The sequence below is a fragment of the Labeo rohita genome, chromosome 3 (genome assembly GCF_022985175.1).
Source record: "Labeo rohita strain BAU-BD-2019 chromosome 3, IGBB_LRoh.1.0, whole genome shotgun sequence".
In the NCBI taxonomy this organism is placed as follows: Eukaryota; Metazoa; Chordata; class Actinopteri; order Cypriniformes; family Cyprinidae; genus Labeo; species Labeo rohita.
The window spans coordinates 13,564,462-13,708,640 of NC_066871.1; the positions used below are offsets into that span (position 1 = coordinate 13,564,462).

The 144,179-nt window shown below is 36.6% G+C and overlaps 7 protein-coding genes across 9 annotated transcripts in view; 3 read left to right on the forward strand and 4 right to left on the reverse strand.

Moving 5' to 3' along the window:
- Positions 1 to 1,815: 1,815 nt before the first annotated feature.
- Positions 1,816 to 22,915, reverse strand: fmnl1a (formin-like 1a). Its single transcript, XM_051106741.1, has 26 exons — positions 22,084 to 22,915; positions 17,522 to 17,605; positions 14,765 to 14,851; positions 14,488 to 14,561; positions 14,238 to 14,321; positions 13,105 to 13,248; positions 12,851 to 12,959; positions 12,675 to 12,751; positions 12,493 to 12,586; positions 11,918 to 11,992; positions 11,686 to 11,796; positions 11,389 to 11,538; positions 11,180 to 11,281; positions 9,644 to 9,917; positions 9,269 to 9,544; positions 9,048 to 9,172; positions 8,052 to 8,254; positions 7,728 to 7,962; positions 7,570 to 7,638; positions 7,409 to 7,489; positions 5,443 to 5,572; positions 5,149 to 5,312; positions 4,953 to 5,054; positions 4,636 to 4,734; positions 4,398 to 4,503; positions 1,816 to 2,510 (listed from the first exon to the last, which is right to left on the reverse strand). Exons 1-26 carry the CDS (start codon positions 22,246 to 22,248, stop codon positions 2,446 to 2,448), a joined length of 3,285 nt encoding a protein of 1,094 aa, XP_050962698.1. The 5' UTR covers positions 22,249 to 22,915; the 3' UTR covers positions 1,816 to 2,445.
- Positions 22,916 to 24,778: 1,863 nt separating this feature from the next.
- mlx (MAX dimerization protein MLX) lies at positions 24,779 to 30,312 on the forward strand. 3 transcript variants are annotated; one of them, XM_051106401.1, is made up of 8 exons: positions 24,779 to 24,874; positions 25,789 to 25,828; positions 25,916 to 26,005; positions 26,220 to 26,329; positions 28,109 to 28,211; positions 28,320 to 28,419; positions 28,641 to 28,842; positions 29,466 to 30,312. In XM_051106401.1, the coding sequence occupies exons 1-8, from the start codon at positions 24,833 to 24,835 to the stop codon at positions 29,520 to 29,522; spliced, it is 744 nt and encodes a 247-aa protein (XP_050962358.1). In that variant the 5' UTR covers positions 24,779 to 24,832; the 3' UTR covers positions 29,523 to 30,312. The 3 variants fall into 3 exon arrangements, with proteins under 3 accessions (XP_050962358.1, XP_050962357.1, XP_050962359.1); XM_051106400.1 differs by having other exon boundaries at positions 24,808 to 24,901; positions 25,792 to 25,828; XM_051106402.1 differs by having other exon boundaries at positions 24,808 to 24,874; positions 25,792 to 25,828.
- Positions 30,313 to 30,873: 561 nt separating this feature from the next.
- Positions 30,874 to 35,849, reverse strand: psmc3ip (PSMC3 interacting protein). Its single transcript, XM_051106403.1, has 8 exons — positions 35,540 to 35,849; positions 35,318 to 35,418; positions 34,687 to 34,776; positions 34,474 to 34,585; positions 34,231 to 34,376; positions 33,697 to 33,750; positions 33,284 to 33,343; positions 30,874 to 31,098 (listed from the first exon to the last, which is right to left on the reverse strand). Exons 1-8 carry the CDS (start codon positions 35,559 to 35,561, stop codon positions 31,042 to 31,044), a joined length of 642 nt encoding a protein of 213 aa, XP_050962360.1. The 5' UTR covers positions 35,562 to 35,849; the 3' UTR covers positions 30,874 to 31,041.
- Positions 35,850 to 37,254: 1,405 nt separating this feature from the next.
- retreg3 (reticulophagy regulator family member 3) lies at positions 37,255 to 48,946 on the reverse strand. Its single transcript, XM_051105590.1, has 9 exons — positions 48,347 to 48,946; positions 45,478 to 45,584; positions 44,375 to 44,405; positions 44,137 to 44,263; positions 43,802 to 43,886; positions 43,574 to 43,711; positions 42,872 to 42,951; positions 42,575 to 42,707; positions 37,255 to 41,409 (listed from the first exon to the last, which is right to left on the reverse strand). The coding sequence occupies exons 1-9, from the start codon at positions 48,577 to 48,579 to the stop codon at positions 40,847 to 40,849; spliced, it is 1,497 nt and encodes a 498-aa protein (XP_050961547.1). The 5' UTR covers positions 48,580 to 48,946; the 3' UTR covers positions 37,255 to 40,846.
- Positions 48,947 to 50,643: 1,697 nt separating this feature from the next.
- On the forward strand, positions 50,644 to 65,155 carry tubg1 (tubulin, gamma 1). The gene is made up of 11 exons (XM_051106404.1): positions 50,644 to 50,931; positions 51,423 to 51,535; positions 53,381 to 53,548; positions 54,799 to 54,864; positions 56,057 to 56,136; positions 56,466 to 56,592; positions 60,597 to 60,683; positions 61,568 to 61,717; positions 62,067 to 62,219; positions 62,296 to 62,457; positions 63,881 to 65,155. The coding sequence occupies exons 1-11, from the start codon at positions 50,883 to 50,885 to the stop codon at positions 64,076 to 64,078; spliced, it is 1,353 nt and encodes a 450-aa protein (XP_050962361.1). The 5' UTR covers positions 50,644 to 50,882; the 3' UTR covers positions 64,079 to 65,155.
- Positions 65,156 to 69,171: 4,016 nt separating this feature from the next.
- Positions 69,172 to 116,699, reverse strand: plekhh3 (pleckstrin homology, MyTH4 and FERM domain containing H3). Its single transcript, XM_051105681.1, has 13 exons — positions 116,246 to 116,699; positions 103,484 to 103,539; positions 90,091 to 90,179; positions 88,001 to 88,183; positions 84,800 to 84,957; positions 82,749 to 82,872; positions 80,463 to 80,781; positions 79,617 to 79,824; positions 78,748 to 78,884; positions 77,424 to 77,544; positions 75,571 to 76,002; positions 75,132 to 75,323; positions 69,172 to 72,647 (listed from the first exon to the last, which is right to left on the reverse strand). The coding sequence occupies exons 1-13, from the start codon at positions 116,378 to 116,380 to the stop codon at positions 72,510 to 72,512; spliced, it is 2,292 nt and encodes a 763-aa protein (XP_050961638.1). The 5' UTR covers positions 116,381 to 116,699; the 3' UTR covers positions 69,172 to 72,509.
- Positions 116,700 to 141,352: 24,653 nt separating this feature from the next.
- cntnap1 (contactin associated protein 1) overlaps positions 141,353 to 144,179 on the forward strand; it is a 40,618-nt gene continuing 37,791 nt past the window's right edge. The window contains exon 1 of the mRNA XM_051106725.1: positions 141,353 to 141,700. Within this exon, the coding sequence (XP_050962682.1) occupies positions 141,637 to 141,700 (64 nt within the window). The 5' untranslated portion in view covers positions 141,353 to 141,636. The remainder of the gene's footprint in view (positions 141,701 to 144,179) is intronic.

A 144,179-nucleotide genomic window follows, 5' to 3' on the forward strand; every position in this document is an offset into this window, starting at 1 on the left:
AGTGAGCAAACTCAAACGTTCAGAACATTACCCTTGTGGCTACAGTTTCTCAGAAATGAGAAGCGGGTTTTGTGGTTGAATGGAGATGCTAAGAACCTACAGCACTTCCTGTCAGGAAGTACACTTCATCCTCTTAGTAAAGCCACGGGTAGAAATGTGTGAGCTAAGAAAAGTCTTTCTTGACCCCTTGGAGACTGCGGTGGATAAATGTAGGAAGGTGATGAAATCTCCCTTTTTAAAGTAAGATCTTTCCCTCTCAAAACATGCTAAGATATCAGCTCAGACATGATATATACATACATCTTTAAAGTTATTCATTTATTTTTCACTCAACATGTTTGGTAAAAAAAACAAAAAAAACAAATGTATGATGCGAGATTTGCGTTTGTATATTTTTGTTTGTTGATTTTATATTAACTGAGATTTATTTGTACATATTTTCGTTTTTGTAATCCTGAGGAAATATATAGCACACTAGAAAATTATTTATTCATGAAAGAAGTGTTTTGTATATTGAGTTGAAAATATTACTCTGTACAGCCCAGTTCATGTATAAAGTATAGCTGCATCTAACCACAGGTTGATATTTTGTTAATTTTACGAGTTGTTTTAAGTGTTGGGTGAATCTGAAAAAGCCTTTATCCAGCCAGCCGGTCAAAAGAGTTTAATGCGATCAGAGTGAAATCAGGTTTATTGCTGATACATATGAAGCTCTAATCTGTATTGTGACCTGAGAATGTCATTTGCTAACTCTTAATTTGTTTGCTTTGGGTGAACAATGTGGATGGCAAATGTAAATGAACTGTCACGGCTCTCTTCTGCCCTCTAGTGATAGGGAGTAAGTGCGCAATTTCATTTCTTCCACTGTAGCTACTCAGTGAGACATTTAAACTGTACCAGGTTTTTGGTTGCGCAAGCCTTTCTGCCACATTCTCCTCATTTTGAGTTGCAGGTTAGAGCTTTCCACCAGAGAGACTGCAGGAAACAGGAGGAGCTGGATGCTTCTGCTAGTTATGTCTGGTTTACCAGGCCAAAAATTAATTTGGAGAAAGCACATTTCTTGTTGAATGGTCTACGATGGAACGTCTTTATGTAGAATATTTTACCAGAGCTCTTTAGTCCCTTAAGTGAGATTTTTTCTACATGGATGTGTGGATGTTACAAAATTCTGACATCAGACAAGAATACTAGAAAACAATATAAGAGAAAAAAGAAAAAACTATAACGTGTAAATAAAACCATAATTATTAGAGAGTCCTACAAAATTATGTCCAGAAAAAAAGTTTTATTTAAAAGATGGAGCTATAAGGTATATATTAAAAGTTTAAAAATATAAAAACAATAATTATAGCAATGCATGTACATTCTAAAAGCAATCGCACGGTGCAGATGATTTAAAAAAAAAAGTTATCTACATGTTTTTTTGTTTTGTTTTTTAAAGTCAACGGAGAGAATAGTGAGGTCAAGTGCACTGACATGAGGTTCACAGCTGTAGAGTTGAAGTAGGAAAAAAAAAAATTACTTTTTCTATGTCTGATTTCTTTGTGGCTCAGGCATGTCCAGTCTTACTGTAACCTGTGGTGATGTGGTAACCAGACTTGAGTGGCGAACTCTGAGTGTGTTTTACTGAGTGACTGAACAGATTAAACTCAGCTCTGACCATCAACGCACCTCTAATGGTGCGAGCCCTTTACCCACGCTGTGACCCTCCCATCTCTAGAGTAGAGTAATATACCAACTGAGAATCACTCTATATACAAATAAGATATATAAACACCTATAGATACAGAAGAAAAAGAAATTAATTTGTCAGTGTGGATGCCATGATAACTTTGTGAGAAATGTGACTTTATTTTTTTTTTTCCTGTGAGAAATCGTTGAGAGCTGAGACCTTTTGTACATACTTGCTGTGGTTGTGTGTCTAATAAAGTACAGCTCTCTTCTATGACAACATCGCTACTGAGTCTTTCTTGGTTGCTCAAAATAAATGAAATGTTTATTACTGTACAACGTTTTCACTGTTTTATTCAAATATCCAGGAATCATTACAAATGATTTGTATTTCACATAGGCTGGATAACAGTGCTGTCATCATCTATGAGCACTGTGTACAATTTCATTTGCGATATAAACAGCAGAATCATAAAAATGTAAGCTCAAGGAATTGTTTACATATTCATGAGAATATGCAATGGTATATGAAAAATCCTGTTTATATACAATTATATTATGATGGTTTTGAAGATTCGCAAAAGGATATGTATATCGTGTGATGATGGTGTCTGTTAGTGTGACTCTTGGTTTGTGTGCAGCATCTGTGAATGTGTTTGTATGTTTGTTTACCAGACATTCTCTGTATCATTGCAGAGACTGAAAATGTTTTATTATGTAAAGAATAAGACCAGGTGTTATTTACACAAGTGTCCAAGTTTCTTTAGGTAATCCTCAGTTTTCTTGTCGAGGAGCTGGTCTCCGACCATCACCTCTTCTGTAGGGTGAATTTCTCAAATCTGAAACAGACAAAAGAAAATTATAATTCTTAACCAAAAAAATACATATAGTATATATATCACGGGTGTTTCTTCCAAGGAGGCAAGGGAGCCATTATCTCCTCAAAATATTGCATGAGGAAAAAACTAAAACAATGCCTGTATTACAAAATATAACATTAAAAAGTGTACAAATCACTTGTTTTTTTAAAGAAACTGTCAAACAGAGACACCAGCAGGAAAAGTTACAGCGGAAGTCCATGTCGCTCTCGCCTCCACTGAGCCCATTGAGTTTTAACCTGAATTTAATTGAGAGACACCCTGAAGTGTGCGGTAGGTTTGGTGGGGGGTAATTGAGAATGAATGATTGACTGGAATTGATTGGTTATGTCTGGCTGTGATTGGTTCATATTGTGTTCCTTCGCATCCCGCATTGCCAAATCAGTCTGAACTAACATAATAATGGTGTTAAAGGAGAAGTTTACTTCCAGAGCAAAAATGTATAGATAATGTACTCACCCCCTTGTCATCTAAGAAGTTTGTGTCTTTCTTTCTTCAGTCAATAAGAAATTATGTTTCAGAATTTCTCTCCATATAGTGGACTTCAATGGTGCCCCCATGTTTGAACTTCCAAAATACAGTATAAATGCAGGACAAGCGTTTGAGGGTAGAAAGTGTATAAACTGTCAATTTGTTTTGAAAATGACTGATCGTTTCGCTAGATAAGACCCTTCTTTCTTGGCTGGGATCATTTAGAGCCTTTAAAGCTGCATTTAAACTGCATTTTGGAAGTTCACCATTGAAGTCCACTATATGGAGATAATTTGGGAAATATTTTCCTCAAGAAACATAATTTCTTATTGACTGAAGAAAGAAAGACACAAACATCTTTAATGACAAGGGGGTGAGTAAATTATCTGTAAATTTTTGTTCTGGAAGTGAACTTCTCCTTTAATGGGGAGACTAATTTTAAAAAAATGAAGTAAACAACCCACACTTAGATATAACCACTTTGTTATGTCAAAATAAGACTGGCCATAAAAACATGATCTGTGGGTGTTTTTAGTGAATAATCAGCTTGGTGACATTTAAAGTAAATTTACATGTCTGTGACCAATATTTAACAAGCTTTGCTGACTGATACATCAAAAAAAAAAAATTAAAAATAGTTAAAAATTAACTATTAAAAAGAATAGCTGAACATAAGTATGCAAATAAAATATGAAGAGTTCAGATGCAAAAGCCTCTAAATCCATCTGACATTTTTCTTTAAAATAAGCATTTTTATCAGGCTCCTTTGAATAGGTTTCTATATAAGTACCGGTGTTGTGCCCATTTTGACCCCCGCCAAATTATTACCCCCTCTCGTTGAAATCACTACCTGATTGCCTAATCCTAACCCCACCCCACCTAACCCTAAACCTACCAATACTAGGGGCGGGGGTAGTAATCTGATGGGGGTCAGAATTGGGCACAACACCGGCACTTCTAATTGACTTCTATCTTCTAATTCTAATTGAGCTGAGGCTGGGATTTAGCGAGTTTGAAGTAAAAGTATTTGATGGACGTATACTATGTGTCAAAAGCATTCACTCATCATCTAATTTTTGACCGAGGTGGCTGGTTTTGCATCTGAACTCTTCATATATTGTTTAAATTGTTATTGCCTTGAGTTATTATTTTGGAATAAATGTAAAGTGCCTAAAAACACTAACTTGATGAGATTCATACGTGGCTTTAATAAACAGAATATTGATTACATTGTTAATGTAAAAATCTAAAATATATATTTTTTTTTGTCTGATAGTGCAAGTGATGTTTATTTAACTAAGAAAAAAGCTTGAGGTAAGTGCTTAAGGTATATTTTGACCTGACTATTTTGGCTGTACATCAGTAACACATTTTTACCTGTTATAATGCCCTCAATGGCCCCATCTGTGACTTGGGGCTTCACCTGTCTCTTCTTCAGCTCTGCAATCAGGTCCATCTGAGGCATTTTGGGCATCATGGGACCCTGATCGGAGTAGGTGAAAAATTTCAGTGGAATAACTACAGTTATGCAGTTCCAGTCATTGCTTTATTTCAATAAAATAATAAAATCTAAATGAATAAAAATACAAATATTTTAGAAATACATTTTTCTAACCTTTTGAGGAGCGCTATCTTTCTTTTTTGGGGAAGGGGTTGTCGGTTCTTCTGCTGCAATCTCTTGTTTCTTCTTCTGTTCATTGTCTTGTTCTGCTTGCTGTTGTGTGACACAACAATACACCACAGTAATTAAAAATCAGTTGATGAAAAGCTTGTAGTATCTTGCTATTTGTATGGAGCTCAGCTCCTTTAACATGCTTATTCAACATTTTGCCCCGTTACTATACAGTAAGCAATTCCCATAAGCATGTGAACAATCAAATAATAACAGCTTTGTAATTACCTCCAAATATGCATAATTGCTGTATCTCTCACCTTATAAGCTTTGATAAACCTGACGAAAAGTGGGAAGAACATGGAAGGCTGTGTCGTCTTTGGGTTTTCTCCGTAGTACTCCACTACAGACGCGTACGCCTCCTTGCTGACAGAAGAGAAAAAGTCAGCAAGACTAATTACGCAGAATTAATTTGTCAGATAGTTTGTGTGCACTGAGCATACGCTGTGGTCTAACCTGTGCTGTCTTGCCATCTTTAACGAGTGAGTCTAATAGATCACTGTTGGCTTTAACAAACTCTTTCAGCGCCGGGATGTCATCCTGCACCAGGAACTCCTTCTTGGTCCCCTCCATCCCTTTCTCCAGAGATCTCACATCCTGGAGCACACTGTCCAAAGACACTGAGAGAGCAAAGGAATGAGAAAGAAAAAAGACAAGACTAAATCTATAATTGATATGCACTACGTATCACAGTGTTTGTAGTATGTACAGTATGTAGTGGGATGTACATGTGTCTATGGTATGTCTTACCCAGAGCAGCCTTGTCTACGAAGCGGAGTTCAGTGTGGAAGGAGGTAAGCTCAGGGTATTTCTCTTGCACCATATTCGCAATGAAGTGCATCAACGTCTGTGTGCGGTCTGTGGACTTAGTGTCCAACAGCTGAAAGACACGAGAGTGAGACTGAGTGAGAACACTGGGAGTTTTTACTGCGGCCACCAACGAGGGTAGAAATACAGGTAAGATAGATGGAGATAAATATCCTCCATCATGAAATAGATGAATATATACTGTAATTATAATTTGAATATAAATGTACACTGCCATTCAAAAGTTTGGGATCAGTACAGTGTTTAATGTTTCTTATGCTCATCAAGGCTGCGTTTATTTGATCAAAAATACAAAAAAGTACTATTGTGAAATATTATTACAATGTAAAATGCCATTTTTTTATATTATTGTAATATACATTCAAATGTAATTTATTCCTGTGATCAAAGCTGACTTTTCAGCATCATTACTCCAGTCTTTAGTGTCACATGATCCTTCAGAAATCATTCTAATATGCTGATTTATTATCAGTGCTGGAAAGATTTGTGCTGTTTAATATTCTTTGGAACCTGTAATCATTTTCCAGCATTCTTTAATGAATAATAAGTTTAAAAAACAGCATTTATTTAAAATAGAAATGTTTTGTAACAACAAACACTATCGTTCAAAAATTTGGGGTCAGTAAATTTTTATTCTTCCTTTTATGTTTAATTGGTAAAAAGTGACAGCAAAGATTTATTGTTAGAAAAGATTTATATTTGAAATAAACACTGTTCTTTTTAATTTTTTATTCAAAGAATCCTGAAAAATGTATCAGGTTCCAAACAAATATTATTTTATATATAAACTTGCCAACGTAGATAGTTCTAATAATAAATCAGCATATTAGAATAATTTCTATGTGACACTTGAGACTGGAGTAACAGCTGATCAACTATCAACTTTGCATCACGGGAATAAATAATATTTAAAAGTATATTAAAAAACCAACCATTATTTTATATTGTAGTAACATTTTGCAATATTACTGCTTTTTTTCTGTATTTTCAAAATCTAATAAATGAAGCCTTGATGAGCATAAGAGATTTATTTAAAACGACAAAAAAGATGAAGTCTTACTGATCCCAAATGTTTGAATAAAAGTATATATATTGATGGAAACTGCTTCAAAATGTATAATACAAAATTTGATAGATGACTAGTTTTTTATCAGTCTTTGCAATTAATTAGTAAAAAAAGGTGAGATAGGATGCTTACTTTATTTGAAATTTCATGAAGATTTGAGACCTTCATTTGAAATTACATAACCTGCCGATTTTCACTGTTATATATTATTTATATATATTATTATATATATTTAACTGTGATAACTGTTGTAGTTTAAAACTTTCATTTCTTGAAATAAAACAAACCTAAACTAAACAAAATTTTTCACATTTTTAATTTTGCATTTTGTATAACTTGATGTACTAACATAACTGAAAATAAAACTGAAAAAAAAAAACATGAAAAAATTCATTAAAATATAAAAATTGTCACCACAGTTATTACATTATAACACATCAATTCATTGTTACATTATGCATTTTAAATTTGGTTATAAGTATTCACGCCAAGATATATTGTATTACAGTGCACATTATGATTAATTATAATTTATTCATATATAAAGGTAACAGGAATTTTTAGAAAATTTCAGCTACAGAAAATGACCATGCAAAGTTTCAATCATTTTTTTTTCTTCAGAGTCCATTAGCCTCTTTGTGTCTGCATCAAAGGCTTCTACATCAAAGGTCTCTGTGTGCAAGTTTAGCTGTCTCTCATAACTAATACACAGAGTGCTTCCCAAAACTCACACCTGGGCCTGTGACTTTCTGCTGTTATTTACAATGCATACATTACACTTCTCCTGCATAACAAAAACACACAATCTAAAAGCTCACTCACCAGATCAAGACTCTGCAGACGGAACCCATACGCTGCTCCTCTTTTACTGCTGTTCATGTAGTTCCCAAAGGCCAGGATGATCTGAAGTAGGAGGTTGACAAGTGAGCAGCACTGAAGGAGCGCTCCATTTAAACCTCTAAGCACAAATAAGGTCTACTCACCTCTAACATCTTTTTCAGCTTTGATGAAGACTTGAGGGAGACGGAAGCTGCAATGATAGCATCTAATTGCTACAGAAACAGGTGGGGGAAGAAGGATGATTTTTAAATAAAACATGAATTATACCAGGTACAACAGCCAAAAAGTGATATGAACTGACCGGCTGCAGACGCTTTATGCTCTCTGGGAAGTTGCCCATGAAAGTGAGGGTGTTGATCCGCTGAGCAAGCCGTGGAATTTTACCAAAGCGGCACATGAAACGGTCCTCATCGCTCAGGTCCTCTAGTGACCGCCCTTCCTTCTCATAGTTCTGCAGTAACTTCAACTCATACTCGGATGGGATGAAACGTTCGAGAAGCTCCAAAAAGTCCAGACTCAGAGACTGTTGATCATATCTGAGAGCAAGAGAGGCAGAAGAGAGTTTCCATGCTGGTTTAGGCTGTTTTTTTTGGTGCAGTTTGCTGTTTGCATTGTTGAAACATACCTCTCAATGGCTGTGCAGATGTCGTTGGGGCTCATGCCTCCCTTGCGGAGGGTGATGGCAAGGTTTTTGGCTTTGTTAGGCTCCAGCAGGGACACCTTACTAGGTGCCTTCTCAGTCACCTTAACTTTGAGCTTAGAAAGATCTGTTGGAGGACCTTGAGCCTTGGTTTTAAACTGCTCTGCAAATAGATCCATATTCAGCTCCTGAAACAAAGAAAGTGTAATAGATTAATTGACCGATTAAAGCAATAGTTCACTCAAAAATGAAAATTATCCCATGATTTACTCACCCTCAAACCATCCTAGGTGTATATGACTTTCATATTAAAAATGTCCTGGCTCTTTCAGTTTTATTATGGCAGTGAATGGGTGTTGAGATTTTGAAGTCAAATAAAGTGCATCCATCGATCATGAAAAGTACTCCACTCAGCTCTGGGAGGTTAATAAAGCCGTTCTAAAGTGATTCGTTGCATTTGTGTAAAAAATATCATTTTTATGATGGATGGATGCACTTTATTGGACTTCTTTTGGACCACTGAATATTAACACCCATTCATTGCCATTATAAAGCATGGAAGAGCCAGGACATTTTTTAATATAACTCATACACACCTAGGATGGCTTGGGGGTGAGTAAATCGTGTTTGGATGAACTATCCCTTTAATTAATTATTTAAAGAGATTCACCCAAAAGTAAATTAATTTACTCATCCTCTTTGTTCCAAACCTCTATGAAATGCTTTCTTCTGTGAAACATAGATATTTTGGAAAAAAATATTTTTATTCATATAGTGAATGTCAGTGGGTTCCAGTGTAATTTTGTACCTCACTGGCTTTCATTATATGAATAAAAACAAAACAAACATTTTACGGACTACGTGCTTGAACCCCTTAAAACAAAATAACCAAAGAAACATTCTTCAAATTATTTTGTGTCCTACAAAAGAAAGTCATACAGGTTCATTGTTGGTGCATATTAAGGATTTCTTTGCAGTTACCCCTAGGAGTTGCTCATCATTCAGCTCGCTGAACACCGTTCCCGTCACTTGATTGGGCTTCAAAGCCTGCCAGTTCAACTGAGGCATTTTATACTTTGGTTGAACTGGTTTACGTCCCTTTGGTACTGTTTGAAAGGATGGAAAAGATGGATATTCAGTCACTCAGCTCAGGTTGCATGTCTGTATAAATATTTCTTAAATTTCTTTAATTGTCTCTTCACCTGTTTCACCCCCAGGTGCAGGAGGAGCTCCTGGAGGGGGTGGCGGTCCACAACCAGGTGGGGGCGGGGGTGGTGGTGGACCTCCGCCAGGAGGTGGAGGAGGAGGGGGAGGTGGAATATCTCCACTTCCAGGAGGAGGAGGAGGAGGAGGTGGTGGTGGTGGAGGAGGTGCTTCAGCACCAGGTAGTGGAGGAGGAGGAGGTGGAGGTGGAGGAGGAGGCGGTGCAGCACCTGGAGGGGGCGGTGGTGCTTGAGAAGCTGGGTCTGACACAGTCACTATGAAAATTAAACCGATGTTATGTTAATATCAGTGTAACTAGCTAAAGATAAACATATTTGAGTTCAATAGAAGCATTAATTTTAGATGGTATCTACCTGTTTGAGTGACAATTTTCTCTATGGTGACTGGAGTTACTTCTATGTCCACGCTTCCAGAGGCCGTACGCTTCAGTCGAACCAAGCCTTTCTCCTCCAGTTCCTTTAGCTTCTCCTCCAGTTTGGAGTCCTTTTCACTCACCTCTCTGTTTCTTTCTACCTGTGAGGGCTGCGACATACGCTCCTGCTCTCTTTCTCTCTCTCTCTGAATCTCTCGTTCTCGTTCTCTCTGTTGCAAAGTACTCACTTGGGCACAGGACTCTCGCAAGCTTTCCTGTTAAACACACATGTAAAGGTTAAAGACAATGACTGATTTCCAATTTTGATATTCCTATTCCTTTTATTGTAAGAATGTATGTACTGCACTTAGCATGCTTATGCATACATAAGTACTGTATATGAGCTGCAAAAACTATTCTCGTAGCTTCATAAAATTATTAAGGTTGAACCACTGATGTCACATGCACTATTTTAATTATGTCCTTACTACCTTTCTGGGCCTTGAATGTGGTAGTTGCGTTGCTGTCTATGCAGGGTCAGGAAGCTCTCAGATTTCATCAAAAATATCTTAATTTGTGTTCTGAAGATGAACAAAGGTCTTATGGATTTGGAACGACATGAGGGTGAGTAATTAATGACAGAATTTCTCTCTCTTCAAGAGTTGTTCACTGAAAGGTTCTTTAGGGAACCAAACAATTGTCCTTTTATGGACTTTTTTTGTCTCATTTCTAGGAAAAATACCCAAGCATATTTAAGACCCTGGACCACAAAACTAGTAATAAGGGTCAGTTTTTGTCAAATTGATGTATGGTTTGATAGGACAATATCTGGCAGAGATACAACTATCTGAAAATCTGGAATCTGAGGGTGCAAATCAAAATATTGAGAAAATCACCTTTAAAGTTGTCCAAATAAAGTCCTTAGCAATGCATATTACTAATCAAAAATTAAGTTTTGATATATTTATTGTAGGAAATGTAAAAAATATTTTTATGGAACATGATCTTTACTTAATATCCTAATGATTTTTGGCATAAAAGAAAAATCAATGATTTTGACCCATACAGTGTATTATTGGCTATTGCTACAAATGTACCCGTGTGACTTAAGACTTAAGTGGTTTTGTGGTCCAGGGTGACAATTTACATCTTCACAATTTTGCTTCTCAAGCAAACCCATACTTTTTATTGGTTTTCTTTTTCTTTCTTTCTTTCTTTCGTCTTTCTTTCATGTTTGAAACAATCATGGGTCAACCAAAGCGCTGTACATAAAATCACCTTCAGTGCATTAAAAGTAAAATCAGTATACAAATGTGTAAACAATGCTATGAAACATCTGACTCAAAAAAAGCCATAATCTGTCATAACCTGTTAAAATAATCAGATTTAGATATAGATTGGGGGGGAAATGAAGAGAAGAAGCTACAGGGAGATTGTTAATTGTTATATAAAAAACTGGTACTGGTACGAACTACTTCTAATCTTGGATACTATATAGTATGGATAGTATGCAACGAAAGGAAAATGCAGTGTGTACCTTAAGCAGTGCTGACTCTTTGGTGGCCTGCATTAGTTGTTGCTCTAGTTCTGCCATTTTTTCCAGTGCTCCATTCTCATATTCCTGCAATCTGGCATTTAGCTACAACACAAGAATATACATACACTTACAATACAGGCTACCTGCAACATAAGGCATGTGTGCTATGCAGTAGATGATTATGTGCAAATGTGTTTGTGTCCACTGACCTGTGCATTGGTCTCCTGCAGCTCTGTTAAATGCTCCACTATTCCCCCTTTATTCTCTGCGTCCTCCAGCAGGGCTCCAACATCAAACACATTATCCAAGTACGCCTGGATCTGTACTTGCAATTTCTCACTTTCCATGTCCTTTAAGGACTGCGGACACACACATACAAACAGTTGTCACATTACAAGAATAATGCTCAGCTTCATGAATACACACAGCATATAAATCTCAGTCTCAAATCCTGATGTATTCTATGCTTTAATGAAGTATTTATCTGTCCTGTACGGAAGACTTACCTCTAAGTACTGGTCGAGACCCAGCTGGGTGAACTCATACTGAAGATGCACACGGAAGTTCATGTTCTCCACTGAGTGGACCACAATGTTTATGAACTGCATGCAAGCCACCTGTGAAGAAAAAGATCAAATGGATAGAGTTTAAAATTAGTCACAAAACAGAAAACAGCGAGCAGGCTGAATGTCATGTTATTCATAACTGATAATAGCTGTGATTCACGTCAAAGCTCACCATGAAGTCTACATTGCTGTCATCATTCATGAAGTACTCCATTAGCTTCTCAAAGCGGTTCTTCTCTCCACTCACCTGTGAGAAGATGGGCCAAACTTAGAAGTAAGTACTGAGCATGACATTTGTAATATCCTATGCTACAAATGTCTAGGCTTTGCTACATTTCTGGGCCTTGTACATGTCAGTTGTGTTGCTGTCTATGCAAGGTAGCTCTTAGATTTCATCAAAAATATTTTAATTTGTGTTCTGAAGATGAACAAAGGTCTTACGGGTTTGGAACGACATGAGGGTAATTAATGACAGAATTTTATTTTTTGAGTGAACTAACCCTATAACTATAAGGAATGTATCTTGATCATCTGCAAAACCTAATCAAACCATTTTATGAGGACATCCCATTTGATTAATTAACGGGTAATTAATGACAGAATTTTCTTTTTTGAGTGAACTAAACCTATAACTATAAGGAATGTATTTTGATCATCTGCAAAACCTAATCAAACCATTTTATGAGGACATCCCATTTGATTAAAAAGCATTGGGTATGTATATGTGTAGAAGGTTAGTCATCTTACTTCTTTAAAGTTGTCAAAGGCTGAGATGATGATGTCATGTCCTCCTCTAACCAGACACACTGCAGCCAACAGCTCCAGCACAAGAGCCTTAGTCCTATGGACAACATATTTAAATGTATTACAAACTCACATAAAAAACACACAACCCCTATGCCCCACAACAAACAACAACACACACTTACCTTGGGTTTTTGTTGTTGAGACTGAGTGTGATTTCATTGACACATCTGGGGTGAGTCATGACTAAATTGAACCCAGACTGTTCAAAAAAGTGGAAAGTGAGTCACATAAAGTTCTCCTAAAATGACCTTTGAGAATGTGTGTTGAGTGTTTGTATCTGTTCCTCACGCCAACGTACCTGATAATTCATGATAGCGCGCAAACACATGATGCAGAGGTGAACGTCATCTCTTTGGGTTGCCAATCTGGCATTTCGCATAGTCTTTCTGCTGGCCAAGTTACTTATTCTAATGTGGAAAGGAACAGAATGAACATTCATAAGAATGAATTATCTGAATAAGAACGATATCTAACCATCATGGTGTCTTCATTTTAGTCCTTATACTGAGCAGCGATTCCTTTATTTTGGGGTGTGTTGTAGTATTGACTCACCGGACAGTGAATGCACGCGCCGCCCTCCCCACACCATGTGTGGGTGAATGGTTGACATTTTTGGCTAGATCCTCCACTGATCTCTCTGACAACCTCCTGTTGTCTGATACAGATCCGCCATTTTCAACAGATTCCGCCTCAAACCTGAGAAACATCAGCACATGTCATTTTCAGAAACTGAGAGGCTACACGCTAAAAAATAAAGCTTCTTTATAAGCATCTATGTTTCCATGAAGAACCTTTAACATCCGTGGAACCTTTCTATTCTACAAAAGGGTTCCATAGGGTTCCTTCACACTGCACTCTCACAAAAGAAAAAAGGGGCTTTTCACAGCAATGGCATAGAAGAGCAATTTTGGGTTCCAGTTCTTAAAAGAAACATATTTTTCTTAGTGTAAAGAATACTGTAATAATCATTAAACCTTTATCCATTATAAAGAACCTTCTGTGTAATAGAAAGGTTCCATGAATGTTAAAGGATCTTCATGGAACCATCAACTCCAATAAAGAACCTTAAAGAGTAAAGGTTCTTTTAAATGGTAAGTTCACCCTTAAAAATGTAAAATTCTGTTATTGATTACTCACCCTCATGTCGTTCCAAACCCGTAAGACCTTCGTTCATCTTCAGAACACAATTTAAGATATTTTTGATGAAATCTGAGAGTTTTCTGACCCTGCATAGACAGCAATGCAACTGACATATCCATGTGACATCACTGGTTCAACCTTAAATTTATAAAGCTACAAGGATACTTTTTGTGCCCAAAGAAATAAAAATGACTTCATACAACAATTTCTTCTCTTCCGTGTCAGTCTTTGACGCTCTCAGAAAGCTCTCAGATTCAATCAGAAATATCTTAATTTTTGAACAAAGGTCTTATGGGTTTAGAACAACGAGGGTGAATAATTCATGACAGAATTTTTATTTTTGGGTGAACTATCCCTTTAAGAGCAAAATAAATGTATACAAAAAAAAAACTTTTTTGAACCTTAATTTTTATTGTGGTAAGTGAATTTTAGTTACTTCTTGTCAAAATGTAGGATTTATTCATAAAATCTTCTTGGACAAGTACTGCATAAGATGCCAGTAATGGTGTTGATGGGAAATGTTAAAAATGACTGAATAAACATACGGTGCATCACTTTGAGCATATGACAAGTAGTCCACCAGGACATCCAAGCCTTGGTTTTCCTCATTCAGAAACTCCTGAGCCCACCTATAGAGTATATAAAGAAAATCATGATATGCATTTATGGAGGTTTTACACTGTTCAGGTGAAAAATTCTGTTTCAGTTTCATTCAGGAGTAGCAGTGTATATTTTGGTAGCAAGTAGCAAGTAGCAAGTCTATTTTGGACTGAAAGAGAAAAAGCTGCCACTAACCCAATGTGATTGGTTCTCAGTGAGATCTCCAGCTCTCTCAGGACTTGAGTTGACTCCTGCACACGTTTCTTGAACTGTGGAGATAGAATCACAGAGATTAGCTGCCTGACTGGAAGACAATCATTCACTTCACATCGAAACTCTAAACTGAGTTTTCATTTGGGCTTTTTGGGCTAGTGGGTGTCAAAACTGATGTAGGTAAAAGAGAAATGAGACTGTATGGAGGTGGTGAGGGAAATAACAGAAATAGAGTGACATAGAGAGTGATGGTACTGACCCTGCGTGACACTCCACCCTGGTCCTGGTAGAAGCTCTTGATTTTAGTCAGATAAGCCGAGGGAGGGTTTTTCACCTGAAATCGCTCCTAATAGAGATAAGGAGAAAGAGATACAATGAATGGACTAATTTCCAGCTGTGATGACAGAGGCATGTAGAAGATATTAAAATGCTCTTTGGTGGTATAATGCATATATATATATATATATATATGTATATACATATATAAGGTTGAATGTCAAAAGGTCGAATGTCAAAATTAGGTTTTCATTAAATTATTGCAGAAAAATACCGATTTATTGCAGCAAGCAGAAATGACTGTGTCTATCTCTTATGGTAAGAACGCGCTGCTAAGGTGCTTTCCCTTAACACCACAAAAACAGTTAAACTATCAAAATTAACCACCTAACATGTGTATTATTCACATTCTCCATCAGTCCTGTGTAAACTATTTTATTTTATAGTGAGATGGCGGAGTGCAACAATGCAGTCTGAAGTACTGCAGCTGCTCACTTAACCGATCTTACTCGTCTCAGTCTGCTCAATCTTGGTGATGTCAGTGACCTAAACGATGTTATAATGGACTATTTCACATCCAGAGATGAAGGAATGGATGATGAAGTCACAGAAGAGGAGGAGTCCGATGATAGTCTGTTTTATGCACAGTGTGTCAATAAAAGATGTGTGTGTGCTGTGCATATTTATTATGTATATATAAATACACACACACACACACACACACACGCATGGATATATTTAAGAAAAATATATTATGTTTATATATTAAATATATTTATATTTAATATTAATTCTATCAATAAAAATACATACATGTAAATATTTTCAGAATATATACAGTATGTGTGTATTTATATATACACATAATAAATATACACAGTACACATACATATATTATGTAATCACAAACTTGTATTTTGGATGCAATTAGTTGCAATTAATCTATTTGACGACCTTAAAAAACATTATATTGTGAAATATTACTATTTAAAATGATCATTCTAATATAGTGCTCAAGAAACGTTTTTTTAACTGTCAGTGTTGAAAACATTGTGAAAATGTTGTGCTGCTTAATATTTTTGTGAAAACCAAAATACATTTTTGATAAATAGAAAGTTCAAAAGAACATTTATTCGAAACAAATCTTTTGTAACATTAAACATTAAACAATTTAATGCATCCTTGGCAAATAAAAGCATCAATTTCTTCAAAAAATAAATAAATTAATAAATCTTACTGAACCCAAACTTTTAAATGGCTCTTTATATCCATCTCAGATACTGTATATGTATGAGAGAGAGATATGCCAATTATTGATAATTCTTTAGTTGTATTATTGCATATTTTCCCTGAAGGTGGTATATCCACCTTATGTTTCCTGTATGAGCGGGAACATTTATTTATAAATTTGTAAATTTAATATGTCTGGCTTCCTGTCTCATTTGCATCCAGCTATTTTTAGCTGTACGAAACACCTCATTTTGCTGCTTGGTATTGCAAACTGGCATGCCTTACCATATTATTTTAATGTAATATCTTAGTTACGAACGCACTGGTTTGTAATGAAAGCAGTTTTAACGTTTACTGCACTTCGTTATTCTCGTTATTTCCCTACGGCGGCTTATGAACCAGAAATCTCACACATTACCGGAAAACAGCTTACTTCCACATTGATAAATAAGGTGGATAGCCTACATAACGCCCATGGTGGGAAATACATTTTAGTTGTGTTCATTTGTTGCTATAACTACCTGTGCTCTCTGCATGCATAGCTGCAAAGCTTGCATCCCACAGTTGTCATAGAGACACAAATATTAACACAGGAAGTGCGTAGACAGTTTCACCACTTTAAGAGTCTGACCTCATACCGCCGCTCTCGTTTTCCTCTCTAAGTCTTTTTCTCCTGTTGAGATGCCTGCTTGCTATCAACCTTTACATCATCTCCTTTAACCACACACATACATCATTCTTTTTACTGTCATACCATACCTTCACCTCCTTTTCAAAACTTGCCATTGAGGTTTTGCAAGCCAACTTAAATTAACATCTTTTACATAAAGAAACATTTTCTGTCTACCACTGAAACTGATCACTACAGATGTATTTTTATGATATTGTCACAACAGGACAAGAAACACAGGTTAGATCACTTAAATTTGAAGCATTTTTTTTAAAAAAAACTAAAGACACTTTAAAAACTTTTAACATTTAGTTAAAGGCCTTCAACATTTTCTCCTGATATATGCATGATTGGAGTGATGAATTGAATGCTGTTTTTACTTCTCACCCTTCAGGTGCTTATATAAATTGGTCATGGCTACATATCATCTATACCTGCCAAAAAGAAAGAAAATGTAAAAATGATAAAAATAAATAAACTTTAAAGGATATATAACCCCTGGTTTATAGTCCTTATATAACCTGCATAAGTTTAGTTCTGTATTTGTGTCACAGTGTAAAGATCTGTTTTATGCTTCTGGTGTGTCTAAATGTAGTCTACCAGATCACTTCCTCTCAAAGGTCACACCTACACTGCAGTCATGAAGTATTATGAAAATGCACAGAGAAATCTGCTCAAATTTCAGTCTGACTAATTCATTACGTATTTAATGAGTAATGTCTTGCACTATAAATGAGAAGTAAATAGGAGAAATGATCAAGATACTCTCATTTCTGCCATTATTTAAAACACACAACGTTGAAGTTGATCGACAGATGACTAGTAATAGTAGCATCTCACCTGATCGCAGACCAGCTCCCATTTCTTCTCATTGTCATACTGACTCAGAAGCTTCATCTTGTCAGGAGGCAGATTCATGGAGCTCTGAGAAGAGAAAGCAGAGGTTTATCACAATATCCTGGATATCAAATGACATCTTCTGTAGCAGAAGCAAACATGCTAGCAGCAGTGGCATGTTCTGAAATGAGGAAAAGTCCTTTTTTATGTATATTAAATGTAAATTCTTGTCCCAGTCACATTTTCGTGGTTTAATAAACATTACTTACACTACCAGAATAAAAATCTATATTGTATTTCTACATTAATGTAATTTTTACGTTAATGTAATTTTTTAAGGTTATTCTATTTATTGAAACCAAGTATAAATCTCATCAGTTTGCAGTATCCATTTTTACATTTATTCCAAAATAATACCTCTAGGCAGTAGCAATTTAAACAATACATTTTATTTAAACAATTATTTTTGAATCATCAATCATCAAAGCTCGGTAAATACTGGCTATAGACACAGAGATTTACTTTAAATTTTACCAGGCTGATTACTCACCAAAAATGTTCACAAATCATGTTTTCATTTTGTCTTATTTTGACATAACAAACACTGTAAAAAATAAATAGTTGAGAAAACTTTAAAAAGCAAGGCAACTTCTGACTTTTGAGTTCTTTCAACAATAGTTTTTCAGTTTTTCTCAGTAAAGATACTTACAGCAAAATTTGTTTGTTCATACGATGCTGATTGTCTTATTTTGCTAATAGAAAAAGTCTTGTCACAGCAACTGAAACAACAATTACTGTCATCGAGGTAATTTATGTATCTTTTTTTTTTTTTTTTTTTACAAATGACAAACAGTGACTTGTTATAGAAACATTAAAGGATAACTTAGTCTAATACGTAGACAACATTGTCTTTGTTTGTAAAACATCTTACAAGACTAAGATATTCTGCAAACAGATATAAGTGGTTGAACATTCTCAGGGCCTCAAAATAGACACACCAACCTCAAGAACGGTTGCAATCAACAAATGTTCTAAAGACGAGCTCTTTACACCACAGTGCAACAAATAACTAATGACAAAACAACAAAAAGTTTAAGTCAGCAAACAGCAAAACAATAATCCTATAACAGTAACTGCATAATTTATTCATGCTGCAATGCATGCTGGGAACTCACAAAGCCTTAACATTTCAACAATATGAAATTCTTTGTTCAGACAACTGCGTTTGACTAGTTGGGACAACATTTGGGGTAATGTTGTTGGTCTGACAAGGGTTTTTTGTTTCAAGAAAAGAGCATTTTAGTATTTGAGATCAAAAATGTTTTGTAAAATATGCATTTGCATTTTTTACAGTGAAGTAAAATGAAGTTGTTTAATTACTTTTATAAACTAACTAACACAAGAAGTGGGATTTATCACATGAACCAATCACAGCCGATCATCAGCAGTCATATTCAATCATATCACGATGGAGGCATTGCCTCCTCTCACGTGAATTTTCCCCAGTTATTCTCAATTACTCCCTTGCAAACCCACTGCACGCTTTATTGGGTCTGTTAAAACTCAATGGATATTCCACCATGCATAATACATGCATAATACTGGATATCAAAAAATTAATTACTGCCAGTGGTACGTAACCCAGAACCAGGCTTAAACTGTTTAAGAGAAAGAAGAGAAGTTTTTCAGTGTTATAATACTAATTAGTTTTTGATGTTGACGGCAACATACTGGCAGCACTGAATGTAAACAATGCCACTGAACCAAACAAAACTAGCATATTTTGCTGATTATTGCTGCTGAAAATGGTCAGTTATTGTCATGTTTTGGGCTGTACTGATCGGTCAGACCGGGAAGAATATTTGGAGTACTATAGACTGCCAAAGTTTAAAACAAATCAAGGAGAAGAGTGCAAAAAACTATGAGGAACAAAAGGCGTTTGTGGTTGACCAAACAGAACCCAGATTTCCAGGGCAAGAATCTTGACAACATTCATGTTTGTTCATATCATTTCAGGTCAGGTAGGTGAAATATGTACGTATCTTTACCACCTATTACCTTTAGTTTGTCAAAATATTGTGCTCTTTCCTACTTACTAAGTCCTTCTCAATATGATTTAGCAGCTTCCACACCCGTGGTTTAGACAGCAGAAATAAGCAGAACAATGTATTTAGTAGTACATCAACCATGCAATCCATGCTGTCGTTCACATCAGAGTATCACCAATATGGCCGCATTCGGGTAGCTGACCAAACCATGACGTAAGTGCAAACCCGATATAGCATGGCAAAGACTGAGTATGATATATGATAGATAGAGACTGGCATTAACAAGTGTATATTTCAGCTGATTAACTCTTTTCTCATTTTCAGATAATATCTGATTTGCCATTTACGTCATGTATTTGTAACACTGATAATCACCATTTATATCTGATGCAAGACATTTGCTGAACAGACATGGAGAAGGAAATGTCTACATTACAAAATGCGTTATGATGCAAGTACTGTTCCTTCCTTAGCCTACTTCAGATTGTTAAAGGCATAGTTCAGCCAAAAATGAAAACCCTGTCATTACTTAGGCTACTATTTCCCTTTACTTCATTTCAAACCTGCAAGGCTTTTGTGGAAATGTCTTAATAAAAGTCTGTGGGGTCCACTGAAGTCATACAGGTTTGGAATGACAAGATGGTGAAGACACAGTTTTCATTTTTGAGTAAACTATTATATTATGAACACATCTCATCCATTCGTTTCCCCTTAAGTTTATGTTTATCTGCTTAAGATCATATGCTGTGTCAGTCATCAGTCTGACACAATGTGACTTCCTGAAAAAATGGCACGGGGCTGAGTTGCTACTTGTCGCTTAAACACATTATTAGCAACAAAAATTCATTAGATTTATGTCTTATACTTTCACACCACCAGATCTGAAATTGCACCTGTCAATCAAATTACTGGGTGTGGTTTGTTAAAAAAAAAAGGTGTAAAGTTTAGTACAGAAACACTGTGATCTTGGGTGTTTCCTCCTAAAACACTAAGACGTTTCCGCTCTGAGCATGGTAATTTTTTTTTAAGGCTGTGTGCACAAAGAGCGAAAGCACATTTAGAAACACACTGAGCGGTTACTGGAGGAACAGAGAGAGCGGGGTGGGTGGGGTAGGGTGGAGGACAAACTGTGGTCTAATGGTTTAAGAGAGTGAAATAAACTGAAAACCTGTTTAAGCTGATATTATATTTAATGTACTAAATCCTTAAATGGCTTATGGCAGTAGCCTGTAATAGGGTAATCACTATGAAGTGTGACCAAATGAAATGCACGTATCCATTAGCATAAAATAGTTTTACATTCTTGCAATCTAATTAGTTGCTTAAATTTACAGGGTCAAGGACAAAATTGTAGCGATTGCTCCTATCTTCCCTCACACCCTTAGCATTGTAAAGACAAGTTTATAGTGTGTCCAACTTATCACAACTTAGTCTGGTTACGCCCCCCCTTTGCATTGATTAGAGTATTTTCAGAAAAATCAAAAAAATTTAGAAAATAAAATGTTATCAGAAGTTAAAAACAAGAAATAAAGTCATACTGTGAGATATGAAGTCACATTTGGGCCATATAAAGTCGCATTTATGAGAAGTCACAATTATTTATTCTGAGATGGGCTTACATAATGAGTTGCTGAAGTGGAACCAAATGGAAGATAATTGAGCTTCCATTAGGAATCAATTAAATGGGAATTAACCAAATGGGATGACATATCTAGGTTTATAACCAACTGACAGTGGTTTCTTGCACTGAAATGAAAGACGAAACAAAGGTCAGTCACTACAGAGAATATAGGCCCTTTTTTGTCTTACGACTTCTCTTAAGAAGTTGCCAAATTTGTCATCCCGCCAATGCTGTTTCCTTTACCAAAGGCCTGTGTGGAACTAAAGCGACAGTAATCAGACAGTAATCAGCCTTAAGTAAGAAGCGCTTTTCCAAATGTTACTTCATTTTGCAATTTAGGTGGAAGATAGCATTTGCTCATACGTGACCCTGGACCACAAAACCAGTCTTAAGCGATGTATAGTTTGTTAGGATAGGACAATATTTGCCAGAGATACAACTATTTGAAAATGTGCAATCTGACAGTGCAATAAAATAAAATAAAATAAAGTTCTTAGCTATGCATATTACTAATCAAAAAATAAGTTTTGATATATTTATGGTATAAAATATCTTCATGGAACATGATCTTTACTAAAAATCCTAATGATTTTTGGTATAAAAAAAAAAAAAATTTCATATCATTATATCATTCAAATCATATCATTTTGACCCATACAATGTATTGTTGGCTATTACTACAAATATACCCATGCTTTTTAGTTTGTTGTTCCCACTCTCTATGCATCAAGAAGTTCCTCTGTTTTTTCTACAGCTAGTATTTATGTTTCAAATGCAAAGAGAGAATTTAATACTGTTGTAGTTCCTAACACGGCTGTTGTTTTTATCAGAACAGGAAGTGTCAAGAGAGCTGCTTTTGCTGCAATGATATATAATGTTTACATGTCTGAACTCACCAAAACCACACTGAAGCGTTCTTCGAGCTCTTCTTCAGGAGGCATGGGTAGTTTAGGAGGGGCACATTTCTTTTTAGGTGTGGAGGGAGCAGCGTTCGTCCCTCCTGTTGAGCCTTTGGCCTCAGGCCCATCCACCTGCTCCACTCCGCCGGCTGCGTTACCCATCACAACTTTCCTTAGGAATTCCAGGATACTGAACTCTTCTGGATCAATTCCAAAGGCTAAACTCTGGAGAAACCCAGATAAATCTCTTTGCTATCCACAGGTAAAAATCCTCTGAAGTGTTTGAAGTTTTCTAGTCAGTCAGATCCAGTGTAAGTGGAAGCACATGGAGTCTGTTAGGACATGCTGTCAGACAGTATGGACGCCTTTCAAACCAGAAGTGTCCAGGATGGTGCAAGTGACTGAAGAAACTCAACGAGGATGACAATTCACAATCAGAAAATTTCAAAATGGAGGGTAAAAACTACTTTCACCTTTGCTTAGTCAAAAAAAGGAACAAGAAAAGCCTCTCTTTATACTTTCACAATAAAGGACAATAGAGGTCCTTTAAAAGTTTAGTTCTTCCAGCCTCTCAGTGCGGCTGAGTGTGTTGATTACCAGTGTAACAGGCCTTTTCTCCAGTCGTCTGCCTCTCATGTGAGTGCTTCAGATGTTGGAGCATCTTTCTCGCAACTTCCTTTATGTCCACTCCCTCTGATCAAGCCTGCAGAAGTTTCTTTCAAAAGAATATACAGATGTTGTCAAATTTACATGAAGGCACCTGTCCGAGCACACTGGTGTACGTTACAGAAATGAGAGAGAAGCAGTTGTGACAGCAGGAGGAAACCACAGAAAAAAGCAGAAGCATCAGAAGCTTCCTGAACACCTCGCACTAAAGAGAGAGAGAGAGAGAACACTGGGTGTGTCGGTTTAAGTTCTGTTTGTATTTAAAAAATATGATGATCTAAAACATATCACACTACTCATGTGTGCCTTATGTGTGTTACGACATTGATGCTGTTGACAGGACTTGTTGTCACAAGGCTATTTGTTTTCTCTAGTCTAGAAGATCATTTTTGTGAATTCTGTCCTAAAAGCATAATATTTCCGTAATGGACAAAATCATTATTATTTATTATTTATTTTATTTTATTGTATTTTGTTTTATTTATTTTACCAATGATTATGTCTGTTTTATAACTTTGTATAACTGATATATAATTTTTATTTATTGTAATTTAGTTTATTAAATGTTGATCGTTGTTTTAATTTATTATTTACTGTTGCTTTCTGCTGGTCATAAATATGCACTACCAGCCAAAAGTTCTTGAACTGTACGATTTTTTATGTTTTTAAAGAAGTCTCTTCTGCTCACCAAGCCTGCATTTATTTAATACAAAGTACGGCAAAAACAGTAAAGTGTTTAAATATTTTTACTATTAAAAATAACTGTTTTCTATTTGAACATATTTTAAAATTTAAATTTAAAATTTTTAGCATCAGTCACATGATTCTTCAGAAACCATTCTAATATTCTGATTTTCTGCTCAGAAAAAAACAAAACACTTATTATTATTATTATTATTATTATTATTATTATTATTATGTTGAAAACAGCTGAGTAATTTTTTTTCAAGTTATTCTGATGAATAGAAAGTTCAGTAAAACAGCATTTATCTGAAATAGAAATATTTTGTAACATCATAAATGTCTTTATTGTCACTTTTGATCAATTTAAAACATCCGTGCTAAATAGAAATATTCATTTCTATAATTTATTTCCCAAAAATAAGTTAATAAATAAATAAATAAATAAATATACTGACTTTAAGCTTTTGAATGGTATAGCGTATAATGTTACAAAAGCTTTTTATTAAATATAAATAATCTTTCTATTCATCAAAGAACCCTGAAAAAATGTACTCAACTGTTTTAAATATTGAAAATAAACAATACAGAAATAAATTACATTTTAAAATATATTCAAATAGAAAACATTAATTTTAAATAGTAAAAATATTTCAAAATTTTACTGTTTTTGGATCAAATAAATGCAGACTTGGTGAGCAGAAGAGACTTCTGTAACAATCTTACTGTTCAAAAACTTTTGACTGGCAGTGTATTACTCTTTAAATATCACTGAAAATTCCTATAATAGGCTGTTTAACTAACAGAATTTATGTATTTATTAATTTTCCACAGGCAATAACTGCATAAATGTTCAATAGCTTTTCCAAAGCCAGGACTAAGGTTTAAATATATTGTAATTCTGTAAAAACAGACAGACAGACAGACAGACAGACAGACAGACAGACAGACAGACAGACAGACAGACAGATAGATAGATAGATAGATAGATAGATAGATAGATAGATAGATAGATAGACACTTCTATTACTATCTGATAGACACTATGAGCATTAACTCTCAGTTTGATATTTGATAAACTCTCTTAGAGCACCACCATGTGGAATAAATGAGCACACACATTGATGTTTATCTTTACTCACATAGGAAATGATCAGTGTCATGTATGTGTATAGACTATAAGAATATATACAATGCAATGAATAAAACAAAAAAGAAATGGATGAATGAATAGATCAGTATATTAACAATAAACTTAGAGTGTTCAATGGATGTCCCAGTCTTCAATAGTCAGCAGAAAGAGAGAACGACAGAGTGGAAAATGAGTCTCTAGAGGTCAGAGCAGATAATGTCCAATAGGGGGCGCAGCTCGTAACATCCCGTCATTGTTTATTCCAAAATGACGGAAAACAGCGCGTCGCCGGAGGATCCCTGGCTCAAAGTAAGGAACAATAGTCAGATAAAGACGGTCCGTTGATTTTAAGTAACCATAACCTCTCAAAACGCCGTCGTAAAGTGAGTTTCTGTTTATCTGTGTAGGTCTGCAGTGGTTGGTTTCACTCTCTAGCTCAGCAGGCTAGTCGTAAAGTTAAGCAAGTCAGAAGAACAATTACCCTGCTTCCCATATTACCGTGGTCTTAAAATGCAGTGTATTTAGCGGTGATTTAGACAACAGAAACGTGTCAGAAAACGATTCTGCGCGTCAGCAGACTATTTATGTTGTTAATATTAGAATAGAAGCTGTAACAGATGTTTAAGAGTTGAATCTGCTAAGCTAACTTGCTTGTTGGCTACATTGACTATTTCTGGCTGTGTTTCAAAAAACGGGAAACTGCCTCACTAGACAGAATTTTTCTGGCATCAAAGGCTCGTTCGAACCACAGAATCGACTCCCCGGGGGGGCGGGATTCGATTCAATTGGCAGATGATGCCCCCAAATACTGTCAAGAAGACAAAATGAGCCTCACTAGTTTTCTTTGTTCCTTCACTATATTTATTCTGCTATTTCAGTGAATTCTGCACTTCCTGTCGCATTCATATGCAACGAATAAAATAAAATATGCCCTCAATTGCACCGACTGTAATGACAGCTTGGACAATGTGACAGTGATTGCTCAGTCTGGGAGTTTGGAGATACATTATGCATGTAGATTAAATGTCATTTTTTAAAGGGGTTATTTGGGACACATCACAGTGGGGAGTTAGAGGTGTCCTAGATAAAAGTAAGTAAGGCAGGACAGGTCAGGCTCTGTTTGCATATGTGATCATCAGTAGGCTGGTCTCTGGATGTTTAGTCTGGCTGGCTTTGACTATTCTTCTGTTTGTCTTTTTGCATCACCTGTCACCATGTCTCAGCAGACGGACGGCGCCTTCAGCGACAACGGCTTCGATCACAGTGAGTACCCAAGCTATAAAATTTGACTAAAATCTTAACTAATGTGCGTTTATATATTTACACCTATTTAAATATCTGTATCATTAGGTTTCTTTACCGAGAGTGCTCGCAAAGGAAGTTTGGTGTCAAGAGCCAACAGCATTGGATCCACAAGTGCCTCTTCAGTACCAAACACAGGTGATAATACCAATCTCAGTCATCTAATTACAAACATGGCCATTATTTGGCATTGATAAATAACCTTTGCTTTAAAATGGCAATTGTTTCCTTGTCATGACACGGAAATTCACCCATCTGTCTGTTATGCTCTGTAAGTCATAATATAAAGGAAAATATGTGATGGTTATTGCACATACAGTCTGCTGACATACAGTTCTTCTCTTTGGTTTAGATGATGAAGACAGTGACAACAGACATGAGACGCCCTATAAGGAGTCATATAAAGACAGGAGGAGACAGGCACACACACAGGCAGAGCAGAAACGTAGAGATGCCATCAAGGTAAGAGTGAAAAGAGCAAATAGTTTTAGGAAAAACAAAAAAACAGAAAATATAGTAGCTTACATAAGCACACGGGAGCCTAAGTGCTTGGAAGTGATGGCAATAATTGATTTTAAAAGCATTGTAATTATTTAGCTTGATTACATTCAAACTTCTAAATATTCTATTTTTTAATATTGCGAGGTTATGGTGGTTTTTGGGTGTTAACTTGTGGTTCAGTTGCCTTTCTGACAGCAGCTGTGCTCTGTGACTTTCAGTTCAGGTCAGCAGCATTGCAGTTCCGTCTGATGCAATGAAATGGAATGGTTTCATGAGATGCTTTTTTTTTCTGAATGTTGAACTGTTTAACTTCACATGCTGACTTAAAAATACGGTGCAAGAGGGATTCATTTAACTTTTATTTAGTACTAGTTTAAGAGACTAAATCTGAGACTTATTTTTTGCCAAACACATTGTGATTATATAGCAATATGGCAAATCCAATCATTCATCGACCTTAAATCTGGCTTTTCATCTGAAGGATGCAAGTAGTAGCAACTTTACATGGCAACTCAATGTAATGTTAACCTAGAAAAATGTGCACTACTGAAGTTTATGTGCAGAGTGTGGAAGCTGAACAGTAGCGCGCTTACTGCATGACAGATGGAGGCGACAGATGAGTACTTACTCATTTTTCGATTCTGTAAAGACTCTGTTTATTTGTGTGCACTCACAATAACAATGAAACATTGCGCTTTTGTAAAATAATAAAACCAATCAGAATGCGCTTTCTGCCATCTTGGTCTGTATGAACTTGAGCGCAAAACTTCAAAACTCTGTACACTTGACTTACAGACATGAAAAATATAGCTATAGAGAGCGAAATGTCTAATTTTAAATGAACCAGTTCAAATGGAAAACAAGTATTCTTCATATGAAACATACAGGCGCATCACTACTGCAGAGATGACGGGTCAGTGTCGTTGACTTTATCTCTTTTAAACCGAAAACAAAGAAGGTGCTAGTTTATCAACAAATTCTTAGAACGTTAATGCAGTCTCCTTGCAATTTTCCCCTGACACATTCGTAATTATCATATCTGCTGATGCACTGAGGCATGCGTGTGCTTATTAGGCTATGTAGGCGTTTAAAGGCTCATTATTATGATTTATATGGTTTATTAATAAATGTGCAACTACTAGTCGACTAATGCTTAAAATGAACTACTAGTCGACCAGACATTACTGTCAGATTCAATATAGACGTCTTTATTTTCAGTCTTTTAGAAAGTCCTGCGTCAAATTGTGCCTTTTTTGCAAACAAATCCATGGCAAAATGAAGTAAACAAACAGGCAGCGATGTCAAAGGAGTCGTTGATCTTTTGCAGAGGCGGTGCTTATCCACTCTGTTACATCATAAAGTGGCACACTCCACAACCTGTTGTTTTGGCAGACTGGCTTCAATATAATATATTTTTTTTTTGACTAACAATAAAGTTTTGAGTTCTGAAACTTACAGGATGTTTTTATAGTACAATGACCTCTTACAAGTCAAAAAAAGGGTTTTGATTTCTCAGTTCATTTCCCCTTAAACTTTAAAGCTTCTCTATTGTTGACAACAGCTGTTTTGTGACCAACCCAAAACATGCAGAGATGAGTTCATGTTTAGAATTTACTGTGAATAGAGCCGTTTTGAGATCTTGAAAACACTGGATTGTGACATATGACAAAACACAGTGCTGTGCTTCTCGCTTTCTACTTCTGTCACTCAAATGTCTACGTATGGACCTCTGTCCCACAGAAAGGCTATGATGACCTGCAGTCTATAGTGCCTACATGCCAGCAGCAGTCTGACTTTGCCATGGCCACACAGAAGATGAGTAAAGCTACAGTCCTGCAGAAGAGTGAGAACCTTCATTATCTATTTATATTTCCTTGTCACATGTCTTTCACTCTGGAATGGAAAAAGCTCAGCGGCTTGTGTGTGTGTGTGTGTGTATGTGTATTTGCAGCAATCGACTACATTCAGTTTCTCCACAAAGAAAAAAAGAAGCAGGAAGAGGATGTTTCCACACTTAGGAAGGAGGTGATGGCGCTGAAAATTATGAAAACGTGAGTGGTTGGTTATTTAGTGGTGGGCTGGGTGTATTTTAACTGCTTAGGCAGACAAATGTAGTTCCCCTTATTCTCCTGCAAGGTTGTTTTCGGGCTTTATCTGACACTGTCACTCTTCTGCCAAGAAAGATAACACCCTTTAAGACCTTTGAGGGAGGGAGGAATAAGTCTCAGATACTAACGTGTCTCTAATGGACACTTTGTGGGCTTTGTTTCAGGAACTATGAGCACATTGTGAAGGCCCATCAGAATAACCCTCAGCAGGGCAACGAGCAGGTTTCAGATCAGGTGAAGTTCAGTGTGTTTCAGAGCATCATGGACTCTCTGTTCCAGTCCTTCAGTGCCTCAGTGTCAGTCAACAGCTTTCAGGAGCTCTCTGCCTGCGTCTTCAGCTGGATCGAAGAACACTGCAAGCCACAGGTAGCACACATGCACATGCTTACATGTTTAAGGCCTGTTTACAGCTGAATTATCTGCTATGTTGCAGTTCTCAGTCCACAACAATATTTAAAGGCCCTGTAAGTTTTCCAGTTGTTTTTGATTTACTGGATAAAGATTCACTTTTTATTTTATTTTTCTCTTCTACTTTTGATTTATTCATTCAAAATTTGGCTAATTCTGTGACATTCTGTGTTATACAGTAACTTCCATTTTCATGACTGAATTCTGCATTTCCCACATTGCGGAAATCATAGGGCCCTACAGAACAACCCAGAAATGCATTAAACATGCAAAATGTGTTCGACATACAGTGGACCTTTCCCAATCCTGTCCCCTATCTCTCTCCCACTTCGCTTCCTGTCCATTCTGATCTGTCCTGTCATAATAAAGGCTAAAACTGTCAAAAATAAATCTTTAAAAAAAAAAAAAAAATTGCAAAATGTGCCATGAGAACATTAATAGCACTCTACTCAAACCAACGCAGAGAACCTGATCACTACACAAGCGACAGCAAGCTTCAGTTTTTCAGTTAATAACCTACAGAAGCTTAGATAAACACTGAAAACTCCCAGACTTACTTTGTTTTTCTGTATTGTTTACAGACACTGAGAGAGTTTGTGGTGACGGTGCTACAGCAAGTGAATGGTCAGCTGTACTGAAGCTGTTGATCTGTATGTCTGTATGTCTGTCTGTCTGTCTCTCAGGCTTAAATCTTATTCAAGAGAACAGTCTCTCTTTCACACACACACTATGCAGCAGGGTATCAGCACACTAATAGACTGGGGTGCATTCAAAAAAACCAAACAACTGTGGAAATGCAATAAATCATTCACTCATTCATTTTATTACTAATAATTTGAAAGGTAATGTTTGCGATTGTTATTCTGTTTCCTCACTCACCTTCAGCTAGCTTTGAAATGAAAGAACGTGTAATTTCTGTTTAGTTGATGTTGCTGAACACACCTCAGTCCTAAAGTTTAATCACTTCTTTTTTGTTTAAAACCAGAACCGTTTCTTCAGTATTTATATTTTCTAAAGTCTTCAAAAAAAAATAGCATCCCGACAACCACAAATATGAGGAACACCCAGCTGTCAAACAACTTCACACCCCATATACTGCGGTGTGCGATATGTCTCAATTTGCTGCATTATAAACCAGACAGCTGCCTTTGAATGATTAAGCTTGGTGTGCTGCATTCAGTTATCATCTTTACCTCATGTTCAAGTAATTTTCCAAAGCACATCTACATTTTCACCTTTGCAAACAGCCTTGTGCTGGAAAGGGGAGCCAAGAGGTCTAGTTACACTGTGATGTATCACTGTCAGTTGGGTTTTTTTAAGTCCAAAAACAGCTGTCCTGCACGCTTTAATATACTTAAAGTTAGGCAATGCTGAGCCATCTTTGTTCCTCTTTTAAGCCACTGTCCTTGGGATGCTGTGACCAAAGATTGCAGTGTCTACGCACAAATAATGGAAGATAAACCTCTGTTCGTCACGTTATGTCAGTTTTTGTTCAGCTGTGTGTAGCGCAATAATGTTTTATTCTGCATTTATGTTAATGGTTTAAGCTCTTGTGATCAGTATGTTTTGTGCCGCATAAGCTATCAATGAAGACACAGTCACATCCGTGCATGGTAGCAGCTTCACATGGTGTGACCACCCAATTCTATTTATATTTTTAATGAATGTTAATTAAAGCATAATGAAAATTTGAATCGAAGTCTACTCAGGACACAGATTTTTAGGTATTGAGATCTTTTTTTAAATAACAGATGATTGTACAATCAGCTGTTTGATCTGTGCTGGAATAAGGGACGCCTTTACAAGTTAAGCCATACAGTGGAGGGAAATGTCAGCTCACAGAAACGAGGCTACGTCATGCTTAACTACCATACTAGACTCTGTGCTTCTGCATTTCTGACTTCGACAAAAGAATCTGGTTGAAATATTTTTGTATCAGTGTAATTTTTTTAATTGAAAAATAAACAATGTTCAAACTTATTTACAGCTTTGTTTGTTCTTTCTTTTTCAACAGAACTTTTATAAATAGGATTGGTTTTTAACAAAATGCTTCTCTTGGCTTCCCAGAATCCTCTATATTACTTTCCAACCTTTCCAAAGGTCTGAAGTCCCGGCAACGATGCTGGCGGCATCTGATTTTAATCAGGCAGTCCTCCATCAGATGTTGGGCATTGTCACTTTATGGTCCTCATCTGTTTCGATCCCAGCTTCCTCCTGATTTCAAACATAAGATGAAGGGGAAAGACTCAGGCAGGCAACGTTGACAATAAAAAATACAGCTGCAAACAGCGATTATTGGGGTTCAGGTGGTTTTAGGCATTTAAGCACATGAAAAAAGACATGATGTACTATTTAGCAAGCTTGTAACCACCCAAATCAATGATTAAAAAGGAATTTTTGGCAAATCCAGGTAATTTGCTATAGAAATATGATTTTTAATATTTATGACCACACCTACTGTCCGATAAATCTTTGCATACTTGTTTAGAAACCTATGTTGCAGGTGCTCACCTAGTTTTGTGATTTTTTTTAGGATGTATAGGCTTTTGGGTACATTTGGAATTTACTAAGCGACCCTGTTATAGCTACCCAAAGGGTAAACTTCAGTTTTTTGAGATAATTACTGATCTAGAGCAAGGGTGGCAAGAGCCACAGCCCTGTATAGTTTTGCTTCAACCCTAATCAAATGCACCTGAACAAGCTAATCAAGGTCTGAAGGGTTACTAGAAATCAACAGGCAGGTGAGTTTTAATTAGGGCTGGAGCTGAACTCTGCAGAGCTGTGGCTCTCCAGGACTGGAATTCACCACCCCTGATCTAGAGAGTCTAGAGAGTTGTGCTGCGTGCTTATCTTGAGGTTAAGTGAAAAACTTAGGACTAGTTCATAAAAGTAGATTTTTTACATAATCTGAAATATTTTATAAATCATTTGATTGACGGCAGTCAATGCAAAGTTGCTCCGAATGCAGAGAGCTATTAAATTATATGACTATTGTGTGGATGTGTGAAACCACTTGATTACAGAGGCATAAAACTCGTTAGCGCCACCTAGTGGACGATTTCTTTTAATGCTCTTACAGACCTCTAAGGCCATGAGTCTAACATGCCCACCAAGTTTTCAAACTGGCATCAGTTAACCTCAACATTCATTGGCCGTTTATGGCAATGTTATTTTAAATATGCAAATGTCCTCATAGACACTAGTGGCACTTTGGACAAAGACACGGCATACCAATTTTCAAGTCAATCGGACAAACGGTGCATATTTATAGCCATGTTTATGTCTTTTTTGCCTGTTATAGCGCCACCAAGTGGCCAAACTCTGCGGCTTTTTTTAGACGGTGACCTTAGATTGAGCACTTACATACTTGTTCAGAGTTTGGTGAAAATATCTCTTTCCATTCAAGAGTTCTAGGCATTTTATTAAAAGTGGTAAAAAGTAAGTAACCTTAGTAAAAGGTTTAGTAAAAAATATATATAATTATTATTTTTTATAGTAAATTACCTGGATATATACTTATTGATATGTACTCTACAAAGGATCTTTCTGCACTGGTTTGGTTTCCAATCCGGTGAAAAAACTAGGATTAGTTCTCAGTTTAAAAAAAAAAAAAAAAAAAAAAAAAAAAAAAAATTCAGAATACAAAACAGAAAAAGCTGAATCCAAGGCATGTGTTTTGTCCATCATAAGCCAAGAATTGTGTGTGTGTGTGTATAAAAAAAAAATAATAATTTACTCCATGAACCATTCAGTACGAATACACGTACTGTTGCACCCCTAATGCACACACAGTGACAGGTCCAATTTTTTATTTGTCAGTATAATGTTACACATTATTGTATAGCAGGGTTTCCCAAACGGTGGTGTGAACCCCTAAGGGGTTCTGCACAAGGTCCACAAGTTCCACAAAACTCCATTTTCGCATATGCTGCGACTCTGTACATGCATTTGTGAAAACAATCTATGCTACGTTCACTTTATTTACACAGTAAATAATTTCCTATATTTTTGTTCACAGTTTTCAGCATTTCAATAGTATTAAGAATTAAGACATAAATCTCAGTATTGTTACTTGTAGTGTAAAAATTGTTATAATTATCAAACTTTTTTTTTTATTTTTTTTTTTATTTGTAATTTACAACAGTGGTATATTTCTTCATTTTTGTGATTATGGTTAAAGATTCACTATTTTATGATTATGGTTAAAGATTCACTATTTTATCTATTTACTTGCATGTCATTTAATGATTAAACGACATTAGAGAATCATGAACAAGCAAACGCGTTGCGATTTAAATATTAACATCAAATCTCAGGGGGGACTTAAAGTAAATATGTTTCTTCAAAGGGGTTCGGGTGTCAGAAATGTTTAGGAACCCATTCTATGGGAATGACTCACCAGAAACTGTTTCTTGCTCTTTGGGTACCCCTCCAATATAGATCCAACCATATCGGTAACCTGGCAGGTATAGAGACGTAAATTACTTCAAAGCTGTGCTTGGAGTTTCATGTTATGGTACATACGACTTAACATATATCTAAATATCTGTATAGTGCAAGTTTTGTAGCACTATCACAGGTATCATTTGTTAGGTCAGTTGATCGTTGGCAGTGATAGCAAAGATTATAATGTGCTAGAGCAGTTTCCATTGGTACATAAATAAATCATGGTCTTGAGGACACGAAGATAAATCTGAAATGAATGCACTTTCATAAAGGCATGCCTTATGGCTGTATCATTAAAAATTAGCTGACATTTTGTCTCCTGGGCAGAATCTGAAGTTCTGAATAAATGTTTTCATGGATCATTACCATTCTCTTCCTCTTCCTCCACTCCTTCACATAAGTCTCTCTCTCCTTGTAAACCTGAGGGGCAAGAAATACATTTGTCAGCAACATAAACAAGCATAACATACTGTTGACTGCCCCAGGACAGCCACATTATCTGTATAAACTTCACATAATGAATCAAACATATTCCAGAGATGCTAGAAGGCTTTAGATTAGTCTTTTTTTTCCCCTTTTCAATTTAATGTGCAGGGCTCAACAATAAGAATGGCCCAGGGCCAGTGTAGGAGAGATTTAGGTCAGTGGATGGACTGTCATTTCGACTTACTGGACACAACAATTTGCTGGTAAAAAAAAAAAAAAGTTACCACTTAAAAAAAAACTTTTTTTTTGGTAGGTCTGAGGTAAAAATGCTGGCAGGAAGTAAAAATATGAACTACTAGTCTGACTAGACAAGCAGACAAAATCCAAGCAGATTACCGTTGATCCCAAAACAGATCCTGCATTGTGCAAAGGCCAAAAGATCACCAGACATTAAAGAATGCAGTGATTTCAAACCTTCTGCCTCTCCTCAGGGGTCACATGGTTTGTAGCTGACTTGATTTTCTCCAGCCTCTCTTTGTACCCAGAGCACTCTGCCTGCAGCTCCTGAATCTGTGTCTTCATCTCTGCTGTGGTTAATGAGCTGTTCAACTCCTTCAGTTCTGAGGGCATAAAGATGATCTTTTTATCAGATACAAACAGTCTGTGCACAAGTTCAAACAACATATTTTTTCCAAGCAGCACATGCTGAGCGCACACCTGCATCCAGCTGCCTGCAGCTCTGTGAAATGGTCTGTACTTCAGTGCTAAGTTCTGTAATACGAGCATCCATCTTCTTAAGTTCAGCATCGCTTACATCTGCAAACTGAGACTGAAGGGATAGAAAAGGACATCTGTCAGGCTGATTAACCATCACCAGTTCTCTTAATATTAAGAAAGATCCTTTTATATTATATGAGGAACCAGACCAACCTGATCTGCAAAGTAGATTTTCTGCTTTCCATAGACTTTCTCTTGAATCTTTCCTTCCTGGGCCAGCTGCTCCATTGCTTTGACCACAGCCTGTTTAAGTGCATTGAAAATAAAGGCATTTAACATCATAATATCACTTGACATAATACACTCTGTATATAAACTGTAATACTAAACGTGACCCTGGACCACAAAACCAGCAGCACGGGTATATTTGTAGCAATAGCCAAAAATACACTGCTTGGGTCAAAATGATCAATTTTTAATTCTTCTCAAAAATTAATACATTATTTTATGCCAAAAATCATTAGGATATTGAATAAAAATCATGTTCCATGAAGATATTTTGTCAATTTCATACCATAAATATATCAAAATTAATGAAATCGGCCAAATACTGTTCTGTCCTAACAAATCATACATCAGTGGAAAACTTACTTATTCAGCTTTCAGATAAAGTGACTCAAAAAATTGACCCTTATGACTGGTTTTGTGGTCCAGGGTCACAAATGATCACATTTAACAAACAGTGACCACAAAGAGCTCACAGACTCTTTTAGCTACTGGACAGATGTCATCAAAGCAGAACTGGTCAAAAGCATTAAATCGTAAATGTAATGTTACTTTTTACCGTTTTACCCAGGCCACACTGTTTCTGTAGGTTTGTAAAGACATCCTGAGCACTAAACGGTCTGTTTTTCTCATTCAGGTAAGCGAGGATCTGTGCGACACCTGTATGAGACAAAGATGGACATTTGATATAGTATATAGCTAACGTTATATCATTCATGAAATCACAACCAAATAAAGCCATAAAATGTTAAATGGTGTGAGTAAAAGACCCATCGCGTACCTGCACTGTCTTTTTTGCTCATTGTTTATTCAGTCTAGATCCGTCAGGGATCCGCACTCTTCTGTTGTTTACCTCAGTCAGCTTTCGCGCGCCGAGTTGAATTGTGGGACTACCGGTGATGACGCCACGTACGTCATCTTGAAGACGCCATTGGTATGTTGAATGTTCTTATGGATATGTTATTGTGAAAATTATGTTTTAAATAATTAAGCTACGAAGCTAAGCGTGTTTAAGAAATCAAACATCTAAAACATTTTGTCATTATAATCTATGCTGTACACGTAATGTGTAATGCATTTATACTTTTAATGATTTTATGCAAATAAATTTACAATTAAAAACGCCCATTGCTAATGTTATTCTTATACCTCTTCAGTTAATGCTAGTTGCTTTTCAGACAACAACACAGAATTTGTTAAAAAAAAATATATATATATATAATGATATTACTATAATGGTAAACATTTATGTAGGCTTTTTTATATTATCCATATATATTTCTAAATATAAGGCAGAATCATGCAAGTTGTTTTGATTGTAATTTGTGCATTTGCTGTACTAGTAGAGCTAGTAAAATTAACTATGTTCTATATATATATATATATATATATATATATATATATATACAGTACTGTGCAAAAGTCTTAGGCCACTAGTATTTTTCATCAATCGGTCTTTTGCTGTAGTGTGTCAGTAGGAAATATCAGATTACATTTCCAAACATTCATTTTGCCATTAATCGTAATAATCCAGTGAGATTTTTGTTTGCACAAGGAGTCTGACAACAGCGAGTGCTCTGCACAGAGATCTGATCTCATCATCATCCAGTCTGTCTGGAATGACATGAAGAAACAGAACAAACTCAGACAGACTAAATCCAGAAGAACTGTGACAAAGTCTCCAGGATGCTTCAAGAAACCTACCTGCAAAGCTGCAGCACTGTTAAAAGTTTTAGGCAATTTAGGATGCTGTCATAAATAGATTTTCTTTATCAATTACCTTCTATTAACTAAATGAAATCAACATTTGGTGCGACCATTCTTTGCGTTTACAGCAGCTTTTGCCCTAGGTGCACTTGCGCAAAATTTTTCAGGCAGCTTTGCAGGTAGGTCTCTTGAAGCATCTTGGAGACGTTGCCACAGTTCTTCAGGATTTACTCTGTTTCAGTTTGTTCTGTGTCTTCATGTCATTCCAGGAAGACTGGATGATGATGAGATTAGATCAGTGTGGAGCACTGGCTGTTGTCAGACTCCTTGTACAAACAAAAATCTCACTGGATTATTACAATTAATGGCAAACAGAATGTTTGGAAATGTAAACTGATATTTTTTGCTGACACACTACAGCAAAAGATAGAAATAACTTACTTTAAACCATTTTTTAGCTGGTGAAAATACTAGTGGCCTAAAACTTTTGCACAGTACTGTATATAAATATATTTATATATATATACATATACACACACACACACACACATATATATATATATATATTCTTTTTTTTTTATTGTATTGCCTTCCACTACAGACTTATCTTTTGTTTTGTAATATTGTACTCTGAATGCAATTAAAAAATAAATCTTACTAAAAAATTTATTTCTATGATAATAGTCATTATTACAAGCAAATTAGACTAGAAACAATTTTATAATAGGTCACAAAACAATTAAATATATTCAGTAACTAAATTAAAAAACACGCTTTTTACTTAAAGAATATATTCATTCATCTCTTTATTGTCTTGCACATCAAAAGTTATCAAAAAACAATTAGAGAGAATGGAAGAGGGTAATACATCTGTACAGAAATAAAAATCACTGACATTGCAGAATCCAGCTACAGAAAGACTCCTGTAAAATGCTCACATAATGAAAGAAAAGATGAATGATTCTGTATTTTGCATTTGCCTCAACATGACAGACTTCTAACTGATTTATGTATAAATCACTAACATCAATACAACATCAATAGATGACGCCGGGCATAATTTTCTTTCAATGTATAAACTACCACTTCATTGACCAATTTGAATTGCTGGTGAATTTTGTTGAAATCGACCACAAAAAGGTGAATGGACAGGGTAAAATGGCCAACTGAATGGTAATCACACTGACACACTTAAAAAAAAAAAAGAAAAGCTTTTTTCAAAAGAAATATGGGCAATTTATCAAACCAAATTAATTAATATACATAAAAGGTGTGTCCATATAAATAGCTAAGTATTTTTATAATAGTATTAATAACTGTTAATAACATGACAGTAAAAAGGGCAAAATAAAAGGCTTTCCAATCTATAAACTCACCTTTATTAACACAGCAATCCAAAAAAATATCATCAGCAATTCAAAATCTTAGGGCTCACAACCAAGCAAAAACAAACCAGGAAAGAAGAAAAAAGAGGTTGAGTAAAATCACAGCAAAGTGGCAAAATATAAAACACTACAATAAACAGTACTAGTCTTCTAACCTAACTCAAGTTGGCTGGATAAAGTAAAACTTGGGTTTGAAATGTCATAAACAAACTGGAATAGCAGGAAGTGACAGACTGTGAATACACACGACAAAGATAAGCAGCTTCCTTATAATTCCTCAACGCTCCATTACTTTAAATTTAAATGAAAAAACAAACAAACTGTATGCTTGGAGAATAGAAAACACTTCACTGATCTCTGGTAACAAAATGCCTTTTTACCAGTACAGCAGTTTTCCGGTACTTTTCCTACTTTCCAGCGTATACAATAATGAAAGCTTAAAGTCAGCAATGATGGGTCTCTCAGCACTGGGTCAGAAACAGAAACGGTTCACGGGGCAATAGTGCAAAGTGAAACAAAAAAGGTCAGCATCTACTAAAGAAACAGCAAATAAAACAGCAAACTCAACTTAATTCCACCAGCGTCATTAAACCACACAAAAGGTGTTTTCTGAAATCCTTTCGCAATCCTTTGTGCTTTAGCACTGTACTGAATGTTACACTTTGCTTTAAACCTCATATCAGACCAGACCAGATGAGAGGATGCAGAGGAGATCTACAGTATTTTTTTGCTGCTACCTGTATAAAAGTTTCTGCATAAAGTCAGAACGGTTAAAGGTGTGTTTGAAGAGAGAAGGCTGTGTTCGAACAGGTGGCAGTTACAGCCGAATGTCTTGTTTGAGGTAGAGTCATTACAAACAAAATCAACGTACTGCCAAATTATCCAGATGAACAGCATTGCTGAGCTGTTAAACAAGTTGGTATTGTTTCATTTTTATTTTTTCGATTTGACTGACGAACAGATGAAAAACAGCCATTTGAAAGACAATATACTGTAATTTTCCATATTTTTACAACAGATCTTGAAAAATTTAGGAAAGAGCTACTGTCATTTATTAACCCTTGGTGTTCAAGTAATGCAGAAAAAAATCCAGCTCATATGAACTTAAATGTAAATACCATTGTGGAAGAAACAGCTTATGTTAAACTGAGCCAAATGACATTCATATATATATATTTATTTATTCAATTTTTTTTTTTTTTTGCTGAATAATTGCTTTGATATATAATGAATACATTTTTATTAAGTTCTTATATTATTCCTGATTTAAGACGTTCAGACAGACATAATGAAAAAATGTGCACTTTACTATGGGAGGTGACCGCTGCAAACAGGGTGAATTCAGGTTAATTGGGACATTTTGACCAGTCAAAAAGTATCCTAATTTACCTGAATTCAACCCTATATAGCAGGGGTCACCAGATCCGGTCCTGGAGGGCCGGTGTCCCTGCAGAGTTTAGCTCCAACCCTAATCAAACACACCTGAACCAACTAAAATCAAGGTCTTACTAGGTATACATGAAACTTCCAGGCAGGTGTGCTGAGGAAAGTTGGAGGTAAACTCTGCAGGACACCGGCCCTCCAGGAACAAGTTTGGTGACCGCTGCTATATGGCAAAGTGAGATAACCTGACTGCGGTTAATCACTCAGTGACCTTAAGAAAAGCTCATGTCTCAGAATCTTAAAGTGACAGTCCACCCAAAAAAGAAAATTCCGTCATCATTTACTCACCCTTCATTTTGTTCCAAACCCTTATGACTTACTTTCTTCTGTGAAAAGAAGATATTTTGCAAAATGTTAGTAACCGAACAGTTTTTGCTGCCATTGACTTTCATTGTATGGACAAAAAAACACTGAGACATTTCTCAAAATATCTTCTTTTATGTTCTACAGAAGAAAGAATGTCATACAGGTTTAGAAATGGTATGAGTATGAGAAAATTATGACAGAATTTAGATTTTTGGGTGCACTACTACTTTAACAACATGAGATGAGGCTGCAGTCAGCAGTCAGCATCTTTCTTATAGGCGACTACATATCTGTATACATTAAAGGGACAATTCACCCAAAAATGAAAACTCAGTCATTAATTACTCACCCTCATGTTGTTCCAAACCCGTAAAACCATCGGAACTCAAATTAAGATATTTCTGACCCTGCATAGACTACCATCTTCAAGGCCCAGAAAGGTAGTAAGGACATCATTAAAACAGTCCATGTGAGATCTGTGGCTCAACTGTAATTTTATGAAGCTACAAGAATACTTTTTATGTGCAAAGAAAATAATAATAATGACTTTGCATGTCTATGCAGGGTCAGAAAGCTCTCAGATTTCATCAAAAATATCTTAATTTGTGTTCCGAAAAATGAACAAAGGTCTTACGGGTTTGGAACGACATGAGGCTGAGTAATTAATGACAGAATTTTCATTTTTGGATAAACTAACCCTTTAAGGGTGTTGACTTAGCATTGATGGTGGAATGTCTGATTTGGTCCCATGTGTTATTTACGAAGACAAGCAATACAGCGATTTATGTGAAAGATCTAAGACTTTGATGTAGTAAAAAGGTCTGGTGTTTGTTTTGCTGGTTTCTAAGAAGTTAAAGAGATTTTGGATGTTTTTAAATGTTTCTATGGTTGTCCTATTGCTTAGCCTACAAAGTAAATCGGAGTCTTTCACACACTTGTCCCATACACACTCACACGAATGAGAGAGGACACGGAAGCTCACGGAGCATAAACAGAGAAGATTCAGACTACAAACAAGATTACTTCACAGTGATATCAACTGCAGCCAGTGAAGAAAACCTGGCAAGTGAATCTAATATTACACTAACAGTGCAAAACAAACACACTCTCTCTCCGTCGCACTCACTCAGATAAATTGAAAGCATCTCAGTAGACATTCAAACCAACACTGCAAACTTCTTCTACTCGGATCAAGGTGCGAGGGTCACAAGGAGCAGACAGACGGAGGGAGTATCTGTAAGATGGGCTCACTGTGGCTTCCCCAGAAAGTTGGACAAGAAACTGGATCCCTGGGTTCTGCTCTGGCCTCCCTGTCCTCCTCCAAACGGATCCAACTGGTTCAGCTCGGACTGGTCTAACATCTCAAAGTCCTCGCCGTCAAAGTCCAGGTCTGTGTCTAGCTCCGAGCTCGACTGCTTTCTGTATGCCCTCGGAGCGGCTCCTGCCCGCTGGCCGCTTTCTCTCCGAGGACCTTGTGGTGGGCGGGGCTGCATGGCTCCTGCGATGGCTGCCTGGATCATGTTGCTGGCGATGACCCCTGCCAGGTTACTAGTGAGGTCAGAGGTAGTATTTAGGGAGCCGAGGGAGATCTCGGGGTCGAGGTCTTCCTGATCAGAGTCCATCTGGGTGTCCAGGTCCAGCAGGGCGGAGGTAGAGCTGCGAGCGCCAGAGAGCACGGCTGAGTTGAGACTGGGCAGCCCGATGCTGGCATCATCATCGTCCTCCATCAGGGTGGCATCTGGGTTGATGGAGGGGAAGTCTGGAAGCCCACAGGCAAATGATTCCTCTGGATCACTGTGTCTGTCTAAATCTATTAAATGAATAAGTAATTAAGATAAAATTAAGATATTATAGGATGGAAAAAATGATGCATGGGTCATTTTCAGCATCATTACTCCAGTCTTCAGTGTCACATGATCTTTCAGAAAGCATTCTAATATGCCGACACATTTCTTATTTTTATCAATGTTGAAAATGGTTGTGCTGCTTAATATTCTCTTTTCACGACTTTTATGAATAGAAAGTTCAAAAGAACAGCATTTGAAACAGAAATCTTATGTAACATTTTAAACATCTTCACTGTCACCTCTGATTAATTTTATGCATCCTTGCTAAATAAAAGTATTAATTTCTTTAAAAAAATAAATAAATAAAAATCATAATATTTAGATGTGTACACTCACGTGTATTATATGAGTAAGAAAAATATTTTACTATTTGATGGTTGCACATCATTAATCATTAAAGGGATAGTTCACCCAAAAAAGAAAAAAACAAACCTGTCATTAATTACTCACCCTCATGTCATTTCAAACCCTTAAGACCTTTGTTTAGAACACAAATTAAGATATTTTTTGATTAAATCCCAGAGCTTTTTGACTCTGCATAGACAGCAACACAACTACCACTTTCAAGGCCTAGAAAGGTAGTAAGCACAGCATTAAAATAATTGGATCAACCATAGTGGTTCAACCATAATTTTATGAAGCTATGAGAATACTTTTCGTGTGCAAAGAAAAGGAGTAGAAGAAATTGTAGAATAAAGTAATTATTTTTGCTTTCTTTAAGCACAAAAAGTCTCATAGCTTCATAACATTATGGTTGAACCACTGATGTCACATGGACTATTTCATCTATGTTCTTACTACCTTTCTGTGCCTTGAATGTGTCAGTTGCGTTACTGTCTATGCAGGGTCAGAAAGCTCTTGGATTTCATTAAAAATATCTTAATTTGTGTTACGAAGATGAATAAAGGTCTTACGGGATTGGAGTAATTAATGACAGAATTTGTCATTGGTGTAAAGGTTTTTAATACAATATGAAATTAACATGAATACAAAAAGCACATTTCAAAGAATGTAATGTTTTAAACAAGATTTTTTTTTTCTTTTCTTTGTTGTAGACACTCTAGTCATTGACTCACATACAAACACAGAAAAGACAGTCAAAGACTAAAAGACGTGAAGGTGTCTTACCCTCTGAGCCCTCTGTGAGAGGTGTTTGACCCCTGGAGAGGTTAAAGGTGCCGTTATCCATGTACGACACCTCAGCATCCGAGTGTTCGGAGTCAGTCAGTGCCAGTTCCTTAGCAACCACTGCTTCGTCAAACTACAGGTACAGAATATTTAGAGAAGTGTGAGTATATTAGAAAAAAAACAATGATCTTCTAATTTGCTTTTTACTATCATGAGCCCCTACAGATCCTCTACTCTCATGACCATGCAACTGCTTTAAATCGCCATGTTATAAATAACCCCTGTTTCTGGGCTCACCGTTGGGCAGAATGCAGCCAGTTCTTCTTCGCTGTCACTAGCGTCATCTGAGGTCCCGCTTCTGATGGGCTTACGAAGAACTGCAAACATAGAAGGCTCAATATTAGTTTAGTTTATCAAAACTTCTGAAAGCTGCAATATACTGTAAAAGACAAGAGCTAAAACAGCACTTCCATTTGCTATAGCAAGAAATTTCACATGCAAGGAAATTATTTTTCTTAATATTTAACCATTGACTATAGCCCTTCAACAGCATAAATAAGAGCTATCAATTTTAACATGTATAAAACTTTAAAAAATAACAATTTTTAATTTAAGTGAACTTAAAACAATCTTCACATAAACGCATTATTTACCTGTGCCCTTCAGCAAGTAAGAAATATAGAGAAATTCAATAAAGTTTTCAGACACTAAATACTAAATTAAATATAGATGAATCCTTAAAGCTACAATTTTTTTTTTTTTTTTTGTTCTTTGATTAACAGACATCACAGCAGCTTGGTCATTAGCTTATTTGGCTGCTATTACTTTAAGAGCTGCCGCTGCTGAACGTGACATGGATCTGACACACATGATCGTAGTTTCAGTCACGCTAGTTTTAAACCTAGTTTTAAAAAGGCAGAACTTGTCATCCTCAACATGACATCGGTCCACACTTCAATTTTATGGGAATCAGACTGTATAGATCTGCAGTGTACTTACACTGGTTATCTATAGGCTTTGACATCATGTATCCTTTGGTGCTGAAGTCCAGCCACTGCAGGGCCGGCTCCAGCTTCACACATGCACGTTGCCACAGCCGATAATACAAAGCCAATGGGCACAGCAACACACCCAGCACTGAGGAAAAGAGAGAGAGAAAGTAAATATTTTGCAGTTGTTCAGGCACTGGAGAGGATGAGTAAGCTCTAAAGGATTTCTGCTACTCACAAGCCATGTATGACAGCGCCAATCCAGGGATGTAGCGCCCCACCATGGCCACTGAGGTGAACAGGCCACAAACCAGCAAACAAAACTGCAAAACAATGGAGTTTCAGGATTTAATAAATGTTTAGCCTTGAAACAGAAAGTCTTTTTATAGTAATAATGAAAGGCCTTCTATGACACAAATGCAAAACAAAATGCATTGTGGTTGGTCACTTTACAAGCTGCTCAGAAAGTCTCTTCCTGTCTATGCGGAACCAAACTATTTTCACACATCCTAGAGGCCTTATAACATCACAAAATGTATTTTAATTGTATTTCTGGTTTGGACGTAATCTCACCTTCCCTGGATTTTGCCGTTTAAACTGCACAATATCTGTTACACAGGTAGAGCCCGTAACCCAAACTTCAGCCAGGTAGTGGCATAATTCAGGCACACTCAAAGTCCCAGGCTGCACTAGACCCCAGCTGAAAGCCAATCAGAGAAGAGCAGAGAGAATTAACAATTACATTAAACAACTCTCAACTCTAAAACACCACTGGAAAAACCTGAAAGAGAACAAATAGACCAGACATTACCTTTCATTCTCACTCTCATCTTGTCTTTTAACTGTAAGAGAGCAAAAACAAACCATGTCAGGTACATTTGATGAGTATTACAAGACTTTGTTGTTATATGAGTATTTTGACAGATTTTATGCGAGTAACACTGATTTTTAATTTAGGATCTAGTTTTAGTTCTATTAAAGACTTCCCAGAATGTAGATCAAATGCGAGTAAGCCACTGTGGAATGGCTACATGTAAAATATTGATTCAGGTCGATATTGTTCATTTCCTGGAAGTGCACTGGTAGGAAATGTCAATTTCGTAATTCTCTAGAAGCTGTGTGAATTGGCAGGGAGAACATGAAACTTGAGTGGGTCACAGCACAGGGAATACAGAGGTTTTAATTACAGCCAGTATGATTAATATTAAGATAATAAACAGATGGAAGACAGATGAAGTCTTATACACTACCAGTCAAAAGTTTTTGAACAGTAAGATTTTTTATGTTTTTAAAGAAGTCTCTTCTGCTCACCAAGCCTTCATTTATTTGATCTAAAGTACAGCAAAAAATATAAATTAGAAATAACTGTTTTCTATTTGAATATATTTAAATATATTTTAAAATGTAATTTATTCCTGTGATTTTAGAGCTGAATTTTTAGCATCATTACTTTAGTCGCATAATCCTTCAGAAATCGTTCTAATATTCTGATCTGCTGCTCAAAAAGCATTTATTATTATAATTCTGTTAAAATAGCTAAGTAGAATTTTTCAGGTTTCTTTTATGAATAGAAACTTTAGAAGAACAGCATTTATCTCAAATAGAAATCTGCATATGAGAATGATTTCTGAAGGATCATGTGACACTGAAGACTGGAGTAATGATGCTGGAAATTTAGCTCTGATCACAGCAGTAAATTACATTTTAAAATAAGTAGTTACTTTAAATAGTAAAAAATATTTCAAAATTGTTCTGTTTTTTTTTTTTTTTTGCTGTACTTTGGAACAAATAAATTCAGGTTTGGTGAGCAGAAAAGACTTCTTTAAAAACATTAAAAATCTTACTGTTCAAAAACTTTTGACTGGTAGTGTAGGTAGTAGTTGTAGACAAGCAACAGAGGAAGGTTAATTTTACCTCTGATCTTAGGCCAGATCTTATTTCTCCAAGTGTCAACACAAACAGCCAAAGCCAGACTTGATGCCAGCAGAAAGAGCAACCTCAAAGAGCTCAGAGCAAAAAACCTGAGAAGAGATCAGAAAGACTGGAGTCCATTATTTGTACTTTCATTGTTTTTTGGATTACAATGTGCACTCTATACTGCATCAGAAGCTCTGTCGTGAAATCTCTGACATCTGTCATGCATTTATCATGCTGAACATATGAGGAAACCTCACAGTGTTTCCGGTCCCACTGTCTTCCTGTGCGAATCTCAGAGACGACGTGCTGCATGAACAGTTGTGATTTCCAACAGTTTCACAGCATGGATAATTACAGCTATGTGCTACAGTACTTGACCAAAAGGTGAGCCGGCACTAAGACCAGGCTGAATTCTACTGATCTCTCAGCATGGAACCAGACAGCGAATGCTGTTTGATGACTAGATCAAACAGCATTGCCACAATATATGAAGAGTTCAGATGCAAAAGCCTCTAAGTACGTCTGACGTTTTTGTTTAAAATTAGCCTTTCTTTCTGGCTACTTTGTATAGGTTTCTATGTGAGTACCGGTACTTCTAAATGGGTTGAGGCTGGGATATGGCACATTTGAAATGAAAGTACTTGATGAACGTGTGAAAAGCATTCACTCAGTATCATTATCTCATTTTTGACAACTCTTAATATGTCAAAACCACTACAATCAAAGCTGAAATGTTCAGAGATGGTGGTGATAGTTTATTTCTGAATGGCCTGGGGCTGGGCTGTGGTAAAAAAAAGATAAATAAACGTCTTTACAAGCACAGAAATGCCACAAGCGATTCCTCTGCAGTTCACTGAGGCAAATAAAAGGATATAACAACATCAGAGAGAATACTTCTCTGATGGAGAGGGTGACCGCACTAAGTGTATGAAGACTGCATGCCTGAACAGTAAAGAAAAAAGAGAGCAAGCCAGTCAACCTATAACAATTCTTCCCTGCACATCTTTCCCTCCAGAAGCATTTCACCCTTCTTGAGCATTCTTTATAGCATGCAGTCAACATGAAATCTCACTCACAACCCAGTTCTATTGGAAGCCAAATTATCTGGACTTTATCCAAATAAGGATTTGAATAGGAAGTCAAGAAGTGGATGTTACATATAATGCAAGTTTGCAACAGTGTACCAGTTCTAACCCCATGCCAAAAGTTCAAGCAAACACTGTTAACTGTTCTGTCGTTAGCTTCACAGACAAGCACAGAACACTGTTTAAAGTCCAAGCTTCAGAGGTGACAAGACTTAATGGACTTAATGATTTATTTATTGTATATTACACGGCTGCCACACAGATCTAATGTAAACATGCGATTTCTTTCCCAGCTGCTTACCTTCACAGACTGTTTTTGTAACTCCTGTATGTTTTTAATATGAACTTACGTGCATTTAACAGTTTAAGCGCAATAAGACATGAAAGAATAAGGTTTAAAACGCATGATTTCAGTGCGATAGACATGATAATCAAAACCAAACCAATGTTTTTTGGCAGAGCATCTGAGGTACCAGCTGTAAAGGCAGTCCTATTATGGAAAAGGGGACGGGGAGCAGCAGCTCATTTGCATTTAGAGAGACATGCAAGAAAACAGCATGTTTCTGCTTCTACTCAATATACACATTTCCAAAATTATATAATAAATAATCTGTGGGGTATTTTGAGCTGAAACTTAACACATTCTGTGGACACCTGAGACTTATACATACTGTAAAAAAAGGGCATAATAGGTCTCCTTTAAATAGCTATTTGGCTATTGATTAACATTATTACACCTGGTCTTAGCCAAAATGTCGAGAAGGATACAACGTGGTTATTATGATTATTTCTCATCAGCGGAAAAGGGGAGTCATTTCAGAGGAATGTTATTATATTTTGATTAAAGATTACAAAGGCAAATATTTTTTCTTGTAAAAAATGCACAAATGAATGACTCACAGTAAGACCAGGACATGCATTAAAAAGTAAATAGAGTCAATTTTGAACTTATGTTGACTTTAGAAGCACAAATGTAAAAGTGTGTACTAATAGCACATGGCTTCCGAAGTAAGGCTGGCCTGAGAAAAGTCTTAAGTCATGAATAAGAAATCATACCACTGTAAGGCCAGGCCTAACAAACCGGTTTGGGAACATAACACATTAGTTGGCATTATTATTAAATTTAAACAAATAAATAAATGTATATATATATATATATATATATATATATATATATACACACATTAGTAATATGTCAATCATGACAGTAAGATTAAATATTACTGTCATTATTGACATTGCTAATTTTATATAATATTAACATTATACTACAGTAGATACATGTATGGCAGGGTCTCTTATTGTGCTATGTAGTTATCTACTGTCTACATTAATAACTGATAGTGGGAGGTGGAAGACAACATGCAACATACAGTACATATGGGACACAAAAACGCAGTGTAAACTGGTCTCTGCTTAACATGCCTAAGTAAAAGCTGTCAAAGTTGGTACCTCATACAAGATCAAACGAAAATTGTCCCGTCAGTCACAAGTAATTTACAAAAACACAAAGTGTTTGCACACAGCATTGTGTTTACAGTAGCAGCAATACAGCCAGAGCTCACTGTCTAAATATAGGCACCCAGCCTGACCATCTGTTTCTTATCTTAAATTAAGGGGGCAAAAGTCTGGAACACGTCGACAAGTATGCATCCAGATAAAACAAGAAAGGCTTATACAAGATCCTCAAAATGTTCATGAATAATGTAAACGTTTCAACTGAAAGCACTAGGTTGTAAACAGAGCCTGAGTAGAGATAAATCCATGGAGATAAAGCTCACCAGAACATGACATTGGCGGCCGTGTACAGTAGGACGCTGTGAAAGGGTCTCTCCCACAACAAAACAGACTGCAGATAGGTAAGCAGGCGTTCGTGCGGACCCAAGCGCTCCATCAGCACTACTTTCACCGCGCGGAGCTGCTCTTGACTCTCGCTGAGGCCGACGCCGGAGCGCAGCTTCCCCGAGCAACCGCTCCCTTCAGTCGCGTATTCTGCTCCACCCATATGAGCCATACTTACGTGTTTGGAAAAACGTGACAGCAAAAGTAGCAACAAAATCTACAATAATTGAATGCTAAAAATAAATCCCGTGCTTTAGAACTGATCTGAATGTGTGTGTCGCCAGCTAGCTTAGCCTGAAGCTGCTCAGGGCAGAACAGCAGTAGGCAGACCTCGTGCGTTCAAGAGGCTGCCGCCGTTGACACAAAACAAATGTGAAATAAAGCCCATTATTAGGTCTAATTTGCTATATTTATACGTCCACACAGGTCCTCCTTAATGTTGTCACCGTGCTGCTGTCATATCCAGTCGTTGTTTTTGTCCCGGGAGCAACAGTGAGAGCTGCGGAGGACGGGCTTGATCTGGCCAATGGCATCAGGATTACCGTCAGAGCGGCTGAATAACAACCGACACCTATCAGTGAACTCTCTCTTGGAATGACTCCACCAATCATTCATAAAGTACTTTCAAAATGTCCCCAACAAAAACTACGTTGTAACAAATAGTTGTCGTTTAGATTAGGCCTATTGGTACATAGACATAACGACTGATATACAAGACATAACATTCCGAATATATTGTATAATTAAAATGTATTTTAAAATATACTAAAGATATTTTGTTTTATTGTAAAGGTTTATACATTTTTAGTGCAGAGGTGCTCAATTTTTTCACAATGAAGGATCAAAAACCCAACTCGTTTGAGGACCGAGAGCTAGAATTGATTGTTATTGAATATTATCAAAATAAAAACTGAATTTAAAAAAAATCAAATTCACTTCCAGTATATTCTCTACATTTAAATACACCACCAGTCAACATTTTTTGAACAGTAAGATTTTTTATGTTTTTAAAGAAGTGTCTTCTGCTCAGCAAGCCTGCATTTATTTGATGTACAGCAGAAACAGTGCAATTCTGATATATTTTTACTATTTAAAATATGTTTTAAAATGTAATTTATTCCTGTGATTTCAAAGCTGAATTTTTAGCATCATTACTCCAGTCACATGATCCTTCAGAAATCATTATAATATTCTTATCTGCTCCAAAAACATTTATTATTATTATTATTATTATTATTATTATTATGTTGAAAACAGCTGAGTAGATTTTTTTCAGGTTACTTTGATGAATAGAAAGTTCAGAAGAACAGCACTGATTTGAAATAAACATCTTTTGTAACATTATAAATGTCTTTATTATCACCTTTGATCAATTTTAAGCATTCTTACTAAACAAAAGTATCACTTTCTTTAAATTTTATTCCCCAAAAATAAATAAATAAATAAATAAATTATACCCACTCCAAACTTTTGAATGGTATAGTGTGTAATGTTACAAAAGCTTTTTATTTCAGATAAATGCTGATCTTTGGATCTTTCTATTCACCAAAGAATCCTGAACAAAAATGTACTCAGCTGTTTTAAATATTGATAATAACAATAATAAAAATGTTTCTTGAACAGCAAATCAGCATATCGGAATGATTTCAGAAGGATCATGTGACACTGAAGACTGCAATAATGCTAAAAATGTAGTTTTGATCACAGAAATAAATTACATTTTAAAATATATTAAAAAAGAACATCTTAAATAGTAAAAATGTTTCAAAAATGGACTGTTTTTGCTGTATACTTTGGATCAAATAAATGCAGGCTTGGTGAGCAGAAGAGACCTTTTTTTAAAAAAAAAAAACATTACAAATCTTACTGTTCAAAAACTTTTGACTGGTGGTGTATTCAAACAGAATAAATAAGTCTAATACATATTTTCTAAATGTAATAATACAAATAATTAATATAAATAAATGTTTCTTATGATAATAAAAAGTAACTGCAATTATCACACTGCCATAATATATTAAACTAAGGCAATTAATAAAATATTTCTACTTGTTAAATATATCTTGAAATGTGACAAATAACCTGTAATTTAAACCTGACCAGAAATGCCTCAGTATTGCCAGTTTCCTCTGTTTGCGCAACCGACGCGCAGCTTTGATGTTGTTTAATGTAAACGCATACGTCCTACGTCATACATTACGTCAGTGGTGGTTTCAAGTGTGTTCTTTCTGCTTGTTTGCGTATTTACTTTTCGCTTATTTCGATAAAGAGTTCTTTCGGTACATTTTAACAAATATCGATCGGCTCACGTTTGCTGGCCTTCACATCGTGAAAGTATAGAGTTGCCGGAGTCTGCGCATGCGCAGTGGGTGTCCGTTAGGCCGTTGCTGTTGGAGCGGGAATACGCATAGTGATTGACTGACAGCGGCACATCTCTCACCTTTACTGGTCGTACAGCTGAAATAACAGGACAGCATGCCTCGAGAAATTATCACCCTGCAGCTGGGACAGTGCGGGAATCAGAGTGAGCCATTTGTTTTATTACGTTTTGTTTGATAATGTCTACATAAACAGTTAGCTAGCTAGCTACAGTAGCTATCACACTGAATAGACACAATACATACAGTCAGTGTGGCTTTGGTTGTTTGTATAAGTCAGCAAGAAACTAAAAACGTATTCACTAGTTTATATTTATTGACTACTCCTAATTTTTGTTTGTTTACTAATTAGTAATGATAAATATTTAGTGTTGTCAGTTGGAGATAACTGTAATGAATCAAATTGTAGTGTAATCAATCTGGCCATTTAGTGTGTTTTTGTTTGCACATAATTCTAACCGTTGCTTGGTATTATTATTTTTTGCTGTGAGAAATATGGGGTTCATATGCAGTGTGAGTCTCATGTGAGCTGAAATAGACTGTGTCAGGCAAATGATTACAAGTATTCTTAAGAATCCAGCATTAATTAAGTGATTTGTGTGGGTTTTTTTTTTTGGTTTTTTTTCTCTCTGTTCAGTTGGTTTTGAGTTTTGGAAGCAGCTGTGTGCTGAGCATGGCATCAGCCCAGAGGGCATTGTAGAGGAGTTTGCTACAGAGGGTACAGACCGGAAAGATGTCTTCTTCTATCAGGTACACAAATATAGACTAATAAGGCTTTAGAGCTAATCAGTCACCAACCAGAATCACAACAAATCAAGATTGCTGCTTTAATGTTTTATTCAGCGATCTAAACCTCTGAGTCTGTATATATGATTTTTAAAAAATAAGTCTCTTATGCTCATCAAGGCCGCATTCATTTGATAAAAATACAGAAAAAACAGTAATATTGTGAAATATTATTATAATTTAAAATAACTGTGTTCTATTACAATATACCTCATAATATTTTTTTTTCCTGTGATCAAAGCTGAATTTTCACCATCATTACTCCAGTCTTCAGTGTCACATGATCCTTCAGAAATCACTCTAATATGCTGATTTATTATCAATGTTGAAAACATTGTTTGCTGCTTAATATTTTTTTGGAACCTGTGATACTTTTTCAGGATACTTTGATGTGACAGTAGGTGATAATAAAGATTTATATTGTTAAGTAAAAGATTGCTATTTTGATTAAATGCTATTCTTTTTAACTTTTTATTAATCAAAGAATTCTAAAAAAAAAAAAAAGTATCACAGGTTCCAAAAAATATAAAACAGCACAGCTGTTTCCAACACCGATGATAACAGAGTATCAAATCACCATATTAGAATGATTTCTGAAGGATCATGTGACACTTAAGAATGGAGTAATGGTTGATAAAAATGCAGCTTTGCATTAAAGGAACAAATTATATTTTAAAAAGTATTAAAATATTATTACAAAACAAGTGATGTCAAGAAAAATAAATACTATAACAAATATCAAAACAAATACTATTAAAACAATGTCCTCAGTATTAAATAAAATAATAAGATATAATGTGTATATATAATATGAAAAACTTAAAATGGAACGTGTCAATGATATTCTCCGTTGTTAGTTCACATAGTTGACCACCAGGTGGAGCCAGGTTCCAATGTTTGCATCTGTTGTAAGTCTATTATCTCTCTGCAATCATTATGTGGAGGCCTTTTCATAATCTGATGGAAAAATTAATTTGAAATAAATGGCACAGCTGCTAGTTCCATTTTTTTGGACCGAAAGCCTGTTCCAATTAGAGACCAAAATTAGTTATTTCACAGAAACTGCAGTAAGATCCTAATGTTTTTCAAAGGGACTGCTTATATTTCTTCTGATACGAGGCATTTAGTGTTAAAGCTGTCTTTTAATATGAATAGATTGTGTGGTACTGTATTATAAAAAAATCCTCTGTATTATGGGTAGTTGTTTGGTAAGTAAATTAGTAATTGTCTAATATTGTTTTTTTTTTCTTGTTTTTTTGTTTTTTTAAGGTGATACCAATATTTTAGAGAGCAATGTGGCCGGCAAGAAGCATATATATTATTAAGACCATTTAATTTAAAAATCATAAATAACATGTTGTAATAAATGTATTTATAGTAGTCAACATTTGAAGTCGAACATCCTTTCATCAAAGTTGTCCTATAACCAAAACAATAACGATTTTTGTCTTAAGACAACTTTGCAAATGTTGAGTACTATATTTTACACAATATTTATTATTGGTTCTTGATTCTGGAATCCTATTTTATATATATATATTGCTTGTATATCAGTCGAACAGTAAGCAGCAGTAGTCAGTTTTCTATTGGCATCATACATTCTAAGATATATTCTCGAATTCTCATGGATACTTTCATTTTGCAGTCTCAAGCTGCACAAGTAATCATAAGCATCTCAAGCAGACATGAGCTGATTCTCATTTCTGAAACTGAGCACCCTTTGGTCCTGTCCTTGTAAGGAATATTGAGAAGCACTTATGGAAATGTGATTTTCATTGATCTTTCTCTCCTCTGTGTTGCCCCCTTCAGGCAGATGATGAGCACTACATCCCTCGTGCTGTGCTGTTGGACCTGGAGCCCCGAGTCATTCATACCATCCTGAACTCCCCCTACGCCAACCTGTACAACCCGGAGAACATCTACCTGTCTGAGCATGGCGGTGGAGCCGGTAACAACTGGGCCAGTGGCTTCTCTCAGGTACTTTGAGTGATGTTAGACTTCAGAAAATTGACTTTTATTTTAGGTTAAATTTGTTATACATTAGGTGATATATAACTGGTAACAATTTCTTTCACTTAGTTTTTCACTATGTTTAATCACTTTTTTTGCAGTTCATATAGTGTGACGTTTTAAATTTGAAACAGATATTAATACTGATTATTACAGATGTTGAATGCAGTCTTTTAGGGCCTGAATTTTGGTGTGGAATTGTGGAAACTAGGCATAATTTTTCATATTTACAATACAATACATATTTACATATTTTATACTCGCTATGACTGGGATTATGTACTGTTGCAAAATTTTAATATAGTTCCTGTAACAGAAGACAATACAATGAACAACACAAAATTTAATCTGACTGCACTTTAAACTTCCAGTTTCATTTTTAGTTCAAATAAATTCAATTAAAAGTTCAAAATCTATTGTCTTTTCACTGTGTGTAAGCAGTTGTACAATGGAAATGACCCCATTTTGACATTTTGTAAAAGTTGTACACTTTATAACAATATAAATATGATTCAGCGCATTGCATCAATTGTAGGTACACAAATATATTGAATGATTAAACATGTAGGTAAGATACAGTTTCTATGAAAAGTTTGCTAAACCAAAGAATTTGTGGGACCTGAAGGATTCTTCTGAAGAACAGCGGGCAGTTTAACTGTTCAGGACAAACAAGGGACTCATAAACAACTATCACTAAACAAAAAAACACAGCTGTGGATCATTCAAGTAACAACACAGTATTAAGAATCAAGCTATTGTGAACTATATGTAAACTTCTTTTATGTGAAAAATCTTATTCAGGAATCAGGTCAGTACTACTAAAAAAATAAGATGCATTTTGTATGATCTGTCTTATTTTGGTAAAATAATTAACATTTTCCAGATTTTGCAAGGTGTATGTAAACTTCTGACTTCAACTGTAACTGTAATTAAAAAAAAAAAAAAATGTCAGAAATATAACCCCACCTGAAATAAAAAAAAAAAAACCCACAAGAGTCACCTCCATTTTCACACCTCTAAACCACCCCTCCATTTTCCAAAATGAAATTCAGGCCCTTTCTCAATTATGATGTGGTCATAAGAAAGGCATAGACAATAGTTAGATACAAGAATTTTTGTTTAAAAAAACAAAACAAAACAAAAAAAAACAGGTTCATGTTTGACAACTTTAATTTGTTTTGTAATTAAAATGTGGTCAACATATTTGTTTCAGGGAGAAAAAAATCCATGAGGACATCTTTGACATCATTGACAGAGAGGCAGATGGCAGTGACAGTCTGGAGGTATTGCTCTCAATGATTGTACACTTCTTTGTGTGAAGGAAGTGGTTTAGCATACAATTTCAAATTTAGTTGAAAAAGTAGCTTAAAGTAAATGTTGGGAGAAATTGAGTATTATGAATGGGTTGGTTTTGTCATTCATTAAAACCGTTTTCTCTGACTTGTGGAGAATAATTGAGTTTTTAAACAGATTCAATTTTTAAACAAAGTAAAACACTTTCTGATGATCTCCAGATGGTAAAGTGACGTACCATTTGACGTACTTCCATTTTTTCCCATTGCTTTTTTTCCCACCTGTACCAGTTTCTACAATGTTCTGTCTGTTCTTTTTTAGGTTGGTGACATACATAAATCTATGTATACATATAGCTACTACATTTATTAATATATATATATATATATATATATATATATTTGTATGTGTGTGTGTGTGTGTGTGTGTGTGTGTGTGTATATATTTGATTGTCCACAGGTGGTTATACAGAAGTGCTATTTTATGCCGTTTTTGCACTCTTAATTTACAAGACACAGATGTTCCTCCTATTAAAATAACAGACTCGGCCCTCCCTGCGTAATCTGTGTCGTTAATTTTTTACCCACAATTTCTGGTGTGTGCGTGCACATGTATAACTTGTATGTAACTGGAGGTTAGGGAGTGGTTTGGAGGATGATGTTACCAATCAGTTAGTTGCATGCACATGTGTGCATGTAGCATATCATGCTAACTGCCAAAAGGTAAGTGACGGTCACAGAAATTAGCCAAGGCTTGGGTCAAAAAATTATTTTTGACCCATACTTATTTTTGGCTGAATTATACCTTTAAAATGTATTCCAGCAGTTCAGTATTCAGTTGAACTATTCGATTTACATTAACTTCAAAATTTTGGGAAAATTAAGATTTTTAAGTTTTTGAAATAAGTCTCTTATGCTCACCAAGGCTGCATTTATTTGATCAAAAATACAATAAAAACTAAAACTGTGAAATATTAGTACAATTCAAATTTACATTTTTGAAATGTAATTTATTCCTGTGATGCAAAGCTGAATTTTCAGCATCATCGCTCCAGTTGTCAGAGTCACACGATCCTTCAGATATCATTGTAATATGTATTATTCTTTCTGGTTAGCACCTAAAGCACCTTAGTACTCATACATGCATTTAGTATGTTAAACATTGTCTTTTTGTCTTTTTTAGGGGTTTGTGCTTTGCCACTCTATTGCTGGGGGAACAGGATCTGGTCTCGGGTCTTACCTGCTGGAGCGACTGAACGACAGGTGTGAAAAAACACAGTTGACTGATATAGGACTTAAAACAATTTTGAATCCCCTTGCTCTGACTGATTTCTGCAGTCCACACTCCCTCTCCTGAAGCATAGATCCACACCCTCTGCATTGTTCGTCTAGACTTGCAGTCATGAAGCGTTTGGGTGGCAGTCAGTGTAATTAGAGGGAGATGCAGGCAGCAGCCATCACCGGGTGTAATTATCTCTCTTTAGGGGTGTGTTTAATACCACTGCGTGTGCAACCTCAAGGGCACCAGCGGCGTTCAGCTGGGCGCGTGTTCTTGTGCCTTAAACGTTTAGCCGGTCTTCTGTCTTTTTTAGGTATCCTAAAAAACTGGTCCAGACCTACTCTGTCTTCCCTAACCAAGATGAGATGAGCGATGTTGTCGTGCAGCCATATAATTCTCTTCTGACACTTAAGAGACTGACCCAGAATGCAGACTGTGTGGTGAGTGAATGAACACATGCACATACACACACACTGTCTGTTAACCTTTTCAGCTGGCCTAGAATTCGTCAGGTGGTGTAACACACTCCAGGGCTGTGGATCTTAAATGAATGTGTTTCTATTTGAAACAGTGCCCCTCTCATATACAGCCTACTACTCTAACTGCACATTTCCCCAGTTACACAATCCACCTTCCCAAACAGACCTTCTTTCTTCCTCTCCTGCTTTCATTCCCCAAACAGCAGCGGATGGAGGGAAGAGGGTCAGTCCTATGTGATTATCCACTTCGCTCTTTCCATTTCCTCCTTATTAACAATAGCTCGGTCCCTGGGTTCATTTCATAAACCATGCGGAGTGCTGTCATATCATGTACATCTGGCCTGGAAATTTATAGATATGTCAACACTTGCTATTTTACTTTCATGCTGATAGTCATCAGCACATGATTGAGCAGATACTTATTCAACAAACACATCCTATTGACTCTCTGAGGAGCCAGTAATTGTGTTTGTATATCCTTATTTGAGTTTTAAAGGGATTTATGGGTTTTATCACCATAGCAAAAGACTAAAGCATTACAACATTATTCATATCTCCAGCAAATCTCCATGTATGAGGCCTGTGGTTCAGAATAGATTGGGCTTTAGTGGAGCAAATGTCATTAGTAAAGGGTAAGATCTGTTTTATGCATATTGTGTTTCTTGCAGCTGTCTGCTAGCTTCATTATCGTCTCTGGCTGATATAATAATGTCAGTTCAGAGAGTCGGCACAAAAGATGAGGAGGTTAATAGAGGTAGATGACTTTCTGTCTTTCTTTAATGAGAATGCAGAGCTAGACTTAACTCCAAGTCTGAGGCATTATTTTCAACTTATTTGAAAAGAAAGAAATGTCTGTTATAATTTATTCACCACCGTGTTGCCACTCATAAGAAATACTCATAATTAGGGATGGGCATTTCTGATCATTCTTCATTTCGATTAATCCACAGGTTTGAGAAACGAGTACTCGATTAATTGGGGGTGGAGCTTAAGCAAGAGGCGGGGCGTGTGTGCGTCAAAGCGACAATTAAAAAATATTAAATTTAAAAAAATATTTTAATTAAAGCCCTATTAAAAACGTTGTTGATAAAACTATGACAGGATTCAGAAAACAATTAAATTAACACTGTTGGGTTATTAAAAATCACCATCACTATTGGTTAACACAGTAAACATTTAAAGAAGTGTGAGGCATGTAGGTTTTCTACATGTTGCATTGTAAATAAAATTAATCATAAAGCCTAGAGACACGGTATGTAAATGTTATATTACAAATTGTGTTTATCTACACAAAATGCTTGTGAGCTTGAACTACATGCCAACCAGAAAGTAGTGGATGCGCTTCTCCCGTTACAGGGCGCTTTAAAACAACGGCAACTGAAGCCCCGCAGGAAAAAAAGAAAACACAAAGTTATTTTACAGTATTATCCCCATCAATATGTGTCTTATTATTTCTATAAATATTTTGGATCCGTTTTTAAAACGATAATCTACCTTTTTCTATGTTTTAGACAAAAAAAAAAAAAAAACACATGATACTCTGCTTTTCAGTTATTTTATTCAGCTGACATTTTTAACAAAACCATATTTTACTTCAGCAGCATCACAACAGCTGTGGATCAAAAAAGTTTTTTTTTTTTTTTTGTAAAAGGTTCGCAAAAATAAAGTTTCACCAAGACTTCACCAGACGACTGTTAAGTAGCCCATAGCCTAACGAAAATTAGAAGCTAGCATAATTTGGCTGCGTAAACTTAAAATAAAAATAGCCTGAATATTTTTACCACAGCTATAAAACTTAACGATTAGGTAAAATAACATTTCTTTCAAAATGATCAGTCGGTGAAGGTAAATAAAATAAAGCCGGCCTAATTTAACTATGCTGCTTAAACTTAAAACAAAAGCAGCCTGAATATTTTACCATGCATGGCTAATAAAACATAAGGCTGTTCCTGCAACTTCTGTGCCTGCTGAGCGCATTTTTTCCACCGCCGGTCTAATTGTAAATAAACTTCGCACGTGGCTTTCATCGGAGCACGTAGACCGACTGATCTTTTTGAATAAAAATATTCTCATAGTTATAGCCACCCGCGCTGGCTTCGACAGACTGTCTTTTAGTGCACAAGCGCATTTTTCGTACAGAGCATCAATCCTTGCAGTGACTGTTTTGCGCGATGGGACAGTATAGTGGGGCTCAACGTAACTCATTAAACGTTTGAAACCTTCACCTTCAACAAAACTAATAGGCAGCAAGTCTTTTGCTGTCATTTCTGCTATTAGCTGCGTCATCTTCTCTGCCCTGCCTGTGTCGCATTTCTGTCTGATGGTGAATTCTCTTATGCTCGTCTGACTGCTGGTTGTGGCACCGGCATCATCTCCCTTTTTGTGTTTATGTGCAAGATGGTAACGCATCGAACTCGTTGTGGAGTTGTAGACGAGTGTGACGCTGCACATCTTACACTTGACTGTTTTTTCGTCAAGTTTTTCAAAGTGTTGCCAGACATCGCTGCGCGCTTTAGCAGCCATACTCGATCTGCGCTCGGGTCTTGTCTCTTGACCGCAACTTCCCACAGCCATAACCAATCAAATATCAGACTACCGCCCAAATACCAGCATAACCAATCAGAAAGAATGAAAGTAATTTAATTTTAGAAAATGTATTTTTAGAGCCAATCGATCATCGTTTTCATGCTCGATCGTCGCTGATGCGTTCGAGTAATCGATTAATCGAATACTCGTGCACATCCCTACTCATAATATTATAAGAAATAATATTTGAAGTAAATTGGCCAAGACACACATCATGTAAATTGGAATTTCATTGGTACACAACAAAGTTTGCAAAAACCCACAAAAAAATTCTAAAGTAAATAATCATTAGTACAGTCAAATAGGGGTGTGCAGTATATCTTGTCTAAAATAATATTGTAACTGTTGTTTGAACATTATGCGATTTTGACATTATCGAGTATATCGCAAAAAACAAACAAAAACACACCTAGAGGGTGCACGCATACACTATGAGATGTAGGTTTGACTATTATGCAAGCACATTTAAAGTTCACGCTTTACTCCTTAATTTAGTCTATTAAAATACATTAAGAATTCCCCCAAAATTGCCCCATATGACTTATACATGTCTTTTATATTTCTATCATGTGATATAGTTAATATCACACAAAGAGTACTTTTTTTCTCCAAATATCAGTACAATTGCAAATGTGATATTGATTTTATAAAACAGTCCAATAAACAAGAAGGTAATATTAATTGAGTTACATTTTAGACACAAGTTACTGTTTTTGCTCTGTTTCGTCAACGAAAATGGTTCCAAACAAAACCACAACAGAACTGCTTTTGCATCTCTGAGCAACACAACAGTGTTTCATTACAGAATCAATTTGAACAAATCGGTTGAATCAGTGACTCAATACAGTGCACCGCCACCTACTGGCAATTTTAGGTTTATATTTAAAGTATATTTTCCCCTTTTTTATGCCAAAATCATTTCGAATATCAGTATTGAATGTTTTTTTTTTAAACATTGAAACATTTGCATGTTAAATGCATTCATGTCCTGCTTTAAACAGTCTGTGTAAATCCATCTAAATGCCACTTCAGATGAAGATTCTGTCCCACGTCTGCATTGCAAACACAGTTTTTTTTATTTTATGAATTTATTGTTTAATTTGAACAATTTGACACAAAAGATGATGCATACATTTAATTAGGTTAGAAAAACATTGGGCTTATAAAGGTAAATATGACCATAAAAGGTAAAAGTCAATTTAAACTTATTGGAAAAGTGCATTTCTGTTACTCCTGTGTTGCATACTGTTGCTGTCTGAATTCAAATTTAAGTAGAATTGTCAATTCTGTTAGAAATGGATTTGTCGCTTGGATTGAGTACATGTCTTAGGACTTTAGAAGACCTCTTTCATTTCTTTCTCACTCCATGTCTCTTTCAGGTGGTGCTGGACAATACAGCTTTGAACAGAATTGCTACAGACCGGCTGCACATTCAGAACCCATCGTTCTCTCAGATTAACCAACTGGTGAGTTCTAAAAGTCTGTCATTTACAAATTAACATGTGAAAATACAGGGCCCTGAGCTGAGGCATCCAAACCCAAAGAGTGTCCTTTTTATTATAAAGCCCATCCCTGCAGCAGATAGAGGGACTGGCCTGGTGTGGTTCATGCAGGGACAGTAGAGTCACTCCTTATTAATCACAGTTGGGCGCTGCCAGCTCTCCTGCGATAAGATGTGCATTTACATACTTTAGACAATCAGAAAACAAACCTAACTTTACAGCCCGCCGTTGTTTGGCAATGAGACAACTGTGAAAATGATGTCAGTATATAAATATGCAACTGTCAAGAAAATGTATAAATTTTAAATAGCACAGTCCGTCAGTTTCGGGAGGATGAAACATGGGGAGTTGCCTGATCCGAAAGTTGTAATCAGCAGCCTGACATGCTGTTGTGTCACATTCTAATGAGGTGGTAATAAATAACCAGTGACATCCCGTGCAGCGCTCATCTATGCTTTCCTCTTATACGCCCATTCTTACAGCACCCTGCTCTGAGGTGAATAGTTCACTTTGTCGACTCATCCATCACTGTCTTTATCACCTCTAATAGCCTCAGTCATATGAAACGGTGAACTTTAACAATATAGTGTGTAAATTGCTGAAAAGGGTGACCGGAGTGCTAATAGAAAACCTGTTTCACCAGTCTAGGCTATTGTGTTCTTAAACACCAGCTGCTTTTACATATACAACACATTTCAAGTGTACTATTAGCACACCCAAATAATTAAGTCAATACAATATAAAATTAAAATGAAGGTCACTAGTCTGTGTTTTTTTTTTTTTTTTTTTTTTTTTTTTTTTTTTTGTCCACTTGGTTGTCAAAAGACAAGTTTGCTTTTCTTTAACAGGTGTCTACTATAATGTCAGCCAGCACAACGACCCTCCGTTACCCTGGATATATGAACAATGATCTGATTGGTCTGATAGCGTCACTCATTCCCACTCCCCGCCTCCACTTCCTCATGACTGGATACACACCGCTGACCACCGATCAGGCCGTAAGTTGGTCAAACATGGAAATTTGCATTACGATCCTTTGCAGAAATGCAAATGAGCTCTGTAGCTCTGTTCTGAAAGTCTACAGTCTGCAACTGCTATCTGTCTGATCTATATCTAAATCTGTATGTCTGGTCTGTCTCTGTCTGTCTTTCTGTATCTATCTGTCTGTTTGTCTGTCTGTTGTTTTATCTACTGTCAGTCTTTCTGTCTATCTATCTATATGTCTGATCTACTGTGTCTGTCTATGTCTGTATTTTTCATTAGTAAAGACATTACATTTTTACATTGAATTTCTCTATTTTGTGTCAACTATTTTAATATTTTTCTTAAAAACTAATATCTTTTCAGGTGGCAAGTGTGAGAAAGACTACGGTTCTTGATGTGATGAGGAGACTCCTGCAGCCCAAGAACGTCATGGTGTCCACAGGCCGAGACCGCCAGACCAATCATTGCTACATCGCCATTCTCAACATCATCCAGGGAGAGGTGGACCCCACACAGGTGTGAGCAGGTTACACAAACACAGCACAATTTAAGTTATATGTGCATGTCCTCATGTTTATATGTGGCTTTGCAGGTTCATAAGAGTCTGCAGAGAATCAGGGAGAGGAAATTAGCTAATTTCATCCCGTGGGGTCCAGCTAGTATTCAGGTGGCACTGTCCCGCCGATCTCCTTACCTGCCCTCAGCTCATCGTGTCAGTGGACTTATGATGGCCAATCACACTAGCATCTCTTCAGTAAGAACTGACTCTAATTTCTCCATGTTTGTACTGCTTAAAAGTTTGAACTATCCACCTTATTTTTCCCGTAAGAGCGAGCACAGCCATTTGTAAATTTTATAGGTCTCGCTTTCAGTTTCATCTGCTTCCAGCTGTTTTTAACTATACAAAACAGCTCATTTTGCTGCTTGAAATTGCAAACTGGTGTGTCGTGCTATATTATTTTAATGTATTATCTTAATTATGAACACAATAGTTTGTAGTGCAAACAGTTTTACCCTTTACTGCACTTCATTATTCTTCTCATTATTTCCCTACGACAGCTTATGAACTGGAAGTCTAACACATTACCAGAAAACAGCTTACTTCCGCATTGAAAAATAAGGTGGATACTATATTGGTGATTAGGACAATCATTAGAGATTAATTTAATCTGTATCAATTGGTACTGGATATACAAAGTTTGGGGTTGGTAAGATTTGGTTTTTTTTTACATTTTTAAAGTCTTGTCAAGATGCTCGTCAAGACTGCACTTATTAAATTAAAAATACAGTCAAATCAGAAAAATACAGTAAAATCTGTAATATTGTAAAATATTGTAACATTTAAAATTACTTTCTATTTTTAAATATTTTAAATAATTTATTCCTCTTGCAGCAAGACTGAATTTTCAGCATCCATTAGTCTTCAGTGTCACATGATCTTTCAGAAATCATTCTAATTTGCTACTTTTTTTTTAGGATTCTCTGATAAAAAGAAAGTTTATGTTTTTACTGTCACTTGATACTGTCATATGTTTTTTTTTTTTGTTTTTTTGTTTTTTATTACTGTCCTCAGTCACTACCGTTTGTTATAAATAATTGGTCATAATTTTTCATGGTCAATTCTCCTATTTTTACGTTTAGATTTTTGTCATCATCCAACTCTCAATATAAGAACACTGTTAAATGTAAACTTTAGCTAAATACATTAATCTCAAAATTAATATCCATTTTTTATACTTTACATTTCAATGTTGTGATGCCTAAATTTAATAGCAAAGTGACTGATTTTAATTTTTTTATTTTTAGTTTTGACAAAAATAGTACAGAATTTTAATATTGGCCATTTATTGGTTATCAGCCATGGAAAGAAAGTTATTACTGTAAATGATCATAATCATTATAGTAATTAAGTTAACTAGTTATTTCCTCAGAACACCAAACAATACTGAATAGAGTTTCCATGATGAAAAACAGGAAGTGTCAAGCAATTTTTAAAATTGTGATAAAATCACAGTGTGTTTAAAAAAAAAAAAAAAAGTGTGTAAAATCCATATCTAGTAATTGCAGATGACTGGAAAAGTCATGGAAATTCATTGGTCTGAGATGTGGGGACGTCTTTTATGTAGAAAGGCTAGATTTGACTCTTTAATCTCTGTTTTTCTCTCCCTCACTCCTAGCTGTTTGAGCGCACCTGTCGTCAGTATGATAAGCTGAGGAAGAGGGAGGCCTTCCTCGAGCAGTTCAGGAAGGAGGACATTTTCAAGGACAACTTCGACGAGCTAGATAACTCTCGCGAAGTGGTTCAGCAGCTCGTTGACGAATACAGCGCCGCCACACGTCCCGACTACATCTCCTGGGGCACACAAGAGCAGTGAAAGCCCCTCCACTCACTCCTTAATGCTCTTAGAGCTGAAAAAGGCAAGCTCTAAACTCATCCTGTAAAATACACAGTGACTCCAGTAGCGAATAACAGAATTTCAGTAGTGAATGCTCCTCCAGAGACTCCATAAATCTTTCACTTGCTAGAGAACAGTGTGGTGAGAACCACTTGTGTATGTACTGTATATATATGTCGTTCGTCATGTGTACGGGCCTATAGAACAGTTCTTCATAACCTGGTGCCTCTATCCTGAGCTGTAACTTTCACTTTAACTCTCTCTCTCTCTCTCTCTCTTCCCGATTTCTTTGATCAGAGAATTTATGGCTCTGTCTTAATCTATTTTTGTACTGCACTCTGCACTCTTCAGCACAAAATCTACATCAATCTACGTCAAGGTGGCCTGCACACAAACTTCCCTGACCACACACACGTTGGACGTCTACACCGATAAGACTGGGTGGTCTCAGATGAATGTAACCGTAGGAGGGAGTGTGAAAGATTAAGCCTCTTAGAAGAGATCAGACTAGAAGCAGCTTATGAATACACCATCTCACTCCCTCACGTTCACGCATGCATGCTTTTAGACAAAAGGCGCTTGCTTTCAGGGGATAGACTATGATTGTGCGATTGAATCAATTTTCCTCTCCGGATTACTCTCGAAGATTATCTTAAGAGTTTTGAGAGACGATCAGTAAAAGTCAAGTGTTACGCTGTACCTCAAATCCATCCAATCGTTGAACCCTCGTCGGGGTCTTTTTCTAGTCAATCAAATCAGTGTTGTTACCTCAAAGAAAGTCTGGCAGAATTAATCATACAGCACAATCCCAACGCATCACGTTTCCTCGTTTGAATAATTTATTCTTCTGCTCTAGTCTCTCCCTCTTTCTTTTTTTTGTTTTTGTACTGGGGTGTGTTTAAAAAATCTGTGCCAGATTTCTGTCTCAGTGCTTTCTTTTCCCTGGTTGCCACATGTTCTTATTATTAATGTTATACTGTGTATATAGTTTGCTGTCAAACTTGATGCATTTACTTGAAGTTCATGAGATTGAATAAATGTTTTTCTACAAGATCATTTCCATACTCTGCAAGTACTGATTACCATCTGCACTCGTAGTCACTCACATGAGCAATTTGGCCTTAAAACACATGGAAAATCTCAGGAATGAACATTTTTACCTTTGATAACCTCTCTGGCCTTCGTCTCTTCATATTCCAGTAGTGATTTTAGACTCTTGAAAGAATCATTCTTTTGAGCCGGTTCACAAATCAACCTGAAGAGAACTTTAATTCTGACTGTTTTTGTTTCTCCTGTGTTTTTAACATAAACTTGTGTATATTTGAATTTTTAAGCGCAATAAGGCATGAAAGAGAACTTAGTTTAATAATCACATGACATGACTATCACACGTGTGTGTGTGTGTGTGCTCAGAAAAGCCTATATCAGAAGTTTTTAGATATTTTAGAGCAATAGACATGATAACTAAACCAACATTTTTAGCAGAGTTTCTGAGGTAGGAGCTGTAAAGGCACAGCTTAATTCTGGAAAAGGAGACGGGGAGCAGCAGCTCATTTGCATTTGAAGAGACATCCACTCAAAATAGGCATTTTCAAATTTATATAATTAAAGGAGAAGTCCACTTCCAGAACAGCAATTCACAAATAATTTCTTCACCCCCTTTTCATCCAAGATGTTCATGTCTTTATGTCTTCAGTCATGAAGAAATTATGTTTTTTGAGGAAAACATTTCAGGATTATTCTCCATATAATGGACTTCATTGGTGCCCCGATTTTGCCCACTCTAAACGATCCCAGCTGAGAAAGAAGGGTCTTATCTAACGAAACGATCTGTCATTTTTTTTTTTTTTTTTTTTGGAAAATAAAAATTTGTATACTTTTTAAGCACGAAAGGTCGAAAGGTCACGCCAAACGTAGGCGGAACTACAGACCCATTGTTTACAAAGCGAACACGTAAACACTAAGAAAGTGCAAGTAAGTCAAACGCTGTTTACAAACAAAAAGGTACAACGTGCTTGGTGCTTAAAAAGTATACAAATTTTTATTTTTCGAAAAACAATGACCGATCGTTTCACTAGATAAGACCCTTCTTCCTCGGCTGGGATCGTTTAGAGTCCTTTAAGCTGCATTTAAACTACATTTTGGAAGTTCAAAATCGGGGCACCAATGAAGTCTATTATATGGAGAAAAATCCTGAAATGTTTTCCTCAAAAACCATAATTTCTTTATGACTGAAGACAGAAAGACATCTTGGATAACAAGGGGGTGAGTAAATTATTTTTAAGTTGTTGTTCTGGAAGTGGACTTTCCATCTGTGGGATATTTTGAGCTGAACCTCCACAGACACATTCTGGGGACACATGAGACTTGTATTACATCTTGTACAAAGGGGCATAATAGGTCATATAACATGACAATGAGTTGTTAGAAAAGAAATGCATAGTGGCATCATTGCTTGAACCGATGTATTTTATTTTATTTTTTTAAACCAGAGTTCACTGAACTGTCTGAAAGAACCGGTTTGCCGAAATGGTTTGGACTTTGCATCTCTATTTTCTAGTATGTGCAAAAGATACTGATAAGCTAAATTAAGAACTGTACATCAGGTGTGTCCAATCCTACACCTGGAGGGCTTTGTTCCGCTCCAACCTGTCTTAACACACTTGTCTGTAAGTTTCTAGTAATCCTGAAGACCTTGATTAGCTAGTTCAGGTGTGTTTAATTAAGACAGAGGCCCTCCAGGAACGGGATAGGACACCCCTGACATACATGGTAGCAGTTACACTTTATTTCTTCCAAAGGTTGCAGACATTTCATGTCTCTTCGGTGCAATTTTTTTTATTAGGGACACGCTGGTCCCAAAGTGTCATTTCATTGCATTATAAATAATATATCAAATCAAGTGAACTTTTCTCAGAACTGCATGTTACTTTTCTTGTAACTGCCATGTTTGTTTTAACCAGTAGGTTTCAGTGGGGTTTTAAATCTTTTCTACTCAACATTATAGGATCTTCGTGCTTGATTTAATTTCATGCATTTATTACTATTAATAAAGCTTATTAAAGCCTATAGCCATGCAGATTTTGACTATTCATAACTGTTAGTAGGCAATACAAGGTATGTATAACACTTTTAAATACTATTACATGTTTATTGTTACTTATGTAGACTAACATATTAAGGCATAATTTTCTAATTAAAATGCTTATAGGCCTTACATCTAATGAAGTTACTGCAATATTTTCTGTAAATCTGCTTTAAAATAATAATCATATCGTATGAAAAGTATGGAAGCCTGTTTCCCTCACTGAATAAAAAATAAAGAAATGTAATTGTGACTTTTTAGCTCACAATTCTGACTTTTTTCTCACATTTGCAAGTGTACATCTCACAATTGTGACTTTTTTTCTAGCTTGCAATTCTGACTTATTTCTCAGAATTGTGAGACATAAACTTGCAATTCTGTGAAATGGTCAGAACCACGAGATATAAACTCGAAATTGTGAGATAAAAAGTTAGAATTGTGAGATAAAAACATTATTACATTTATATCTCGCGATTCTGACTTTATAACACGCGAGAGATCTGAGATGTAAGCTTGCAATTCTCAGAACTTTTTTTTCCCTCAAAACTGGACTTTATAACTTGTAATTTCGAGTTTACATAGCAATTCTAAAAAAGGCTGGATTGAGGTCAGAATTGCAAGATTGCAAGAGAAAAAACTCAGAATTGCTAGTGTATATCTTGCAATTCTGACTTTATAACATGGAATTGTGTTGTCAAAATTGAGATTTAATTTTGCAATTCTAAGAACATATCAGTCTTTTTTCCCCCTCAAAATGGGACTTTAAGTCACAATTACGTGTTTACATCAAAATTTTGAGAAAAAAGGTCAGTATTATGACATATAAACTTCCATTTGTGAGGAAAAAAAGGTCAGAATTGCTTTTTTTTTCGTTTTCTTGTAGTTGTGAATTTATATCGTAATTCTGAGAAAAAGTCAGAATTGTGAGTTTATATCTCGACATTCTGACTTCATAACATAATTGTGAGTTATTGTAAAAACTGAGATGTAATTTTGCAATTCTGAAAATATGTCTTTTTTCCCCCTCAAAATTGAACTTTAACTCACAATTACCTGTTTATATCAAAATTTTGATTAAAAAAAAAAAAGTCAGAATTGTGACACAAACTTGCATTTGTGAGGAAAAAAGGTCAGAATTGCTAGTTTCTGTCTTCCAATTCTTTTTCTTGCAATTGTGAATTTATATCGTAATTCTGAGAAAAAGTCAGAATTGGCAGTTTATATCTCACAATTCTGACTTCATAACATGTATTGTGAAAATTGTGAGACGTAAATTTGCAATTCTGAGAACATATCAGTCTTTCCCCCCCTCAAAATTGGACTATAACTGACAATTATGTTTATATCAAAATTTTGAGAAAAAAAGTCAGAATTGTGACATAAACTTGCATTTGTGAGGAAAAAAGGTCAGAATTGCTTTTTTATCTTCCAATTCGTTTTCTTGCAGTTGTGAATTTATATCGTAATTCTGAGAAAAAGTCGGAATTCTGAGTTTATATCTCGAAATTCTGACTTAACACGTAATTGTGTTATTGTAAAAATTGTGAGATGTAAATTTGCAATTCTGAGAACATATCAGTCTTTTCCCCCCTCAAAATTGGACTTTAACTAGCAATTATGAGTTTATATCAAAATTCTGAGAAATATTGTGAAATATAAACTTGCATTTGTGAGGAAAAATATATTTTTTTGAAATAAAAAATTGCTAGTTTTTGTCTTCCCATTCTTTCTCGGTTATGAATTTATATTTTGCGAAAAAGTCAGAATTGTGAGTTATTGTCAAAATTGTGAGATGTAAATTCACAATTCTGAGAAAATTGGACTTTAACTCACTATTACAAGTCAGAATCACAATTCTAAAAAAAAAGTCAGAATTGCTAGTTTTTAATCACACAATTCTGGTAAATAAAGTATTATTTCATAAATATGTGATGTACTAATATAGTATTTTTTATTTTCCACAGAGACAGTATAACTGACACTCAAGTGATGTTGTAATGGTGCTGCTTTTTATTACATACAGTATTCATCATTTTGCATTATTGCACATTTAAGTTAGCTGTACAAACAATAGTGCAATTGACTATTACACGTGTAACATAATAAAGGTACCATGCAGCATACAAACCGTCTAAAGCATCAGAGGTTGTCGTTCGAGTTTTGTTACATGTATGACAGTGGGCGGAGCTGCCTGCAGCTAAAGAGTGACACACAAAGAACACAAAAGCATGTGACAACCGCTACTGCCGTCACAGGGGCTGTAGGAGGAACACAATTCGGGCAAAAAAACCAAAACAAAATAAACAACATTGAAGACGTGATTGCCCTCCACCTTTGAATTTCAAGTAGCTGGTAACCTTTTTTCAGATTTGTATTCAGGCAGACTAACCCTGCCCTAGAGCAAAGATAGTGCACAACCAAAATTTGAATACTATGAATACGGAAAAAAATGAGCCTGATTATGGAGTATGAGTGAATTAAAGATTGTACACACTGTTTAACAGGCACTAGTGGCTCCTCTTTAGGCAACCTAAAGCCCTATACTGAAAATAGGCTCATAGTCAGGATAACTGGGCAGGTTTTATTGCTTCAGTAATAGTTTGGCAGTCATTTGATGGGGGGAAAAATAAAAAAGCGAGGGGAGAAAAGCCCCCAATCCCTATATATTTGGTCCATGTGACTTCAAAAGGGGCGAATGACTCCTACTTGATCTACAAAACCGATTATTAATACGTAGACCTCTCGCGACGGGGGAAAATAAATGACATATAACCAAAAACATAATTATGACATCATACTTTAACTATGACATCATCTGCTCTTTTGCAATTAATTCAACGCAAGCACTAAAATACAAATACAGGTCTTTATGAAAGATATATAAAACAAAGTAAAAAGGACAATAAAAAGTCTTTTCCACACAATGTATACAACGGACAGCCATAAATAAAACTAGTAGAAAGTAACACACATTAAAGAAAGACAATATGAACTCTCAGCAGATTAAAAAAAGCCAGCATAAGGCTTCATAACAAAAGCACAACTGACAGAGGCTACAGGTTACAGGATAGTTCACCCAAAAATCATAATTCTGTTATCATTTATACACTTTCATGCTGATCTTATTGTGTGGAACACACAAGATATTTTGAGTCTTGGGGTTTCTGCTTTTTTTTTGTTTCCATACAATGAATGTCAGTGGGGTCCAAATTAATGCTGTTTTGAACCAAATTTACATTCATAATATGGAAAAATCAAAATTACATAGATATATATATTCTTTTGTGTTCCGCAAGATGAAAAGGACAGGTTTGAAACAACACGAGGGTGAGTGAATGATAACTGAATTTTGATTTTTGGGTGAACTATTCTTTTAAATGGAAATGTACTATCTTTAGAATACGGGATGACAATGTTGCATATCAATAGTGTTGATTATTTGTCTATCTTCAGTGTTTGAAAAAGTGTTCGAGAGGTCTGGGAAGCTTGGTTTGAACCAAAATTGTCTTTTTTTTTGTCAAAATGTCATTTACCTTCACAGGTACCAGGCTGCAAATTGGTGTCTGGGTTAGTTGGTTTTAGCCAGATCTGAAGATCTGAGGCTGTTGTGGCTACAGGACGCACAGTGCAGAGTTACTGTAAGCTAACAGCACGGTCAAGCAGCACCAGGTTGGGCTCAAAGCATTTCACAAATACACTCACATCATACAGACGAGCTAAAGATCCTTTGGTTTCTACAGCTTAAAATGTTCAAATCTGTCTCTCACGCACACACGCACCACCGTCGGTTCAGTAATGGACAGTACTGAAGGTCGACGTGAAAGTGACTTGCACCTGCGTTCATTTGAAGGTTGTGTCCGGTTTAATGAGTTTAATGGCAATCCAGGCCGGAGTCTTGAAAGGAACGTTTAAAGCTGAGTGATTGTGTGTGAGTGCAATGGCAGCGTGCAAAAAAAATAAGATTAAAAAAAAAAAAAAAAAAAAAAAAGGTATTTTTGTCATGTTTTCTCATTTAAAAAAGAAAATAAACATCCTTTAAACAAAGCACACTTACACAAGAAGCAAAATAAGAAGGAACTTAATTTGATATTAATTCCTTAAAAGGTTAGTCTTAAAATTAGTCTTGATACTTGATGAATTTAAAAGAAAATTAAATGTGTTTTAATTTTTCAAAGCAAGTGAAAATAAATGCATGTTGTTTTAAGGATGTTTAATATGGAAGCCCATTTTCGCTACTGAATAAACAATAAAAAAAAAGGTAATTGCGAATTTTTTCTTGCAATTTGCGTGTTTACACAATTCTGATTTGTGAGATAAAATCAAAATTGCAAGTTATAAAGTCAGAATTTCGAGATACAAACTTACAATTCTGACTTTTCTCAGAATTGTGAGATATAAACGTAGCAATTCAGAGTTCTAAAGTCCAATTCTGAGGAGAATAAAAGATATTTTCTTCAGAATTTCAAGTTTATATCCTGTAACCACAAGAAAAAAGTCAGTTCTGAGAAAAGAAAAAGCCAGAATCGAAAGTTTATATCGCGCAATTGCGAGAAAAGTCAATTACGAGAAAAATAAAGTTCAAATTTTTTTTCAATCTCACAATTCTGTTTTATTTTCTTGCAATTGCAAGTTTATTTCATGAAATTATGAGAAAAAAGTCAGAATTGCGAGAAAAACATCAATTCTGAGAAAAAAAGTTTTTTTTTTTTTTAAATCTCTCAATTCTAAGTTTTATTATCTCACAATTGCAATTTATTTCACGCAAGTCTAAGATAAAAGTCAGAATTACGAGAAAAAAAAATGCAATTCTGAGGGAAAAAGTCTTTACAGAGTTTATATTGCACAGTCGGGAGAAAAAATTGCAATTTTATATCTCACAATTCTGAGGAAAAAAAGTCTTAAAAAGTTTATTAAGTGGTGGAAACGGGCTTCCATGGTTTAAATATTCACTAAAAAAACAAGGCAAAAATACTGCTTAAGAAAATGATTTTTTGCACCGTTCATCTCTTAAGTCAGGTTATTACGCTGTCTGTGATATTTGGCGGGTTCCCAGATGGCAGGGGCCCGGTTCAGGGCCCCGTGTCCTTTCTGGATTTGGCTGGCGGTGTAGCAAGTGAGTTCCTGAACCTGCTCCCCTGTTTGTGGCTCCCTGGACACCTTCCACTTGTCCTCCATTTCCACAGCATCTGCTCCTTTCAGTCTCATCTGAGTTCGTCCTCCTTGCACAAGCTCCTCACAGGGAAGCAATCAGTCAGGACTGCATATGCACGTGTACATCAGTCAGAGTCAGTGTGTGCGTGTGGGTGCGCGCGAGTCCTTCTCTCTTCACACCGGGTGAGAGGGGAGCTCAAGTAGGGAGGGGTGGAGCTTAGGGTTTGTCTCCATGGAGATGCAGTCATCCTTGCCTAGCTGGCGACGGGTGGCACTGAAGTAAGCATTCATCAGCTGCATGATCTCAGTCAGCTGAGAGAGAGAGGGAGAGATGACTTGAGTAAATTTCCACTGTGTCACATATTGTCAGTGCTAAGCATTTTACACTAGTACAATGACTTGGTTATAGTCTAAAAGGCTTTGTACACCAAACTTAGAATGGTTGTAGATTTATTAATGTTCTTGAAAGAAGTCTCTTGTGCTCACCAAGGCTACATATATTTGGTCTAAAATGCAGTAAATGGAATATTGCGAAATATGTAATTTATTCCTGAGATACAAAGCTGAATTTTCAGCATCATTACTCCAGTCTTCAGTGTCACATGATCTTTCAGCAGTCATTCTAATATGCTGGTTTGCTGTTCAAGAAACACATGCCAAGTGTGAAATGGTTTGGCATAAACTTAAGAGATTCATCAGGTTAAAGTGCACAGGAGTGACGGCACAGGATGGGCGTGAGCCTGCAGCTAATATCAAGAGAAGACAGACTGGTTGTCTCAGTGTTTCCACATGTGAGCACACTGAAAGACACAGCTGGTTTGACCTGTATTGTTCAACTACTGGAAAGAGGTTTGTATACTAACACACTGACGTCAACGCATTTCTAGTTTAGAATCATCCAAGGTTACATGTTTCATGTTAACACATTTAGGAATTTACAGAACATACATATGCATTTTGTACTTTGGTGTAAAACACTGTGCCTTGGCTAGAGGTATATGCTTTTCCCCTATTATATCTGGAGTATTTTGGCCCAATATTATGCATGCATAATGCTAACATGAAGGCCAATCTTCATCTCAGCATTCTTGTTAAGAGAGAAATATGAGTGGTAGACCTACCATCTGTGTATATCAAAGTCTGTGTAAAGCAATATTAAATATGTGTTCTGAGTTTGTCACACCACAGAAAAATGTGCCAAATTTGAATGACAAAAAACAGCATGTAAATAAAATAAGTTTAAAATCTTAAAAAGCTCTCAAATGCTGGGGGTGTGTCCGCTGTCTGTGCTGAAACCACGCCCACTTGTGGAAAAGCTGCCACCTCTCTCAACTGTCAAATACGCTACAACCCGAATGAATGACCGAGCTGTTTTGTAAATTATAGCAAACAGGTAATATGCATTTATGTGACAAAGGCATACAGTGTTATGCAAACGTTCGGGAACCCCTTGCAGAATCTGTGAAAATGTGAATAACTGTAACAAAATAAGAGAGATCATACAAAATGCATGTTATTTTTTATTTAGTACTGTCCTAAAGTAAGATATTTTACATAAAAGATGTTTACATATAGTCCACAAGACTGAAATTATTAAAATAACCCCCTTCAAAAGTTTTGGAACCCTGTGGTTCTTAATACTGTGTGTGGTTACTTGGATGATCTTTGTTCTAACTAAACTGAGCACTGCTCTTCAGAAAAATCCTCCAGGTCCTGCAGATTCTTCAGTTTTCCAGCATCTTTTTCATATGTGAACCCTTTCCAGCACTGACTGTTTGATTTTGAGATCAGTCTTTTCACACTGAGGAAAATTGAGAGACGCAAACACAACTATTAAAGGTTCAAACATTCACTAAAGCTTCAGAAGGAAACACGATGCATTAAGAGCCAGGGGGTGAAAACTTTTTGAATTTGAAGATCAAGGTAAATTGTACTTAAGTTGTCTTCCGGGAAACATGCAAGTATCTTCTGTTGCTTCCGAAGGGCAGTACTAAATGGGAAAAAATTATATTTTAACAAAATCTAAAAAAATTTGACATCTTTATCCTGTTCAAAAGTTTTCAACCCCCTGGCTCTTCATGCATCGTCTTTCCTTCTGGAGCATCAGTGGATGTTTGAACCTTTTTAAAACTTGTCCTCAGTGTGAAAAGATGGATCTCAAAATCATACATTTAAACTTTCGCATGCCACTGTAGGTAGCTAGCAAACTGTAAGCTGTAGTAACTAACTGTAGTGACAGTAACTTGTGATTGAGCGGGAAAACCGTCGGTGCTAATGTGCTATAGTTTTTATAGTGTTCAGGGAGTTCCCATGCTCAGGTGCTCCAGTGCGTCATCGAGACATGATTTCACCACAAAAATGGTGAAAAACTGTTAAACAGTCTAACTCCACAATTCAGTACTACATAGTTCACAGCCTTTGTAACGTGTTCCAGTAATACATTTATTATGTGTTTAGTAACAATTGCCTTTACACAGACTTTACACATTTTATTCTTTAAATGTGAATGTTTTTTCCCTTATGCAAAGGTTGTTGTTGGTGGTTCTGTGGCTGCCAGCATATTAGTATTATTTATTATACTACTATAGCATTTTAAAAAAAGTTTAATTAGCTCTTATTTTTACTTTTTGAGTTTTAGTAATTTTTATTATTTTATTAATTTCTAAAAATATTTTATACATTTTTATTATTTTAAAAAATATACATATTTATTATTTTAGTTTTAGTCACTTTAGTACCTTAGTTGTGATACTAGTTAGGGACATCGATAATATAACGACTATGATGCCTGCTTACCTTGGAGGTCTCGAAGAGCAGATCTCTGTCTCCTGCAGTGATCCTGAATGTGTTGCTATCAGAGACGCCGTAGGAACAGATCTGACCAATCGGCAGAGACTCCAACGCTTCAGCCTCACCCTGACGATACAGAGACACACAGGAAGCCGCCACGCCCAGCCACAACTTCTGAGAGAAGCTTCCTGTCGAGCTCTATGAGAAACAGGAGGATGTTAGGATTTAAAACCTTTAAGAATTTTCAGTGTTTTTAAAAGGTTTCACCAATTTGGTTAAAAAAAAAAGTTAATTATTTAACTTTGCAGAATTTTCTGCAAGATTACTCTACTCTTCAGTGTCACATGATCCTTCAGAAATCATTCTAATACGCTGATTTGCCTTTCAAGAAACAAGTCTTCTTATTATCATTGATGAAAATAATGAAATTGTGGAAACAACTCACGATGTAAAAGTCCACTTCATAGAGCGTACAGCCAAACCCCGACCACTGGCGGGCGATGGTGAGATAGGCGGCCATGCTATCTCTGCGACTGTATCCCGCCAGGGCTTTCCAGCGCTCCAAAATGGCGGACATTACCACGGCTCCCTCCTCCCTAAGTCTGGCTCGCAGTCTTTGGTCCTGTTCCTGTCGCCGCTTGTGTCCCCACAGTGTCCCAGCCAGCAGACCCCCAGGGAAGGAAGGGCAGCCAGGGGGGTCGACAGGGGCTAGTAGGGCCCGGGCCTCCACCACTCCAGCTGGAAAGAGCTGCTCCAAGGGCGGATAAGGTGAGAGGGCGCTGAAATCTCCCAGCAGACACTGCAGTCTCAACGCTGCCAGGGAAAGGAGGTCATCCTCACAGGCTGGCAGCTGCCCCCGCACCACCATCTCATGACACTGAGACAGAGAGAGGGAGGAGGAAGCAAGGGAAAGTTTACCGAGTTCACTAATGTGCTGTGTTTGTATATTTGCTTTTCACTGGACTGATAAAGACATTACACATCTATCTACACAAGTGTGAAACTTGTTCACATTAAACACAAACAAAGAGGAAGAACTGGAAAATCCCTCTTTTATTTTTCTACGCCCTGACTGTTTAATGCGTATATATAATGTCTTAAATGGACGTTTGCAGACAGATCCAAACTGGGTTGGCAGCAGTCATGTTACTCTAACCCTGCGTTTATTATTCAGCAGGATCTAATGACTTGTAATATAAATGTTCAGAGGAAGATATCATTGAAGCCCGTTTCCACCACCGAATAAAAAAAAAAAAATACAAAAAATCCACAACTCTGACTATATCTAGCGATTCAGACTTTATTTCTCGCAATTGCGAGTTTATATCCCGCAACTCTGACTTCATAATTTCTCGCAATTGTGAGTTTTATATGCTGCAATTGACTTTATATTTTGTAATTCTGACTTTATTTCTTGCAATTTAGAGTTTATATAATGCAACTGACATCTCGCAATCCTATTTTCCGATTTTCCATCTCTCTGACTTTATTTCTAGCAATTGTCAGTTTATATCCTCCAATTCTGACTTTATTTCTTGCAATTTTGAGTTTATATCCTGCAGTTGACTTTCTATCTCACAATTCTGACTATATATATTATAATTCTGACTTTATAATTCACAATTACGAGTTTCTCTCGCAATTCTGACTTTATTTCTCGAAATTTTGAGTTTATATCCTGCAACTGACTTTGTATTTCGCAATTCTGACTTAAAAATTTGCAATTGTGAGTTTCTATCTTGCAATTCTGACTTTTTCTCACAACTGCCAGTTTATTTACTGCAATTCTGACTTTATTTCAGCCTTCCATAAGATATCTGTTATTAGCCTTTAATGAAACACAAGGCCATTTCTCTTTTAGTCTTCTATCAGACTTTTTCACTATATATTTTTTACTCAACAGACAGGTCACCTTTACTGTTATAGTGCTTCAGTTTTACAGTAGAGATTGTTTCAAAGCTACCTCACAGCATTTAACAGGAAAGTACCAAAATCACTGACGAAAACTTGAAAATTCTGGTATAAAGCCACTGTAGCAAGACAATAGTGTCATTATTCCGCTCCAGTCAGTTCAGTGTTGATTCAGTTCAGTTTAATAACTGTGTAAAGTTCATTCGTCATGAAACAAGTTCAGTTCAGAAATAACTGGCTCTACTTTAGACAGTCGTGTCATTATTTATCTCGAGTCAGTCAACGTGATTTAATTCAGTTCAGTAACAGTGTGAATGTTACAAAATTCAGGAATTTCAATGATCTACATTCAGTTTTGTCATTTCTGTCAGTCTCTTGTCGTTTTACCTGCTCATAGAGAAAGAGGTACTCAATGTTGTCTGTACTGATGTTGTCAGTGTCCAGCAGACAATACAGTTTGAAGCAGAGTCGGCACTGGCAGTCAGAGTCTGGATCTTTAGCTGACAAACTAAAAGACAGAGACATAGATTTGTTAATGGAAAATGCACATTACATATTATAGGCTTATTATTAGGCATACTGAAACTATGTCTTTGTCTTAAACTATGTCTGAGTCTTCCAGCAGCTCAGGAGACTTGTCAAGCAAGGCACGATGATAAATGCAACCCACCAATGCTTCCTAAACACACGACTAAAGTCACCCCAACAGAGCCATGTCGTCATTCAGAACCGTATGACTCACCCTGATCCTGCTAAGCTTTTTCTGCTGCATGTGCAGTTTTGCACACGAGGGTTTGTTTGTGTGCGTGCACACAAATATGAGTGTGAGAGAAAGACTAGGCTTGTGTCCATGAACCCACTTCTGGGAAGAGTTGGCACTGAGACGTGCAAAAACACACAAACACACTTCCCAGAATAAAGCGGATGCCTTGAATTCTGGCTGGCTTAGCTTATCTCTCCTTCAGTTTGCTTTCCACATCAGTTAATGCTCATGACATCAGTCTCACCTTGAGATCCCTACTGGAACACTGAATACTAATAAAGAGCTGCTTGTTCATTCTCACAGCGTGTGTGTGTGTGGGTGCATCGGGGGGGTTGGTTAAACTGTGCTTAAGTGCTGGGAAAGTAAATAAATCAATGATAAAAACAGATCCTCACTGTACTGTACTGTGGTGCTTTCGTGAATACTAAAGATTGATTACCATATTCATGTTATTTGTAAAATACTTTTAAAATACCATAGTATTATCATGGCTAATGTTCAAAAACATGGCATTGACATGACACCATGTCCAACAATCTATTGCCCTTATTCTCCAGAGAAACAAGTGCGTCCTTCTTTAGAATATTGTCTTTGAACTTGCGTTTGTGCGGTAGCTCTGTATATTTCTGTGGCATCCCTGTCTAAGAGTAATTTAGCTGGTAATGTGGATTTGTGTATTGTCGAGTTAACGAGAGTTATCGTGAGCATTGTAGTGTTTAAAGCAAATGTCCAAACAAACGTCAGTAGATCAGGAAGATTTTTTAAATGAGTGGTTAGTTCATAAATCCATGAGATCACTGTGGAAATACAACCGGAAGACAGAAGACAACAAACGCAGCGCTAAAACGGGGGCTACATTAGGTCAATAGTGCTGTTACGTTTTGTTCAGTACATTTGTTGCATCACACATTATACAATAGGTTGAAGATATTTCTTAAAAATATTTACTTTTCAAATCTGGTGATGACATCAGCGATTATGGTGCTGCCTCCAATAGCTTTTTCCCAGCATGCATTCTGCTCAAAAAGAGCAAATGTGTTTCGGCTGTCCTGCAGCCCAAGGCGTTCCGCCATCTTTCTCACGACCTGGACAAAGAAAATGAGATTTAGTAACAGTGTTATTTTAGTATTATTTAATGTATTAAAGTATTTTTCATATTTTGAATTAGCTTTTATTTTTATTTTTTCAGTGTTAATTTTATTTTTTTTATTTTTTTTTTTTTTACAAATTTTTGTTACTAATGTTATTAGTTTATATTTCTGTTTAGTTTAGTTTTCTGTGTTAGTTTTAGTAATTTTAGTACTTACACTACTAGTCAAAAGTAGACAGCAAGATTATTATTATTATTATTATTATTTTTTTTTTTATTAAGTCTCTTCTGCTCCCCCCACCCTCCCTAAAATATATATATATATATATATATATATACACACACATATATATACCAATTCCATACTTTTGAATGGTATAGACTTTTGACTGGTAGTGTATGTGACATTTTTAATTTTTTTCATCTAATATTTATATTTTATTTTAGCATTTTAGTTTTAGTTAACAATAATAACAATTCCTCGAAAGAGAAACATTTATATTAAATTAACAGCACAAATTAATAAATTAATACATATTCTTACATTTTTTGTCGAAGGATAATCGCAATAACAGAATTCATTGCTAAATTAAATACACTTATAAATAAATACATCTGTCTGGTTCTTATTACTTGTGTGCTAATGATTAATCCTTTGTGTGGCAATGGTGGCACATGGGCTTAAGGTTCCCAACCCCTGCTATAGAGGAAATGATTGATGCAATACCTCATTAGCTGTGGTGTGCGAGGTGATCGGTATCTGGCAGCAGCCCGGTCCAGGGTAGTGCACAGTACACAGTATCTCTTGCCTTCCCATCAGCCCCTGGATCTCCTCCCACGAGGGCACACACTCACGGCCGCGCGTCTTCTCCAGAGCCTGGGCTATGAAGGACGCGTAGCTCTCCACCTCCGGGTCCACACTCAAACTCTGAACCCTGATAGCAAAAAAGGGATTTTAAAATCTTTACAGCGACCATTTCACATCTAAGCCACAAAATTTCCCTCAAAAATATTAGAGGGAAGTTGTGTGGCCTCTCTGTTTAGTTTATCTATTTGCGATATGAAGTGTCAGCCACTTGGTAATCACATGCACGGCAGAGGCCCTATTTGTGTTAAGTAAACACATGCGGGAAGCGTCTGGGGGCCTCAGGAGAACAGAAACTCGTCCGTCTCCATTACACCAGCCGCCTCTGTAATCAAAGCCCTGTGGTCAACGCACCATTTCCTCACGGCACACTCTTTATTCAGCCATTCTCTTATTTTCTGTCTATCCTCCGGGCCTGGCAGTACTTTAGGAGTCAATTAGCCATGGGATGCAGAAAGCATCGTGCCGTTTCCCAACCCCTCAAGGAGAGGAAAAGAACGAGCGAACAGGAAGTGCACTTTCCAATCCAGTCAACCTCAGGCAGCCCATATTTCCTACACACTCAACCGCAGGACCGGGGGCAGTTGTGCGTGTTTATATTCAAGGACTTCTAGGTAACATTTATGTGTATATGTTGAGATCCGGCTGGTGGGTTGGTCAGTGTACACATCCAGTGCATTTTATACATTTGTGATGTGCGTCACTCACCTCTTCAGGTGAAAGCGCAGGTATTTGAGTATGCTGGAGCTGGGCAGGAAGGTGCAGCTCATGCAGGTGAGCAGCTGCCAGTATCTGAGCTGTGGATTCGGCTGCGTCTGCGTTTGCGTTTGCACACGTGAGTTGGTGACGCTGGTCTGTTTGATAAGCTGGCAGCAGAGCTCATCTCTGAGCGGTCGGAGGTCGAGGCAGGTCTGGAGGATCCCCTGTATGAGAGGAATGGGCTCACGAGCTGACTCCAACTGCTGGAGGCAGTTAAAAAGCCTCACCGCCTCTTCACGGATGGATGTGTAGCCTTTACCTGCCATATCTGAGAAGAAAAGCAAGAGAATGTGTGTCATATAGAACACCATATAGAACTGTGTGCCAAAAATCATTAGGATATCAAGTAAAGATCATGTTCCATGAAGATATTTTGTAAATGTCCTACCGAAATATATCAAAACTTAATTTTTAAAGAGTAATATGCATTGCTAAGAACTTTTTTTGCATCCTCAGATTCTAGATTTTTAAATAGTTGTATCTTAGCCAAATACTGTCCTAACAAACCATACTTTAATGGAAGGCTTATTTATTCAGCTTTTAGATTATGTATAAACCTCAATTTAAAAATAAAATGGAAGCTTATGACTGGTTTTGTGGTCCAGGGTCATATATATGGTTAACCAAATGCTGAGAGCATGATAGATGATAACTTGAAAACAGCATGAAACAGAAATTGTGATTGCATTTCTTCTCTATTGTGATTGTGATGTATATTTGGGTGAAACAGCTTCTTGAACAAGAAAAAAATAGGACAGAACTTGATTTTATCTATCGGAAATTGATTTGATTGTTGGATGGTTGTTTGTTTGCTGCAATTTCATGTCACCATGTTGCTGGAGGTAGAAAAAAAACGTTGTTGTAAAAGGTAGGAGACTAGGGCTGGGATTTGATACAATTTGATTCACAATTTGATTTGATATCTATTCACAAGCTTGCAATTTGATTAGATTCCGATTCATTTTGATTCAATATTGATTATTTTGGATATATATCAGGTATAACATATGGCAAATTTTCTCAAGGACAAAAAAACATCTCGACTCATACTGTCAAATGTACAGGTGAGTCAGTTGCAGGGTTGCCAGGTTTTCACCACAAAACCCAGCCAACTGCTACGTAAAACTTTAAAGGGCGGTCCCTTTTCTGAGGGGTAAAATACACGTTTTTTGGTGGAGTTCCCCTGGTAAAATTCGGATTCCAGGGGCTAAATATCACATATTGGGGTCACTTCAACTTGCGGACATGAAAAACATGGTTCAGTTGTCACTACATGACTATAATATTGAAGGTTAAAATTAACTGATTTGTATACAAATGCTAAAAATTACACTCAGCGAAGTTTTCATAATAATACAGTTATAATACTAACATTACAATTACATAATATTTTGACTTTAAACATGAAATTTAAACATTTTATGGTGGCTGTCATAAAAACTTGATGGATTTATTCAAAAATAAACTAAAGAACTAAAAAAAATTTAAAGAACAGTAAAAATTACAATGAATATGTTATATGGTGCATATGTTTAGCAAAATTAGTTCATTTTTGTAGCTGACTAACAAGTTTATGGTCACCGAATCCGCTTTAACTGAGGAAAATGCGACATTGTGTGACACTGTTTACAAGCTGTTGTATTGTATCTTCAAGTAGTTGAAACGCTGATTGAGCGATTACATGAGACAGGAATATGGATTTCAGTAAGTTGTACCTTCGCATGATCATTCCTGTTTATTTCATGCTGAAACTGGTTAAGATTTAAGAATTGATATCATATGATAAAAAAATGAGAATCGATTAAAATCAAGAAATTTATATTTTTACCCAGCCCTAGAGTGGGGAACATGAATTTAAAAAAAAGGATGTGCACAGATAAATAATTTATCATTTTCCACTGCAATTTCCATAAAAGAAATAAGAATTGCCAGCTCTGATTTCATGGTGACTCCAAAAAAACAAGATCAAAAAGCAACATAGCCATAAAACAAGCAAGACATCAATATAGGTTTTTATAGCTGAAGGAAGCTAAAAGTTTCGAAATTCTTGAAAACAGATGCTGAGTTTGCTTTGTTTCTGCTTGACAGGTAAACATATTGTTTGGTGATCATGGTTACACCAAAACGGCAAAGTTGTAGAAAGAGTGGGTGTGTCTAATCTGACAGGATCAATGAAATGTTCTTTATGTGAGTAGTAGTGTGTATTTGTGACAGATGCGTGTGTGTTTGACTCACGTGTGTGGTGAAGGCTGCCGTAGGGGAAAGGCAGCAGTGGGGCGTAGAGGGGGCTCTGCGTGTACCTCAAGATGGGATTATGATCATATATGTGTTCCACAACCTCTGGATTGAATTTATTCTCCTGTACATAAACAACACACATAAACATACATAAGCAATGCGAGGCCAATTAAACACCCTGAAATAAACTCAAGACAGATATACCTGCTGTGTATCATTATGTCCCCATAAACACATGACCTCTTTGTTATGGGGTCCATAATGAAATAATAAAATGACGTTTTATACGGAAATGCTGTGTGCTGTGTGCTGTGTTTGGGAAAACGGCTGAGGGGGACATGAATGAAAGGGAAACAGATTTCGGCTTACAGATGGACTTGACAACCATGTTCAAGGTCTGCTCTGTGTATGTGTGTATAATGAAAGCTGCTGTGTACATTTCAAGGGTGAATAAGGGTAGTTTATGTTTGATGTGGGGTGTTTGCTTATAACAGACATGATGAACCAACACGAGAGGAGTTAAACATGACAAGACCTTCTAAGTGATACTGAACTAGCTTAAAAGGACAACATTTTAATCAAAACAAAGTTTATTTTACTGCATTTAGAAAAACAATAAGGCATAAATACAGGCCACGTTCACACAGCAACAGAATACGGTTGTCAATACGTATTTGAGTCCTTAATACCGTTACGTTCACACACAGTACGGTTATTTAGAGGTGTGACAACCGTATTCTATAACCGAACTCACACCTGTAAATTTTCCGGACTCAGAACCCATCATTTTCTAAAAGCTGCTGTCGGTTAATGAAGATTTGATGGATGAACTTGCGGCTCGATTGGACTCTTGTCGTGTCAGAAAGCGGTAATACTTTCAGTTTTACGGACGTCGCCATCTTTGATATCATTTTGGTTACTGTTGCTATGGAGTAAGGAATACGGGCATGACTCCGGTTGCACGTTCATTCAGACAGTATTCTAAAAGCCACTGTTAGCTGCTGTGTGAACGGGACATTTCGAGACTCACACCTGTAAGTAAATGTGGTTGTCAATCCCAAAAACTGACAGTGCAAACGTAGCCATACTGTTGTTTAGCCATATTGATAATAAAGCAGAGCCTCTCTTATCTTATTGTTTAAATATTTAATATCCAGACATATCTTATCTATAAGAGATACGTAGCAATCAGCAAGGTCATTTAGGGGTCTGGGCACTTAAGTTTCAACCATTGCGGTTTTCACGCCTGTCTGTTCTGTATGTTTATGTGCGACCTCAATGGGATTCCGGGGAGTTCTGTGGGCTAGCAACTAGCATCCTATTAATACAGATCTATCCAAGAGCGCCAGCATTACATCATAACAACAGGGTTATTCTGAAGAGCTACTCGCTGCGTTCGAAACTATTTCCAGAGACACGGGATACCGAGGAGCACATCTATAAGTGTAAAATCACTAGCCAACAAACTAATAATAATATACTGGGGCAGAGAGATGACAGTGGGTGGGGTTTAAATGGTTTACACACCATGTCTGTATATGTGTGCCATCCTGCCATATATATATATATATATATATATATATGCATATAGAAATATATATGCGGATGCACATACTTACATTATACACTATTTTCCAAAATTTGGAGCTGGTAAGATTTTTAAATATTTAAAAAAAAAGTCTAATATGGCATTTATTCAGTAAAACTGGTAATACTGTGAAATATTACTAGAATTTAAAATAACTGTTGCCTATTTTAATATATTTTAAATGTAATTTATTCCTGTAATGCAAAGCTGAATTTTCAGCATCACTGTCACATGATTCTTCAGAAATCATTATAATATGCTGATTTGCTGCTCAACCAACATTTATTATTAATGTTGAAAACAGTTGAGCTGGGCCTGACATCTTTTGTAACATTATAAATGCCCTTTCTCACTTATGAACAATTTAAAGCATCCTTTCGAAATAAAAGTGTGTGTGCACATGCAACATTTATAATCCCTCTTGATATATGTTGATATGCTGTCGTGTTTGTTCTCTCACCTCAATGTCTCGGATGAGGAGCTGTGTTGGTGTTTCGACCGGCGCTTTGCTGTCTATGACTTTCTGTACAGCACACGCCCAGTGCACCGCCTCATTGTAGTGCTTTGTGAAGAGTCTGTAGCAATGTTTGCGTCCATACACTGTCAGACTCCAGTAACCTGTCAAACATACACATGAAAGAGGCCTATATTTAGTGGAACTGTTCAAAAAGTGGCATTGAACAAAGTGGAGCAATACAAAAATAGCATCTCCTAACAATTAGGAGAGTACATAAACAAAGAACAAAACTTACATATGCTTATACTGTTTCTGATTAAAGACAAATGCACTACCTCATGACAACCTCATATTTCACATGTCTGACCTGCAGTAAATGTGTTCAGATGTTCTGAGAAAGCTTTTTTATGAGGATCTTACTAATATCCCGTTTCTCCCCTGTTGTTAACTTTGGCAGTCAAAAGAATAAAGAACTTTGGTTCAAAATGTAAGGTTTTTAAAAGACACAACAATTCCGTACAGCCCTACTCCATACAGCCCTCCAATCTCACTAGACAGTTTGGGGGTAAGTATTCACTATACACAAGCACTCACAAAGAGCAAATGAACCATTTCACAGCAGAACAATGTATATTCACTGTGGAAATTAGTTTCATGGTTACATTCCCTGATATTTTAAGGTTTTTCAGAACCAATGGGTGTTCTAGAATCTACAGGCCAAAATATTTACCGTCCACTGTAAACATCTCAGATTTCTTAGGCGCAAAATTATACCTCATTAATGTTTTCATTAACAGGTCTGTTTTACTCTGTGGACGAGCCAAAGCATTAGACATGATATTATATGACAGCTTGTTTGTTAAAAGAAGAAACTGTTTCCATCGTGTCCGCTGTGCTGGATAATGAATGACTCCTGACCAACCGCTGCCCTTGTACACACACACAAAGCTTTACTTTCAGACATACACACTTTTATCTAGGAAAGTCCCTAAAGTTAATCTGGGAAAAGTTCAGAGTTTTGTGGATGGTGCTGGTCGAAAGTGTGTGTGTGTGTGTGTGTGTGTGTGATTCAACTCTAGTTGAATACGTGCCATGTGAACACACACACGCACATATACTGTATGACTAAGCCTCTGAGTCTGTCTGGTCATTCCCTACCATCTTCCCAGACAACAATGCCGCTCGTTTGTCTGCCATCATTTCTCTTTTGGTCTTTTCAAACAATCCTGCATTTCATTTCCTCAAAGTCTTCCCACAAGAAAGATTTCACGCCAATGCCAACAAGAGATCAACAGGTCTCACGGCTGCTTTGTGCCAGTGATCTGACCAAAAGATCACCTCTTTCTGGAAAAATGCATGTCACTGTGACTGCAAATCCTAAAATAGTTACTGAAATATTGTGTTTATCTTCCACTGGACTCTGAAAGCTTGGCTCACACCATTTTCTAACTAGGAAAGGACACAAAAAGGGTTTCTGTAGATTTTATGAAAACTTTTTAAAGACCTTTTTAAGACCAAGTAAAGAAAATTTGGTACCACTTTAGCATAGGGACCAATTCTCACTATTAACTAGTTATTATTATGCCTATTATTAACATATTGGCTGTTTATTAGTAGTTTTAAAGCACATATTCTGCATGACCATATTCTACATCTCTAATCCTAACCAATACCTAAGCTTAACTACCTTACTAACTATTAATAATCAGCAAATTAAGAGTCTATTAAGGGAAAAGTCATAGTTAATGGTTTGTTAACAGCAATACTTGGACCTTAAAATAAAGTGTGACCAAAAATGTAAAGAATAAATTGAAGAAAACATGTCAATATATTCTCTAAATGTAAATATCTAGGGAGTAACCTGTAAAAAAACAGTATATGCTGGTTGGGTATGTTTTGAAGTTGGTTTAAAATGGTCCTTAGTTGGTCCTGTGCTGGTTATAAGCTGGTTATGAGCTAGTCCTGAGCTTATTACCAGCCAAGCACTAGCTAAAACAATCTCAAACCAGCTGCCATGCTTTACAACATACCTAAGCAGCATATGCTAGTTTTTCAACAGGGTAAACAATGAGTCTTTGAAGCACACAATGAACTTCCAACCAATCTCCACCCCTAAAAAAAATGACAAAAATTGCTAGTAAAGTTTACAAATAATTACAAAGAAACGCCAAGTAACACTTTGAATTAAACATGGTTTTTATTTTATTTTTTTTGCATAGAAAACTGAAATAGTATTTTCTTGTAAAATGTAACTAATCTCAGGGGTGTTCATTCATACGGACAGAGATTTTGTCAGAGATTTTATCATAATATGATAAAATCACCAAAACAACCTTAAAATCGTCACCGAAGTCATGAGATAACAAGACGTGGTCTGCAGAAAATTAAGGTGCACTGCATAGTTCTAAGAACTAGCCAATGGTGGTTCCTAGAGAACCAATTTTTTCACTTGGGCTGTTTCCTGGTTGCATTCTCACCGGCAGGAACTCTGAACCGTCTAACAGTGATGCCTTTATTTGTGGCATTTACAAACATCAACAGCCAGTGAATGGAGGACGCGGTGAATGGAGCTGTTCTTGTTGTTGTGTATCATAGGTTTTGTGATAAAGCAGATGGAATGTAAACACAATTTACACGATTAAAAAAGCATGAAAATCTGACTAAATCTCAGTCAGTGTTACATATAATCAGTGTTACATATCAACAGGCAGCTAAATGGCTTTAACACTGTTTTCCATTTTTATGGAGTAAATATTTATTACAAGGCTTTTTTAAAACGCCAGGTAGCCAGGGTTTCGTATGTGTTTGGCCACTCAGTGCACACTTACGTCACTGGTAGTTCCTATAAAACTGTTTTAGACCCTACTCTGAAGTAGGAGCTAATTTAGTTCCTCCAAACGGAGTTCCTCAAACTAAATACATTCCTAGTTCCTGCGGAGCAAACACTGCAAAAAGCGGGAACTTCCACTAGTAGTTCTAGGAACTACTGTATGAAAAGTTTTTTCGGGTACAAAAGCCGCTATACTTTTAGGGTACTTTGGAACTATGAACCTTCCAGGGGTAAATAAGACAGAAAATTGACACTTTAAGAGTTCTGGCCTAGTAACAAGCTGTTGAACCCCTAAAAAAATATACAATCTTGGACATTTTTTCTGAGAGTCTGTACAAGAATAGACTGTCCCAGTATTAATGCAGGTGCGTTACCTGTCTGTTTGTAGGTGTGTTTATCCGGCCAAAGCACTGAACAGAGTGATGTAAGTACAAGCGTGCCCAGTCTGCGAGCATCTCTGTCCGGGCCGCTGTAGTAGTCAAGCGAGTCTGTTGTCAACACAAACCAGAACCTCCTCTGCCGGAGCCAACCTCCTTGCACCTCCCGCAGGAGCCAGCCTGAAAAACAAAACAGAGAAAGACCCACGATAAATACCGTATTAAATGAAAATATGGAGATTCCATTTCAAAACCTGACACAAATGAATGATGTGTAATTTGAAATATCATTCCTTGAGAGCCAGTTCACAGCGCTCATGCAGAGTCAGGCTGAGCGATCATGGAAAAAGGCGAAACAGCACAAACCAGCTCGTCCACATCCAGCCGAGAGCAGGATACCAAACCACCACTCACCCAACTTAATAGAGGGTTGTGTTAAGGTCACACTGGGGATAAAATCTCCCTCCAGACCTACAGAAAGTTTGTTGTCTATGCACAAATGTGTATCAGAGCCAATAATCAAGAAACATTTCATGGGAAAAAGCGCTTTTTTTTTTTTTTAGCAAACCCTCATGACACCCGGACCATGTTACCTTTTTTCCGCTGCTGCTTGCAGATGCATTGCACCTGCTACCTTTCCCTTTGAATATTTGTGTGTGTGTGAGTGTGTGAACGCTTGTGTGTGAGTCAGCCAGACAGACTGGGGGAAGACTGTCTTATTTAGCAGCTCTGCGGGCCAGCATGAGACAGGCTGGCGGAGTATTTGGACCCCTCTACACTAATATTACTCTGCCCTGCTTATTATTACTCATTACATGTGATTGAGTATTATTACCACTCCAGTGCAGCAAATACCGCACAGCTCTCACATTTACACACTCTGAGATCATAGACGACTCTGAATAACACACACACACTTAAACCTATGGTCAGCAGCTTAAGTGTTGTTTAACGATGTCTAACTGTCTCAATCGGTGTGCAGTGTGTCAGCCAAAATCATGTGTCACCAGTAATACTGCAAGCTATAACTGATGTGCGTGTGTGTACTGGGGACTATGAAAAGTGAGCTAAAACTGACAAAATCTTCCTTTGGATACATTTGAGTATATACAAAAAAAAATTCATTTTGGTGTTGGCGCCATTAGCTGTACAGCGCCGTTGCGCTACGGCCGTCCCAAGTTTGAATCCCGGCTCGAGGACCTTTTCCCATCCCGCCCCCTTCTCTCCCTCACTTCACTTCCTGTTTACTTTACAACGTCTTATCATAATCAACGCCAAAAACCCGCCAAAAATAAATCTAAAAGAAAAAAAAATATATTTGTAAAAATGTATACTTTTTTATTCACAACAAATAACAATACAAAAAGCTGATTTTTTTTTGACACAGTATTACTTGAATATTATTGTAAACAGAAATATATATTACTCTAAAGATTTCTATTTCAAATAAATGCTTGTTTTTTTAACTCAAAATATCTTGAAAGAATATCAATGATTATAGCACTGAAGACTAAAGCAATGACTGCTGAAAATTCAATATTTTGAATATTTTTGATCAAATAAATGCAGCCCTGGTGAATATGCGACTTCTTTCAAATACATTAAAACGTTTTTTGGTTTTTTTAAACAGTTGTATGTTTATCTGCACACCTGACAATTACCAATAATGCTAAAGTTTAATATCATTAATATCTGTAAACAATTGCTTAATTGTCTTGTCACTTAGTTAGTTTATACGAAATATATATATATATCTTCATATAAAGACAACATATGGTATGGTATGTCCTCATTTCATGCTAAGTGTGTGTGTGTGTAGACATTGTTTAGCCTGCTGCACCCTGGTTTATACAGAGGTATTGGAGTTATGAATCAGATCTGAGATTTGACCTCACTACAGATAAAGCTACTAGAGTGTCATAAAGATAAGATAAATGATTCTGAGTAACCAGCAGAATAAAAAGGAAGACATAATACACACAAATGCACCAGTGCCGGCAAACAATGCTTTAGTTTTATAGCCATAATGACAAATATGACTTGATTTGCTGAATCAGAGTTACTAAGTAGAAGAATTTCTTCCTTACCCTTCACGAGCACCTCAGGGTCTTCGTCCATCGTCATCTTGCTCTTCTGTGTGATGAGACTTCTCTTCTCCTCAGGAACTCCCGACAGACTGAACAACATGAAACACAACACAGACGTCAGCAGTGTGCCTACTGTAACCCAGTAAGTACTGTACGACCCCCTCCCCTAGCCCCCAAAACACACACACACACACACACACACACATATATATATAAGCACATCCATCCCTTGAGGGAAGTTAGGGTCAACATCACACTTCTCCTGCTGAAAACAGACCCCAGCACAGCACAAAACCACTTCACATATGCAGACATTTCACATCTCACACACACAAACACAACGCACACATGCACATCCCTCCACCCTACACCACCATGGCCAGGCAGGCAGAGCTTTATCGGTCTGGCAGCCAGGGAAAAGACTGAAAATAAACGTGACTAAGAGACGCCAAGGACACTCGCACGCAAAGACAGAACTAGGAAGAGACTTGGAGAACAAGAGTGGTCTAGAGGTTCCCGACAAGAAAATAGTTGTCAAATAGCCATCACCAAAGTTCACAGGGCCTGGGACAAAAATGTCATGGGTGGGTCCACTTTCCCCTATACTATAAAAGCCCTTAGTGGGACACTCCTCATCACTTTAGACTGTTTCTTTGGGATTTTTTTTGCCCATTCATCCAGTAGAGCATTCAGTCAAGTACTGATGTTAGGGAAGACCTTGAAATCTCAATACCAGTTCATCCCAACGGTGTTCAATAGGGTTGAGGTCAGGGCTCTCAGTCAAGTTTTTCCACACCAAACTCATCCAACCATGTTTTTATGGACTTTACTATGAGCATTTGGGTTCAGTCATGCTGGAAAAGAAAAGGCCTTCCCCAAACTGTTCCCACAAAGTTGGAAGCATTGTTTAAAATGTCTTAGCATGCTGAAGCATTAAAAGGATAGTTCGCCCAAAATGACAAAATTCTGTCATTAATTACTCACCCTCATGTCGTTCCAAACCCATAAGACCTTCATTCATCTTCAGAACACAATTTAAGTTATTTTTGATGAAATCTGAGAGCTTTCTGATCCTGCAACAGTACTACCAAGCCCAGAAACGTAGTAAGGACATCGTTAAAATAGTCCATGTGACATCAGTGGTTCAACTTTAATTTTATGAAGCTACAAGAATACTTTTTGTGCGCAAAGAAAACAAAAATAACGACTTTATTCAACAATTTCCACTCTATCGTGTCAGCGTCTGCCATGAGAACAGGGGCTGGATGATACAACCTAAAATCAAAGTCTCGATTAATTTAACATTTTACCTCGATTATGATTAATGAATGATTGTTTTTATTTGATTATTAATAATTTTTTTATGCCATCATAGTTATAAGTGCGAATCTGACTTATGATTGCTGTTGGATGTGATCTTTCCCTCAGCGATCTTGTCCTGTCACTCTATATGCGCCAGTAGTTCTGGTCCTTGATTCTGATTGGTCGAGCTGTGTTCAAAACTGTTGTAAAATACTCTACAAACACACAGGTCTTTGTTTCTGTTGTTGCTCTGCAACCACTTTGTTGCAACCACAACCGTTTTTGAGGAACTACATTGTTTGGCGGAAGAGTGATGTTTTTATTAATACCATTACATTTAATTTGCTTTTTTTATTTTGTGAAAGCCTCCTACATATATGGAATAATCGTTTTAAAAAAGCAATAAGCCCTGCAAAGCTGTGGTTTACAGTGAATTTATAACAGCTAAGGGGTGTTGTTAGGCATGACGCAGAGCATTTTATTATTGTTTTAATAACCGATATGGAAAAATTACATTGGCTAGAGGTTCTAAATTTCAGTTTCGATTACTTTTCGATTCATCGTCCAGCCCTGCGAGAGTACCACAACCCAGATGTCACATGGACTATTTTAATTGATGTTCTCACTACTTTTCTGGACTTTGAATGTATCAGTGCCGTTGCTGTTTATGCAGGGTCAGAAAGCTCTCAGATTTCATCAAAAATATCTTAATTTGTGTTCCAAAGATGAATGAAGGTCTTACAGGTTTGGAACGACATGAGGGTGAATAATTAATGACAGAATTTTAATTTTGGGGTGAACTAACCCTTTAATATTTTCTTTTACTTGAAATAAGAGGTCTAGGCCCTGAAAAACACCAAACTTTACTGGCATCTGCCATTAGACTGCCAGAGAAGCAAGATTTGTTACTTCACAGAACAGGTTTCCACTGCTCCAGAGTCCAGTAGTGGTGTGCTTTACAGCACTTCATTTGACACTTGGCATTTTTCTTACTGATGTGAGGCTTTGCATGCACCTGCTCGGCCATGAAAACCCAATCCATGAAGCTCCCGCCACACAGTTCTTGTGCAGTTATTATTCCTGGTAGAAGTTTGGAAATCTTGAGCTATGGAATCAGCAAAGCGTTAGCAACCATTACGCACCATGCGTCTCAACACTTTGTGAATTTCTGTGGTCTTCGGCTGAGTTTCTGTGGTTCCTGAACACTTTCACTTTCCAATGATACCACGGATTATCCAGCTGCGATGAAATTTCACAAATTGCTACAAATTGCTACATGAGTTTACCTACCAATCCAGTTCTGATTAAACGAACTTGGCTTGCTGTCCTCAATGGAGGCTTGAACCCAAGGCTCGGCGTGAGCTCCAAGTTCAACCCCCCATTGCGGTACTACCTAGAGGGACAATAACAGAAATAGAGGAGGATATGGGGAGGTGGAGGGATGTCGGAAGAATTGACGCCGAGATGGTGCAATGAGTGCTTATATAGGCTCGTAATGAGGACTGACAGGACTAAATGATTAGACTCCTTCTGAACCTACGTTTGGAACTTTATATCGTTATCAACATGGATAAAAAACAAGGTAACAAGTGTCTAGTGAATGGCTAATTGTACACTTGGACTAAAGGACTCTTGTTGAGAACAGAATAACAGCTTGTAATGAGCAGGTAAAAGATTAGTCAGAAGACGTCATTAGCTAACAAATGATAGACGTTTTGAGGAATGCTGGGAGCACAAGCACCTTGAAGCAGACAGTGATGGATGGATAATTACTCTGATAACACTGGCACTCAGACTCAGTCTAAAACACACACACACACACACACACACACACACACTTTGGGCTGCAAAGGAGGAATTGAATGTGATAGCGTGTCAGTTAATCAAACGAGACATTCCTGAACCGCCTGTTATTTGAAGTCAGAACTTCATTTGGCACCAATTATCTGGACTTGCCAGTTTCTCACCCAAATTAGCCATTTGTTAAGTCCTGAAAACACATTTCCTCATGCTGATGCTCTGGAAAACATCATGGTCTGTAACCAGAGATCATATGATCTGTCCAGTGTCTGTGTGTGTGTGATGTACTTATATCAAGATTTCGGCCAATATCAATAAGCTTATTTTCATATGACTGGTAACAAAATGTTAACTTCTATAATATTTTGATAAACAAACTAAATCAAGCAAATTAAAATCAGCCATTTTAAATGCTACAAGTAAATTTAAGCGTGACAACATTTTAATGTACAATATGAAAAATTGTTATCCGTTTTGAGATTTGCTCAATATTTAACAGTTGTTATCGTAATGACAACAAAGGTCATTTAAATTTAAAAATACAGATATGAATATGCACAATTAAATATCTGGTCTACATTACGGCTCCAGTCTTTCTGATGCTGTATTTTGAAGCCTGCCAATCTGGTCTAAGAGTAGGTTGCCTCGTCACTGACCTCAGATACGATAGCAGTGTCTGAATATTTTTGTGTTCTTTGAATATCTTGAATGCTATCAGTGCTCTGTACATTTATTTACAGGTCCGTTTACAAGTGTATGCGTGTAATGGAGATGCAGTGGTAGATCCCTGTGGATTTGCATCACTCTCTAATTTAAGTTGAAGCTCAGACGGAGTCAAGAGTTTACAGACATCCATCAGAACGAAAGAGAGAGAGAGAGAAAGAGAGAGAAAGAGGCAGGCAGCACAAAAAGAGGAAGCCTCCAATCGCAGGAACTGTGAGGGCTGGAATCAGCCAGTCAGAACCTGCCAGAACCGGTTCATGGATCAGAGCAGAATCAAGATCAACAATCCGGTTTGAACAAAAAACCTCCTCTGTCCCGCAGGCATGAGAATAACCCTCATCCTAATCTAGACAGCATTAACACACACATACACGCACACAGATAAAAATGAGCCGAGGTCTATCTCTGCTAGAGGCCGCTGGAATGAGACCAGCACGCAGATACAGATAAAGATGCTCTGCTATATAGAGACTTTAGAGGGCAGTAAGATATCTTATGGATGGATATGGGGTATAAAAGCGGAGAGAAGCTTTATGACTCATGTCTCGGGGGGCTAGAATGTTTTACTGTCTAGACTATCAGTAAAACTAAAAATGTTTTTTATGAATATGGAGTTGACAGAGATCTGTGTTGGTGACCTAAAAGGACAGATATTTGCTGCTAAACAGAAAAACCGGAGCAGCGGGCGATGACTGATCCAGGTCGGCGCACGCCTCATTTCACTTAAAGGCTATAGAGAGATATGAAACACTGACTCACCGGATTATCTCTTACCTCTGGTCAGGGCATGACAGTACAGGAGCCTGTAATACTCAACATAGAGTGCACTACAAAATAGGAACTCACAATCTAAGGCCTGTTTCCAAAAGCAAGCACATGCTGCAGCACTGCGGCGTAACTGCAAAGGCAGGCTCACAATATGCACTGGCAATGTTTTTGCTACATAAGAGCCATGGATACATGTAGAAAATAGTGATTTTTGGGTTATAGCTAAGCATTTTCTTTAATAATCATGAGAAGGACTACACTTATATTTAAATCTAGATAGACAGACAGATAGATGTTACTATGTTACTATAATTTTGAAGATTAAAATTAACTGATTTGTATACAAATGCCTAAATCACACTCAGTGAAGTTTATTTCATATAAACTATTCAATATAAACATGTCTCATGTCTTTCTTTCTTCAGTTGATAAGGAATTATGTTTCTTGAGGAAAACATTTCAAGAATGTTTTCCACATAGTGGAATTTGGTGGTGACCCCAAGTTTGAACTTCCAAGATGCAGTTTTAATGCAGCTTCAAAGTGATCCCAGCCGAGAAGGGTCTTATCTAGCGAAACAATCTGTCATTTCTGAAACAAATTGACAATATACTTTTTAACCTTAAATGCTCATCTTGTTTCTGCGATGCGCATGCATAGTCTGTGTAATCCGGGTCAATACAGTTAGGGTATGTTCGAAAACTCCCGTCTCGACTTCTTATTCAACGTCAAAATTGTCCGACATCGCTGTTTTACCTTTTTTGTAAAGGCCGTTTGATCTTCTTTGCATGTTCACTTTCTAAACACTGGTATTTCACTTGGTATTTCTGCAGCGTTGTAGGTCAATTTTGAAGTTGGGGAAGAAAACGAGATGGGAGCTTTTTGACATATCCTAACTGTATTGAATATATTGACCCGAAAAAAAAAAAACAAAGTTCACCAGACAAGACGAGCGTATTTAGGTTAAAAAGTATATAAATTGTCAATTTGTTTCGAAAATGACCGATCGTTTTGCTAGATAAGACCCCTCTTCCTCGGATGGGATTGTTTAGAGCCATTTGAAGCTGCATTTCAACTACATTTTGGAAGTTCAAAATTGGGGGCACCATAGAAGTCCACTATATGGAGAGAAATCCTGAAATGTTTTCCTCAAGAAACAACTTCTTATCGACTGAAGAAAGAAAGACACAAACATCTTGGATGACAAGGGGGTGAGTACATTATCTGTACATTTTTGTTCTGGAAGGTAACTTCTCCTTTAAATATGAATTAAACATTGAAGAAAAATTATAAATTTGTTATATGGTGCACATATTAGCAAAATGCTCCTCTCTAGAGTTCATTTTTCTAGCAGACTAACGAGTTTATGGTCACCAAATATATTTTTCGAAAGTAAATTTTATGTTATGTGACAACGTTTACGTCTTTGCGCATTAGCATCTTTGCGTGGATTAAACACTGATTGAGCGATTTCATGAAACAGAATACATGTTTCAGTAAGATGTACTATTTCTTTTAACATACCATTCAGTTCTTTTGAACTGAAGCGTTACAGCGATCTGTCATTTCAAATTAAACAGCGTCAAAACGGCATTTATTGTTTGAATTTTGTAATAAAATGGACAGAATTTGAAATCTGAGACTTTGTTTCATATCAAAAGTAACAAAGCACAAAGCTTATTACGATTTACTGGATGGGAGATGTGCTACAATTTTCCGTTCATTAAATGGAAACAGGCTAGACAAGAAATCCATATTCTTAGCCAAGATAGATAGATAGATAGATGGATGGATGGATAGACAGATGGAAAAAATGATAGTTAGACAACTTAAGATAAGAACCAGTGAAGAATGGCTCTTGATAACAAAATGGTTTCTATTGGTGCTGAAGAATGTTTATTGTTAAAAGTACAGGCATAAACACAAAACCTTGTTATCTACCCTTTCTCTGGGAAAATATAGTTAGTGTCTAAAGAAAGCAATAAGAAAGGCAGGAAGTGTGGGTTACAGTAGTTGACCTTTGGTTGTCTAAACAGTGGTGCCCTTATGAATGAATGCGCCACTCTAGATCAATATGAGCACCTTGGACCCAGGAGCCAGATAACACAACACAATTATGTCGTCAATTACCTAACAATACCAGCTCCCAATCAACATAAAGCAGGTCACGTCTCGTTTGAAAGTAAGTGCATACACATGCGCAGTATTGAACACACTTACACACACACACACACACGTGTCAGTGCAGTTATTGTGTGTCTAAACTTGAAATGCCACACCTATACGCGAAGGCACCGATAAAGCACAGGGTTTGGCGTGGTGTGACTGTTTGATCCTTTATATAGGATAAGAGTGGCGCACAGTGACATCAGCATGGCAGCAAGCCAAAGCTTTGCACTCTGACTCTGCCATTCTGTCAGCTGAGTGAGGGTGAAGAAAGTAATACTTGCTCTATAGAAAAAAGCATGAAGTGAATGAGACGCTGCCATTCTGACTGAAAGGATGGTTTTAAATGATGATCATGATGCAATGGTTTTTAAACTATTAATGTGTGTCATGATGAAATAATCATGAATGTTTACAGACTGTGGATATGTTTGCCCAAATTAATATTTTATTGCTCAAACACTGATCTTTGATTGCTCAAGAGACATTATGGAGTTCTCATTTGTGTTTCATATAAGTCTCAACTTTGTCCCAGATGTTTCTTCTGAAATTGAGATATTTTTGATGAAAACCGAGAGCTTTTTGACCCTGCATAGACAGCAACATTGTTATTTATGTTTTCTTTGCACACAAGAAGTGTTCTTGTAGCTTCATAAAATTAAGGTTGAACCACAGATGTCACAAGAACTATTTTAACAATGTCCTTACTACCTTGCTGGGTCCTGAATGTGGAAGTTGCGTTGCGTTACACTCTTTAAAGGGTTAGTTTACTCAACAATTAAAATCAGCCCATAATTTACTTACCCTCGAGACATCCTAGGTGTATATGACTTCCTTCTTTCTGACGAATCCAATCGGAGTTACATTAAAAATCATCCTGGCATTTCCAAGCTTTATCATTGCGTGGGTGGGCGTTTCTCCTCATCAGTCCAAAACAAGTCCAATTAAATGCATCCAAAGAGTGTTTTTGCAGTGATCCCATAGAAGAACCATTTTTGTTTCCCCAAAGAACCTTTCATTGAACAGTTCCGGAAAAAAAAGACATTTTGAGGAACATTCTAAAAATTTAAAGAACCTTTTCTGCATTTGAAAGGTTCCATGGATGTTCAAGGTTTTCCATAGAACCACAGATGCCAATAAATAACATTTATTTTTGAGAGTGTGTGCCGAGTCAGAAAGCTCTCGCATTTCACCAAAAATATCTTAATTTGCGCTCTGAAGATGAATGAAGGTCTTAAGGGTTTGGAACATCAAGGGTGAGTAATTAATGACAATTTTTTTGGGTGAACTAAAGACTTTCCAAGATGAGAATGATATTTGCAAAACGCTAGAAAAAGGATATGCTCACTTATGGTAGATACAGTTTTCGTTTAGTAAGAAGACATGCCCATAAAGGAAACACACTTTCCAAATAAATTCTTAGGTAAAGTCATGAGACTTCGTCTCAACATGCCAAGTGACTAAAAAAATTGCATCTCAATTTTTCCTATCAAAATGATTAGCTCATTCACTGTTGCTCCCTAAAGTGTGCACTGTCAAACGTTTATCGTGCTCTAAAACATAATTAAATCATTACATTTAATAAAAGAGCCACAGTGGCTTTTCCAGTGTACACCACTTCCATTTGTAACTGCTGGCAATTTCCCAAGAAATGTTTAACAAAACATTTGTAAAAATTTAATTCACAGCTTGGATGAAAACATGGCTATTGCTAAGATAAAAAAGTCAACTTAATTATAGGAGAATGAACTGAGACATTTAGAGGTCTCATTAGTCATTTTCTTTCCAATATGAGACTGAAGATTGAAATTTATAGACAGATTTGTGTTGTGTGATCGTGTGAGTGAGTTTGTGTTAGATGTGGAGGCGTGTTTGAAGTGTAAGTCTGGAAACTGTAAAGTAGAGGTTTATTCAATAGTCACAGCTGGAATGCAGGTTTGGACTGGTGCAGTGGATCTGTAAAGAGGTGAGGGTTGTGAGATAAGTGTGTGTGTGTCTGCAAGGTTTCCACAGCTGTCCAATCAAACCCATCCCAACCCTACCCAACGCTGCCCACTCTTTTCCCAGAGTCCACAGCAGCGACCCCCAAGAGGGGCCTGCGAGCCGACTTCCGAGTCTGGAGAGTCGGGAGAGCAGAGCAGGAAGCAATTTGTCACACAGGATTAAACGACAGGAATAATAAAAGGAGGAGAGGAAAATGAGTGCGCCTTTCTCCAAATCTAGACATGAGAGCCTTGAGGGAGAAACAGCAAGGGAGAAATACAAATAAACGGAAATATAAGATAAAGCAGCATAGACAAAATACTAAACCGACCTGTCAGTCAAGTGGGATGTTGACCTCACTGACACATGGACGAGGGACAGAGACTTAGACGTCAATTCTAAAATGGGTTCAAGAAATTGAGAGAGAGGAAGGAAGAACGGGAAGGACGATTTGGAAGGGAAAGTGCTATTGTGAATATAGTTGTTGTTTGGTGAGAAATGTAAAATGAAACACCCTGAGCACTGATTTGATAAGGGGAAGAAAGAAAAATAAGCAAATTGTGCTTGTTTACAGAAGCGAAAGCAAATCTACCCTGAGAAACCTCTGTAGTCCAGCTGCAAAAAAAAACCTTCTCTTTCCTTACATCACAAAACTGTGCCTGGACATAAGAGGCTTTGATCAAAAACATAAAAAAATCTTACTATGAACTTCTAAACAATACTGTATAGAGGCTAAAAATAAATAGAAATCAACTCACATTATTTTTTGCAAGAATTCATGGCTTTTTGGCCAGCACAACAGTGCTTTGGACGATCTGAGGTTTAGTTTTTTTCCCCTCTCCTATGACTTCCTGTCTCTTCCTCAACTGTCTAATCATAACAAAAAGCAAAAACATATAACCTAAAATTGTAATAATTTATTTCAGTTAGATGTGGTGTAGTTATGCATTATGTGAATAATACAAATAAAAAAAGAAGAATATTAAAATTTGGAGAAGTCTGTGAAAACCGATGTGTAGATTTAAGTGTAAGCGCGCAAGGGGGCCGTATGAAACCACCTTGTGGTTGGGGATGCGAATTTAAATGTTTTCAGTGGAATAGCGTCATGGAACAGGAAACTCCGGTCGGTAATACTGCCAGGCAGAACGGTTAATATGAAGGCAAAGTAGCACTGTGTGTGTAACCCTCCCTCTCTGACGCTCTCTGTGGCATAAGCGCACTAACCCAAACCATCTGTGTGGCCTACACTGACAGGAAACTGATAAAAGAAATGGAGGGAATGAGGAAAGGTAAAAAGAAGGGAAACATATTTTATGTGTTCCTCCATAAATGTCCGCTGAATTGAAGGGACTTCTTTTGTGTGTAACTTTTACTGCCAATTCCATGTGGCTTACAGTAACAGACATCAATATCCTGATGAATCAATGGCTAACACAATTATAATAAAAGCTAATATAACCCAGTTATCCATTATACACTCACACACACTTTAGAGATTTAAATAAATCATCGGGTTCCTTACAGGAAAACAATATCTGTTTTTAGGCAGTGGTGTAAGGAAAAGGCTAACTGTTAACTCCCCAACGTCATAGCATAATTAAAAGATTAGTTCACTCCTGAACTAAAATTGCCTGATAATTTACTCACCCCCATGTCATCCAAGATGTTCATGCCTTTCTTCAGTTGAAAAGAAATTAAAGTTTTTGAGGAAAACATTCCAGGATTTTTCTCCATATAGCGGAAGAGTGGACCTCCATTTCATGTTCTCCTCCAACTTCAAAATCGTCCAACATCGCTGTTTTACCATTTTTTGTAAAGGCCGTTTGACATTCTTTGCACATTTGCGTCGTAAACACTGGGTCGGTACTTCTGCTTAAGTCACGTGTGACCTTTTCAACATGACTACCTGATTAAGTTATGGACGCAGAGTTGTTGCAAGACAAGCATTTGTGGTTAAAAAAGTACATAAATTCGTTTTCCTTATTCCTTGGTTAGGATCGTGAAGAGCCCTTTGAAGCTGAAACTGCAGTTTGGGCCTTCAACCCACTGATCCCCATTTAAGTCCACTATATGGACAAAAACCCTGGAACATTTTCCTCAAAAACATTTAAGAAGAAAGAAAGACATGAACATTTTTGATGACACAGGGGTGAGTAAATTATCACAAAAAAATTATTCTGGTGTGAACTAATCCTTTAAGACATACAAAAAAATAGTAGTATGTTTTCTCCATTCTTTGTTACAGTTTGAGTATATGCTGCTCTCTGTAGTGCACTTAATCTTAATAACACACTATTCTCTATAGTACACTTGTGGTATGTTAAACTGTAGTCAACAGATGATTGACTTTATTTAAAATGCAGTGCTGTTTATTTATTAACTAAGAAAGCAATGTCCTTGCTGGAAGGCTTGCACACACTTGACCACATTTGTATATATGTGTGTATTACTGCCAGGCAAAATTGTTCCTAAAAGAAAGTAAATGTGATTTTTTTTTTTAATTGATTTTATTCTAAAAAGTTTTCTTTGAGAGTTACTTTCTAGTAATTACAATTAGTAATTATGATAATTATAATTAGTAATTATAATAATCTAATAAAAACAATAGAAGTTATTATTTAGACAACTAAGTTAATGCATGTGTGTTTGTGTGTGTGTGCACTTGTATGGCTATCTTTGTGAGGGTCGGTTTGACTTTTAGACCATTGGAGTGAGGACAATTTTGTAAAGTGAGGACATTTTGGCCGGTCCTCACTTTCTGAGACCTCTTTAAAGGCCTGTTTGAGGGTCAAGACTTGGTTTTAGGGATCAGGTTATAATTATGTAAAGGTTAGGTTTAGGGTAAAGGTTTGGGTGAGGCACTTAGCTCTGACTGTTAGGTTTAGGGAAAAGAGCTAGAGACTGCATTGTGTCAATGTATGTCCTCACAAAGATAGCTATACAGAGTTGTGTGTGTGTGTACCTGGTATTTATGACATTATGGAGACCAAATGTCCCCACAAGGTCAAAATTTACTGGTATTACTATCCTTGTGGGGACATTTGGGGACATACCAGGACGTTTTTTAGGTCTCCATGAGGAAACAGGCTCATAAATCATGCAGAATGTTTTTTTTCAGAAAGTAAAAGTTTGCACAGTGAGGGCTAGGTTTAGGTGTAGGGTAGGTGTATGGCGATAGAAAATATGGTTTGTACAGTATTAAAAACCATTACGCCCATGGAATGTCCCCATAAAACATGGAAACACAACATGTGTGTGTGTGTGTGTGTGTGTGTATGTGTGTGTAAATGTGCTTAACATGCACAGTCACATTTCACTACACAAAGTGTCCAAAAAAGGTTAAAAATTACTCATGTGAAAATTTAAATGCAAAAAATTACCAAACAAAATACAATTTTTTTTTAAATTATTAATTTAAAAAAAATTGGTAAAAAAAAACAAAACATGAAAGTCCAAGTGCTCAGCTGTTAAAACGTGGGAAACTCATTAGCACCAAGCTGTGACCTGTCAGGTTGACACATGAATGGACTGACAGTGCAGAACAGCTGGTGAACAAGAGAAAGAACAACCTACAACAGCCAAAATGGAGCAAAATGTTCTTTTGAGATTTAAAAAAAAAAAAAGGCTGAGTGACCAAGAGTGACAGATATAGGAGACAATGCTTTCTTTCGGAGAAAAGACAGTGATTGAGGACAGTAAGATGGAGTGTGTCTTTCTGACCTCTGCTAAAAATAATACAGTTTACTTAAGAATACTGCCAAGACATTCCACATCCAGCCAGCTGAGTGAGACAGAAAGCACTCAGGATGACAGCACGTGCGTGTCTAATCCGTGATGAGACTGAGCGACCTCTACATGTGATAAAAAAAGACTGAGTCACCGTCTGGCTGGATTTCGTGCAAATCTCAACCTGCTAAAACACACACACACACACACTTCCTCCAGATTCTTGATAATCCAATAAAATTACCGCTCATTTACACTGAGTTTCTGATGATTAATGGGGTAAAACATTTTCTGTGTGTGCTTAACTCTTTGTGCTGTGACACACCCAAAGCTGACTAGCTCACATTCACCATTATCTTACAAGTGGCTGTGTAGCACGCTACACTAAGTGTATACAGTTCAAAAAGAGCTGTTCTTTTAAACTTTCTATTCATCAAAAAAACCTGAAAAAGCATGTATAATGGTTTCCACAAGAATATTAATGAGCAACAGTTCTGTTTTCGAATGAGAGATGTTTCTTAAGCACCAATTAGCATATTAAAATGTCCATTTCTGAAGAATCATGTGACACTGAAGACTGGAGTAGATTATATTTTAAAATATATTAAAACAGAAAACACTTATTTAAAAAAAATAATGTTTTACTTAATATTTTATATTAAATAAGTATGAAAGTATATAATGAGGCTAAAAAGCTCATTCTGTATGCTGGTATATATCCAAATTAGATGGTCTTACCCTCTGATACAATCACTGTAAAACCACAGTACTTTTTTGTAAGGATACGTACTGTACACACTGACAAATGTATCTGTCCAGGCTGTGAGGGAGATGTAGGACAGATACAAACACACACACACACACACACACACACACACACACACACAAACACACATCCTATTAAACATCATTAATGCCTAAACTCACCAGGGTGTGCCGTTGGCTGTGCGAGTGGGCTGAGACAGAGTGACCTCTAGTTGCCCCTGTAAAAGAGAAAGGACAGAACACATGGGCATCTGGCAGGTATTGATCTCACACTTCCCTTCCAGTAAACTCTGCTAGATATTCTCGAAGGATGTGCAGTACATGGAGAACATTTAGTCTCTTTCACTTCCTTTGTTTCAATAAGTTCCACAAACCTCATATGGTTCCATTTGGAACTTTAGTTTTAGGTTGCCATGGCAGCAAAACTTAAATGTAACAAAAGTTTCTACAGTAAAGGCCTGTTAAATGGTTAACTGTGAGTTACATTACCATATATGGTGAAAAACTGTAAATGGTTTAGCATCACACTGTATGTAACATTATTCTGTCAAGAAATGCAGGAAAAAAACTATGAATTTACTGTATAATTTACTGTGAGAAAGAGTAAAATGACATTCCTAGAAGTCCTTGTGTGACACATCATGTATTTTATATAAAGCAAGTCACTTTTGTGCCATCAGTAATGTACATCAGGGTGTTTTGTTACATTTTCTATATACAGCGGTAAATATTCTGCATTATTTTAGTGTCACATGCATTTCCATTAAATATTAAATGAACAGAAAGCCACATTTTGTTGACATTCCAGGTGGAACAAAAAAAAAAGGTTTGTCATGAAATAACTGGTCTTTAATTATGAATCATTATAAATAATTACAGTTTGGCATTACACCAAAAATCTAATACCAGCATGTGGGTGAACAAGTTCAAAGTAACAACATTCAACTCCACTGCTGCACAAACGAATGTGCCTGAAAAGCTAGCCGTCCGAGATGTTTTGGCTGTTAACGCCTGCGCAGATGATTGACAGCGTGGCGGGTTATGGTTCGAGGGATGTCCGGATTCTTTAGTGCATTCCTCAATTCAGGCTTCCCCTTCCCCATCTCAGAGCTCATATTAAAAAGAGGAAGACGGAACGAGAAAAGAGCTCTGGACTGCAGCAGGGGTCCAGTAAAGGTCAACCTGAATGACCTGGAAACCCTTTGATGTGGCTCAATGTGGCTAACCAAAAGAAAGCTTAGCAATTGGTCATAATGGCAGTCAGCCGACTTTTCGGTGTTTCATCGTTCATAATTGTGAACTAATGATGAGTTAAGTCATGTAATTTGTATGGTAATTGTCAAACAACTGTACAAATACCTACTGTACGATGTGAGTCATAAGGTTACTTACTGGATTCTAAAAGTCTCCCTTGGTTAAAAAAAAAAACCCATGGGCTCTACAGCGCAAAGCGAAATGGCACAAATTGACCACACTTCCTATTTGCTATATGATACCGAGTAATGTTCTGAAACCACACACACACATACAACTAGCAGTCTAAATTTGGACTTCCCACCAACCTTTACTGTTCTTAAATTAAGTTAAACAATCCAAACATCACCAAACAAACCCTTAGTTATTAAACTAGACTTGCGCTATTTGATCTCAAACCATACAACTTCTCAGGAAGAGGGGTGCTCATATAAGTGGACTTACAATTTTCACCTAGTATCAGAAAAAAAACATTAGTACCACATAGTAATGTAGCAACTGCACAGCAGAAACAACCTAGAAACTCACAACATTCTAGCAACCAAATAGCAATGCACTAATAACTCGGAACATGCTAACCAACTGCACAGGAACATGTTCAAAACACCTAGAACATTCTAGAAACCACAGAGAATCAAGCTAAAAATGCCACAGCACAATGTTTAGTGCTTGTTTAAATTTTTTCTGGATCTTCCAGTACATTACGTACATTACGTCCAACTTTTACAATCATAGTCAACTGCAAAACTCTGTTATCTGTTTTACTCAAATGCATGTGGAACTTTCCCATTTTTTAAAGGGATAGTTTATACAAAAATAAAAATTCTGTCATTACTTACTCATCTTTATGTCGTTCCAACACCACAAGACCTTTGTTCGTCTTCAGAACACAAATTAACTTATTTTTGATGAAATCCGAAATCTTTCTGACCCTGCATACACAGCAACAAAACTGACATGTTCAAGACCCAGAAAGGTAGTAAGGACATTGTTAAAACAGTCCATGTGACATCAGTGGCTCAACTGTAATTTTACGAAGCTACGAGAATACTTTTTGTGTGCAAAGAAAACAAAAATAACGACTGTATTTAATGACTTCTTTTCTTCTGTGTAAGGCTGCGACAAACGATTATTTCAATAAACGATTAATCTAACGATTATTACACAGATTAATCGGCTGATCATCGATTATTTCACTGATTAATCATTCAGCTTTTACAATTAGTATAATTAGTAATATTGAGTTATATATATTCTAACAAATAAGTAAAGGTAATCACTTCAGCTTTTGGAAATCATATTATATATTTACAATTATTATACAACTAATTTATACAAATAAATATATTTGGCACATAAAATGAGATGACAGAGAAACTCTCTTTATTCACCATTTAATTAGCTATATAAAAAAGTAACTGAGTGATACATCTTTCTGCCTGCCTGTAACTCATATGGATAAGAAACAAAATAAAGGTAAGTGATAAGACGTTTTATGTTTTTGGACAAACTATTTTATTCACAACATAATCGCACTTAAAATACCTTACATGGCTATGACAGTCAAAACAGTCTTGAGCTAGATCAAGCTTTGATCTCTGCAAAGCAAACTATCACTTTAATGGGAAAATTTCCAGTATAATTGTGTTTATTTATTGAGAATAAAGCGTGCAGCATATATTTACATATTCATCCAAACAACGCAGTTGCAGGCTCTTACATTAGGTTCATTTGAGAACCTAACCGACTACTCGACAACAAAAATATCTGTCAACAATTTTTTATTGTGGACGTTGTCGATAACATCGACTAATCATTTCAGCCCTACTTCCGTGTCAGTCAACGTGCATTCACGAGAGTACCACGATAAAAAGAGAGAAAATAAATCGTTCAATACAGTCGTTATTTTTGTTTTCTTTACACACAAAGTATTCTCGCAGTTTCATAACATTACGGTTGAATCGCTGATGTCACATGGACTATTTTAACGATGTCCTTACTACCTTTTGCGGGCCTTGAATGTGTAAGTTGCATTGCTTGTTCCGAAAATTAACAAATCTCTTACGGGTTTGGAACGAGTAATTAATGACAGAATTTCATTTTTGGATGAACTAACCCTTTAGCACAAAATATTAAAAAAAAAAAAGAAGTAACATTTAGTTTTGTTATAAACCATTCTGCATTTGAATTTTGCAATTTGGCTGACAGTTTGCAGTAATTTATTTACTAGGTCATAAACATGCACACGCACATACCTCTATGAACAAGTGCACTTAGTAACAGCACCTCTTCTGTAGTACTTGGCAGTGAATTCAAACACACAAACACTCAGCAGTCCTGGGCACTTGCCTGCTTCATGCAGATCATAACATTCGAAATGAGGCCTGTTCTTAGAACTGACAAAGACAGAGAGCTTTTGTGCTCAATCCGTCTACATGCAATACCAAACCAGTTCTGCCCCACCCAGCCCCTCTGGGCCAACTCTGTCCCGCAGCCAGCCCTCAGACCCTTCACACCCAGTGGACAGTAAATACACACTGTCCTTCCGTGCGAACAGATTTGACATCGGCTTTAGTTACCTGACATGCATGTACTTGAGCCTGAATATTAAAGGTAAAATTCACCTCAAAGTCATCCTCATGTCAAACCTATATGACTTTTCATTCTCCATTCTCCAAAATATCTTTGTGTTTCAAAAAGTCGGTCAAACAGGATCGGAACGGTATGAGGCTGATTAAATGATGACAGAACTTTCATTTTTGGATGAACTATCCCTTAAACGGCATACGAGAAGAAGGAATGAAGAGAAACAAACATCAGACAGAAGGAAACATTTCCTGCTTTGAACTGTTTCCTCTGTCAACACTATTAAACTGAAACACACACGCAAAGCCTCGAATACCTTCTGGGAGGTGATGACTGAAAAAAAAAAAAAAAAAAAACATGTACAAAAGTGTCCTGAAAAATTTGTTGGCTCCTACCGTTTTGCCAGCAATTTTCTTGTGAATGGTCCTGTAGTCAATAAAAGCAGTGTTTCGCCATACAGGCAGCGTGCATGCCGCAATTTGCAATAAATACTGTTTATGAGTGGATTCTAGTTAAAGTTGATTTCCAGGAAAATTACAAGGAGGCTCATTTGCACAACCATGTATTTCTACCCACTGAGATGACCATCTGACCCCTGTCAACCGCCCACCCACTGGCAGGCCCGGGCTGCGGTGCCACGCTCGGCTCGCCTGCGGGTTCCCGTTAATGACTGGTATGCATTGGCTCTGATTCTGCCCTTTGGTCCAGTGACTGGGTGAGGTTTATCAGAATCGATCCCGGCTGTAAACTGACTCAGTCTGACTCCCCCACATCAGCTGTAACTCTAGCCCCCCCCCTCACCTTGACCTCCTTCACAGACACGCATCTCTATGTGTGTGCGTGCGTGTGCATCTAAGTCTGTGCCGCTCTGTGGCATCATGTTTCAGGGCTCTGGCACGGCCTCGGAAGAACGTTCTGTGCCGGCCTGGGGGATCCTGAGGGTCATGAGGCTAAAGAGTCAGGAAGATGGTTCTTTTCTTACACAAACACTTTCAAAGAAACAACAAACATTTCATTTGAGAAGAAAATATTAGTGTTTTTAATTTTGTTACCAATTCTTATTTTAGCCGTACCTTTTCTTTTACTTTTATTGCATGAAATTGATCAAAAGAGACATTAATAGTAAAGACATTAATAATGTTACAATTCCTATTTCAAATAAATGCCCTTTTTTAGCTTTTGACTGATCAATGAATCCTGGAAAAAAAAAAAGTTTCCACAAATATATTAATGGGAACCCAGTGTTTTAATATTTGTATGGCTTACTATAACGTAAATGACTTTTAAATGAAATATGTAGTAGAAAACCCATGAAACATTACGTATTTAAAAAAATCAACATCGTTTCATACATATTATTTTGGACTATGGGGGGCGCTATTCTTTGCTACCTGTTGCTATTTTTACCGCAACACAACTCGGTAAATAAAATAAAATACTAAAACAATGCCACACTGTGTGGCTTTTGGTTGTAATTTTCAGTCGAAAGCAATGTAAGTCTTCACTGTTTTCCTAGCAATAAGAAGAGGAGCAATGAATGGGAAGATGCCTGTGGATGAATAAAACTGTCTAAAGACCCACGTCTTTTTTCTCTCCACTTCAGCACTTCAGCCCTGATGCCTTTGAGGTTTTTAGTAGAGCATAGCTACTGAAAGAGCTTACAAACGGCAGAGACAAGAAACGCTAGATGCCATCCTGGCAGGATGTAAACATGTTGATGCTTGTCATGACGCCGCAGCCACTGAAGGAGTTTCTCAGCACAGATTTTACTCGATATCTGAGGGTGTTTAGACTCCTTGTGGGGAAAAATTGATGGTACAGCATTTGGTTTAAACCTATACTCTTAAATACATCACCACCTGTAAGCTCTTTCAGTAGCTGAGGTTATTGTATCAGTATTTTATTTTTTTCTGAGTTGTATTGCGCCAGTAGCTCACAGAGTGCAACCATTTAATGTCATCAAAATAAATGGCACCCCCCATAGTCCAAAATATACAAAATGTGATAATTTTTGATAAAACAATGTGGATTTTTTGAATAATGTAAATCTTTCAAGGGTTTTCTACTACATATTTCAGTAAGAGACATCATTTACTTATATTAAGCCATATAAATCTTCCCTTTATGTAGCACAACTGTTTTCAACAACAATGATAAGAAATGTTTCTTGAGCACAAAGTACAGTACAAAGGTTCTAAAGCTTCTAAAAGTATACAAAAAATGGTTAAAAAGATCATCAAATGTAGCAAAATGTATCACTAAATGCTATTTGAATCTAAGAATAATTGCTGTTAGATAAATATTGAAATATTATTGTAATCTAAGGTGCATGTGCCAGGTTTGGCGTTAAACCTATGAAACGCTATCCAGGTCAGTGGTAAGACGCTCCCCAACTAGCACGCCACAATTTACAACTAGAGCTGCTAAGTTTAGTACACATGCACGCACATTCACAATGATGCCGTAGGGAGTAGGGAAAGTTGTAAGTTCACTTGGCATGGGGAGATGGACTGGCTGAAGTCGCTGCCAGAGTAAGAGTGGAGTTAAGAGCAGGATGGAGGTGAGAAAGAAGGTAAAAGTGTGTTAAAGAGCTAAAGGGGTGTGTATAATGAGACTCGCTTAATGTTTAACCAGGGTGGAGAGGCACCATAAATGTTGGACAGGCTCAGCAGGAGAGACTGAGAGGTGTCATTAAACCTCTCTCGCTCATTCTTCACCTTTCATTTCCTCCGAGTGGCCCACGCTTTTCTAATAATTTGCGAATGTGGTGTACGTGCATTTCTTCATATGTTAAAGGTGTCTTTTTAACCTTTGGTGCTTTAGGCAAAAAGCACAGGTCAGAGTTCAAATTCAGATGAATTTCAGGAAAGAACACATCTGAATTTTTCCTCAGTGTCATACCTTCCAATACAAACCATTTCCCAAGAGTTCACAGTGCTCAAAGTTAGTCACGTATTATCTAATAAAGCTTTGATCGGGGGGGGTTGAGTCGGTTAGGAAGGCTGGGAAAGGTATAGCGTGTGAGCGGGACCTCTAAATGAGGAGCAGGATGAATCATCCGGGCAGGAGATGCCGTGATGGGTTCGTTCCGTGGCTCACTTCCGTTCCCGTGTCCCAAGAGATGGGGTTGAGTAAGCGGGCGGAAATGCCGCTGCTCTGCCAACCACGGGCCTCTGGAGCAGATGTTCGTCTGTGTGCTTTTTGTTTTTTTTCCTATGCATCAACCCTAAGGGGACTTTTAGGGACAGGCAGGATTAGCCAAACAAACTTAATTTTCTTACATTTTCCAAGTGGCCTGAAAGACCACCACTTTAACTTCTTATATTGAATTTCAAGGTATCATGCAATCCCGTTTTTATGTAACAGTTTGTCTAAGTTATTGTGTGTTGCTGGGAAACTAAGTCTAAAAAGTGAAAACATAAGGGGAAAAAAACCAAATGTAGCGTTATGGAAAAACGGTTTATTTTGCCCACATCGCTCCAACAAAAACAACAACAAAACATTAAACCTCAATTTAAACCTGCATAGCGCAAGAATCTGGCTCACTGTAGAGGGTGTGGGGGAAATACCATCTAAAAGCTCTGTGGTTCTACCGTTATACATTAACAGCACTGTGTCTGTGCCAGAAACTCATGCCAGTTTGTGTTTCTTTCCCAGGATGCCCTGCTCCTCACCCCAACAGCTGCAGTGGGCGGGTGTCCTGGTGTCATAACATCTTCAAGGCACAGCGTGAACGTCAAAAACAAAAAGAAAGAAAGTTCTGTGAAACACGGGAAGACTCAAGCAAGGGATGTTCATTCGCTCTAAAATAGGAAACGGGGGGGAAGAGCGAGAGCGTGCAGGACAAACAGAAGCGCTCTTTCAGCTCGCCCGCTGTCTGTTTGGCCAGCTTGATTGGGGACCGCTGTTGACGTCAGAGTCGCACAAATGGAGGAGCAGATCCCTGAAACAGCACTGCACCGCTGCATGCTTGCCATTATGATGGCCTTAAAGGGAAAGTTTGTCACCTTTGTGTCGTTCCAAACCTTCATGACGTTCTTTCTTCTGTGAAACTCAAAAAAAGATATTTTGAAGAATGTTTTTGGAGCTTGTTAACTGTTGATATATATCTTTTTGTGTGCCACAGAAGAAAGAAAGTCATTCAGGTTTGGAACAACATGAGGGTGAGTAAATAATGATTGAATTTTCAGTTGTGGGTAAACTATTCTTAGCATTTAAGTACAAAGTTACAAGCCCAAATATCAGCTTTACGTACTGTAGGATGAAATTAAGGGGTTGTTTCAGCATGGATATATTATTATATATAGTACAGATGTACATGTGAGATGAGAGTGGATCTGTCGAGATGATACATTCAGCTGCGGTCTCCTGCGGCACAAAAAAGGACCGTTAACAGTCGCTGCAGAGAGGAAGTATCCAAACACGTCTGTGGGGTCTGACCACCTGCTTGAGTGTGTGGCCTACAGAGGGCTGGGTGCAATGGAGGAGGTCTTTGTGTAAACACGTCAATGGATGTTTCCGGAGCGGGCTTTCCTAGACTTCAGCCAAACCAGACCTCTCTGTACCCTCCGTGTCTCCCAAGCATGCATTTCCTCTTCGCCAATAATAGTTGACAGTGAAAGCCCAACTTCCATAAGTATCTGGTTTTAAGCCTGGTTAAATGAAAAGGCCTACCTAAGCTCAATGGAAATATGTTTCTCTGTATGCATTTCTGCAAAACTGAAAAAAATGAAAATTCCCAGCTTGAAAATCCAGTTTAAGCCTTTAGCTAAGTGTTAGAAGATGGTAGATATGCTCACATTAGCAAAGTTCTATGTGCATTAAAGGGAAAGTTCACCCAAAAACGAAAATTCTGTCATTAGTTACTCACTCTCATGTCGTTCCAAACATGTAGGACTTTCATTCTCCCTCAGAACACAAATTAAGATATTTTTGTTGAAATGCAAGAGCTTTCTGACCATTCACAGACAGCAATGCAACTACCATGCTGTGGTACTCTCATGAACACGTGTCAAAGACTGACACGGAAGAGAAGAAATTGTTGAATAAAGTCCTTATTTTTGTTTTCTTTGCGCATAAAAAGTATTCTCAAAGCATTTTAAATTTAAAGTCCTTACTACCTTTCTGGGCCTTGAACGTGGTAGTACCATTGCTGTCTATGCAGGGTCAGAAAGCTCCAGGAGTTCATCAAAAATATCTTAATTTGTGTTCTGAAGATGAACAAAGGCTTGGAATGACATGAGGGTGAGTAATTAATGACAGAGTTTTCATTTTTGGGTGAACCATCCCTTTAAGGTCCATCGTCATTAGTATAGTGGGAGAAGCACTGCTCACACAGAAGTCACATTCAAACCAAGTAGCTTTCTGTTGATCAATGAGGTGAATTCGCATGACCAATTTGAACCAGATGCGAAATCTGAACGGGCAAATCTTTTGCCTTTACATAAAATTCCCATTTGTGTGGACTCTAAATAAAACTTTTGCACATGGAAATTCGCTGAATAATTGTAAATGTGACTGCAACTTAAGCCAATCATTAGCAAATTCAAAATGATCGTTGGCTGGTAGACAATTATGGACTTGCACCAGTTTAAGGTCAGGCTGGTTTTTGGAGGCACCAAACCAGCGAATGTCTACATTGAGCAAATTTAATCACCATTTTAGTCCAGTTAGAAACCAGCTTCCATGTTGTGAAACACAATTATCAGTTTAAGCTTAAAGGATTAGTTCACTCCTAAATTATTTGAATTTTAAAAAATATACAATATTTTATTTTTTAAAGAGAATGATAGATCATTTCGCTAGATAAACCCTTATCCCTTGACTGAGATCACGTAGAGCCCTTTAAAGCTACAATAAAACTGCAATTTGCACCTTCAACCCGTTGATCCTCATTGAAGTCCACTATATGGAGAAAAATCTGGAATGTTTTCCTCAAAAACAATTTCTTTCCAAGTGAAGAAAGAAGGCATGAACATCTTGGTTGGCACAGGTGTGAGTAAATTATCGGGAAATTTTAATTCTGGACTGAACTAATCCTTTAAATTTAAGACATCCAATGTTTCAAAGTTCTTAAAGAATAAGCTTTAATAGTTCAAACCACCAAAGGGCAGAGTGCTAAATATAAACAACAGAAAAATAGACACCATGCACCAAGACCTGAGTAGCAACCACTTAGTTTCTCCTAGGAAGGACAACTGAAGGTTGTTGCTTGGACTATTGATCCTGCCTGGCATGAAGAGGAAGCCTGGCTATGCAGATGCACTCTAGATATCAATATCTTTTATCAATATTCAATAATGGCACCGTGGCAACAGTGAAAACAGCAAGTCAACTGCGGTGCTCCAACAGCTAGAAAAAGCTGATAAATCATAATGAAAGTTCAGGCTCTGTTTGCCCTAAAACAATGACTCAGCAAATGGTCACTCGTATTACAATAGCCATTCAAATAGTTAGGGCTGATTATCAAGTCTTTAAAGCTGCTTCATTACAGTATATGTGATACCCAAAGATGTGGCAAGCACTCGGTTGACTATGTAACATTATCTAATGGTTACATCACATACTGGAGACTGGCAGGGTTCAGTGGATCAAGTTCATCAAATTTAATCACGCAATCAAATTCAAACTGAGCTTGTCTGAAACTCTCTGGGTTAGAAATCACCCGTTCACATGTCTAAATTTGCCTGTACTTTTAGAATATCCCATCTTACACTTAAAAAAGTGCTTTTTTTTCTTCCTGGTCATGCCTTTTCTTGCCTGTTGGCTCCATTGGTGCCTTCTTAAAAAAACAAATAGATGCATGATGACCCTGGGGAGGAGGGGGATGCATTGACCTATTAACCTCCTATATTCTACTCCCATTACCTTGACACACACGCACAGAAGTCCTTCACAGAACCATAAATGGGTTAATGGCATAAGACTTCAGCAAGGATATATGGGGATTATTGATTTCAGGGCGATTAGTCCATAGAGGATGGATGGAGTGAGGATAAAGGGAGTAGGGAGAGATAAGAGGTCAGTCCATAAGAGATTGGTGCAAAAGGTCCCTCAGGCTGTTCCTTATTGATCGGCCCAGTGCATTTGTGTGTAACATGGTTTCACAATATGTGACTGATTAGAAAGCCAGTGGGTGTCTCATAAAGTGTGTGTGCGCATATGTCCAGACACGTCAATATGTCTTTATACCCGCCTATCAGAGAACTGATATGAACTGTAGACAGTACATTTGAGGTAAGTCAGTATTACTTGTGGGTGTTGGGTCATAATGGGGTGTGGAATACTTTCATTTGTAGGCGATTAGCCATCCCAAGAAGTACACAGGGTCTACAGAGCGTGAGATGGAAATGCTTCTGCGAAAATGCTCAAAACTGTCTTTGTGTGAGTGTGAGAAAGGCTCGCTGGCTGTTGAAAAACTCATTTAGTGTACAAGAGGGGATCAATACTAGAGATTTTACTGACAGAGGAGCCATTATTAAATATTTGATCATGCGGATGTGTTCAGTTGCACAGAGGCGTAAAATAGACGGGGAACCTGAGTGCTGGCTCAGCTGAATGTCCTTCACTGTTCATTACATTTCACAGGAACCCTTCATCTCGGTTCTTTACTATGACTTTCACATATGCGCTAATCATGAAACACCTCAACAATAAGCTCTTGTGTGTGACAACAGTTGCCTTACAGACAAAAGAGCAGCATATTTTAACATTCATGGTTTTCCTCTAATAGGGTTGCTAGAATTAAAAAGCCCTCAAAACCACATACATACTGAACATATGTATGAATCTCACAAAAGGTAACTTGGGAGCACTGGCATCATAGCATGCAAACCCAGAGCACTTCTTTTTGATTCTCAAAATATGACCAGAAAAACAAGTTTTGCTAGAATAGCCTCGGTGTTCTTATCACACTCCATTTCCACCACTTGAAACTGAGCAATGAATACATCTGTACATGTCAGTGCTCCAAAATATGTCTGTATACGTCTTTATTATAATGTATGAACGTTAAAATGTGATTATGGTAATGTTCATAGTATGTAATCCAACAGTGACTATTAGTATCCTTTCCAATTTCACTAGCAATAACTGTTTATTTAAATATTGATACTTGTTAATTAGACACTAGTGCTTATACCAATAGTGACTAATAGCTATTCAATAAACCACTAGCACTTGTTCTTTACATGAACACTCATTCCATTACTACTAGTAATTAGTTTTAGTAGTACTGAGTAAACAGACACTAATACTTAATCATCTATGACAAGCAAAACAACAATTGAAATGTAACTAGTGCCACTTGGGATAGATAGCCTACTAGTGTCTAGACAAATAGGTACATGTATCTAGTAAAGAAATACTAAGCAGGACTAGTTTCTGTTAAACACCCAACAAAAAAGTACTAGTGCCAAATGAAAAGCTACTACTAAACCGGAACAAGTATCTGCAATACATGCTAGTTTAAAGTGAATAGCTGAGATCTGAACCACACATCTCCATGAAATTCAATGGCAATGTTACTTGACCTTACTAGTGCTGTCAAACGATTAATCGTGATTAATCGCATACAAAAATAATAATTGTTTTCATTTACATAATATGTGTGTAATGCATGCGTTTATTATGTATATATATCAATATACACACATGCATGTCTATATTTAAGAAAAATATGTTATGTTTATATATTAAAATATGAATAAAAATATGAAAATGTACACGTAAATATTTTTTAAAACGTATACTGTGTGTGTGTGTGTGTATATATAAACATAATAAATATATAAATCACATATTTTAAGCGAACAAAAACTTTTATTTTGGATGCGATTAATCGTTTGACAGCACTGGATCAAAACAATGAAAGTTGATTGTTACCTTTATGATCGTGACTAGTGGAATAGTGACAAGTATATTAAAAACAAAACAAGTATACAAAAACAAATAAGCAAAAGTGCCATCAGAACAGATATCAGTTACTTTGAACTGCAGAAATGAACCATACTGGCTATCACACTGTGCTGTCTAGGTAGTCAGCTCGCTAGGTTTTGCGCCACATCTTTAGTTTTGTCTACATACCCGTCCGGTATGCGTGTGCTCGTCCTGATTGCGTAACTCGAAGGACTCTTCCTCCTCTTTCTCCCCATGATCCCGAGCCAGCAAACTGAAGCCTTGTCTGCAGCACACAAGCCAGCAAAGTCCTTGCAAAGGCATTCAAATCACAGCGAGTCGTCCAGTTTCTATCCGTAAATGTCTAGTGATGTTCACCGTCCTGTCGTGCTGTAGTGCAGATGGGACAGATGGAGAACGTCTAGTCGCATGAAACGGGCTGATCCGAGAGAATATAAACTCCTCGATTTCGGTTGGGACAACTGACAAATACCGCGTCTTATCACGCGGGATATATCCAAATGCGTGTCCGACTTCAGAGAAAAGCTGATAAAATACTTTTGATCCCACGGGTGCTTTCAAAAGGAGAGTTAACAAAACAACGCTTCTTATCGGCTTCTGTCGCGTCTCTGATTCTGCGGGACATGAGCATGCAGACTCTTTCAGAAGCGTGAGTGAAGGGGCGGGGCGAATCACCCCATGCGTTCGGATTCAAAAGATGATTGGTTCATCACGCACACGCCCAGAATACGCCACGCCCACTGTCTGGCAAACCGAACATGTGAAGTAGGCATTTCAGGAAATGGAAGCAATTCGGTGATGGGATCAGAAATGTTTGACTTTCTTTGTAAAACAACAACAAATGTCAAATCCCAGTTCTTAAACCTTAAATTTAGACTGTAAACAAGAAAATTACACTTTTTTTTAAATGAGCTCTGTGCTCTGTTTACTTAGTAATTACAACATAAGAGCTGTTTTCTAGGTTTTACCCAAATCTGTCCTTGTCCAAACTATGATGTCATCGCAGAAGGCCTATCTACTTTGAATGGCAAAGTGAAATTCGCCTTCTATTATTTGGATAGTGCTGGGACTGTGCAGTGGCATTAACAAGTTAGTGTGAAGTTCTGGGTAAAGGGGTGAATGAGCACTCTGTGTTTTGAGTGTGTGAGTGTGTGTGTGTGTGTGCGTGTGCTGGGGGGTAATGTAGTCTCCTGAAACGCATTATGTGCCTGAATGGAAAGCAGATGGACTCCTTTATTCCAGGAAACGAGAGGCTCTGAAGAGAAGGGAGACAGACAGAGAATGAGGGGAGAGGGTAGAGCACCAGAAAGACTTTTTTGTGTGACTTCCAAAAGGTCTGATGATCCCCCTTCCTCTTTATTGTCTTGTGCAATGTCTGCTTTCTGCATTTTTTTTTTTTTTTTTTCATTTATTTCATTTTTATGGCTTAGGAAGCAAATGACTCCTTGTGGACACCAAACAAACATCACTCGTTTTCATTTTGTTTTATTGTACATGTCTTCCAGGAAATAACTAGTCAGATCGGTATTAGTGTTAATCAGATGAATCAGACTGAAAATTGAATTTAAATAACTGAAAGATTATCAATAAAAGTAATCGTGAGTTGTGTAATAGTTCATAAAAAGGCTTCCTGTCGCTGCTAAACTACATTGCTGCATTTATTTGATCAAAAATAATTATGCAGTATAATTACTATTGAAAATAGCTGTTTTAAAATATTCATCCCTGCACCACAAAACCAGTCATAAGTGTCAATTTTTTGAAATTGAGATTTATACATCATCTAAATAAATAAACTTTTTATTTATGTATGGTTTGTTAGGATAGGACAATATTTGGTCAAGATAATGGAAAATCTGGAATCTGAGGGTGCAAAAAAATCAAAATATTGAGAAAATTGCCTTTAAACTTGTCCAGATGAAGTTCTTACCAATGCATATTACTAATCAAAAATTAAGTTTTGATATATTTATGGTAGGACATTTACAAAATATCTTCATGGAACATGATCTTTACTTAAAATCCTAATGATCCTAATGCATAAAAGAAAAATCAATAATTTTGACCAATACAATGAGTTTTTGGATATTGCTACAAATATTACCATGCTACTTAAGACTGGTTTTGTGGTCCAGGGTCATTACTGTGATGCAAAGCAGAAATTTTAACAGCCATTACTCCAGTCTTTAGTGTCACATGGTCCTTTGGAAATTATTTAATATGCTGATATGAAAAATTTGTTTCATTTATGCAAAAAAAAAAAACAAACAGAAAAACTTTTCATCAATTTCATGTGTCTTCACTGCATAAAAGTATTCATTTCTATCCCCCCCAAAAATACTGGCCCTACACTCTTGAACTTTCCAGAACAAATGGATTACGTATAGTATTTAATCATCAATAACTTACAAAATTCTCCCCTAAAATTCCAGTTTCCAAAGAGGATTGAGTACAAATACGACTTCTTGAAATCTGATCATTTCCTCAGTGTGACTTCATAATTTTTACCAGTTGTGTCTTAAAGCTTAATTTTTCCATCACACACACTGTCAGTCTTTCCACTCTAATCCTTCTTTTCCTGAAGTCTCACACAGAACCGACCTCACTCACTCACTCACTCATGTACACCCATAAATCACGCTTTCAAAAAGCACAGGGAACACACTCTCGCTCGCGCACATTCACGCAGATGACACATGATATTTTTCAGGGCCCCTCTGTGCCTGCGCTCCCTTCGCTCTCTCTCTCTATGCCTTCATTTCCTCTCGTTTGCTCTGCTCGGCTCTCTGCTGACTCTCTCCACGCATTCATCATTCTGCAAGCTGGCCCTGGTGTTTGTCTTTAAGTCTGCCTGTGGCTTTACCAAACACACAAACGCACACACTCAGGGGCGCAGGGGGCTAGCTATAGAGTGCTGTCCAGTAAAAACCCCCTGCTTGGCATCTCTCTTTCTCCATCAGTCAATTCCTCGTCTTCTCTCTCTCTTACAGATTACAGTATCATTTTCCTCACGGCTTATTCCTCTGCTTTTCTCTCTTCTCATCTTCCCTGTCGTGGCGCGTCAGACCTGCCTCCCACCTGACCTGCTCCTGGAACAGATGTTTTATTTTTAGAGCGTTCTCTCTCTCTCTTTCTCCCTCTTTCTCAATCTCTCTGCCCACGCGATGAAGAAAAAGGGAGTCTTGTGTCTATATATGGCTTGTGAGAGAGTGAGTTTTTTTTTTAAGAAAAAACAGACTGTCATTATCACACCCATCTTTTGTCTCTGAAGACAAGGGAGTGAGAGGAATTTGACCACACTGATGTTTTCAGTTTTCTGTCTCATTTTCACAAAACAAACTAAATCTTCATTTGGGGACCTTTTGCGGTTTTCAGTCTTGATGCCACAGTGCCTCCACATCCTCCTGACTGTTCAAATGTGTACTTCTTTTTCAGTAGTCTGGTACTACTAGTCAAAGGTTTTTGAACAGTAAGACTTTTAATGTTTTTAATGCATTTGTTTGATCCAAAATGCAGCAAAAATTGTTATATTGTGAAATATTTTTCATATTTAGAATAACTGAATTCTATTTGAATATATTTTAAGATGTAATTTATCCCTGTGATCAAAGCTAATTTTTTTAGCATCATTATTCCAGTTTTCAGTGTCACATGATCCTTCAGAATCATTCCAATACACTGATTTGCTGTTCAAGAAAATCAGAGAATCTTTTTTTAACTATTATTATCAATATTTAAAACATATCAATATTTAAGTACATTTGTTCCAGGATTCTTAGATGAACAGAAAGATCCAAAGATCAGCTTTTGTAAGCTTTTGTAACATTATACACTATATCATTCAAAAGTCAGTATCATTTTTATTATTATTATTATTATTTGGACAGAAATTAAAGAAATTAATACTTTATTTAGCAAGGATGCTTTCAATTGATCAAAAGTGATGGTAAAGACACTTATAATCCTCATAATGACAATAAATGTTTTTGAGCAGCAAATCAGAACATAAGAATTGTTTCTGAATGATCATGTAACTGGAGTAATGATGCTACAAATTCAGCTTTGAAATCACAGGAACTGGTAATTTAGATTTTATTTACATGTACATTTCTCAGTTTTATAATCATTGATATGATTATGATTATTTTATTTTATCACTCATGACATCAAGCACATGCTTTTTTTGTTTTTATCAGATTAATATCTGAAAAAAGTCACCAATTTTTGAACCATGCATATTGAGGAAACTATTTTTTATATAAAAATGGTTAAAATAAATTATTAAAAAAAATGAAATGCTTATAAGGGTTAAACAATATATATATTAGAAACTTTATTTATTTTGTAGATTCTTTACAATTTGCTGACGAGGGACATATTTAGCAATTTTTCCATATTAAGCTTTATGGAATGGTTTATTTTGAAGGGTCAATAGCAGACTTCTGACTTTCCTTCAGATAACAGCATTAAGGGGGTCCATACACTGTAAACAAATAAAAAACACAATTTGTTGAGTCAGCTTAAAATAACTTGTTACCCTGCTGCCTTAAAATTTTAAGTTCAGTCAACTAAAATAAGTTTAGTCAACGTGAAATGTTAAGTTGTACTAAGTAACAACTTAGATATTTGTGTTTGCTAAACTTAACAGATGGGTAAGTAACCCAGCTGCCTTAAAATTTTAAGTTGATTCAACTCAAATATCTAAGTTGTCACTTAGTATAATTTAACATTTCAAGTTGAATAAACTTTTTTTGAGTTGACTGAACTCAAAATTTTAAGGCAGCCAGGTTACAAATTATTTTAAGTTGACTCAACAAATTGTTTTTTACAGTGTACATAACCCCTTTTTACAATATGTAACATAAATCTCAGGTTTCACCAGAAAAAAATAAGAATATTGTGAAGCAATCGAAAACAGGGGACTGCAGTTGAGGCATTTTAGGGAATTCAGAAACAGTGCTATACTACTATAGAGAATAACTCCCTTTTGGAGTTAACATGGTGCTTTGTAAGTTCAATAATACATACTAAAGGAAACTGAAAATATAAAAAAGCACAACAGGACCCCTCTAACTTTCATTTCATGATTTGAGTCAGATTGACATAAAATCATGCAAGAAATTCTTACATTGTAGTTTTTGAGAATATGCATCATTGGTCTTTTTTTCCCCGGCTTAACATTTCCTCTCTCTCTTCATGACTTGCACTCAAGTCCCAACTTGGTATAACTGACATTTCCTGTCTGAGAGGTCGTCTTAGGCCTCAAGGTATTGATGCTACTTGAGAAATGGGATAGAGTCAATCCTATAAAACTCTTTCACCATGAACTGCTTGTTCATGCATACATTGCCTCTTTCTTGTCTTTTCATACTATGCAGCCTTATTCTCCAGCCTTTTTTCTTACTTAGTTTATTTGTCCTACTGGCTAGTTTGAAATGGCTCATAGCTGTAAAAGTCAGAGGTCATCTAAAGCCTTGTAAATCTAAGTCGAGGACATCACAAATGACCACCATACAAACATTTACTATACTGTGTCATGGCTGAGTTGTTTAGAAGGTATAGTGATGCTTTTAGGCCAGTCTTTGGGTTAATTTTTTGTATTTGAAATATAACTGCAAAGGAAATGCATGCTGAATGAAAACGGCAAAGTAAAGAGAGATTCAGAGTGCAAGTGGTTTATATAATATCTGTATTTGGTTTATTAAAGGTTACTGAGAAGGTTTGCTCACATATAAGTGGCACCAAACAGCACAAGCTGCCTCGTCAATGAACACATTGTATTAAACTTTTCTGGGCTGAATACTGTGATTAGCTGTGCCTTTTTGCAATGGAGAGTTTGGAAGCCTGTTTCCAGTGCCTCAGAGAAAAAGTTTTAAAAAAAGGTTATGAGAAAAAGTAGTCACATTATGAGAAATAAAGTCACATTGTGAGATACACGGTCTGAAGTCACAGTGTGAAATCTGCAGTCACTTTTTGAGATAAAGTCAGTGTCAGCTAGAAAATCACATTATGTGATATACATTCACATTGTGAGATATGCAGTCACATCTTGAAACATAAAGTCAGACTGTCAGATATAAAGTCACATAATGAGATACACAATCCGTGAGATATGAAGTCAAAAGTTACATTTTGAAATCACATCATGAGATAAAATCATGAGGTTGCCAGATTTGGTGGTTTGGATCTTAAAATCTGGCAACATTTTAAATGTTCTTGAATGCTTACTGGGTTCTGCTGGGGCTATTAAATGAACAATGTTTTTATAATAACTGACCTGCAGACCTGATTCAGCTGTATGAATGCTGAATCCAGGCTGTGAGGCACAGTTGTCTGCTTTAGGAGAATCGGTGTATTTAAATACAACTCGTTCCTCTTTGTTTTTTCTTTGTGTGTGTGTATATGTGTCTTTCCTCATTTCCAGATCTCTCTGGAAGGAGGGGTGTTAGGGAGAGGGTACATAGGAGAGAAAATATTTTCTTCATAAACTTCTGACCTCTGTTCCCAACCCCCTCTCACCTCCCTTCATGGTCTCCATTACTCTATCTTTAACCCTGCTTCCTCCAACTCTTTTCCCCCCCTCTGAAATCCCAAATCCCCCTCTCCTCTTGGACAAAAACCACTCACAGCTCATTTAATTTCCGTAAAGCGCACTGTATGTGTCCCTTAGCCATCTCCCTTGTGGACACATTCTCCTGCTCTTTTACAGGAAGTTGTTCTTTTACTCTTGAGAAAGAAAGCGAGTGCCACTCATGTTAACGCCATTTAGAGCGAACCTCCTGGTATTTCCTTCTGCAAAATGTTTCTCTTATGCTCACAGCAGTGACAGAACAGGATCTGAGACACTTCTCGGCTATCTGATAGTAGCTGATTTCTGTCCATTGTGAACTGGCCTAGAAAATTCAAGGAGAAAGGAGGACATAAACAAAAGCAGACCTTATCACGTCTTGCATCAGCGTCGTACAACAATATCCAGGAAGAAAGGCGCAGATCTTTGAATGCAGACGCAAACACAGACACATATATTCATATAGGGTTGCTTGAAGCACGGGAGGAATAAGACAAAACAAAGCAAAGCAAAACAAGCAGCGAGAAAGATCCAGCATGCAGATGCCCGCATACTGCACGGTATATGCACACTAAAGAGGGAGAAAGATAAGACCAACCGCTTCTCTTCTCTTCTCTTCTCTTCTCTTCTCTTTCTTCTCTTCTCTTCTCTTCTGTTTTTCTTGATACTTGATACTTTTTCTTGACAAATGACTACTATTAAAATTATATAACTACCATTTTTGTTGTCTAAATCTCTCTCTCCTTCAGCTTGCTCCCTTGATCGGGGGTCACCACAGCGGAGTGATCTGCACAGCCGATTTGGCACATGTTTTACGCTGGATGCCCTATATTAACTCGCAGTGGCAAGTTATAAAGTCAGTATTGCATAATATAAACTCACAATTCTTTTTTCATAGAATTGTGAGTTTTAAACTGTCTAAAGTTACATAAACTCACAATTCTGAGAAAGAAAGTCAGAACTGCAAGATATAAACTCACAATTCTGAATTTATTTCGCAGTTTATATCTTGCTGTTGTGGCCTTTTTTCTCAGAATTGAGCTGTCCAAAGTTAAGTCAGAGTTATGAAGTCAGAATTGTGAAATATAAACTCACAATTCTGAGAAACAAAGTCACAATTCTGAGAAATAAAGTCAGATTTGCAAGATATAAACTCACAATTCTGATTTTTTTTTCTCAGAATTGTGAGTTATTAAGGTGTCCGAAGTTATTAAGCCAGAATTGTAAGATATAAACTTGCAATTCTGAGAAATAAAGTCAGAACTGTGAGTTTATAATAATAATTTAATAACTTTCTAAAATTTTATAATGAATGAAGTCAGAATTGCAGGATATAAACTCACAATGCTAACTTTTTTTTCTCAGAATTGTGGGATATAAACCTGCAGTTGCAAGTTATAAAGTCCAATTCTGAGGGGGGGGAAAAGACTGATATGTTGTCAGAATTGCAAGTTTACATGTCACAATTCTGAGGAAGTTTATGTCCCGGTTTAAGCCTTGTCTGTGAAACCGGGAGTTAATCTCACAATTCTGACTTAATAACTCTGACTTAATAACTTTGGAAAGCTTAATATCTCACAATTCTGAGAGAAAAAAGTCAGAATTATGAGTTTATATCTTACAATTCTGACTTTCTTAAAAATGTGAGAGTTTGTGTCTTAGAATTGCGAGTTTATATTTCACAATTCTGACTTAACTCGTTATTCTGACTTAATAACTCTGACTTAACTTTGGACATTTTAATAACTCACAATTCTGAGAAAAATTGTGAGATAAATTTAGAATTGTGAGTTTGTATCTTGCAATTCTGACTTCATTTCTCAAAATTGTGAATAGGCCTATATATCTCGCAATTCTGAGAAAAAAGTCAGAATTTTGAGATTTAAACTCACAATTGCAAGAAAAAGTCACAATTACTTTTTAAAAAGTGTTTATTTAGTGTCAGAAAGGGGCTTCTATAGTATTTAGGCATCACAATATAATATACTGTAACAGAGTTATTAAATTATTAGTGATTTTACAGATTCATTTAAAGTGATATCAGCTGATACACAGTACATTCAGTGTAGACTGATAGAACACATTTTTAAAAATCTTTAATAGTACAATAACCAATTTTACTTTTAGATTGCACATTCTCTTTTGAAACATCATTAAATTAGCTGCAATATGTAATAAACAATCACTCAAGTGGCTAGGGATCTCATAATGTCTTTGATATACTGTAGGTTTTCTATTTCACAATATGTGAAAGAGTCTGTTCTGAACTAGAGTGAAAATGCAAGTTTATTTTCTTTTTCATCCAAGCCTCAAAAAGCTATAAATTACTCATCTAATGTTGCTAAAAGCATCCCAAATCCAGTATATTTATGAGCGTGTGTTTACGTTCATGTCCATGGCATATGCACTTTTAAAAGAGGCTTTCTTACAGGTTTGCGTGTGAGCAAAAGTGCACGGCCCGTAACTGCAGGGTAGACCCGCTGGTTATTAAGAGTTAAGGAAGGGTGGGCAGTCATCCAGAGGCCTTGCTCTATTTATAGCCTCTAGACTGTGTGAAAGTACTCAGAACTCGTACAGAGCTGCCAAAATCTCTCAACCTCTGTATGTGCGTGTGTGTGTGTGTGCGATTTCCATGCATTTTTATTCATGTGACAAAGTATTAAACCATGTCCATCTTATAGAAAGATTTCAACTTCAGTGTGTGCTGGTAGGGGCAAGGAAAAGAAAAAGGAAAGAAATGTTGGCACATTTAGAGTAAATAACCGAGGGTCTGTTAAACTGAGTGGAAATCTGTGTGTGTTCCCAGATCTCATATAACTGTGCTGTGATTTCACATGCATAAGGCCTCAGAAAAAGCATGGCTTGCTTTGCTTTAGGGTAGGGTGGAAGCCGCAGTGAACAATCATAGAAACCTGCAATTTCACCCCAAATACACACACACATACTCACATTAAAAAATATGGGTGAATGAAACCTATTTCAGTATTGAGGTGGGACCGAACTGTTAACCATCAGACCAGTGTGTCGAATTTACAAGCTATTGTGGTCCAAAGCCTGTGCAATTATGACTGTTAATGAAAGACATTAGCTTGCTGCTTAGCCTGCAGACACGCACACAAGGAGACGTATGCAGACACAAAATTGACATATACGCACATTCACATTGTATGTATAGCTGTGCACGCAGTCTTTCGCAAAGAAACGGATGGGGTGGCCAAGAATAAGAGACTGTGGGTCAAAGGGTTGACAGGGCGTCCACATGCTCACTGGATCAGTTTGCGCTTGGAGAGTTCAGTAAAGCTTCCAGCACACCCAGACAATCACACTGCACATACAATATACAGTCCATTTGTCATATTGACGCTTTTACAAAGCCTTAAGCAGCTGGAATGAATTCTGGCACTGGTGGCTAGGGATTGTGGATTAAAGCTCAGACCCCTTTTATTTCAAATATTTACTTCGCACGTCACACCACATACATCATGTACACACATTCTCTCTTACATTCAATTTGCAATGCACTGAAAAAATTAGGTGTTTGTCGAACGTCAGAAGAAAGGGCTACAGTTTTTGCATTGTTTTTTTGAGTTGAATTCATTCTCGTCATGAGGTAAATGTTTTGACTGAATGTAGAATGTCAGGCTGTCATTACTTAAAATTGTTACATACCTATTTAGAAGTTGTATGATAATTGTTTTCTTTATTTAAATGATTTTAAATGTATAATATTACATGTTTCATCTCAGATTTTCTGTATACATTTTGTAATGTAAGCACACTGTTAGAAGAGAGTATTAAATATGCCACGTTCTGTCATGAAACTAGATGCTGCAGGCTGATGGGTCCTTACCGCAAACTGATGATATTCAGAGCATTAAAGCTGACTTTTTCATGTTGCATATGCTGCCAATGAGCTTGCTGCTTTACATTTAAATGGCTGGTTAGCATTCACTCCACTGTAAAAAAAAAAAAAAAAATTGTTACTTAAAATTATTTGTTACCTGGATGCCTTTAACATTTTAAGTTCAGTCCACTCAAAAAAAGTTTAGTCAACTTGAAATTTTAAGTTACTAAGTGACAACTTATATATTTGAGTTGATTCAACTTTTAAAGGAGAAGTCCACTTCCAAAACAAAGTTTCACATATAATGTACTCACCCCCTTGTCATCCAAGATGTTCATGTCTTTCTTTCTTCATTTGTAAAGAAATTATGTTTTTTGAGGAAAACATTTCAGGATTTTTCTTTATATAATGGACTAGTATGGTACCCCAATTTTGAACTTCCAAAATGTAGTTTAAATGCGGCTTCAAACGATCCCAAATGCGGTTGTCAACGATCCCAGCTGAGGAAGAAGGGTTTTGTCTAGTGAAACGATCGGTTATTTTCATTAAAAAAATACAATTTAAATACTTCTTAATCTCAAACACACGTCTTGCCTTGCGCTGCCTAAACTCTGTGTATTCTGGTTCAAGAGAGTTAGGGTATGTCGTAAAATCTTATTTTCTCCCTCAACTTCAAAAATCTATTCAAAATAATCCTACATCGCTGCAGAAGTACCGACCCAATCTTTGCAAAGTGAACATGCAAAGAAGATCAAACACCCTTAACAAAAAAGGTAAAACAGCGATATAAGACGATTTTGAAGTTGAGGGAGAACATGAGATAAGAGTTTTTCGACATACCCTAACTGTCATGAACCTGAAAAAAAAACAGCCCAGGCAGAGTAAGACAAGACGAGCCTTTCACATTAAAAGTATATAAATTGTATTATTTTTATGAAATTAACTGAATGTTACGCTAGATAAGACCCTTCTTCCTCGGCTGGGATCGTTTACAACGGCATTTGGGATTGTTTGAAGTCACATTTAAACTGCATTTTGGAAGTTCAAAATCGGGGCACCATATCAGTCCATTATATGGAGAAAAATACTTAAATGTTTTCTAAAAAAAAAATAATTTCTTTACAACTGAAGAAAGAAAGACATGAACATCTTGGATGACAAGGGGGTGAGTACATTATATGTAAATCTTTGTTTTGGAAGTGGATTTCTTCTTTAAGGCAGCTGGGTAACAAGCCCAGCTTTTACGTTTAACAAACCAAATTTTTAGTTTAGTCAACTCAAATATTTAAGTTGTTACTTAGTACAACTTAACATTTCAAGTTGAGTAAACTTACTTGAGTTGACTGAACTTAACAAATTATTTTGATAACTTAATTCAACAAATTTTTTACAGTGTAGAGCAGTTCACCGCGTGCTTTCATAGTTCTCTGAAACCTCCACCTCCCCAGATCCACCTGTATAGATCTGCTATAGGTTATTATAGAGTATCTCACAAAAGTGAGTACACCCCTCACATTTCAGCAATCATTTTAGTATATCTTCTCAAGGGACACTACTACAGAAATTAAACTTGGATATATTTTAGAATAGTCAATGTGCAGCTTGTATAGCAGTGTATATTTACTGTCCCCTAAAAATAACTCAACAAACAGCCATTATTGTCAAAACAGCTGGCAACAAAAGTGACTACACCCTAAGTGAACTTGTCAAAACTGTGTCCAAAGTGTCAATATTTAGTGTCAAACCATTGTTATCTAGCACTGCCTTAATCATTCTGTGCATGGAATTCATCAGAGCTTGTTGGTTGGCTGGGATCCTCTTCAAATCCTCTGTAATGACATCTTGAAGCTGCTGGATGTTAGACACATGGTGCTTCTCCACCTTCTGCTTGAGGATGACCCATAGGTGCTCAGTAGGGTTCAGGTCAGATCACCTTCACCTGCACCTTCCTCAGCAAGGCAATTGTCATCTTGGTGGTGTGTTTGGGGTCACTGTCATATTGGAAAACTGCCGTTTGGCCCAGTTTCTGAAGGGAAAGGCATCATGTTCTGCTTCAGAAATGTACAGTACATAATGAAATCCATGTTTCCCCTCAATGAACCGCAGCTCCCCAGTACCAGTAGTACTCATGCAGCCCCAGACTATGATGCTACCACCACCATGCTTGACTGTAGGAGAGACACAGTTTTCTTGGTACTCCTCACCAGGGCATCACCACACATGCTGGACACCATCTGAGCCAAACAAGTTTATCTTAGTCTCATCAGACCATAGGACATGGTTCCAGTCATTCATGCTCTTGGACAGGTTGTCTTCAGCAAACCGTTTGCAGGCTTTCTTGTAAGCCAGCTTCAGAAGAGGCTTCTTTCTTGGTCTGAGCACTGACAAGCAGACCTTCTACTTCTTCTGCAACTTCTAAAGCAATGCTGGCAGCACTCATGCATCTGTTTGCTGAAGCCAGGTTCTGCACCTGATGCACAGAACGAGTGCTCAACTTTGTTGAACGACCCTTGCGAGGCCTATTCCGAATGCAACCCGTCTTGGAAAACCTCTGTATGACCCTGGCCACAGTACTGTAACTCAATTTCAGGTTGTTACTGAACCTCTTATAGCCTAGGCCATCTTTGTGGAGAGCAACAATTGTAATTCTCAAATCGTCAGAGAGTTCTTTGCCATGAGGTGTCTTGTTGAACATCCAGTGGTCAGTATGACAGAATTGTACTCGAAGCACCAAATTTTACTGCTCTAATACAAGACACACAACTTTGCATGGTCCTGTCAAGCAGACAAAAACATGAACATGAATAGGACATGTGGCTTTGCATGGTTAAATGACATGAGTCCTGTTATCACTTAGGGTGTAGTCACTTTTGTTGCCAGCTATTTTGACAATAATGGCTGTATGTTGAGTTGTTTTCAGGGGACAGTAAATATACACTGCTATACAAGCTGCACACTGACTACTCTAAAATATATCCAAGTTTCATTTCTATAGTATTGTCCTTTGAAAAGATGTACTAAAATGATTGCTGAAATGTGAGTGGTGTACTCACTTTTGTGAGATACTGTATATGCTATTCGTGCAGCAGCAGTATGTTTTAAATACTCACAGCACCGTATCGGTGAATGTACTGGTAGTAGCAAGTTCCTGTACTTTCTTTGCAGCGGCAGCAACCAACAGCAGCTGCAATTCATCAGTGTAACAGATCTATTCTGCCAAGACCAAATACATTATCATTGTCTTCCATTGTTTTGCTAAAATCTTCAGAGACTTGACATGATACAAATTATGGTGAGAAGAAAAAATGTCACCAGAAATTTACCACAAAAATACTGACAATGTTGTCTAATGTTACAATATTTTAAGCATTAGGGAGGAATTCTGACGCCTGTATCTACCTTTTACCTTAGTAGCTGATGAGCGCCACTATGATGGATTCTTACTCCCGTTAGGGTGCTTTCCTGTTCTGGTCTCCATAGAAATCCATGTGAAAATGGGGGTAAAAAGATTGACTGAATTAAATAAACGGAAACTTTTCAGGATATAACTAAATATAAAATGTGTGCAGATTTTAGCTGTGCATGGGGCAAACAAAACTTCTGCGTTCAAGAAAAAGGTGGTTATACGGATAAAAAGCAATGTAGTAAATTAATCAATGAACTAAAATCTTCTTCAGTGTGCAAAGTGCTTGCTTTCATAAACTATTGACAATATCACATGAATACCTGTCACATGAGCACTGATGAGGGAAAAAAAACGCCCTATAAAAATGTTAATGCCCTAGATATCAGCATAAATCCTTATCATGTATTGGCTGTAAATCTTTGCAATCAGTGATGTCCAGCAATAATGATTTAATGGTTTTTGTTTTATTACATAATAATGGGGTGCATGATTACTAAAATAAACTCTTTATTTTTGCATATTTCAATAACACTTTACAATACAGGTCCACTAATATGCATTAAATAATGCTTAACTAATGCACAGATAATCACGAGTTAATATATAATTCATGAAAAACTAAACCATTTATTAATAATTACTGCATCAGCAACTAATGAACATTCTATATGATTCAGATTAAGTACTTAAGGAATCAATTAATTGTTATTAGTTAAATTTGTCATAATTTATTCATTCCCTAATAACATATTATATTAACTAATGATTCAAAATCATATGTTAATTACCACAATGGTCAAAGCTATGTACTTCAACTTACAGACGTCTTTAGTCTTTAATTAATCATTAGCTAATGATTTGCAAAGGTATCACTACAGTATGACTTTACATGTTGAGGCATAGGACTTTGAAATAATTGTTACTGTAAAAAAAACTGTTAAAAAAAACATTTGCTGAGTCAACTTAAAATTATTTGTTATCTGGCTGCCTTTATAATTTTAAGTTTAGTCAATTTGTAATGTTAAGTTGTACTAAGTAACATATATTTGAGTTGATTCAACTTAAAATTTTAAGGCAGCTAGTTAAGTTGTGACTTAGTACAGCTTAACATTTCAAGTTGACTAAACTTATTTGATTTGACTGAACTTAAAATTTTAAGGCAGCAGGATAAATTATTTTAAGTTGACTCAACAAATTGTGTTTTTTGTTTGTTTGTTTGTTTTTTACTGTGTAATATGTCATTGTGGTTTTGGTTTTTGAATTAGCCTTGTGCCTCAACAAGTAAAGTCATAATATAATAATACCTTTGCAAATCATTAGCTAATGATTAATAACATATGAACTGACACTATTATTTATTAGGAAATGAATACATTATGACACATTTACCTAATAACAATTAATTGATTGCTTAATCTATGAATCATATAAAATGTTCATTTGTTGCTGATGCAGTAATCATTAATAAATGGTTTATTTCATCATGAGTTATACACTAATCTCAATTATCTCTGAATTAGTTAAGCATGAATTAATGCATATTAGAGCCACCGTATTGTAATGTGTTACCCATATTTCATATAGCTCTACTTGCAATTAAAGTTAGTGACTGCAATAACAAGTCAGTAGACAACAGACCAATTAGAACACATTTTAGAGAATTTATGTGTGTTTGTGTGTGTGTGTTGTCCCTTATTAAAGCAAAATCAAGGATTTATATGACTATTATCTAAAACCCTAGTGTGTTTCCAATCTTTGTAGGGCAGTGTATATCCAAAAACATTTCATCAGGACACAACATAGTAACTTACTTAACATGACAATAAAATAAACACGTAAATAAAACTAGTAAAAGCTCAAAGAACACAACCGTATTAATTATTCATGTCCAAGTGCATTCTAGGAACAGGGAAATTTGGACTGAACCACAAAACTATTTTTCTTAGTAGCATATTTGAACTAAAAAATTCCAACTGGCCTGCTGTGCAGGTTAATTTGACTTGGAAAAACCATAGTGCAAGTAAAAATATTACAAGTAATATTTGGTACTTTTTCAGAATGATCTGATTATTTTTTTTTACTGTATAGACTGTGACACATACAAAAGATATACCTTTCACTGCTCACACACACACAGCAGCAACAGCTACATATAGACTACACACACACACACACACACAGTTTCATCTCCTACACGTCTGACAGGCCTTGCATGTTTGGTCTGCCGTTTGTTTGCACGCCAGAAAGTGTTTGTTTGATATTGACAGGACTATGCTGACTATCATACTTGGCAGCGGTTAGCAGGATTGTGTTTCAGTGTTCGAGTCCAATTTGTGTGTCTGCAAGTGTGCAGATAGCATTTTGCATTCTTCCATATGCATTTGCAAATGTTTGCAAATTTTCCCCACATGTAATTCACTAATACCTTTCTCTACAGGCTTCTGTGGTGACTTCAGCAAAATCATAGAAAGAATGGATGGGTGCTAATTTCATTTCAAAGGTGTTGGTTGATGGCCATTGACACCCTGATAAGGCAAACACTATTCTAGCCTGTGAGCTGAGCTGCAGTCATGGTTATTTAAAACTGTAAAGTGGAACTTGATGACAGGACTAGTCTGGCCTCTGTAAAATACAATACTTGCTTACACCGCTTGCTCTCTAATGCGCCTGCTATTGAAACTCTTGCTGACAGAGCTAGCACGCTAACCTCTGCAGGGTCTGCGTGCAGTACCCAAAACTGTCCAAAACAGATTATTACTTGAAGGGAATTTGCAGATTTAGGAGGTAGTAATTGGTCGTTTGCTCTTTCAGATGGAAATTTCTCTTTATTGTCTGTGGTAGATGGTGTCATGCAGCTGGCCAACTCTTGCAGTCAGGGTATTTATTTGTTTATTTGCCCAATAAACTCCACCACAGCCATCTTGTTGTAGCAGCTGTCCTGTCAGGGGATGATGAGCCATGGAGAGGCTACAGGTGCCCCCCACCAGCACCACCAAGACTCGGTTCGCCCCCGCTGGGCAACAAAGCAGCTGAAAGGTTCTAGGACTTAAGCAAAAATAGTTGGATGACATGACACTCATTTTTCTCGTTCTATCTATTCATTTTAAATCTAACAATTGGTTAAAAATGTAATTCATATGTACAATGTACTGGTTGTCAACCATTTTGATTCCATGGGCCCCCAGTGATCACAACATTTGAAGGCCACCATGATACTTCCAGCTGTTCAGAACTTTTTACTCATGATTTCTACCAGATAAAATATTTTAGAGCTCGATGTAACTACAAAAATGGATGTTCATTATAAAAATGCTCATGGCATATTTCATACATCTATATGAATTCTAGGTCTAAAGTCACACTTTTAAAATGAGGTTTCCTCATATATCCTGGTTTTCCAAGAATATATAAACCCTGGTTCTTCGAAGAAAAAGAGAAACAGAAAAACTGTTGTTGAGGGATTGAATTAAAATAAGAAATATCTTTGACTTTATTCCCTACTTAAAAAACATGCACTAATTCCAGTCATTTATATGTTTTAGGCCTGTAAACCGTTAAGTAAGTCTGTTCTGGATCTCTCTAAACTTCTTTGACAATTAAATGCTAACTAACATATCAAACTATGTGTTTTACAGTAGAATATTAACTTATTTTTACTCATAATTTCTGCCAGATAAAATATTTTAGAGCTTGGTGTAACTACAAAAATGGATGTTCATTATAAAAATCCTCACTGAGTTATATTTCATACATTTATATGACTCCCAGGTTTAAAGTCACACTTTTAAAATGGGGCTTCCTCATATATCGTGGTTTTCCAAGAATATGTAAACCCTGGTTCTTCAAAGAACAAAAAGAAGAACTACAGTTGTTGAGGGATTGAATTAATATAAAAAATATCATTGACTTCATTCCCTACATTAAAAACATGCATACATTTCCGTAATTTATTTGTTTTTGGCCTGTAAAACTTTAGGCAAGTCTGTTCTGGATCTCTCTACACTTCTTAGACAATTAAATGCCAACTAACATACCAAACTATTTCTATTATTTCTACCAAATAAAATATTTTAGAGCTTGGTGTAGCTAAAAAAATGTATGTTTATTATAAAAATCCTCACTGAGTTATATTTCATACATTTATATGACTCCCAGGTTTAAAGTCACACTTTTAAAATGGGGCTTCCTCATATATCGTGGTTTTCCAAGAATATGTAAAGCCTGGTTCTTCAAAGAAAAAAAAAAACTACATTTGTTGAGGGATTGAATTTATATAAAAATATCATTGAATTCTCTACATTAAAAACAATACATTTCAGTAATTTATAAAACTTTAGGCAAGTCTGTTCTGGATCTCTCTACACTTCTTGACCTGACTCCCAGGTTTAAAGTCACACTTTTAAAATGGGGCTTCCTCATATACAAGAATATGTAAAGCCTGGTTCTTCAAAGAACAAAAAGAAGAACTACAGTTGTTGAGGGATTGAATTAATATAAAAAATTTGACTTCATTCCCTACATTTTGGCCATTTGTAATTTATTTGTTTTTGGCCTGTAAAACTTTAGGCAAGTCTGTTCTGGATCTCTCTAAACTTCTTAGACAAATAAATGCCAACTAACATACCAAACTATTTCTATTATTTCTACCAAATAAAATATTTTAGAGCTTGGTGTAGCTAAAAAAATGTATGTTTATTATAAAAATCCTCACTGAGTTATATTTCATACATTTATATGACTCCCAGGTTTAAAGTCACACTTTTAAAATGGGGCTTCCTCATATATCGTGGTTTTCCAAGAATATGTAAAGCCTGGTTCTTCAAAGAACAAAAAGAAGAACTACAGTTGTTGAGGGATTGAATTAATATAAAAAATATCATTGACTTCATTCCCTACATTAAAAACATGCATACATTTCCGTAATTTATTTGTTTTTGGCCTGTAAAACTTTAGGCAAGTCTGTTCTGGATCTCTCTACACTTCTTAGACAAATAAATGCCAACTAACATACCAAACTATTTCTATTATTTCTACCAAATAAAATATTTTAGAGCTTGGTGTAGCTAAAAAAATGTATGTTTATTATAAAAATCCTCACTGAGTTATATTTCATACATTTATATGACTCCCAGGTTTAAAGTCACACTTTTAAAATGGGGCTTCCTCATATATCGTGGTTTTCCAAGAATATGTAAAGCCTGGTTCTTCAAAGAAAAAAAAAAACTACATTTGTTGAGGGATTGAATTTATATAAAAATATCATTGACTTCATTCTCTACATTAAAAACATGCATACATTTCAGTAATTTATTTGTTTTTGGCCTGTAAAACTTTAGGCAAGTCTGTTCTGGATCTCTCTACACTTCTTAGACAATTAAATGCCAACTAACATACCAAACTATTTCTATAATTTCTACCAAATACAATATTTTAGAGCTGTAACTAGAAAAATTGATGTTCATTATAAAAAGTCTCATGGAGTTATAATATTTCATATTTCAAACATAATGCATTAAGTGCTGGGGGGTGAAAACTTTTTGAATTCGAAGATCAGGGTAAGTTTTTCTTATTTTGTCTTATGGGAGACATGTAATTATCTTCTGTAGGACAGTACTAGATGAAAAAATATGATATTTAGGAAAAATAAGAAAAATGTACACATCTTCACTCTGTTCAAAAGTTTTCACTCCTGGCTCTTAATGCAATGTTTTTCCTTCTGGAGCCTCAATGAGCGTTTGAACCTTCTGTAATAGTTGCATATGAGTCCCTCAGTTGTCCTCAGTGTGAAAAGATGGATCTCAAAATCATACAGTCATCGTTGAAGGGTTCAAATACACAAAAAATGCTGAAAAAACAAATAATTTATGATACCTGAAGGACTTTTATGAAGAACAGCAGGCAGTTTAACTGTTCAGGACAAACAAGGGACTCATGAACAACTATCACTAAACAAAAAACAACAACAACACGGTATTAAGAATCAAGTGTATGTAAACTTTTGAACAGGTCATTTTTATAAATTCAACTATTATTTTCTCTTGTGGACTATGTAAACATCTTTTATGTGAACTATTTTATTCAGGTCAGTACTAAATAAAACATGCATTTTGTGTTATCCCTCTTATTTTGGTAAAATAATTAACATTTTGCAGATTCTGCAAGGTGTATGTAAACTTTTGACCTCAACTGTATATGAATTCCAGGTCTAAAGTCACACTTTCAAAATGAGGCTTTCTAACATATCCTGATTTTCCAAGAGCATGTGAAACCTGGTACTTCATAGAAAAAACAGTTGTTGAGGGATTGAATTAAAATAACAACTATCTTGATTTTATTAATTTTAGCTCATTTTAATTATTGTTTTGTCCCCTTTGAAAGTTTGCTAAGGCCACCTAATGGGCTCTGGCCCCTGACTGAGAACTACTGTTTCATGAACATATTTAACATTTTTGTTTTTTGTTTATTTAACCTTTTTTATAGGGTGGGTTGGGGTAAAGTAAAAATGTCAGGATGTCAGGGTAAACCACTCTGATGTCATAACATCTTACTATTATTTCATATACAAATATTTTCACTACTTTTTCACTGCTTATTAATATTTAAAAACTTTTGTCAAATCAAATTCATTAAAACAAAACAGGAAATGATATCATTGATGACTACCAAAGGCCCTCATGATCATGTTAATAAGTCTTAAAAAAGTCATTTTTGCCTTTCTGATAGAGAAAGTATAGTCTTAATGTGGTGCAACTCACTAAAAACGTAGGCCCAGCTTAGTTCAAGCCAGGACTAGGCCTTAGTTAAATTAAGATATTTGGAGACAGAACAATGGCACTGACATATTTTAAGATATTAAGATATTTTTAGTATTTTCAGTCTCAAACATGCATTTTAGTCTGGGACTAGCCTTAAGCCTTGTCTGTGAAACCAGGGGTTAATGATATATGTAAATTACTAACTTATCACATTTAAACTGGATATTCCCTCCCTTTCTATCCTTTATAGTGGACAAGCTTTTTATGTCATTGACTTTGACACTGACGTTCCCTACATAAAAACATGCGTAAATTCCAGTCATTTATATGTTTTTGGCCTGTAGACTGTTAAGCAAGTCTGTTCAGGATCTCTCTAAAATATTTTGACAACTAAATGCCAGCTAACATACCAAACTATGTGTTTTACAGTACAAAATTAACTTGAAGGTCATAATGCACATTTTTGCCTGATTTATCTCAACTTCGACAGAAAACCACATCTTGGGTATGTTTATAGAATGACCAAGAGATAAAAATGCAAATACCCATATGGAAAATTATATGCACCCTGTGACAACCACACACATATGCATAAGCACACAGATCGTCTGATAAACAGCGAGGAAACCATCAGATCAAATGAAAATCCTGTGGAAGGGAGGAAACAGAATAAAAGAGAACTGTTTCGGGACACACGTGTGGTTTTAGGTTCATTTCTGAGTGCCGAATGTGTGTCAAAGACTTTACAAAGGGGAAGAGATGAAGAGGAAGTGCATTACCATTTGAATGTATTCTGTAGTTCCTACTATCTCTATTTGCATGATTCTGTAACCTGAGCGAAAGCAGCACACTTTGTTCGATCAGGGGGTTTCACTTTCCAGCTGAAGATGTTTCACAGCCTGAGATTCAAGACAGCTGAACCTGAACCAGCTAAGCTTTAACCTGACGAATGACTACCTTGAGACTAAAGTAGAGTAAACCAAACAGCTGTGAGTATGTCTCAACGTGAAACTTCCCTCACGTGTAGAAATCCTAAGTCAAAAATCTGTTCCTTACTGAATCACACGAACAGCTTTATTTCCTCTTTTTTTTTTTTTTTTTTTTTTTTGGAGAGGTCACTGGTTGGAACAGAAAAGGGAAGTGGACACGACGGCCTGGCCCAAATAGTTTGACCAAAGGCCTCGTTCGGTAGACTGTACGGTTGTTGGCTGGCATTTGTTTCACTAGAAACCTCACGCTATGACTTGTGTGCGCCATCTGGTGCTCGTATGAGGCATTTTATCAGTTCGTGTTGTGGCGTTTGTCTTTACTGTACATACACACGGACTATAAACAGTCTAAATCACTGTTATCCCTGCTGAAAACCCTGGTGAAAAAAAACAGCACATGCTGGTAGGTATGTTTTGATGCTGGTTTAAGCTGGTCCTTTGCTGGTTTATGCTGGTCCTTGACCAACAACATGACGAGCATAAACCAGCAAAGGACAGCATAAACCAGCATCAAAACATACCTAACCAGCATCCCAGTATCAAAACGTACCTACCAGCATATGCTGTTTTTTTCACCAGGGAAATGCAATAGAAACCAATACAAAATTTGTAATGGTTGTTCTTACTGATTATAATGAGAACTGTACTGGTTTTAATGGAAACTGTAATGGTGCCTATTTGGTCACCTTCTATTGGTGGCTTGATAAATCCACTACATCCTAATGGAATATGTCCCAAAACACATTACAGGAAACCATTTGTAATGGCTTTAATGTTAAAAGTTTATGGTTTGTAATTGTATTTTTAGTGGAAACCATTAGAATTTCTGTGATGGTTTCTATTCTATTTCTATTGTATTCTATTATTCTATTGTTATTAGATGACTGAAACTAAAACCATAAAACAAACCTTTGTCACTTGAAATAAAAAAACTACATTTAAAACTCCAAAATATTACTAAATAATATTGAACGTTAATACAGCTTATTATTATTTTTCATTTAGTTTAAGTTGATGTATTAAAATAACTAAAACTCCAAAAGAAATTAAAACCATATAGACAAATTTAAAAAATGACACACAACAAAGTAACTAAAACTTAAACTAAAATGAAAATTAAAACAGAACATAAAGATAAAAGCTAATTCAAAATATTAATTAAAAATATATAATGATCTTAGTAGTAATACTAAAATAACAGAATTTATTCAATAACTGTTATAACTGTCTACTATATTGACTTACTTTGTATGGACTAAAAAAATGCAGAAAAAAAGTCACATGTTTGGAAAAATAAATGATCACAGTTATCATTTTTGAGTAAACTTTCTTTTTAGGTACTATTTCTACCTAGTCTATCCCATAAATCAGTTTTATTTGTGTAAGCTAATGCATCCATCCAGGATGATACAACTGTTTGAAAAAAAAAGAGAGAGAGAAGTTTTAGCAAATGATTAGCAATATTTTTTTATTCAATTTGGAGGTTAACTGAAAAGAAAAAAAAAAGAAGAACAAAAAAGTCGGTCACTAAAAATAATCATTCTTTTTTTTTTTTAGCCATTATCAAAACAGTAGTCATGTGCATGGGTAAATTTTACCTGCTGGCAGTTTTAAGTATACAACAATCCCTGGCAAAGTGTTAAATAGTATTTCTGATTTTTTTTATTTTATAATGTATGTAATGAATTCAGGACCTTGCTCTCAAACATATTAAATAAACACACTGACACGGTTGTGTTTCAGACTTTAAAACAGATGGTGATTATATGGACTTGATTTACGAATGAGGTTAGGATTATAAAGATAGTTGATTTTGTCTGTGTGTAAAGAAAATCAATAGAGGATTCATGCATAGATTTATCACTTAATCCTTATTTTATATAAAAGCAATAACTGATGCTTCAAATGTAATACTCTTCACTTTTCTCCTGCCTATACCCAGATACCTAGTAATTTATTTTCACAAATCATGAGCTTTCCTCAGTAATGTAGCAATTGTGGCTTGAATTGTGTGTGTGGATGCATGGGGATAGAGGCCTTACTTAAATGAAAAGACATCTTAACCCCTTGCACTGCAGACTGCTTCACCATACATATTCATATTCATGAGTACTGATGTAAGATGATTGTAAGAACAGGGAGGGACTTTGGTAAAACCCCAATCTGATTTGATTAGAAACACTGCAAATCCCCCTCTGCCCCTGTACATGCCCCTGCTCCCACCCTGCTCCGTTGCTGTCCTACAAACCCACTTCTTAATCCCAAAGCCTTTTTATATCACAGAATCATCATGCACAGACCGCCCCCTCCAACACAAATCCGGATTTTCCACCCACCTTGTACAAACGACCCCCACAAACAAATCTGATTGTAACCAGTTGGACTGATTGTAGTAATGAACTTGTGCTCTCTGGCCAAACCCATGCTGCAGGGAATTGAGACATTGCAAATGATGACTTTTTAAGTAAATTTTAACTAAAGCCATGATGTTAGATCTCTGCATTGGAAAATAAGGGACAACTGGGCTGAGCTATTGTATTTCTCATATTGTATTTCATGACACAAATAGAAAAATACATTACTGAAATGCATGAACAAGCTGACATGATTTAGATTTTATTTAGATTTTATTTAAATTTATAGGCCCGGTTTCACAGACAGGGCTAGACTAAGACAGGATTAGCCCATAGTTCAATTAGGACATTTGAGTAATCTTTATGAAGAAACATTACTGGTGTGCAAGACAAAACAAAGGCACACACACACACACACACACACACACACATATATATATATATATATAGATCAGTCAGTGCAAGTTTCTTTCAGCTGAAACAGCCCAGATTTACATTTTAGTCTAGGACTAGGCTTGAGCCTTGTCTGTGAAACTAGGGGATAAACTTTTTCATTTAAAACTCAATTTATGTTTTTTAATCACTTTATTAAACCTTCATATAACAAACATTGCATATAACAAAGCATTGTCATCTTTCCAGTGTTAAAAACATTAACAATAAATCCAAGCATATAATAAATGAAATAATACTAAAAGCAAATTATGACACAAATTAAATTAGAGTTCAGGGGGGGTCAATCCATGTATATTGAGAGAAGGTTAGAGATTTTTAAAGCACTTTTCATTTTTAAATGTTTTATGGATAGAAATAAAAAAATCTAAAATCATTTTAAATGCAGTAAAACAAGGAGAAACTTTAACCAGTCTACATTTGTGTATATAAAACTTTGCCACAATCAACATATTATTGCACAGAAATTCAATCTTTTTGTTTTGCATAAAGACACCAAATTTAACAATGTGAACAATGTGTTCAACCACTCATATAATTTGTCCCAAAAGAATTTAACAATAGTACAACTGTAAAAGATGTTCCTAAGATTCAATATCTTTTAAGCAGAAATTACATAAATTACTGTACAAACAAAAAAAATAAAAAACACTTAATTGATGTGCCTAGTAAACACCGGGATGTCAGGAACAACGTAATCTCGTCATTACGTAAAAGAATCATTCTGTTCAAAAGAACCGATTCACTGAAATGATTCGGACTTCCCATCACTATGACGAACTGCTTGAGCCTAAAACTTTTTTCTTTCTGTTCTCATCTTGCGCCCCCTCCCTCACTGCGAACCCGGACACAAAGTCGTGACTGTCCACTGTCTACCCACCCATACGACTCCACATTCCTTCTGTATTTAATAACAGTGTGTTTATATATGTATTTCGACCAGATTGTCACAACTTTCCAAGTTTCAAGGCATTTCGTTTAATGAAAGTATGCGCGCTCCCGCCAAAGCGCAGCATCAGCACCACTATCTCGCGCGCGCGCCCGCCTCTAGCGATCGAGTCTATCGCCATCCCGGCCGAGAGAGTTAAAGTTGGCCGAAAGGACGGATAAACGATGCTGTACTGTCCGGTGATGAGAAGAGGATAACATTTGATTTACTCATCTAATAGCGACTCCATCTTCCGAAGAGGATGGCTATCAAAATTCTTGCCCCAAGCCTTTTACTCTTTCTCGCCTTTCAGCATTGCTCATCACGTAAGTCAAACTGCAGATGCAAAATGCAGTTCAAATCAATGTTTCTTATTTGCTATAAACGTTATTGTTATGCTCTATCAGGACAGGTGCATCAGTGAAGCTATGACATAATGATTTTGATCTCACAACTGCGATATTTTAAGCTTTAAATTTGTAAAGATTGTTGCTAATCCATATTTAGATTAATAAATCTAGAGGATTTCGGCTGAAAGTAAAGCACTGTTGCAGTCCTGAGTCCGGGCTCGCGACTTTGCCTGTGTCTACGGGCTCTTTCTGCATTGCAGTGCTTCTGCGCGCTCACTTGGGCAAGTTTCTGCATGGAAAGGTGCGCCTTGCGCAGGGGACACGCGGGAAGGACACACTGTCCTGCTGTTAAACAAAGACTCTCCGAAGCATGTATGTGCAGAATTAGACGTGTCTTTAACGTCTTACGGGTGAAAAGTTGAGATTGTCGGTGTATTTGAAATGGCGTGACTCGTATTCCGTGAAGTTGCTTGTGGGAGCAGCCCTATGCGGAGACAGAGGGCGGGCGCATTAACTCACCGAACTCCCAAATTCACATGACGTAGAACACTGCATGCGAATCCTCACGTAAGGTTACCTTTGAGACAGCATTTAGAATCCTCAAACCACTAAATGTGTCCTGATATCATCGATGCTCTATTCTATGATTTAACGAATCTCCACAAATCACCGCAGTTGGGTTGTCATTTTAGTGCTGCAAGAAAACTTGTGATATTTGTGACCCTGCACCACAAAACTAGTCTTCAGTAGCACGGGTGTATTTGTAGCAATAGCCAAAATTACATTGCATGGGTTAAAATTGTCGATTTTTCTTTTATGCCAAAAAAATTAGAATATTAAGTAAAGATCATGTTCCATGAAGATATTTTGTAAATTTCCTACCATAAATGTAACAAAACTGAATTTTGGATTATTAATATGCATTGCTAAAAACTTAAATTGCACGTTTAAATGTGATTTTCTCAATATTTAGATTTTTTTGCAGTCTCAGATTCCAGATTTTCAAATATTGTCCTATCCTAACAAACCATACATCAATGGAATGCTTATTTATTCATCTTTCAGATTATGTGTAAATCTCAATTTCAAAAAATTAGACTGGTTTTGTGGTCCAGGGTCACATTTTATTTTGAATGTACTGAAAATTATTGCGATTGTGCAGTCATTTTAAAATTAAGGGTGCATTTCACGTCTATTAGTTTTTATATTTTTTTCTAGCAATTTTATTCAGAATCAAAAATCATGAAATAAAATTTCAATAATTAATGGAAAGCATAGTATAATCTAAGACCAATATTTTAAGCACTCTGCGTTTCAGTTTGCTTGAAATTACCATTAAATTACAGTTCTTGCAGAAAAGTGAGTGGGTCTCGAGTTGCAAATGAATAAAAAAAATTACAGTCAGCATTATTTGGTAAATTTCTAAGGTCTAAATGCTACATTTTTAAATGTAATGTTCTTAAAATATTTTATTTTTCTTATGTTCTGTCAGTTGTTCAGAACAACATATATGACCCTGGACCACAAAACCAGTCCTAAGGGTCAATTTTTTGGAATTGAGATTTATACATCATCATAAGGATAGGGCAATATTTGGCCGAGATACAAGTTTTAAAAAATCTGGAATCTAAGACTGTAAAATATCAAAATATTGAGAAAATCGCATTTAAAGTTGTCCAAATGAAGTTCTTAGCAATGCATATTACTACTCAGAAAATAAGTTTTTTGATATATTTACGGCAGGAAATTTACAAAATATCTTCATGGAACATGATCTTTACATAATATCCTAATGATTTTTGCCATAGAAGAAAAATTGATAATTTTGACCCATGCAATGTATCTGTGGCTTTTTCTACAAATATATATTATTGTGTGTGTGTGTGTGCTCTAATATTACTGTACATTTGCTAATATTCATTAGTGGTTGTTTTTCAATACAGTGTTTGCATAATTTGTTGAAACCATAATAGCACATTGTATCTTGAAACAATGAGGTTTTGTGAAATCCCGAAAGCGGGGTTTTGCTTGACTCCCACTTCACTACAGATTCTTTGACAACAAGAGCTTCAGTATGATGTGTTGTGTACAGAAGATAATCCAGGCAGCACTGAGGAGGGAAATGAGACAGAACAAACACAACGCATTTGGCGTAAATCTTTGGACGGTAGTGTAAACTGTCCAAAATGAAAACGGGTGCTCTGTCGACACATAAAATGTAGTTTTTATTGAGATTTAAGATGCCCTGTCTGTCTGAAAGCTGATTTAGAGAGTGTAGTTGGTGAGATTAATTAATCAAGAGTTTAAATGTTGTGTTTTGGACTTGGAACAGGGCTACAGAAAAGAGGAAGGTGTGAAAGATTCAGGGAACAGGTTTGTGTGTATTTTTAGTCTGTGACAAGTGGGTGTGCACTGTGTAGAAAGATATGCTGTGGCGTCATAGATTGGCTCAGCC

Coding starts and splice junctions, on each gene's coding strand:
- fmnl1a (XM_051106741.1), bottom strand. CDS start 22,248: ATGGGTAACGCAGCCGGCGGAGTGGAGCAGGTGGATGGGCCTGAGGCC. Junction 17,606..22,083: donor AACGCTTCAGTGTGGTTTTG/GTGAGTTCAGAC, acceptor TTCTCTTCTCAG/AGCTCCATGAATCTGCCTCC. Junction 4,504..4,635: donor AAGATAGCGCTCCTCAAAAG/GTTAGAAAAATG, acceptor TACTCCGATCAG/GGTCCCATGATGCCCAAAAT.
- mlx (XM_051106400.1), top strand. CDS start 24,833: ATGACGGAAAACAGCGCGTCGCCGGAGGATCCCTGGCTCAAAGTAAGG. Junction 26,006..26,219: donor CTCTTCAGTACCAAACACAG/GTGATAATACCA, acceptor TCTTTGGTTTAG/ATGATGAAGACAGTGACAAC. Junction 28,420..28,640: donor GCGCTGAAAATTATGAAAAC/GTGAGTGGTTGG, acceptor GCTTTGTTTCAG/GAACTATGAGCACATTGTGA.
- psmc3ip (XM_051106403.1), bottom strand. CDS start 35,561: ATGAGCAAAAAAGACAGTGCAG. Junction 34,777..35,317: donor AGTGTGGCCTGGGTAAAACG/GTAAAAAGTAAC, acceptor GCACTTAAACAG/GCTGTGGTCAAAGCAATGGA. Junction 31,099..33,283: donor AGAGCAAGAAACAGTTTCTG/GTGAGTCATTCC, acceptor GTTTGAAATCAG/GAGGAAGCTGGGATCGAAAC.
- retreg3 (XM_051105590.1), bottom strand. CDS start 48,579: ATGGCTCATATGGGTGGAGCAGAATACGCGACTGAAGGGAGCGGTTGC. Junction 45,585..48,346: donor GCCGCCAATGTCATGTTCTG/GTGAGCTTTATC, acceptor ATCTCTTCTCAG/GTTTTTTGCTCTGAGCTCTT. Junction 44,264..44,374: donor GATGAGAGTGAGAATGAAAG/GTAATGTCTGGT, acceptor ATTGGCTTTCAG/CTGGGGTCTAGTGCAGCCTG.
- tubg1 (XM_051106404.1), top strand. CDS start 50,883: ATGCCTCGAGAAATTATCACCCTGCAGCTGGGACAGTGCGGGAATCAG. Junction 60,684..61,567: donor TCTCTCAGATTAACCAACTG/GTGAGTTCTAAA, acceptor TTTCTTTAACAG/GTGTCTACTATAATGTCAGC. Junction 61,718..62,066: donor CGCTGACCACCGATCAGGCC/GTAAGTTGGTCA, acceptor ATATCTTTTCAG/GTGGCAAGTGTGAGAAAGAC.
- plekhh3 (XM_051105681.1), bottom strand. CDS start 116,380: ATGCCTTTGCAAGGACTTTGCTGGCTTGTGTGCTGCAGACAAGGCTTC. Junction 84,958..88,000: donor ACACACCTACAAACAGACAG/GTAACGCACCTG, acceptor TATGTTTGACAG/GTTACTGGAGTCTGACAGTG. Junction 82,873..84,799: donor TCCTCATCCGAGACATTGAG/GTGAGAGAACAA, acceptor GTTTATGTACAG/GAGAATAAATTCAATCCAGA.